The 142,764-nt window shown below is 46.2% G+C and overlaps 2 protein-coding genes across 5 annotated transcripts; one reads left to right on the top strand and one right to left on the bottom strand.

Annotated features, from left to right (window-relative positions):
• Positions 1 to 32,974: 32,974 nt before the first annotated feature.
• On the bottom strand, positions 32,975 to 91,113 carry TTLL6 (tubulin tyrosine ligase like 6). Of its 4 annotated transcripts, none has more exons than XM_054546344.2 (18): positions 90,919 to 91,113; positions 80,627 to 80,747; positions 79,255 to 79,473; positions 78,381 to 78,419; positions 76,075 to 76,193; positions 75,805 to 75,935; positions 74,146 to 74,302; positions 71,611 to 71,754; positions 70,608 to 70,693; positions 65,921 to 66,146; positions 64,465 to 64,640; positions 62,344 to 62,532; positions 60,707 to 60,878; positions 59,463 to 59,741; positions 43,248 to 43,617; positions 42,481 to 42,778; positions 41,300 to 41,458; positions 32,975 to 33,641 (listed from the first exon to the last, which is right to left on the bottom strand). In XM_054546344.2, the coding sequence occupies exons 2-16, from the start codon at positions 80,745 to 80,747 to the stop codon at positions 42,513 to 42,515; spliced, it is 2,694 nt and encodes an 897-aa protein (XP_054402319.2). In that variant the 5' UTR covers positions 90,919 to 91,113; the 3' UTR covers positions 32,975 to 33,641; positions 41,300 to 41,458; positions 42,481 to 42,512. The 4 variants fall into 4 exon arrangements, with proteins under 4 accessions (XP_054402319.2, XP_054402320.2, XP_054402321.1 ...); XM_054546345.2 differs by having other exon boundaries at positions 75,805 to 75,932; XM_054546346.2 differs by lacking the exons at positions 41,300 to 41,458; positions 42,481 to 42,778; positions 43,248 to 43,617; ... (1 more) ...; positions 80,627 to 80,747; positions 90,919 to 91,113 and having other exon boundaries at positions 32,975 to 33,691; positions 78,381 to 78,421.
• Positions 91,114 to 104,409: 13,296 nt separating this feature from the next.
• Positions 104,410 to 138,467, top strand: CALCOCO2 (calcium binding and coiled-coil domain 2). The gene is given in 13 exon segments (NM_001132866.1): positions 104,410 to 104,453; positions 115,399 to 115,588; positions 121,747 to 121,849; positions 122,005 to 122,138; positions 122,937 to 123,062; positions 124,786 to 124,874; positions 125,257 to 125,326; positions 126,202 to 126,324; positions 126,622 to 126,708; positions 129,809 to 129,904; positions 133,916 to 134,051; positions 135,878 to 135,906; positions 136,440 to 138,467. Coding segments are annotated over 12 exon segments (1,341 nt in total). The 5' UTR covers positions 104,410 to 104,453; positions 115,399 to 115,408; the 3' UTR covers positions 136,608 to 138,467.
• The last annotated feature ends 4,297 nt before the right edge of the window (positions 138,468 to 142,764 follow it).

Here is a 142,764-nt window from a genome sequence, read left to right as displayed (position 1 = left end):
CTAGCACCCCGGTTCATTCCCGGTACCCTTCCTGTCCCAGATGTCCTGGAATGAGCTGCTCCAGGCCCCAGGGAGGTGCCCTGGACGCCCCTTGCCCAGGGACTCGCTACTGCCCAGAATGCTCTGGAGGCCCTGATTCGGGTGAGGCTGAGGGAAGAGGCGGAAGACACGAATGTAGACATAGAAGACATGCTATCTGGATGGAACCCAGGACACTCCACGTCCGGACCTGAAGGGGAAATGGAGCCTCTAGAGTGGCCTGTGGAAGGGTCTGGATTTCCCTTTAAGTAAAGACTTACGGAGGGACGGAGACCCACAGGACTTGAGGGAGGGGCTGGGAGAGGGAGAGATGAGACCCAGGGACAGCAACACAAAGAGGGAAAGAGAGAAGTTGACAGAGCGGATGGGACAAAATCTTGTAAAATCCTGAAGTGTCAGTCAGAAAAGAGAAAGAAGAGAGTCACTTTACCCCTTTTTGGGGATCTAAGGAAGTCCGAGGAAGCCAAGCCTGGCTGACTGCCAGAAACCAGCTGTGGGAGTTCTGGACCCCAAGAATACAGACGCCTGTGTGGAGATGCCAGTCTCCCTGCCCTGCAGTCCTCTCCCTATGGTCTGCAAGGGGCCCAGGAAACTGTCCCTGATACTGGCACACTCCCACCCAAGCTGAGTGCCCAGAAAGCCCAAGACCCCTATCTGCCTCCTCCAAGCTTTAAACTTCCTTACAAGGAAAAGGGAATGGAAGGAGAAACCCCAACCACTGGCAGAATTGCTTGAGGCCCGTCTGTTGGGGCCTAATGTGCAGTGCAATTCAGAAGAATCAAACGGTTTGTTTCACAAATCTGTCTTTAGAGGTTTTCCGCTTCCTTTACTACCCCTCCCAAATCAAATCCTCTGTCTGCTTTTTCTAGAACTCCCAGTTTTTCTGGAGAAGACAGGAATGTTTCCATTCTACACGAGGGTCTTGACAATTATATGGAATGGCTTACCCTAAACTCTGGGCAGACTCAATCATAGCCTCTCACCAACCTGACCCTGAACTTCAGCCACTTTGTGGGAAAGGGCCCCCAGGCTGTAGTGTACATCACTCCTAGTGAGCATTGCTATAATTGAAGACACCAAGCACGAAATCTTCACTAGATCGCATTTGAAAACAATATGGAAGAAAAGGGAGGAGATGTCTCTTCAATGCTTTCCAGTTTCTCACCAGAGTTTCTTGCTTGTCTAATTATGAACTGCAGAAATATCCAGATGTTTACCTAAAGACTAAGAATTTTTCACCAATTTTTACTTGGTAGATGATAGATATGTAGGGCATGTCCACAGTTTTAGCTTCCACTAGGCAAACACCCACACATGCACATTTATTCATCCTTGTACAGTGGAGGCATTAATAGATCCCTAAATTTAAAAAATAATAAGAGTCATAGTCATGCCCTATGACCCAGCAATTCCATTCCTGGGCATAAACCCAACAGAAATGAACCTTTATATCCATCAAAAGGCATGTACTAGTAGGTCCACAGCAGCTTTATCTGTAGTTGCTCAAAGCCACCCACGGCAGCGCACGCCTGTAATCCTAGCTACTAATCCTAGCGGAGGTGGGAAGATCGCTTGAGCCCTGGTGTTCAAGACTAGCCTGGGGCCAGGCACGGTGGCTCAGGTCTGTAATCCCAGCACTTTGGGAGGCCAAGGCAGGTGGATTACTTGAGGTCAGGAGTTCGAGACCAGCCTGGCTAACATGGTGAAACTCTGTCTCTACTAAAACTACAAAAAAAAAAAAAAAAAGCCAAGTGTGGTGGTGGGCACCTATAATCCCAGCTACTTAGGAGGCTGAGGCAGGAGAATTGCTTGAATTTGGAAGGCAGAGTTTGCAGTGAGCCAAGATCGTGCCACTGCACTCCAGCCTGGGTGACAGAGCAAGACTCCATCTCAAAAAAAAAAAAAAAAAAAAAAAAAAAAAACAACAGCCTGGCCAACAGGGGTAATAGGGATAATAGGGATACCCCATCTCAAAATGAAACCAAAATATAGTAGCTCAAAACTAGAAACAACCCAAATGTCTATCAGCAGTAGCATGAGTAAAGAAAGCACAGTATAATTATACAATGAAGTACTACACAGCCATTTGAAAAAGAATAAACCACTACTACACACGACATTGATGAATCACAGATATGTGGATGAAAGAAGCCAGACACAAAAGAGTAGCTTTTGTATGATTCAGTTTCTACATTTCTATGCAGTTCAATGACAAGCAAAATTGTGGTATAGTGATAGAGGTCAGAATAGAGATTGCCATGGGGAGAGGTCTCCTGACTGGAAAAGGACATAAAGAAGCCTTCTGGGGTGCTGGAAATACTCTCTATCTCAATCTGTATGCTAGTTACAAGACTTTGTTCACTATGAAAATTCATCAAGCTATACACTTGGGATTTCTGCACTTTACTGCATATCAGCTATATCTCAAGTGTTAAGGAAAATAATTAAAAACAAAAATTTTTTAATTCATTGCAACACTTCCTGAAACTGTGCTTTTGGATATATAGCATTCTTATCCATGTTCATTGAAATAAGTAGCTAAGTGCATGTAACTGCAGTGTTGTGGAATGCAGAGATGGTTAACTTAAACTTGGGGGGAGTGGAGAGAAGGTCACCAGCTGTGCTGGAGACCTTCCTGTAAACGGATACATTTCAATACAAATAAATTCTATAGTGCTTGTTTTATTTGCTTTACAATTTATTTAGCATCTGCTAGATCCCAGGGAACAATTCTGGATCTCATTTTTCTTTCATTACATTTCATTTCATTTATTTTGAGACAGAGTCTCACTCTGTCACCCAGGCTGGAGTGCAATTGCACAATCTCAGCTCACTGCAACCTCCACCTCCCAGGTTCAAGTGATTCTCATGCCTCAGCCTCCTGAGTAGCTGGGATTACAGGTGTGTGCCACTATGGCCCAGCTAATTTTCTATATTTTTAGTACAGACAGGGTTTTGCTGTGTTGGTCAGACTGGTTTCGAACTCCTGGCCTCAAGTGATCCCCCTGCCTTGGCCTCCCAATGCGCTGGGATTACAGGCATGAGCCACCACACTCAGCCTTGGATCTCATATTTATTAACACTTGGGTATGTGCCCCTATTTCCTGTACATAGGTATGTGTGTGCGTCTGCCCATGACCTATCATAGACCTCAACCGGCATTAGGTAAAGTAAGATTAAGTCTCCTTATCTTTAAAATATGGATAATAATTCTTTCCTCACATACTGTGATGATATAATGAGATTTTGCACATAAAAGCATTTCACAATCTGAACAAATATTATCTCTATTTGTATTCCTCCATGTGTTTCCGTTTCTAATAAATTACAAGCAAACTGCTTTTACTTGAAAAGGACAGTTGCCCTAAAGAGTGCCAGTCACTTCTCACTTGCCCCCTCAGCCCTGCGTAAGCTACATAGTTCTCGCATCGGGAAACTGAGGCTCAGAGCCTCCAAGTCCTCCCTGGGGCTCTACATGGGTTCAGCAGGGAAGTCCCTGCACAACCAGGCGTCCTGATCTTCCAGACTGACTGGGCTGAGCCTGCCCTTCCCCAAACCCCACAGATGCCTTTGTGTCCTGCTGGGAGTCTCCTGGCAGACCCTCCGGGAGCCCGGAACCTCCCCCAGCTTTCTTTACTGACCCAGCCAAAAGCGCTGAAAGCCTCAGCGTGCTCCTTTACATACCCGCCAGACACCTCCAGGAAGGTAAAGGCCAAGTTGAAAGTTAAGAGTCTGTTTACCTCCAGGAGCCCATTCAGCTCGGCCCCACAGACAGCCTGTGACCTTTACAGCCCGGCCTTTGAGCGCGGCCGCCGCGCCCCCGGGGGTTCCGGCAACCGGGACTTGGCACCTCGGTGTCAGCTCCCGCCCCCGCCCAGGCTAGGGACCCGCCAACGAGGAGTGGGTGCGGGAGGCCCCCACCCGCCGCACTAGTGAGCATTTGCTAAACTACGTTTTATTTTTTTGTAAAGTAAGCGCCCGCTGCCTTCGTTCTCCCAACTGGAGCAACCTCTGTGGCGGCGACGATGGCGGCCGTCAGGCCGGTGGTGATGAATAGAGAGGATTTCTCTGCAGCGCGAAGCTCCCCTCTCCCGAAAGGTTGGCTCCACGGTCCCGCCGGCCGCGCGGGTCTGGCTGAACTGCGTGGCGTCGCCCGGCTCCTCTCGATTTTATGAAAATGGCCTAATTGAGGTGTGCTCTTTTCTTTCTTTCCTCTTTTCATCTTTTCCTTCCGTCTGCATTTTCTCTCCTCTGTCTTAGGCTTGATATCTTCTTTTCTTTTTATATTTGTGTTTTTCTCACCGCCTTTGCTTCCTTCCATTTCAGTTATCTTGCTTTTTGTGTGCTCTTTCTTGATTTCTTTCTTTCCTCTTCTCGTTATTGCTCACTCTCTGTTTCCGCCACCCACCCGTTGCTCTGTCTTCATTTTCCCTTTAGTACTTTTCTCCCTATCTTTCAGCTCACTTACACTATTTTTCTCTTTGTTTGCTTTTTCTTCCTCATGTTTCCTTCTTCTCTTTTCTCATTTTTCCTTCCTCCTTCCTTGTTTTTCTCTCTCCTCCCTATTTCTTTTTTCTTTCTCTCATCTCCGTTTTACTTCACTTCCTCTCCCCGCCACACACATTTTTCCTTTGCAGCGCTCTCGCCCAGTTTTTCCATTGTTCTTCTCTGAAGTCTGGAAAGGGCCTACAGGGCTATAGCCCTCAGCGGCCAGAGCCTGCGCTTGGCAGGGGACGGCCTGGAGGACGGCCTAGTGTGGCCGGTGGGTTCGCGGAGCCCTGCCCTGGAGCTCTGCCTGAGGCTAGAACAGCACCGGTTGGAGATGAAGGGTGACTCGGGCCTTTCTCCCTGAAATGAAGTCAAGCGGGGCCTCTCCTGGCCTTAGAGGAAAATCTTTTGGACAACTTGACAGCGGGATCCCAGAGCTAAGAGCTCAGAGGATGGAGGCATGGCTGGTCAGGATAAGGCCCCTGTCACCTCCTTCCTTCCCCAACCCAGTCAGCCCTGCGACATCCTCAGGAATTAGAACCCTCTCAGGACAAGCCTAAGTGCCTCTGAGGCCAGGGCTGAGGGAGCCAGCTATCAAAATCATGGGACAAATGGATCTGAGGAGGAATCAAAGGATGGACAGCTGAAGGGAGAGGGTTGCTCCAACCGCAGGGCGGCCACGGCAGCTGCTGCGCGCCCTGACGCCGCCTAGAAACCGGAGGAGGGCCTAGCCAAGCCCAGAGAACTGTGAGTGGGGTCCAAAGAGGAGGGAGGGAGGAGAGAGGGAGGAAGGGGGTCAAATATGAGGGTCACTGAACAGAGACCAAGAGTCTCCCTTCCTCTGGTCTGGCAGCTCTAGGGGAACAAGCCAGCTGTTGTTGCCTATCACGCGTCACACGTGCTGAGTAGGGAGACTGGCTGGCCCCAGAGTCCCCAGACTCCCCAGCCCCCTTCTCCAAACCTGGGCTTTAATGGAGAGTTACCCAATTCGGAGAAACAGCCCAGATCAGACCCCAACCATTAGGAAGTCTGGTCATAGGTGGCCGCACTGCAGAGCAATGCAGAGTCTCATATAAGGTTCTGTTCTAGCTCAGTGTGCTGGACCAAGTCAGTCGCCCTCTCTGTGCCTCAGTTTTCCTATCTGCACTGTGTAAGGAGGGAAGGACTGGACCAGCGGACCTTTGAATCCCTGCCAGGGTTCACCTTGCACAGAAGAGTGACGACGTGCAGCAGGAGGGAAGGGAGCTTTACCGGAAGGAGAGGGAAGAAAACTGTAGGAACAAGAAAGAGTCCAGGAAGCTGCCACGGATTTTTCATGCGTGTCTAGTGCAGGCACAGTTATTAGTGCTTTGAGGGAGCCCAGCCTCTGTGGAGGCAACTGTCACATTCTGACTCAGTTGGGGCCGCCAGCCCCACAGTGTAAATTCTGCAGTGGCTCATTAAAGGGGACCAAATTGCATGGGAGATCACCTCCTCCCTACTTTCCCTATAAATCCCTCCAGCCACCCAGCACAGAGACATTTGGAAGTAAAGGAATAGGATTGGGATCCTCAAATGGGGACCCACAATTAGTGTCTTTAGGGGTTTCAGCGACTTCCAGGGTCATGGGAGACTGGGCTTTCTTTGTTCCAACCCCTGGGATACTGGATAGGACTCAGGAATTAGGAATGTATCAAAAAACCTATCTGCAAATTGAAGAAAGCAATTTGAGTCACTTCAAGCTCTCCCACCATCTCCACTTTGTTTTTCCTTTCAGGGAATGTGGGTGTTGATGATATAACTATTAGGAAAATGCTGTCTACTCTCAGGACTGCTAGTGTAGACCCTGCCACAGATAAAGATTGAGTCTTCATTTCTTAAATCAAGAGGAATGTCAGCACCAGGGCCCTGGCCCCTCAAGTCCTAAACCCACCTATTTGGCCTGAAGTGGAGCTGTAGAGTTAATGCCTAGGGGAAAGTACAGTTTGCAAGATTTGATTTCTTACTTTGATTCCCCCATTTACCTTAATGAAAGTCCTGGGATCCTTCCAAAAACCCAGAACGTGACCATCTTGTGGCCTACCTCCCTCCTTACTGTCCCCCCAACTCCAATCCCTGCAGCAAAAGCCTTTCACCTCTCTTCCCACTAAGATCTCCATTCCAAGAGACACAGCTGAGAGAGGAAGAAGGCAGGCATTTCGCACACACACAGACACAGAAGGTGGAGGAAAAAAATGGTCCGTAATTCATCCCTACCAAGTCCTATCCAATTCATGGTGTTCATGGGTTCCTGCTCTTGAGTGCCACAAAAGACTACCCTCTTGGGACTCAATGAAGGCTTGAAAATAACACTGCTCCAAGAGTATCTGCCTTTCTGAATCTCAGCCCCAGCTTGAGATGAGCATTGGGCAGTTCCTAGTTACTTCCCTGAGGACTCTAACTTGGGGAAAGTCCAGTCCATGTTAGCCAGGCCCTCAAGGTTCTGGGCCAGCCATTTACCCCAAATCCTGACACCTTCTGAGACTGGAGAAGTCTGGCTGATTGTCTGCAGCCTGTCTGCATTGACCCTACTAGTCCAGAGGTGATATCGGGCCATACACATAGGACTCCTCATCAAAGTGGGATTTGGGATTGGAACAGAGCTCTGGGCTTTTAATCGCCTTGGCTCTGAATCACTTGAGCTTAAACTGATCATTCTTCCCGTCTACTCCTTCAGAGGTTTTCTAAGAGTTCTGAGAGGGAAAGTAAAATGCTCTTCACTTTAAATTGTAAAATCATGCACTTAGGAAGGCCGAGGTGGGAGGATCACTTGAACTCAGGATTTCGAGACCAGCCTGGGCAACGTGGCGAAACCCCATGTCTACAAAAAACAGCCCAGTGTGGTGGTACACGCCTATAGTCCCAGCTACTTGGGAGGCTGAGGTGAGAGGATCACTTGAACCTGGGAGGTTGAAGCTACAGTGAGCTGAGACTGTGCCACTGCTCTCCAGCCTTGGTGACAGAGTGAGACACTGTCTGAAAAAAAAAAAAAAGAAAAAGAAAAAAGAAAAAGAAAAAGAACAAAAAAGAGAAAGGAAAATTACTCGCAGGTTTTTTTTTTCTATTTGGTCTCTGTAACATCTATAGTTTTGTTCATAATTGGAAGGGACTCTAGCCACCGCTGAAGAGACAATGAAGATCTTTGCTCTCCCTTCATGTTGCTCATAGGTAGGGCTTGGATTTGAGAGGAGATTCCAATTTTGGAGGCTACTGTGTTGAAACTGACACCAGGGGAAGCTTAGGAGATTAGAAAACTTCCTCCTGGCCAGGCGCAGTGGCTCAAGCGTGTAATCCCAGCACTTTGGGAGGCCGAGGCGGGTGGATCACCTGAGGTGAGGAGTTCAAGACCAGCCTGGCCAACTTGGTGAAACTCCATCTCTACTAAAAAATACAAAGAATTAGCTGGGCGTGGTGGTGGGTGCCTGTAATCTCAGCAACTTGGGAGGCTGAGGCACAAGAATCGCTTGAACCCAGGAGGTGGAGGTTGCAGTCGTCCGAGGTGTTGCCACTACACTCCAGCCTGGGCAACTGAGAGGGACTCCTTTGAAAGAGAGAAAGAGAGAAAGAAAGAAAGAAAGAAGAACGAAAGAAAGAGAGAAAGGAAAGAAGAAAGAAAGGGAAAGAAAGAGAGAGAGAAAGAGAGAAAGAAAGAAAAAGAAGGAAAGAGAAAGAAAGAAAGAAAGAAAGAAAGAAAAAGAAAGAAAGAAAGAAAGAAAGAAATGAAAGACAAAGAGAAAGAAAGGAAGGAAGGAAGGAGCTTCCTCCTATGAAATCCTTAATTAGGGCTCTCTGCTTAGGGGATATGTAGAGCTCCCCACCTTTCCCTTCTCTTAAAGAGCAGAGAGCTCCAAATTCCCTGGCTCCCCAAACTAGTCAGTTGGTGTTTGGGGTTAGGAGAATCCTTGGAGATCATGCAGTGCTAGCAAGCTTTGTGCTTGGGTAGCTGGGTGGCAGATGCCTTGGCAAGGTTGCTGTCTTGCCCAATTCAGAGAGAACTGACCTCAGGCAACCCATGGCCAGTTCTGTGGTACCAGGCAGCTCTGAGCTACTGAAGTGGGAGCAGGAGAAGAAATAAAGAATACGAAAGGCAGACAGCTATGGCAGCTGGATGCAGTTTTAGAGTTTCTGGTGATGCCCTGACTTCTCCATGCCTGCCCCAGGGGAGTCCAAAAAGGCAGGCTGGGACTTGTGTATGTGGAAGCTCACACATTCAGGATGATGTTCTGGTTCCAGCTCAATGTCCACCAAGTCCTAAGGACTCAAAGCTTGGTCACAAGGGTAGCCCCTCCCAGGTTGAAAAACTGCTCGTCTAGCTCTATGAGGCAAGGCCAGGGCTTCCAGTTTCTTAATTTCGAGATGAACCTGGAAACTTTCCCTAGAAATGGTGCTCATCCCTAGAGACAGGTGGGGGAGCTGGGGAAGAACCATGGGAAGCAAACCCTGGTCTCTCCATCCCCTCCACCCTCTCAATAACCTGTCTGGCCCAGACCCAGCCCAGATCTCCAGCTGCCTTGGGTGGGGGATGCAGATAGGGATTGTGGGGGCAGGGGTGCTCTCTGCCCTTGAATTGGAATCCCCCACACCAGTCTACCGTTAGATTCTGCTTCCTTTGCCCCTTTATCTTCCACCCCCATCTGCGTGGTTTTTCTAGCCTCGGGAATCACCTGCCCTGGGAGTGCAGGCCAAGCTTTGGACGAGGGAAAGCACAGACTGAGGCCGACCAGCCCATCCTCCCCGGCCTTGCATGGCCCGAGATCCGTGCAGGTCAAGCGGGCAAGGTGGATCGCTCTCAGGTGGGAGAGTTCATAGGAATTAAGGGGAACCCGCCAACTCTTCATCAAGACTAGGGGCCAGCCTAAAGAATTTTTCCCCTTCTTGTCCCAGAGACATTCTTTCCTTCCTTCTGCGTGTGTAAACACACCTGGTCAGGCAGATTTTTCAGTAATGGGACTGAGTCACCTCACCGGCCAGGGTTTACTCCCCAGCTCCTGGATGGTAAAGCGCCCTGCGGCCCGCGAGTGAGGTCTTTAACCGTCCAGCCAGCGCAGCCAGAGAGCTGGGGAGTCATCTTGCAGTCCCTTCCTCCTACTCACGCAAAGATCTCCTCTATGCTGGTAGGTGCACCTGCACTCCACTGATCCTCACCCTGAGCGCAGGTCGTACCTCAAGGCGAAAACCCGCTTAGTGCGTAGGCGGGTGGAGAGCTGCCGCCTTCTTGATCCGGGACTGAGAAGCTGCACTCCCTGACGCCACTGTGGCCAGCACCTCGGGCTGCTCAGACCCCTGCATCTCTAATCCCATAGCCCTCTAGGGCTCCTTGGGGCAGTCCCTTTGGAAAGTCTTCGAAGTGCCGGGTACTTTAAGTACCCTGTAGATGCCTTTTATTTAATCCGCACAACAAAATAGCGGGGCAGGAGTGGGGGAAAATTGTTACTTCCGTTTTGTAGATAAGAGAACTGAGCCGGGCGCGGTGGCTCACGCCTGCAGTCCCAGCACTTTGGGAGGCCAAGGCCGGCGGATCGCTTGAGCCCAGGAGTTCCAGATCAGCCTGGCTTGAACCCTGAAGTTCTGGCTTGAATCCGAAGTTGGAGGGTGCAGTGAGCCGTGATTGCGCTGCTGCACTCCAGCCAGGGAGACAGAGGGAGAACCAGTCTCAAAAAAGAAAAAGAAAACAAGAAAGCTGAGGTTTAGGAGATTAATTTGTCCAACTTCTAGAGGCAAATCGAGGCTTTATGGCATCAAATCCTAATTCTGATATTTTCACTTCTCTTCCCTCTCCAAACACAAATCGTTGACACATTTTATTTTACTTTATTTTATTTTATTTTATTTTATTTTGACACAGGGTCTCATTCCCTCACCTAGCCTGGAGTGCATTGGCGCGATCACGACTCACTGCAGCCTCGACCTCCCACTTCAGTCCCCTGAGTAGCTGGGACCACAGGCACTTACCACCACGCCCAGCTAATTTTAAAATTTTTTATAGAGAAGAGGTCTCGTCATGTTGCCCAGGCTGGTCTCAAACTGCTGAGCTCAAGCGACCCTTCCACCTCAGCCTCCCGAAGTGCTGGGATGACAGGCATGAGCCACTGCACCCGGCCATGACAAATTTTAAAATGGAAATAAATTTCATTATATCTCATTAATATCTCAAACTAATGCTAAAAATAAACTTATGTTATTTGGGAAATTATTAAAGGGAAAAGGGAAAAATTAAGGGATTTGGAAAAATCAAAACACGAACTCTAAAATAAAGAAACCCAGCCGGGAGTGGTAGCTCAAGCCTATAATCTCAGCATTTTGGGAGGCCAAGGCGGGTGGATCACTTGAGGTCAGGAGTTCAAGTCCAGCCTGGCCAACATGGTGAAACCCCATCTCTACTAAAACAAACAAACAAACAAACAAACAAAAAACCAAAAATTAGCCGGGCGTGGTGGCATATGCCTGTAGTCCCAGCCACTCGGGAGGCTAAGGCAGGAGAATTGTTTGAACTCGGGTGGCAGAGGTTGCAGTGAGCCAAGATCGTGCCACTGCACTCCAGCTTGGGTGACAGAGTGAGATTCCGTCTCAAAAAATAAAATAAAATGAAGAAAACCCTTTAATACACTGTCATCTTTTTTATCAGTGCCCACTATGACTTCTAAAACTACAAAAATGGGAACCAATTTCTGTCCTCTTCCTCCCACCCCATTCCTGCCACCCTGTTTTACTTTGGAGGCTGAGTCCACATGAGTAACAAAGGAGCTATACCTGGCAAATGTTCACCTAGAGTTGAATTGCGGGAGGCTCAAACTCCTCTAATGGCTCTGTTACCCACATTGACAGCAGAAAACTGTCATGTTTGGGTCAACAAGCATGGTTGGGTCAACCTGGTGCCAAAACACCTTCCAAGCCTGTCCCTTCCATGGGGAAAAAAATGGGTATTTGGTGGGCACTGAGGATTCTGAATTTGATTTTATGGGTGGCTCTCAAAGTCTCATCCTTTAAAATTGAGGGTGAACATAGGTGTACATGTGTGGTTTTTTAGGACATGAGCCCACTGCTTTATTGTTTTCTTTTCTTTTCTTTTCTTTTCTTTTTCTTGAGACGGAGTCTCGCTCTGTTGCCCAGGCTGGAGTGTGGTGGTACGATCTCGGACCACTGCAACCTTCACCTCCCAGGTTCAAGCGATTCTCCTGCCTCAGCCTCCTGAGTAGTTGGGACTATAGGCACACGTCACCATGCCTTACTAATTTTTGTATTTTCAGTAGAGACGGGGTTTCACCATGTTGGTCAGGCTGGTCTCGAACCCCTGACCTCTTGATCCACCCGCCACAGCCTCCCAAAGTGCTGGGATTACAGGTGTGAGCCACCGCACCCAGCCTATTGATTTGTTTTCTAATGGTGAATTTTACAGATACAGAAAAGTAAACAAAAAAGTGTAATTCAACCCCTCATACCTATCACTCAGCTTCAACAATAATCAACTCACAGCCCATCTTATTGCATTTCTTTCTGGAGATTTTTTTGTTTTGTTTTATTTTGTTTTGTTGTTGTTGTTTTTTTTTTGAGACAGAGTCTCACTTTGCCTCCCAAGTAGCTGGGACTACAGGCGCCCACCACCACGCCTGGCTAATTTTTTGTATTTTTAGTAGAGATGGGGTTTCACCGTGTTAGCCAGGATGGTCTCCATCTCCTGACCTTGTGATCCGCCCACCTCGGCCTCCCAAAGTTATGAGCACCTGGCTCAGCCTTCTTTCTGGAGTATTTTAAAGCAAATCCCAGACTTTTTTTGTTTTGTTTTGTTTTGTTTTTGCTCCAAAATACTTCAGTTTGAATCTTTAACAGATTAAAAAAAATTTTTTTTTTGTTTTTAGAGATGGATCTTGCTCTGTCACCCAGGCGGGAGTGCAGTGTCACTGAAGCCTTGAACTCCTGGGCTCAAGGGATCCCATGCCTAGGACTACAGGACTACAGGCATGTGCTACCATGCCTGGGTACGTTTTTTTTGTTTGTTTTGTTGTTGTTGTTGTTGTCGTTGTTTGGTAGAGACGGGGGTTCCCAGGTTGGTCTCAAACTCCTTTGTTCAAGCTACCTGCCTCTTTGGCTTCCCAAAGTGGTGGGATTATAGGCATGAGCCACTGTGCCCAGACTATTTTTATTTTATTTTTTGTAGAGACAAGGTCTCGCTTGTTGCCCAGGCTGGTCTCTAAACTCCTGACCTCAAGGGATCCTCCGACCTTGGCCTCTTGAAGTGTTGGGATTATGGGCATAAGCCACTGTTCTTTTGCTTTTTTTATATATAACTCTTATGTGATTATCACACAGGACAAAATTAAGAATAATTCCTTAATACTATCCATGTTTGAATTTCCTCAGTTGTCTCAAAAATGTCTTTTTACAGTTAGTTTAAGTCAGGATCTAAACAAAGTTCATACATTACATTTGCTTGATGTCTCTTAACTGTCTTATAACCTATAACAATTGCTCCCAATCCCTGTTTTTCATGCCATTACTTTATTTAAAAACCTGGGCCAACCCAATTCTCAAAAGGTATTGGACATCCTCAAAAAAGATGACTGCTCTACGTTGAACCAAACAACTAGTTCTTACAGGTTTCTTCCTCATTTGTCCTCTGGCTGTGGCAGCCAGGTATGGACAGGAGAGCTGCATCCTTTCCTCCACTCCCTGCCAAAGAAAGGAGAGCTGGGATAGGCAGTGCCCTCCCCTGCCCACCCACTATGTCACTTTCTGACTCCCTTTGGTCCCCTCATTGCTCTTGGAGTGAGAGACCTCATTCCTTCTCTCACTGGAGGTAGCCAAGAATGGGATCCTCTGGTGGGTCTTTGGATTATGTAAGTTTCAAACCCTGGATACACAGCTCCAGATCTAAAGGCAAGATTGCTGCTGTAGAGGCAGGACTGTTCATTTCCTGCCTTGGGGATTCAGGCCCAGAGGCCTGAATGCTTCCCAAGGAAACCAAAGAAAGAACATGGTCTGTTTCAGAGATGGAGTGGCCAGTCTAGTTCTGCCATCTCTCACTCCTTCCTGCCTTCAGGGTACCACTGAGGTGGAAAGCCTGAACTGCTGTCTCTGCTCTGGCTTGTGCTCAAGCTGTGTGTCCTTGGACTGGCCATCTCCTCTCTGCAGCCCTCTGTCTTCTCATTTGTAAAATGGAAGTGATCCTCTCTGTCCATCCTTCCTTACAGGGCTGCTTGGAGACAATCAATCAAGATGAGGGAAATTGAGATTCTACAAAGAGTGTGATGCCTATATAACAAAGTACTGTTTTTCTCATAGTTGGTGGTATTTGAGGAGAAGGTGAAGATTTTGGTTGGAAGAGGGACCAGCAGACAAACTTGTTCTCTTGTGTATAAAAAGAAGCCATAACACGCCCCACATCCCTCAAGCTAGGAAGAAACCTGGGCTGGATGGTGACCCACTGGAGAAGCTGTGACATCCTAGATGGGGAAGAGTACCAGGATGCCCACTCCTCTTCCCCAGGAACCACCAAGGAGCCTGGAGCCTGGCTTTATCTCAGCCCTGAGTCCCCCTCTCCCAGTGTGCACACCCCTAACTTTTTTTTTTTTTAGATAGAATCTTGCTCTGTCGCCCAGGCTGGAGTGCAATGGCAGCTCACTATAACCTCCGCCTCCCAGGTTCAAGCAATTTTCCTGCCTCAGCCTCCCGAGTAGCTGGGATTACAGGCGTGTGCTACCATGCCTGGTTAATTTTTGTATTTTTAGTAGAGATAGGGTTTCACCATGTTGACCAGGGTGGTCTGGAACTCCTGATCTCAGGTGATCTGCCTGCCTCCACCTCCCAAAGTGCTGGGATTACAGGTGTGAGCTACCACGCTCGGCCAATCTGGGGCTCCTAGCTTTGGTGCACCAACTACTCAAAGCCCCAACTTCCCTCCAAGAGGAATTTCAAGAAACACTGACCAATCTGGTTACAGAAGCTGAAGAGGCCCCAACCAGGCTGCAATAAACCTGCTTTACCCTTCTAAGCTGAAGTCTCTCTTGCTCAAAACTTTGTTCTCTGGGGCCTGGTGGGAGGGTGACTCCGTGCGTGCAGAATGCAGTGCAGACATTATTGAAGAGGCCTCACATTTTTCATTTCCAAACTACACCTAGCTCATAAAAAGCCAGGGAGTGTAATAAATTCTCCCCTGTGGGACATGGTTTTAATTAATTATTGGGTTATTCAAGGTGACTCATGTGTGAAACGCAACGTGCACTTGTAAACTGAATCTCACATAATCCATTCTAAGTAACTGGCTGCGAGCTATCCTCTCCAGAGACTTACACAAAACTTATATTTATCCTTTGAGGGTCTTGGGGCAAAATGTAAGGGTGACTTCAGTTTAAAGAGAGCTCACTTGGCTGGCTAGGGGTACTAAGAAACTGGGGCTTGTTTTCTCAACTGTTGATTTGATGAAGTTTATTTATTAGAACATCTGATGTCTTTATATGTATAGTATACATATAAGATATATGTATATGTGTATACACACATATACATTTATATGTTTTAGTCATTTGTTTTGCAGTATCTGCAAAGGATATGTGAAGCCATCTCATTGCAGAATAGAAATTGATGCTGAGTTTTTCTACAGCTAACCTGGCAGCTGAAGCTCCTCCTACTGCCAGGATCTCTGAAATTTGGTCTTTATCACCCATGATCCATGTTCATCTCACATCTCAAGGTCTCTCCTGTACAGCGTGGAATTGCTCTTGTCTTGGATTTATACCCTTTTCTGTGTAACTTTAAAAACTCCAGGTCCCACATCTACAAAACAGGCTTCTGTTCAGAATGGGTGTGAGTCTCCTCCATAGAGCCGTTAACACTGCAGAGCCTCTTGGTCTACAGCATCAGGGAGTCTACATTTTTGAAACCATTTTGGGATGGTAGGGTTGGGGGGCTGAGTCTGCTCATGTAAACAGAATCTGGAAATGGTGAGGGAGTGCATCTGGCTACTCTACGTAACTCCACCTGTTTGCCAGGTGCCTTCTCCAGACCCAGGCAATGCAGAGGAGGGGGTTGGGTGGGGGAGGGGAAGGGATCCAAGGGAGACTGTGAACCCCCTGCCCAGAGTTCAGCCAGAGAAGGAAAGGGAGACTCTGGCATTGCACCTGGGTTCCTGCCCCAGAAAAGAGGGTAAGATCTGATTTTTTTCGGGGAAGGAAGGAAGGAGAAACTGAAGGAAGAACAGGATGGCTTATTTTCTCTCAGTTTTTGTCTGACACCTGAGTTGGAAGTGGAAGGCTTTGCTAGGGGCCCTGCACTAAGCCAGTTTTGAGCGGAGGAAGCCTCCAGCTTTTTTTCTTCCTGGTTTTCTTTTCCCTTTTGCCTCCTTTAATTCCCTTTCTTGACCTGGGAGCCAGACTTTTTTTTTTTTTTTTTCCTAGATAAAAGAGAGGCTAGATTCCAAATACCCCCTCCGCTCCCTGCAGACCCTAGAACTCTGTCCTCACTGGTCCCTGAAGCTCCTCTGGGCCTTCCAAACAGTGGATAAAGTCTGTGTCTCAGATAGAGTCTCAGCCTGGAATTTCTTTTTCATGCATGGGCAGGCCTAGGGACTCTAAACTTTTGAAAAAAAATAAAATTTTGTTCCTTTCTCTGACCTACTTGAACTTTCAGTTCCAGGAGGAAGGAAATAAATGTGATGTAGTTTCAAAGTATGTGGGAATTTAATAAATGCAGGCCATGGAGGGTCACTTTCCCCATGAAGACAAGTTTATCTGCCCCACAAGGCATCTGAAACAGTGCCATGCTAAACAGTGCCCACAAGCACCCACCTGCAAAAAGACACAGTGATGGAGCAAGAGCAGCTGCGTCCTTACACGCAGATGAGCTGATCCAGCCTTTGAAGGAGCCAGTTAACCAGAGATGGGTTAATTCCTTCACCAGACCCGAGGTATTGAATCCAGAGAACCCCCACTCCAGAGAAATGGAAGAAGTCTGTGACAGACAGGCAAAGGGACAGAGGGACAGATGGGAGCTCACATAGGGAAAAGAAAAGGGATGAAAATTGGAGTTAAGGAAATCAGGGACTTTCAGGGCACGCAGAGCAGAGCTGATGGGAAGTCCTAGAGAGCTGGATAGGAGGGTAGTGGAGGCTGGGATTATCCGGAACTTGTTTTGACACAGGTAGACCTGGCTCAGCTCAGCACCCGCTAGGTTGGCTTTCCGGGATGACAAAATAACCAGCCAGCCCTGCCAATTCTGGGAGAAATCAGCCAGAGCCATTGTTTGGCTTGTCTTCGACCAAACAATAGTTGATTGGCTGGAATTTTCACTTTCCCTGAGTTGTTAGCTCCTGTGAGGAGTTGGTCAAGGCCCCTTGCCCTTAGCTAAGCGTAGACCCCAGCCCCTTCTCTCCCGGCCAAGAGCTGATCGACCTGTCAGTGCAGGAAAATCTCTCAATTACTCACCTCTACTGATTGAATATTGAGAGGGAAATGTTTTGGCTTGTTGCTTGTAAACAAAACAATCTAGAGTGATCCAGAAGTTTTATCAGCTCTAATCTCATCTCTTTCATCAAGTTATAGGCCCAGAAACAGGACTAGAGACACACCCACATTTTTAAAGCCCCAGAAAGCCTACACGTTTGTGTGTTTGTGTGTGTGTGTGTGTGTGTGTGGTGTGTGCATGTGTGTTTGGTAGCCTGTATAGGGAAGTTTTTATTTTTATTTTCATTTTCATCATTTGTCCTATTCTTGGTTATCTCTACTTGTTTGATGTGACAGAGCCACAGCTATATTCACAACAAAGAAGGCTGAAGCATTTGGGCAAATACTCAGATTCTAATCTCCGCCCCAACCCCCCCCACCCCTCCATTTAGCCACATCAGTCAGAGGCCCCCCGCCCCCCTCCCCACCCCCCACCGCCAGGGGAATGAGAGTGGAATGGGGGATTGAGAAACAAGATTCCAAGGGTCGTGCTTGGCTGACAGTGGTCTTTCCTTCTTTTAGTAGTTTCTTTGGAGGGACTGATGAGGGACAGCAGAATCCCCAGGAAGGGAGTGGAGGAGGTGGAATGCCGCCATCAGTGAAATGGAGAAAGAAGGAAAGCGCGGCGGGGCGGGGGGGTTGCTGGTTGTGGGGAGTAAATCAGTCGCTTTATAATTCCACGATGTTTGCATCATTTTGGCTTCTGAGAGGCTGCGTTTTGAGGAGACAGCAGAAGCCTGGGAAATTCGCTTACTGGTTCTCAAGTCAGAGTCCCCCTTCCCGGGGCTCCTTCTGGGGACTCCGGGGGAGAGGGATCTTTCTGTCCATCCTGCGACTCCTCTCCTGGCATAGATGCCCCGCAACCCCACCTTGGGCCATCCTTATCTGCCTGTTCCCCATCACGATTGATCCTCCAGGGTCGCCAAGGCTCCTGCTGACTACAAAAGCATGCCCAAGATTCCCTTCTTGACCCGGTTCAGGCATATCTCTTTATATCTCCATGTCTCAGTTTCTCTATATTTTTACTGCGGAGGACTCAGAAGACAGCTGAGGCTATTGTCCGGGGAGGAAAGGAGAGAATTCGGGCAAATTTGTGGGTAGGGGCCCAGACCCAAAACCCGTGTTTCTCCTGCGTGGGTTGGAGTCTGTCTCAGGTCGCTCCAAGGACATCAAGAGCCCGCGCCGCCGAGAGCCCGCGCCGCCGTCCAGCGGGAAGCAGCGGACCCACAGGGGCCTCCAGCCGCCTCCCCGCTCCCGCCCCATGTTTCTTCTGGGCCTCCAGCTCCGTGGAGAGAGCTGAGAGTTCTCGGCCCGCGGGCTTCCTCACCAAATCCCCAAGAACAGACTCAGGCACAGAGGGTTGGCTGTGTTTTGAGTAATGCACGCGAGGCAGTCCAATCCGGCGAGATGGCCCGAAGCGGGGCCCAGCGGTCGGGGTGTGGGTCTGGAGAGAGAGGGTCTCCCCATTTCCTTCCTCCGGCTGCTCGGTCAGCCATCGCCTACCCGGGCGGAAGCGGGGCGCAGAGGGGCGCAGAGGGAGGCATTGCCCTCCGGGAGTATCTATTCCCATCAGGGGTATGGTGAATGCCATCTAGGCCCGTGCTCCACTCCCAGGGCCCCCTCGGTTCCTCCAAAGGCGTCCACCCAGAAGCAGCCCCAGTGTCGCGCATTGACTCCCGCCGGCCAAGTCGCCGCCGAAACAGGATCTCCTAAAGCGGATTCCACCGGGTCCCAGGGCGAAAAGGTCCGAAGATCTACGCTGCCGGAAAGACCTGGAGAACTCGGGAAGCCCAGCAACAACAAACAGGTTTCAACTTGGAAACAAACCATTAAAGTTTGGCTTAGTTTTTGGTGTGAATGGTGCAAATAATTTCTCCTCTTCACTCGTCAGTCGATCTCAGCTGTATAGAGCCGCTCTGCGAGCTAAAAAGAAATTAGTATCTATTCCACCCCCCAGTAATTTTTTTTTAACTCGGGCTACCAGCTTAAGCAACTGCTTAGGTATCATTCTTATTGAATTAAGCTCTGAAAGCTCGCCTCAGAAAAAAAGTTTTTATTTTAAAAAACGAATTATTAAGTCAGCAGTCTGATTTTTATTGGTTTTAATTATCTGAGAAAACTCTGCCTTTTAGTTGTGATAAAGAGTATGTAGACCAGACCTTAATAAGCAGAAATGTAATTAATTTAAAATCCATAGTAGTTTTATTACCTACATATTTAAAAACAAACACGACTAAAATAATTTCCCAATTTTAATCTATCTTTAAAAAATAGGGGCCGGTGTAGTGGCTCACACCTGTAATCCCAGCACTTTGGGAGGCTGAGACGGGAGCATCTCTTGAGCCCAGGAGTTAGAGACCTGCCTGGGCATTAGAGTGAGAACCCCAGTTTCTATTTTTTTAATAAAATAAAGAAAAAGAAAAAATAGGCAATGTATGCTAAAGGAAACAGTCAAAAGTTACATTGGGGACATATATTAAAAAGTAAAATAGGTCTTCCTCTCACCTTTTATCCCAGCTTCCCTTCCAAGAAGCAACTACTATTCCCATAGTATCCTTAGAGAAATGTATATAAATAAAAATTTTTAACACAAATGACAACATTCCACATACCGAGCTTTATATTTTGCCTTTTATTTTAAAAACTTAGTGCATCTTAATGATGATTTTATATCTTTACTGCTGTCTCTTCCTTTGTAATGGTTCCGTTTTGTTTTCTGAATATATCTTAATTTATGTAATTAGATGACAATTGAGAAATATTTAGATTGTTTCCAATTTTATTTTCTTCTTTTTTCTGGTGGTGCACACAATATACACTATTCTGGTGGTGCACACAATATACACATATACTTGTATATGCAAGTATATCTGTATGATATGTTCTTAGAAACGGATGATCTCAAACGACCTGTGCATTTTAAAATTTTGAAGTGGTTGAACATATTTTCAGAATTACAAGCAATTTGTATGTTCTTTTCCAGAAAACTTTGTTCATGTTTTCCCATTTTCTGTTGTTTTTCATTGTTCTCGTTATTTGTTTTTATCGTATTTTGTGTTTTGTTGTTCTCATAATTTGTTTTCATGGTATTTTGCTAAAATGTAAGATTGTGTTTCGGTTTGGTTTTGTCAATAAAAGTTATGCTCGTGACTAATGTAAAGTCTCTCCGTCTATACTTATTGGAATTTTCCCGACAATTTTTCCTGGAGATGGAGGACAAAATGGAGGGGATGCCGAATGTCGGACTATTGTCAGCTTAGATTTTTTTTCTCTTATGGAATTCCGACCCTATTGAAACAAATGAGGAGAGGTTTGTTTTGTTTCTTCATCATTTCTTCGCCATCTCTGACTCTCTTTAAGGTTAGAAGACACGGAAAAGTTCCACGTTGGACCGGGATGGAAAAGGCTGGATCACTGCAGAACAAAGACCTCAGTCCTCGCATCCCCACCCCAACCCTGGCAGCCTCTTTCGCTCTAAGCCTCAGCCTAGGGCAAACTCCCCTCCGCAGGTCATCAGCCTCCCATGCCTGAGCCTCACGGAAAACCACTAGAAGGAAAGTAGGCTAGGGTCTAAGCTGTAGCCCCTCCAGGCACCTGGCTTGTTGACATTACCCCTTCCTCCCAGGCAGAGGGGTGTCGGTCAGGCAGAGGGGTGTCGATCGCCTTGGCCTCCAGTTCCCAATGAACTAAGAGAAAGCAGCCTGTCCCCATTCCCAGCTCCTGGGACTTAGTGATCGCCACGAGCTTATGTATGTTCCTTGCAGGACAGGCGGCTGCTTAGGAGTGGGACAGTAAGGACTAGGCTGGATCTGGAGGGCTGGCGGGGCAGGAGTTGGGGGCCAGGTAGGAAAGCCAGGGTCGAAGGGATCGATCCTAGGCGCCGCAGAGGCCACTCTTGCGCTCTCGAGAAGCACCGCATCTTTCTCCGGACCCCCGCGCTCAGTCAATCGCCCCGAAGTCTCCAGGTGGGGGCTCCGCATTCCCAGTCTTGGTCGCAAAAGCAGCCCTTTCAACCGCACCGAATTTCCCCTGGTGTGAAAAGGCGCCAACGCCAGCATTTTGCTGGGGTTTATGCCTCAATCCCGCATTCCAGCCACTTCCACGAATTACTTGGAAGACAGAATGGTTTGTGCCCATTTATCCTACCTGGAGCACAGACAAGAAACGGCCAAAAAATGAAGGCAGATTTTTAGAGGAAAGGCAAAGAGAGAAGTCGGCCTTACAGAGTTCCATGGCTCCGAGCCTGGTCTACCTAATGCAGAAGAGGAAATCACTCACATTTCCTGAGCATGCTCTGTGTGCTAGGAACTTGCCAGCAGCTTCCAAGGTGGAAGGGACTTCAGTCAGCCTCAAATGCCTCACCATAGCATTTAAAGTTTGAAATAGAGATAGACTTTCCCCCAAGGTTTTGTTATTAAGTTTTACCCCCTCAGAATTATTGGACGTGGGGTACAGTATTTGGTAAGTTGAATTTTTAAGTTTTTATTTAAAAATCATTTATGGCCCAGTGCAGTGGCTCATGCCTGTAATCCTAGCACTTTGGGAGGCTGAGGCTGAAGGATCACTTGAAGCCAGGAGTTAGAGACCAGCCTGGCCAACAAAACAAAAAATGTTAGCTGGGGTGATGGCACATGCATGTAGTCCCAGCCACTTGGGAGGCTGAGGTGGGAGGATTGCTTAAACCCAGGAGGTGGAGGCTGCAGAGCTATGATCACATCTGTGAATAGCCACTGCACTCCAGCCTGGATGACACAGTGAGTCTGTCTCAAAAACAAAAAAATTATTCAGATAATGATTTATTATTATTATTTTGCCAAAAGACTTCTGCCAGCTATGGCCTGAGGGGCTTTACCTTATTTCTGACCGAACAACATTTAACTTTTTGGTCCCATTATCAGGTTATTTCAGGTGAGAAAATGATTTGTCCAAACAATTGCCTGAGTTAGTGTAAACTGAACACTTGTGCTTAAGATGCCTGCTCCTGTCTAGAAAGGGAGGTGGTCCTTCCAGGAAGGAAAAGCTCCCGTCCCCACAGACATTTCCACCCTCCCCTGCAGGTACCAGTGCCCTCGGGTGTGCATGGATGCCATTCCCCATGCTTCCACTCTGCTTCTCTGTCTGCAGCTTGTCTTCCAGAGTGTGGGGAAAGAGCTGGGGAAGAATCTAAGGGTGGAGCTAGTGTTGCACGGTGGTGGCAGTGGGGGTGCCCGAAGCAAGCAGCTGCAGCAAGACAGACCGGATTTCTAATGGCAGCTCCCTCCACCCTGGACAGATGGGCGGCAAACCTGGGGCCTTAACTCACACAGGCTTTGTCCACACTCCATGATAACAGGGGGAAGCCAAAATCATCCTGATGCTTCCCATCAACTGGTTGTTTCAGTGTAGATGCTGTCTCCTATCAGTCTGATCCCATTTGTGGGCAAGATCTTTAAAAGCAAAGGGAAATAAGAAGCTGAGAATATGTTTTAATATTAACAGTCTGAGTGGACAACTCAATTCTTCCCTCTTCCCCTCATATTCAGGGTAGAGCGGGGAAGGATTTTAAGCTTCAATTTCTGAAATCATGTTGACCTTCTGCCCGCCCTGGTGGGTGCCACTGCACCTGACATCAATGTCCCCTTTCTTTCTCTTTAGTTTTACTGTTTCCTGGAGCTCTTTTGAGGCAGTCAGTGTCCAGGCAGGCAAGTGAGTTGTGGTGGGGTAGAGGGTGAGAGGACACCGTTAGACCACCTGAGTGTCACAGAAAGTTTGCTGCAGTTGAGAAGCCTGAAAGAAGGGTGGGGGCTGGGGTGGAGGAGTGTATGGCGAAAGGCAACGGTGGTGTGGTGGAGTCTACTGCCTAGGAAAGCACAGACGCACCTCCAGGCGACCCTGCAGCCTGGGGTCGGGAAAAGGACAGACTAAGAAGTCTAGAAAGGTAAAGAAGTTAACGATGTTTGGTCGTCTGAGGTCTTATCAGTGCGTCGGGGTCAGGTGGGGGCCCAGGCAACAAGCTCAGGCAGACGCCAGCCGGGGCTGGGACGGTGCAGGTGAGGAGGGGCTGCCTGGGGGACAGCCCGCCTCACTGACCCAACCTGGGACAAGGTAGTGGCTGGGTTAGGGGCTGGGGTGTGTCTTCGAGCCCCCAGGTGAGAGGGAAGGGAGGAAGGGAGTGACTGGTGAAACATTAACCCCCTCAGGGTTCCGAAGGGAAGGGGAACATCCTTAGAGGACACAGGGAGAAGACAAACGTCCCTTCATCCTGAGATTCACCCTGAACTCCCAACTCCTGGCTGATGAAACGGAGCAAGTTGTCTCTGCCTCATGGCCTCCATCACCAAGCCTGAAGGAGAGTCTCTCAGCCCGGTTTGGGAGTAAACCGGAAACAGTTCATTCGTCAGGGAATGCCCCAGGTTGGTTTTAAAATGAATCGGAGGTGAAATGGAGCGCATTACCCTCTCTTCAGCCCCGACCCTCAATCTCTGGCAGCGATGGGCAGTGATGGGACCGGGGGGAAGAGCGCCCAGGGCCTCCCACGGTTTCGCGCATCTGGGCCTGGCCAGCGCCTTTGGGAGGAAGGGCCTAGGCGCAGTAGGGATGCCTGGGAGGCTAGGGAGTGGCGGGGGTGTTTCTTGGCCCTGCAGGGTGGGGTTTCCAAGAGTGATCTCCACGCCCTGGCAGAGCCGGGGTGCCGGGTGGGGGCAGGCTCGGGGCCCTCCCTGCGGTGAATCAGGCTTGTGACCTCAGGCCGTCCGGGTAAACATCCTCTGCGCTTTGGAAACTGTTGGGACTACAAAGGAGGGGGCGGCAGGGAGAGGGAAGGGGGAAGGGGGGATTCTGAGTGGAGGAGACCTCTGAAATCCTCTCTCCTGCCAGGAAACCAGAGCGGCCTTCCAAGCGGGCAGCCACGCTGCCTACTTGAGGCCAAGGCAGGAGCATCAATCACATGGGGCGTAGTTTCTGTCTGGCTAAAGAACGGCTCACGCGGACCTCGGGAATGCGACTGTGGAAACGACGGGGAAGCTGGAAGGGCTAGGGCGGGGGAAGCTGGAGGGCACAGCTTCCAGATTCCAGTTTGTTAAGAATCACCTGAAGGACGTTTCTCTGAAGGGAAAGTGGGCATCTGTGAAGGGTTAGAGGCACATCAACTTTCCCTAGCACAAGAGTGGAAATCCATACGCCTTGGGGAGGGACTTTGTCACTGAACCTTAAGAAAATAGTTACTGGACTGAGTTTGGTTACTTATGCCTGTAATCCTGACGTTTTGGTAGATGGAAGTGGGAGCATCGATTGAGGCCAGAAGTTCTAGCCTAGGCAATATAGTGAGACTCTCATCGAAAAGAAAAGAAAAAAAAGAAGAAAGAATCTCGTGGCTGTCATTTTTAATGTTGCTGGTGTGGAGGGAGGCTGTTTTGACTCCTATTTTCATTCTTGGGCCACCGGCAGAGCAGAGCAGGGCAAAGCTATGAGGTTACATAGACCCGGCTTAGACCCCCAGTCCCATTCCCCAGCAGCTTCAGGCCCGGGCAACGGTCTCCATCTCCCTGAACACAGTCTCCTTATAGGTAAAATAACTGCAGAGTTGATGCTGGAATTAAATCAATGCAGTGGTGAGCCCAGCGCTGCAGAGCCCCGTGCTTAGTGACCAAAATAATGTCCCTCCTGCCTCATCTTCCTCTAGGATTTTTGCCAAGGCCAAACTCCGCGTGTCCCAGAAAAAAACCCTCGGACACTTGGCCTCTGCCACGTCTCAGCCGAGTGACTAAGATGACTGGGAAGTGAATCAAAGGAAAATCATCCAAGCCCACTCTTCTCCACAGCCGGTGAGCAGAAGGAAGGAAGAAAAGAAGGAAGGGAGGAAGGGAAGGGAGAGCTCAGTTCCCTTTCGTCGTTCACGCAGTGGTCCTCCACACCAGGAGATCTAAGGGCTCTGTGGAGGGCCAGGTGCCGTGGCAGCAACACTCCTCAGGGCCTGTTTCAGCACCCCATTTACGTGGCACATGAAAAATTCAGGATGAAAGCCCTGGCTGAAAGCTCTTCCTGGGTTTGGGACATCGGAAGACCTTCCCGGGATGGGCTCTTGTCTCTGCAGTAGCTATGACCTGCACATAAACCTGTTTCCCTACACTGTAAAATTGGCGTAACCACCATTCCCTCCCAGTCTTCCTCTGGAGTCCTAATGGGAGTGACGGAATGAAAGTGACCACGCTGGAACCCGAAGCGCTGTTCCCCTCCGTGGCTTCACACTGATCTCCACACTAGAATTCCGTGTCTGCAGTTCAAATTCAAACTACTGTGGTCGGGGAAGGGCTACAGAGGTCTCGCGTGGCCGTGGAGTCACCGGCCCCGTCCAGTCTTGCTTGGGACACATACTGGTTTACACTCTCTCGGGTTCAGTTTCCTCATCTGTAAATGGGGCTCGTATCCCCCTCATAAAGTGGTTTTGGGGATAATAAAGCTTGTAAAAGCGCTTTGCCCCAGTGGTTGGCACATAATACGCGCTACACAACAATGTCGCGTACACGCAGGAACCGGAGGAACCCCATTCCACCCTCCTTCTGGAACCGAATTCACCTCTGAGGCTTTGGGGCTTCAGAGCCGGAGCCGCTTGGGCGAAACCAGCAGAACAGCGACAGAGAACGGGCTGGTGTGGCCCTGCCCTGAGCATTTCTACTGAGACCCCGGGTCCTGCTTCTTCCAGCCTCTGGTGGATTTCTCTCCGACCCCGCTGGAGCGAAGGCCCTTTGGCCCTGCGTTGCATGCGGCCGCGGTGCAGGTTCGGGCTCTGCGCTGGAGCAGGGATGCCCTCCGGCGAGGGCGCGCGTAGGCGGCGCCTGTGCGTGGGCCCCGCCTGCGAGGCTCAGCGTCGGGGAAGCACTTTTCTCGTCGACCCGGGATCTTTTTCCGCCAAGGAGCGCGGGGCTCAAGGACTCGGGCCTGGGCTGTGAGGGGGGCATGGTTTTCCTCTCTGGGCGTCCTAATCTCCAATTCCAGGCAAATTCGCTAGGAAGAACCTTCCCGAGCGCGCCTTCTCCAGCAGGACCTCCAAGCCAGCCTCACGCACGCAGGCCTGGCTCTCTCCTGCGGAATCCCCACCTGCCCTATAACTACCCACTTCAGATATGGCGGAATGGAGGAGATATTCCAATCATACCATCTGCCTACAGTTTCCACGGCCCCTTCTGTTGAATGGTATTTTCCTTTAGAGTCCCTAGAAGCAGAGCAAATGAAAAGGCCAGGGGGGAAAAAAAAAAAAGAAAGAACCGGTGAATTGGCTCTGAGTCCAATAAACGATTCCTCTTTCCTTCTCCGGTCCTTTCCCTTCCAACAGAGCGACTGAGAAATCATTTCAATAATCAGCAAATCTGCTGGGAAATGGAGAACCAGAAGGGAATGTCCTATCCAACAGCTGCTTTTTCTTCTCTCAATAGAAGCCCAGTCTTTCATTTAGATATGAATATAGCTACTGTGCATTTCTCCATTAATAAATATAAATTTCCCAACTAGGTGGTGAAAGATATGAATTTTCCTAGGTACATTGGGCCCTAGAGACACCAAGAAGCTTCAGGTCATAAGGGGGTCTATTCAGGCTATGTCCAAGCACAACTAAATTATGGCATTAAAAACAAGAGTTCTTGTTTCAGATCTTTCACGTTTTAATAACAGAGGGGGATGCTGCTGATATAGCAAAATGATTGAAAATATTTGTAAACATATACTTCTCACTGGACCTCCATTCATGTTGGTGGGTGTGGTAGACAGAATCAAGTACATCAACTAGCTGTTTCCTGGTTTAGAAACAAAAAATACCCCCAGCCCCACCCCCGCTCTGGAGTCTTTGCTTCTCAACTACGAAATGGAAAAAAAGAACTCAAGTCCCATTTAGACTGTGGGAGCTCAGCCCATCCATGAAGGGACTGTGGGAATTGACATGGAGAGTTTGGGGTGGAGGGGTGGAAGGGTGGAGGAAATGAGATCGGCAGCAGACACTGAGTCAGAGGCCTGAGACTAAGGCCTGGCTCTGTGTCCTTGATATCCCCAAGCTTCAGTGTTCACATCTATAAGATGAAGATAATATTGATCTCACAGAACTGCTGTGAAGAATCAACCACATAATATATGTCACGATGCTTTTTCATTATCAGCCTTTCCTTGGCCTGGACCAAATTGAAAGGAGACCATGGGCCAGGCGAGGTGGCTTGGATCACGCCTGTAATCCTAGTGCTTTAGGAAGCTGAGGCAGGAAGATCCCTTGAGACCAGGAGTTTGCGACCAGCCTCAGCAACATAGTGAGACTCTATATCTTAAAAAAAAAAAATTACAAAATAAAATTAGCCAGACATGGTGGTGCATGCCTGTAGTCCCAGCTCCTCAGTGGGGAGTGTTGGGAGGATCACTGAGCCCAAGAGGTCATGCTGCAGTGAGCCATGATCTAGACACTGCACTCCAGGCTGGGTGACAAAGCAAGACCCTGTAAAAAAAAAAAAAGAGAGAGAGAGAGAGAAAGAGAATGAGGAAGAAAGGAAGAAAGGAAAAGAGAAAAAAAGAAAAGAGACCATGGCAAAGAAGGCAAGGGTCCAGCTTGGGCCCCAGCCCAGGGATAGGTATGAGCATCCCCATGGCTACTTGATGCCCTGTCACGTGGGCTCAGCTGGCTCAGTCTCACCCTCTGCCAGATCCAGGCGGAAGTGAGAATCCATTACAGTGGGCCTGTCTCAGCTCCTGTTTGCTTTGGCTGCAGTGTGATGGTGTCTTGCTGGCTTCGCCAACAGGATTTAGGTGTTTGCTCTCCCACCTGGCATGGCTGCTGAGGCAGCTGGTATTCTGCTCCTGCTTATCATGCTGGCTGAGACTTCCTGCTGCTGCTGCTTCCCCTTTCTCAGATGGATGGGGTCCTATTTTATTATCATTGTCACAAGACTCCTATGCTTGAGAAAGCAGGGTGGTGAAAAGAGGCCACAGACTTTCCCTTTCAAATGGCTCCCCAAGAAGTACATACTCAAGGACTAAGATGAATCAGGAAGTACGCCAGGAAAAGAAATGAGACAGAGAGCCAGAAAAAACAGGCACCAACCCTAGATCTTTAAAGGACTTGCTTTGCTTTCCACACTTCTTTCCTCATACTTTCTGAGGACAGTAGTAGATAGCGGGGAGTAAAGGGGAAGGGAGCCCCTTGCTGAAGGTCACCCCACACCAGCCAGAGCCCACAGTTGGAGAGTCTTGGAGAAAGCATGATTATCAGGTGCCTGATGGGAAGAACATGTGCTCAGAATAATCACATCCCCTCCCATAGCCAAGGCAACTCCCAGAGCCTCGGCAACTCCCAGAGCCTCCAGCCACCTCCCCAGCACACAGTGTGCATTCAGGAGACATGAAATCCCCTCCACATGACACACTACCTGCTTGGCTTTCCAGGCTGCTGGTGAATAACTTACAGTCATGGCTGGAGAATGCAAAATAATTGAAAGCAATGCTTAGTAAATTGCAGTTTCAAGGTCTTCATTGCCTTCCTAACAATTTGCAAAACTCATTTTATTGCTTTTTTAGATTCCTCGAGTTGAAATACCACTGTGTGCTGTAATTAAGCTAAGTGACATGCCAGCTGTAAAGGCAAGGGTTGTGAATGATTACATTCAGTTCATGTAATCATACAGGATGAGTGTGGGGAGGGAGCCTACAACAGCTGCCGGTCTGCTTTGCTTACACTCTCTGCCAGGGTGGAAGGAAAGCTGGAATCTAAAATCACTTTTTTTTAAAACAGGGTCTCCCTCTGTCACCCAGGCTGGAGTGCAGTGGCACGATCATAGCTCACTGTAGCCTCAACCTCCTGAGCTCAAGCAATCCTCCCACCTCAGTCTCCCGAGTAGCTGGGACTATAGGTGTGCACCACCATGCCTGGCAAATTTTGTTGCTGTTGTTGTTTGGTAGAGACGGAGTCTCTATGTTGCCTAAGCTAGTCTCAAACTCCTAGGCTCAAGTGATCCTCCCACCTCAGCCTCCCAAAGTGCTGGAATTACAGGTGTGACCCACACACCCGGCCTGCAGTCACCCTTTTAAGGCTATTAAGAGTTACCCATGCTGTCTGAGGCGGCCTAATCCAGTGTGGGGTAAGCCAGGCAAGTGGTTCCCAAACCTGGCTAAGCATCAGAACTCCCTGGCAGAGCTTTTTATTTTTATTTTATTTAAGTAATTTATGTATTTATTTATGTATTTATTTATTTATTTTGAGATGGAGTTTCACTCTTGTTGCCCAGGCTGAAGTGCAATGGCGCGATCTTGGCTCACCGCAACCTCTGCCTCAAGCGATTCTCCTGCCTCAGCCTCCCGAGTAGCTGGGATTACAGGTGCCTGCCACCACGCCCGGCTAATTTTGTATTTTTAGTAGAGACGGGGTTTCTCCATATTGGTCAGGCTGGTCTCGAACTCCCGACCTCAGGTGATCCGCCCGCCTCAACTTCCCAAAGTGCTGGGATTACAGGTGTGAGCCACCGCGCTCGGCCAGGCAGAGCTTTTTAAATCCAAGTTGACCTCCCCCTTGCTCCAAAGTGACTAATAAAGTCTGGGGAGAACCACAGGTCTTTACAATTGCTCAGATATCTCTGAGCCTGGAGATGAGAGAACCTGCCCCATCCAAGATGGCTATTTTTAACAACTTGGTCTTCAGGAACGTCACTTTTGCACTTGGAAACTTTTCCTTCAGTGTTGCTTTCATAAATCTGTCTGGGGACAGGAGTTCATCCAATTGCTTTATGAACAGACACCTTGATCTCTAGCCTCCCAAAGCTCCTTCTCCTAATGTTCCCAATTTCTTTCAGCGGACTCAGTTCCTTTGAAACCTTCTTTATTGTTCCTTTATCCTCTGCCACACAGTCAGCTGCTAAGTCCCAGCTCTATGATATTTTTCTCACTTGCCTCTTTTTTTTCCTTCCAGCTTATTGAGGTATATCTGCCTCCTTTTCTCTCCCCCAGCCAGCCATCCTGATACAGGCTGCAAGGGCTTGAATCCTGGACCACTGTATGAGACTCCCAAGCCCTCTCCCACCTTTGGGTCCCTCCCCTTGCCAAGCCATTCTATCATCTACTACTAGATTCATCTTCCTAACACTAAATAAAATCTCCCACTCAAAAACCTTCAGCAGTTTCCCACTGCCTGCTGATTTAGGTAAACACTACCCAGGATAACAGTTTAGATCCTCTGCAATATTTATTCATTCAGCAAATATTTACTGAATTCCTATTATGTCCTAGGTACTAAACTAAAAGCAGAGAATATAAAGATGTAGAGACATGGTACATTCCAGTGGACAGACAGCTGCACAAATTCATTATCATGAGGAGTGCAATAATGGCAATATAAACAAAGGGTCACTGGGTTTCCAATATGGTCTCTTAATCTATCTTTCCATCTTTGTCTCCCAATTTCCTTTCTGATCCAGCCAAACTGGACTAGACCTTACTTTTTTGTTTTTGTTTTTGTTTTTGTTTTGAGATGGAGTTTCACTCTTGTTGCCCTGGCTGGAGTGCAGCAGCATGATCTTGGATCACTGCCACCTCTGTCTCCTGGATTCAAGCAATTCTCCTGCCTAAGCCTCCCGAGTAGCTGGGATTACAGGCGCGTGCCACCACACTTGGCTAATTTTTGTATTTTTAGTAGAGACGGGGTTTTGCCATGTTGGCCAAGCTGGTCTCGAACTCCTGACCTCCGGTGATTCACCCACCTCGGCCTCCCAAAGTACTGGAATTACAAGCATGAGCCACCACGCCCAGCCTAGACCTTACCTCTTGATCATGTTCAGGGTTCTTAGTTTCTTCCAGGCCTCTATACCTCAGTCCATATCTTATATCCACCTTTTAAAATCCTATTTATCAGCCGGGCGCGGTGGCTCATGCCTGTAATCCCAGCACTTTGGGAGGCTGAGGCGGGAGGATCACAAAGTCAAGAAATTGAGGCCATCCTGGCCAACATGGTGAAACCTGTCTCTACTAAAAATACAAAAATTAGCTGGGCGTGGTGGCGGGCGCCTGTAATCCCAGCTACTCAGGAGGCTGAGGCAGGAGAATAGCTTGAACCCAGGAGGTGGAGGTTGCAGTGAGCTGAGATCATGCCACTGCACTCCACCCTGGTGACAGAACGACACTCCATCTTAAAAAATAAAAATAATAAAATCCTATTTATCTTTTTCTGCCACCTCAAATATCACCTCCTCCAATGAAGTGGACTTGGTCCTCCCATCTAGGTGTGAGGGTGTTTCCTTCTCGTCTACTGACACTCTTTTTTAGTGGTGCTTAACTCAGGCTAGTTATCTGTGGACCCGCCTTCCTCCACTGCGCACTCTTTGGGAGCAGGGACTGCCACAGCATTTTTCTGTCTCACAGAAGCACTGTGCTCTGCAGAGCCCTATGAGTGAACAGGCAGGAGGTGGGTGGGGCTGGGAAGGCAGCCTGACATTGTGCCTTCTTGTTGGATAACCTTGAGCTGTTAAAGCCTCTAGACAGGATGTGCTACAAAATTTGGCAGGTCCACTAAAAAATGAAAACGCAGAGTTCCTTGTTCAAAAATGATTCAGAATTTCAATATGGTGGCAACAGGGCATTAAGCCAAACACAGGGCTCTTCTAAGTGCAGGACCCTGTGCGACTGCACAGATTGCTTGTCCTGTCTCTAGGAGAAAAGGTGCTGGCACCACAGTGTCCCACAGAAAGCCAAATAATTCTGGCATCGTCTATTAAGATACTTCCTTTTTATCAGCTCAGGAACCTCGACTGGCTGGAACTCGTGACCAGGAAGAAAAGGGGAGAGATGTAGAGATTCCAGGAAGCCCCTTTTCAGCAAGTCTTACATCTTTTGCTTGGGCCAGGCTGTGATCTCTGACAACCTGATGAGAACAATGGGAAAAGTGGCCTCACATCAGTTTGTTTTGAGCCTTCTGAATGGCGTCAGGAATGGGCTTGTGGAGGTTGAGATGGCAATTAAGCTTTTACTTGTCTGCTGGGATAACCAGGCCTTGGCTTCTTTTGCCATCCAGGTGGGCCTTGACTATTTACTAAAAAGAAAAGAACGCTATCCCAGGATCCTTGAAAACCAGGCCAACATGGGGATGATGTGTACATATGTGTGTTTCAGAGCTGGACACAAATGATTTGAGTCTAACGTCTCCATTCAATATCTTGGATAATTAAGGTCTTTTGCCTGAAGGGTACTGTGGGCTTCAAGCATCCCAGGTTCCCCTGACATTCTTGAGGCCAGAAATTCGTTCTATTGGAAATCCATAAGGCACAGCCAGGTCAACACTGTGAAGCCAGCACTTGTCTTCAGAACTTACTTCTTCCACCTCTGCCTCATATTCCCCAAATGTCTCACCAGGGATCAGACTCAGGAAGAGTGAGTGAAGCAAAAATGGATTACATTCCTGGAAAGGGCAGAGAGTGAGCTGGCAGATAAGGAAAGATGTTATGCCTGCGGTCTAGCCAGGCCCTGTGCTAGGCAGAGTTGGTGGAGTCAGAGTGCCCCAGAGAGGGCAACGTCCACATCAGGCTCTGGGCTCCTAGCAAGGAGGGCAGGGCTTACTGTAGACCATTTGTCCCAAGAAAGTCTTCAAAGATTCCTGACATATTTTCAATGTATTTGGAGCTTTTTTTTTAAGACGGAGTCTCACTCTGTTGCCCAGGCTGGAGTACAGTGGCGCGATCTCGGCTCACTGCAACCTCTGCCTCCCGGGTTCAAGCGATTCTCTTGCCTCAGCTTCCTGAGTAGCTAGGACTACAGGTGCCCGCCACCATGCCTGGCTAATTTTTGTATTTTTAGTAGAGACGGGGTTTCGCCATGTTTGCTAAGCTGGTCTTGAACTCCTGACCTTGGGTGATCTGCCTGCCTCAACCTCCCAAAGTGCTGGGATTACAGGCATGAGCCACCCCACCCAGCCTGGAGCTTTCTTAGTGAGGGGTACTCAGGATAACTGTCTCCCCACAACCCTCCTTTCCCATTCTCCCTCCAAATCAGGCTCCTCCTCCTGGCAGTAAGCATGGCAATTTCTTTTATTAATGGATGCCTGAAGGGAAAGTGTAACATTTCTGCAGGTTGATAGAAGAAGCATCTTCAGGCTGGGTACTCTCACCTCACCTCTGTTTTCACTGGTGAGATTAAGTTGGGCTGGTGAGGGAGGTCGCCAGAAGATGCTCGGGCACTGAGGTGGCAAGTCTTTGGGCTAGTGGGAATGGGCGGAGGTCGGGCCTTGACCTTGTGAAGTTGCAGCTGCCTCAGTTCTCTCACTCAGAGCTCAGAGTTATGCACCATGCCCATCCCTGACCTCATCTTTTATTTTGGAGATGAAGACCAACTGGCATAGTTCTGTTGGTGGACTGAGGGCTTTTGACTCCTGGAAATCATGAGTCCTTCTCTGAAACACTACTCCCCAAGTTGCTTTATCTGGGGGAGTATTCTCGATGATGGTGCCATGTGAGGAACCCAGAGAAGTGCCACTGGTAGGGCAACTGGGGTGTGTCCAACCCCAGAAATCATGGTCCTGTAGCACTGTAAGCTAACTGGGAGGGCACAGAGGCAGGGCTGTTGGCCCCAGTGCTGCTACTAGGAGCTAATGGAAGACCAGGATATCTAGATGAGCAAACAAAACTTCAGTTGATTCTGTGAACACTGGAGACACTGTCGGAAGAGACAAACTGTTTCCTGCAAGTTAAGAGGTAAGAAGGGAAAAGTGGCAGAGATCCAGTCTGATTCTGGAAAAAAAAAAATTTTTTTTTTTAGATTTTCCTCTAAAATGGCCTCCAGAATATTAAAGTCAATTAACTCACCATCACCATTCCTATCTAGTGGATCAAGAGATGCTTAGGTGACTTATATCTGTAGTCACCAGAAACTCATTCTACCTACACAATATTCATCTTCCTGCAGCCTTCTTGCCTGAAACATTGGATATGGATCATTTAAGAGCAGCCAAGATGGCTGGCTGGAGAGACTGTTATAGTGGTTAAGAAGCTGTATGCCCTTGGACAAGTTACTTAGCCTCTCTCAGCCTTGGTTTCCCCATTTGGAAAAAGACAACAACAATGCCTTGAGGACTGAGACAATATATGCAAAGCTTTTAGTACACCAATGGGAAGTGGGTCGTGGGCCAGTTCATGCTGGGCTCATCACCATCAGCACAACATCATCCTCATCAGCAACAGCATCAGCATCATTGCAGGTCCCATTGATTCAGTAAGATGCCAGGCATCCCACTTTACCAAGCCATGAGTCATCCTTAAAATCCTACAGAATGAGGCCAGGCACAGTGGCTCATGCCTGTAATCCCAGCTCTTTGGGAGGCTGAGGCAGGTGGATCACTTGAGGTCAAGAATTTGAGACCAGCCTGGCCAACATGGAGAAACCCCATCTACTAAAGCTACATCCAAAAATTAGCCAGGAATGGTGGCACACCTGCAGTCTCAGCTACTCAGGAGGCTGAGGCAGGAGAATCAGCTGAACCTGGGAGGTGAAAGTAGCAGTAAGCCAAGATCACACCACTGCATTCCAGCCTGAGCGGCAGAGCAAGACTCTGTCTCAAAAAACAAAGCAAAACAAACAAACAAAAAACAGGAAGAAAAAGTTAGCTAGCGGGAGGCTGAGGCAGGAGAATAGCTTGAACCTGGGAAGCAGAGGTTGCAGTGAGCTGAGATCGCACCACTGCACTCCAGCCTGGGCAAAGAGGGAGACTCCAAAAAGAAAAAAGAAAAGAAAAGAAAAGTTAGCCAGGCGTGGTGACAAGCACCTGTCGCCTCAGCTACTCAGGAGGCAGAAGTGGGAGAATCTCCTGAGCCTGAAAAGTCGAGGCTGCAGTGAGCCATGATAGTGCCACTGCACTCCAGCCTAGATGACACAGTGAGACCCTGTCTCAAAAAAAAAGGAAGATCCTACAAAATAGGTTGTTTATCCCCTAGAATTCAACTCTTTTTTTTTTACATATATACTAATTCTTTATTTATTTTTATTTTATTTTTATTATTATTATTATTATTATACTTTAGGTTTTATGGTACATGTGCGCAATGTGCAGGTAAGTTACATATGTATACATGTGCCATGCTGGTGCGCTGCACCCACTAACTCGTCATCTAGCATTAGGTATATCTCCCAGTGCTATCCCTCCCCCCTCCCCCCACCCCACAACAGTCCCCGAAGTGTGATGTTCCCCTTCCTGTGTCCATGTGTTCTCATTGTTCAATTCCCACCTATGAGTGAGAATATGCGGTGTTTGGTTTTTTGTTCTTGCGATAGTTTACTGAGAATGATGATTTCCAATTTCATCCATGTCCCTACAAAGGACATGAACTCATCATTTTTTATGGCTGCATAGTATTCCATGGTGTATATGTGCCACATTTTCTTAATCCAGTCTATCATTGTTGGACATTTGGGTTGGTTCCAAGTCTTTGCTATTGTGAATAATGCCGCAATAAACATACGTGTGCATGTGTCTTTATAGCAGCATGATTTATAGTCCTTTGGGTATATACCCAGTAATGGGATGGCTGGGTCGAATGGAATTTCTAGTTCTAGATCCCTGAGGAATCGCCACACTGACTTCCACAAGGGTTGAACTAGTTTACAGTCCTACCAACAGTGTAAAAGTGTTCCTATTTCTCCACATCCTCTCCAGCACCTGTTGTTTCCTGACTTTTTAATGATCGCCATTCTAACTGGTGTGAGATGGTATCTCATTGTGGTTTTGATTTGCGTTTCTCCGATGGCCAGTGATGGTGAGCATTTTTTCATGTGTTTTTTGGCTGCATAAATGTCTTCTTTTGAGAAGTGTCTGTTCATGTCCTTCGCCCACTTTTTGATGGGGTTGTTTGTTTTTTTCTTGTAAATTTGTTGGAGTTCATTGTAGATTCTGGATATTTGCCCTTTGTCAGATGAGTAGGTTGCGAAAATTTTCTCCCATTTTGTAGGTTGCCTGTTCACTCTGATGGTAGTTTCCTTTGCTGTGCAGAAGCTCTTTAGTTTAATTAGATCCCATTTGTCAATTTTGGCTTTTGTTGCCATTGCTTTTGGTGTTTTAGACATGAAGTCCTTGCCCATGCCTATGTCCTGAATGGTAATGCCCAGGTTTTCTTCTAGGGTTTTTATGGTTTTAGGTCTAACATTTAAGTCTTTAATCCATCTTGAATTGATTTTTGTATAAGGTGTAAGGAAGGGATCCAGTTTCAGCTTTCTACATATGGCTAGCCAGTTTTCCCAGCACCATTTATTAAATAGGGAATCCTTTCCCCATTTCTTGTTTTTCTCAGGTTTGTCAAAGATCAGATAGTTGTAGATATGTGGCATTATTTCTGATGGCTCTGTTCTGTTCCATTGATCTATGTCTCTGTTTTGGTACCAGTACCATGCTGTTTTGGTTACTGTAGCCTTGTAGTATAGTTTGAAGTCAGGTAGTGTGATGCCTCCAGCTTTGTTCTTTTGGCTTAGGATTGACTTGGCGATGCGGGCTCTTTTTTGGTTCCATATGAACTTTAAAGTAGTTTTTCCCAATTCTGTGAAGAAAGTCGTTGGTAGCTTGATGGGGATGGCATTGAATCTGTAAATTACCTTGGGAAGGATGGCCATTTTCACGATATTGATTCTTCCTACCCATGAGCATGGAATGTTCTTCCATTTGTTTGTATCCTCTTTTATTTCCTTGAGCAGTGGTTTGTAGTTCTCCTTGAAGAGGTCCTTCACATCCCTTGTAAGTTGGATTCCTAGGTATTTTATTCTCTTTGAAGCAATTGTGAATGGGAGTTCACTCATGATTTGGATCTCTGTTTGTCTGTTATTGATGTATAAGAATGCTTGTGATTTTTGTACATTGATTTTGTATCCTGAGACTTTGCTGAAGTTGCTTATCAGCTTAAGGAGATTTTGGGCTGAGACAATGGGGTTTTCTAGATATACAATCATGTCATCTGCAAACAGGGACAATTTGACTTTGTCTTTTCCTAATTGAATACCCTTGATTTCCTTCTCCTGCCTAATTGCCCTGGCCAGAACTTCCAACACTATGTTGAATAGGAGTGGTGAGAGAGGGCATCCCTGTCTTGTGCCAGTTTTCAAAGGGAATGCTTCCAGTTTTTGCCCATTCAGTATGATATTGGCTGTGGGTTTGTCATAGATAGCTCTTATTATTTTGAGATACGTCCCATCAATACCTAATTTATTGAGAGTTTTTAGCATGAAGCGTTGTTGAATCTTGTCAAAGGCCTTTTCTGCATCTATTGAGATAATCATGTGGTTTTTGTCTTTGGTTCTGTTTATATGTTGGATTACATTTATTGATTTGCATATATTGAACCAGCCTTGCATCCCAGGGATGAAGCCCACTTGATCATGGTGGATAAGCTTTTTGATGTGCTACTGGATTCTGTTTGCCAGTATTTTATTGAGGATTTTTGCATCAATGTTCATCAAGGATATTGGTCTAAAATTCTCTTTTTTTGTTGTGTCTCTGCCAGGCTTTGGTATCAGGATGATGCCGGCCTCATAAAATGAGTTAGGGAGGATTCCCTCTTTTTCTATTGATTGGAATAGTTTCAGAAGGAACGGTGCCAGCTCCTCCTTGTACCTCTGGTAGAATTCGGCTGTGAACCCATCTGGTCCTGGACTTTTTTTGGTTGGTAAGCTATTGATTATTGCCACAATTTCAGCTCCTGTTATTGGTCTATTCAGAGATTCAACTTCTTCCTGGTTTAGTCTTGGGAGGGTGTATGTGTTGAAGAATTCAACTCTTATACAGATCTGCACCATGGACTCAGTGACCAACCCGCTGTGAAAGTGGGTCCAGAGGAAGAAGAATGATATTCTAGCCACTAAAGCAGAAAAATGGAGGAATGTGTCAGGGCTCCATTCCTCACATGGGTCAGAATGGGTGCCAAGTTCATGGCCAGGTGGTAGAGGAAGAAACATAGAGCTGTTTGTCCAGTCCATCACTTGTGTGAGGTTGGGCAAGTCATTTAACATCTTCAACCTTGAGTTTCTTCACTTGCAAACTGGGCATAAGGTAATAACATCTGCCTTGCCAACCTCACATTGTCAATGTGAGGATTCCATGAGATATGGTCTGTAAACCTGATGTGTGGAAGGTGTTATTACTCTTATGCTTTCCAAAGAAACCCCTGATCCTCCATTGAGGCCTCTGCTTGCTCTTCCTTCTTTCCTTCAACCATTATTTATTGTGCAGAAGCCCTCTTTTCACACCACATTCTGCTCCGTCTGCAAATCAATGCATTAATATCATGCATTCCAATGGACATGCTGCTGTATATAGTCTTTTGGGAGTTTGCTTTTTTATGTGTAAGTCCTTTATGGTCCGATTAGTTTGGAGAGAACTTTTAGAAGCCATTATTTGGCCTAAAAGCAGGGGGCCAGCTCTGAGATCTGTTGACCCCATACGGTATTCTAGGAGGCTCTGCTTGGTCTTCGTCATATCTGCTACCTGCAGAAATGCCTCCACTGAAGAGCCACTTATTGTCACCTCAGCTCTAACTAAAGACTAATATGAAAAGTATCATTTAACAGGCAGACAGTAAGGCTTCAAGAGCTTGGGGCTTGAGAATCAGAAGCATCTGACTCAAATCCTTGCTGTGCCAATTAAAAACTGGGGGACCTGCTGAATGTTAAGCCTTATGCTCTTTGAGTATCAGTTTTTTTTTTTCTTTTCTAAAGTTCAAGGCCAAGTGCAATGGCTCACGCCTGTAATCCCAGAGCCTTGGGAAGCCGAAGCAAGAGGATTGTTTGAGGCCAGGAGTTCAAGACCAGCCTGGGCAACATGGGAGACCCTGTGCTACAAAAATAATTTTTAAATTAGCTGGACGTCATGATGTGCACCTGTAGTCCTAGCTACATGAGAGGCTGAGGCAAGAGGATTGTTTGAGCCCTGGAGTTTGAGATTATGGTGAGCCATGATCCCACCACTGCACTCCAGCCTGGACAACAGAACAAGACTGTCTCCAAAGAAAATAAAAATAAAGTGTACAATTGTGATTGAAATTCAATTAGATAAAATCTTTTTCTAGAAGAGTGCTGGCGCCTTTATAGTCGGCTAGCAAAAAAGGGTAACTATCACCAACTATCACCCTGATTTTTTCTTTTTTTAGAGATGGGGTCTTGCTATGTTGCCTAGGCTGGATTGCAGTGGATATTCACCAGCGTGATCCCACTACTGATGAGCATGGGAGTTTTGACCTGCTCCATTTCTGTCTTGGTTTACCCCTCCTTAGTCAACCTGGTGGTCCCCAGCTCCTGGGAGGCCACCATACTGATGCCAAACTTAGTGCGGATACCTGATCAGGATAGCGCATTACAGCCCGGAACTCCTGGACTCAAGCAATCCTTCTGCCTCAGCCTCCCGAGTAGCTGGGACCACAGGCACTCACCACCACACCCAGCACCATGACTAATACTAACACATGGCAGTGCCCTCAGCCATTGTTTATTATGGCAGTAAAGATCTGTGCGACTCCACATGACAAACTGCTCTTTCAGGGAAAGAAGTCTTCCCTAAAGAACTACTAAACTTATTTTTACTCATCTAGGAGAAAATATTGAAACCATCTCTGCCTACAAAATACCAGAGCTTCTTGGGGAATCTGAGCCCACGTTGCTAAAAAGTGACATGAAGAATCAGCATCTGATGTCAGAGGTATTCACCAAGGTTCAACTGATGGGGAAGCTCTCCCTGTTTCCCAGCTCACTACAGCTCCAAGCAGGTGAGGGCCAGTGTACACAGGGATGTACCCGGAGCTTGGGGGTGAGGGGAGAAACCAACAGAACCAGTCCCAATCTTTGAGGAGCCCCCAATCTTGAGGGGGAGGAATAAAGTTCCTGTCCTCAGGGAGACCCCAATCTGATGGCAGAGACATAGTCCATGCCACTAGGAACTGTCTAATATGATTGGACAGACAAAAAGGACCAAAATAGGATGTTGTGTCTGGCCTTTTCTGCTAAGAGGTTCAGAGCCAAATTCAATGGTCAATGCAGGAAGCACTTTATCACACCCTCTTTTTATAACGATCTCTTCCCTTTCTTTGTGTGGCTTCTGATCATTATTATTTCATTTAACAGTCCTATTGAATACAAGTTTTCATGGTAATGTGATACATCATCCTTTTTTAAATAGTAGAAACAGGCTGGGTGCGGTGGCTCATATCTGTAATCCTAGCACTTTGGGAGGCCGAGGTGGGTGAATTGCTTGAGGCCAGGAGTTCGAGAAAAACCTGTCCAACATGGCAAAACCCCATATCTACTAGAAATACAAAAATTGGCTGGGCATGGAGGCACATGCCTGTAGCCCCAGCTACTCAAGAGGCTGAGGCACAAGAATTGAAGATAGTGATAGTGGGTTGGAGCTCCTTAAGGATCAGAGAGTTTTGCTCCAATAACAGGCCCACAGGTCACGGCTGGCTGTAACAGGCTCCTCTGCCCAGGCCTGGGTCTACATGTAAGACAAGTACTTATTACCCATATGTTTTTATTGTTGTTGTTGTTTTGTTTTGTTTTTTCGAGATGGAGTCTTGCTCTGTCTCCCAGGCTGGAGCGCAGTGGCGCGATCTCGGCTCACCACAACTGTAGCTGGGACTACAGGCACATGCCATCATGCCGGGCTCCTTTTTGTATGTTTAGTAGAGATGGGGTTTCACCATATTGGCTAGGCTGGTCTCAAGCTCCTGACCAAGTGATCTGCCCACCTCGGCCTCCCAAAGTGCTGGGATTACAGGCATAAGCCACCGTGCCCAACCTATTACCCATGTTTAAAAGACTTGTTCAAAAGACAAATTCCCAGGGCCCCTTCCCAGCCCTCTTATGCCAGAATTCCCAGGGGGTTTGGCCTGAGAAACTACAGGCTTAAACAAGGGCCCTCATATGATTCCTATCATCAGGGAAATGGGGAAACATCAGGCCCAGCTCTTCTCTGAGCATGGTGAGACGACTATCAGAATCAACTAGAGGAGCTTCATAAAATGCAGATTCCTGAGCTCTCCACCCAGGACCCACTGAATCAGAATTTCTGGGATAAGGCCCTGGAATATGCATTTTTACAGGAACCCAAGGTGATCTCTATGGGCTGGATGTTTCCTTGCAGGCCCTCCTGCAGTGTGAGCTACTGGTCACAAGGGGCCAGGTCAGAGTATCTGCTCACAGTAAGCTTTGGGTGGCAGGGTGGAGGGAGAGGATTCAAATCTCTAGCCTGCTTCTTTAGACAGTCAAGCAGCACAGATCCCTTAATTCCACAGCTCTACGTTGTAGAGTTCTCCTAAGTTTTTACATATGACCTTCCCTCAGAAGCACTGAAGTTCAGACGGTGGGCGTCTTACCATCTCCTGGGGCCTTTTGCACGGTGGAACCGAAGCTTCTCAAAGGCCTTTGGTTCCACATCTCAGTCTCTGCTGTCCTGTTGCTCTGTCCCCTCAGCACACTCCACTACAGGGCCAGCCTTTGGGGCAAGTGATCTAGGCGTAGACCAGGCGGCATAGCTTGAAGGGTGTGAAAATCAACCCATTATGGTTGACATGGTTCTACTTCTGGGATCTCCATATATGACTATCTCAATTTTAGCCATAAGTGGAAGACAAGGCAAAGTGCCTAGTGGGGGCAGATCAGTTCTATCAGAAATATATTAATACATAGCAAGGGGGTCACTTTTTTTTTGGAGACAGAGTGTTGCTCTGTCACCCAGGCTGGAGTGCCGTGGTGCAATCCCGACTCACTGCAACCTTCAGCTCTGGGCTCAATCAATCCTCCTACCTTGGCCTCCCAAGTAGCTAGGACCACAGGCATGCTCCACCACACCCAGCTAATTTTTAAATTATTATTATTATTATTATTTTGAGACGGAGTCTCACTCTGTCACCTAGGATGGAGTGCAGTGGCGCAATCTCAGCTCACTGAAACCTCTCCCTCCCAGGTTCAAGCAATTCTCCTGCCTCAGCCTCCCGAGTGGCTGGGACCACAGGCGCATCCCACCATGCCCAGCTAATTTTTTGTATTTTTAGTAGAGACGGGGTTCCACTGTGTTAGCCAGAATGGTCTCGATTTCCTGACCTTGTGATCCGCCTACCTTGGCCTCCTAAAGTGCTGGGATTACAGGCATGAGTCACTGCACCCGGCCTAATTTTTAAATTGTTTGTAGAGACAGGGTCTTGCTATGTTGCCCAGGCTAGTCTTGAACCCCTTGCATCAAGTAATCTTCTCGCCTCAGCCTCTCAAGTAGCTGGGACCACAGGCATGTGCCACCACACCCAGCTAATTTTAAAATTTTTTGTAGAGATGGGGTCTCCCTTATGTTGCCCAGGCTGGTCTCAAACTCCTGGGCTCAAGGGATCCTCCTGCCTTGGCCTCCCAAAGTGCTGGGATTATAGGCATGAGCCACTGCACCCAGCCAGGGTCACATTTTTACTAAGTCTTCATTGTCTACTTACCTGTATGTCTTTATCAATCCATCCATCCTCCTACCTACCCAACATTCCAGAAAAACACAGAGCACCTGCCAACGCACCAAATTCATTAAGAGTATATGTGTGGGCCTGCCTAGCTCCTCTCACATCCTTTTTGGCCAGAGATCAGGCAATGGCTGTATGCTTCTTGATCCTGCATACACGGATCCCTCATAGCACTTGTGTGGCTTCTACAAGGCCTTGGATCCAGTCGGGCTGGAGTGGCAATCACCAGGAGGTCCCTCAGAGTAACATTATAGCTCTGAGGACTCTGCAAGAGGAGGGAGGACACATCCAGCTGCCTCTTCTCGCCAGAGCTGTCACTGCGGGAGTGGCACTCCCCAGGCAGGGAGGGGTTTTCTGGAAAGGCAAAGTCAGAAGCATCAGCGATTTGTGCTGCTGGATTCAGCACAAATTCCTGGTGAAGACCACCTCCCAGTAGGGTCCCATGGTCTATAACTGGCTGAAGCTCTTTGAGCCAGAATCAGCCATTGCTCCTTTTCTCCAAATAGTTTTTCTTCCCCATTTTTTCATACTTAACATCAGTAACTGGTGCAGCCTCAGCTGAATGAGCCTCATGTGAATGAGAACAAGGAAATGGTGAAGAAGGGACTTGGACAGCAATCTGTCTTTATCTTTTTTGTCTTCCCAATCAGACTAGAGACTTCCTAATGGTATGGACTGTGTCTCCACCATCAGACTGGGGTTTCCCCGAAGACGGGGCTGTCCCCCCTCCAAAGACTGGGAGCTCCCCAAAGATTAGGACTGGTTCTATCGGTCCCTCTCCCCTTTAAGCTCCTGGCACATCCCTGTACACACTGGCACTCACGTGACAGGTTATTCATCCCCAGCTTGGGGTTGTAGTGAGCTGGGAAGAAGGAGAGCTTCCCACTCAGTTGAAGCTTGGTGAGTAGCTCGGATATCAAATGTGGCTTGTTCATGTCACTCTTTAGCAAAGTCCAGTTTGTGTTCGGACTCCCCCAGAAGCTCTTGGATTTTGTGGGCAGAAAAGGTTTCACCATTTTCTTCTGGGTTAAGTGTGGAGGGGTCTGCTGCTTCTTGCATTTAAAGGATACCACCCTGTCCGTCTCTGGGCCACTGTACTCAGAGCTGGCGGTCACAGCCAGGATTGGCGGAGACTTTGGGGAGATTGAGAGTTGGGTGGTAGATTCTGGGGTGGTTTCTACGGAGGTTAAGTGCTGGAAGAAAAGACAGTTCAAAATGAGACTGTGGAAAGCAAAGGGTTCCTTCCTATGCTATTTTTTTTTTTTTTTTTGAGACAAGGTCTTGCTATGCTGCCCAGGCTGGTCTCGAATTGGGCTCAAGTGATGCTCCTGCCTCAGCCTCCTGAGTAGCTGGGACTACATGTGAGTGCCACCATGCCCAGCTCCCATGCTATTCTTGATTAAAATAAACAGATTAAGAGCTGGTTCATTAGCAGCAAGAAAGATTAGGTTAGAATAGTTTCTTCACCATGAATTGGTTAAACAGTAGGGCAGAAGACAGTAGAATACAGCCTCCTCTAAAAGTCTCTAAACATGAGACAGATTATAAACAATAAAGATTGGCAATAAGAACAATAGGTATTATTATTGTTATTGTTATTATTATTATTATTATTATTATTATTTGAGACAGGGTCTCACCCTGTCACCCTGACTGGAGCGCAGTGGTGCAATCTTGGCTCACTGTAACCTCCACCTCCTGGGCTCAAGCAATCCTCCCACCTCAGTCTCCCAAGTAGCTGGGACCACAGGCATGCGCCACCACATCCGACTTTTGTATTTTTTGTAGAGATGGGGTTTTGCCATGTTGCCCAGGCTGGTCTCAAACTCCTGGGTTCAAGTGATCGGCCCACCTCAGCCTCCCAAAGTGCTGGGATTACAGGCATGAGCCTGTAATCTCCTGCCTCCTGGAGGCGGGAGAATCACTTGAACTTGGGAGGCAGAGGTTGCAGTGAGCTGAGATCACACCATTGTCCTCCAGCCTGGGTGACAAGAGTGAAACTCTGTCTCAAAAACAAACAAACAAACAAAAACAACCAAACAAACAAACAAAAAAAACTAGTCTTGGGGAAAAAAAGAAACTGCACTTTATGAGATCTGCAGCTTTGCAGCTTTTTGTCCAAGGACACCCACAATCCACATGGTGTGGGCAGCAGAAGCCACAGACTTACTGGCTAGAGGTAAAGTTTGAGGCAATCAGAGAAGCCAGAGAAACAGAGTGTAAATTGTGAAAGTGTGAAATCCTTTCATGTGCAGTTTAGCGTGACTGATAAACTACACATGCTGGGGGGTGTGGAATGAGGAGGAAAGGATCTCAGGCGACCCAATAAAAAATAGCACTGCAGGCTGAAATAACTAATAAGATTTCGATTGCTGCTGACCACAGTAGATTTAGAATGTGAAGTTAATGGATTGCTCAAATAAAAATCACTCTTTAGGTTGGGCAAAGTGGTTCATGCCTGTAATCCCAATTATTTGGGAGGCAGAGGTGGAAGGATCACTTTAGGCCAGGAGTTTGAGACCAGCCTGAGCAACACAGCAAGATCCTCATCTCTAAAATAATTGTTTAAAAATTAGCCAAGCATGTAGTCCTAGCTACTCAGGAGGCTGAGGCAAGAGGATCACTTGAGCCTGAGAGCTTGAGGTTATAAGTGAGCTATGATCACACCACTTCACTCCAGCTTGGGCGACAGAGCAAGACCCTGACTAAAATATATATATATATAAATATATATTATATATATACACACACATTAGTGTATATATATATACATTTATTTATTTATCACTCTTTAGAAGAACAAACAGAATCCAGAGACTCTACAGTGAATCACTGCATCATGCATAATTCATGATGTCCAGCATCCAAACTTAAAACCACTAGATATGGCCAGGTGCGGTGGCTCACACCTGTAATCCCAGAACTTTGGGAGGACAAGGCAGGAGGATCACTTGAGATCAGGTGTTTGAGACCAGCCTAGCCCACATGGCAAAACCCCATCTCTACTAAAAATACAAAAATTAGCCGGGCATGGTGACAGGCACCTGCAATTCCACCTATTCGGGAGGCTGAGGCAGAAGAATCACTTGAACTCGGGTGGCAGAGGTTGCAGTGAGCTGAGATTGCGCCACCGCGCTCCAGAAGCCTGGGTAACAAAGCGAGATTCTATCTCAAAACAAAACAAAACAAAACAAAAAAGCCCACTAGATATGCAAAAAAAGAAAAGAAAAGAAAGAAACCAGAAAAACATAATCCACACTCAAGAGAAAAAAGTAGTCAATACTCTAAGACCAACTGGCCGCAGTGGCTCACACCTATAATCCCAGCACTTTGGGAAGCCAAGGAAGCCAAGCAATCGCTTGAAGCCAGGAGTTCCAGACCAGCCTGGGCAACATAGCAAGACCATATTGCTTAAAAAATTAAAATAATAAATAAATAAAAATAAGGAAATAAAATACTATGAGATGACCCAAATGTTGGCTCATTAGCAGACAAGAACTTTAGCAGGCATTATAAATATGGCCAAAGAATTAAAAGAATATGGCTGGGTATGGTGGCTCACGCCTGTAATCCCAGCACTTTGGGAGGCCGAGGTGGGCGGATCACGAGGTCAAGAGATCGAGACCATCTTGGCCAACATGGTGAAACCCCGTCTCTACTAAAAATACAAAAAATTAGCTGGGTGTGGTGGCACGCGCCTGTAGTCCCAGCTACTCGGGAGGCTGAGGCAGGAGAATCACTTGAACCTGGGAGGCAGAGGTTGCAGTGAACCAAGATTGTACCACTGCACTCCAGCCTGGCGACAGAGTGAGACTCCGTCTCAAAAAAAAAAAAAAAAAATTAAAAGAATGTATGCATACAAAATTCAAAAGTTGGGAATCTAAGCAGAAAAACACAAACTATAAAAAAGAACACTAGCTTGGGCAATATGTACAAAAACTACAAAGATTAGCCAAGCATGGTAGCATGCACCTGTGTCCCACCTATTTGGGAAGCAGAAGCCAGAGGATTGCTTGAGCCCAGAAGGTTGAGGCTGCAGTAAGCTGTAATTGTGCCACTGCACTCCAGCCTGGGTATAGAGTGAGACCCTGTCTCAAAAAAATAAATAAAAAGAACTGAGTAGTATTTCTATTGGGCTTAAAGGTATAATAATTGAAATAAAAAATTCACTGAATGGGCTTAAAGGTATAATAATTGAAATAAAAAATTCACTGAATGGGCTTAATGGCAGACAAAACAGTCAGCGAGTTTGACTATAGAGCAATAGAAATTATTCAATCTGAAAACAAAGGAGAAACAAGATTAAAGAAAAGTAAGTAGAACCTAAGAAGTCTGTGAGACAATATTCTGTGACAACATACACGTTGTTGAAGGGTCCAGAAGAGAAGAGAAACAAAATAAGGCAGCAAAAGATTTTGAATAATGGCAATAAATTTCTCAAATTTGGTGAAAGCCATCAACTTATAAAAACAAGATCAAGAACCCTAAGTAAGATAAATACAAATAAAACCATACTCTGGTTTCTCTTTAGATGGTATAAATCTTCCACCTTTTACAAATAAAACCACACCCAGACACATTACAGGCTCATGCCTATAATCCCAGCACTTTGACAAGCTAAGGCAGGTGGATCACTTGAGGTCAGGAGTTTGAGACCAGCCCGGCCAACATGGTAAAACCCAGACTCTAATAAAAATACAAAAATTAGCTGGGCGTGGTGGTGCATGCCTGTATCCCAGCTACTCAGGAAGCTGAGGTGGGAGGATTGCTTGAGCCCAGGAAGATTGAGGTTGCAGTGAGCCGTGATTGTGTCATTACACTTCAGCCTGGGCAACGGAGTGAGAGCCTGTCTAAAAATAAAAATAAATAAATGATTATATTAGGAAAAAAGTCTTACTCAATAGTCTAAGCTTTCTCCTTAAAAAACTAGAAAAGTGGCCGGGTGGGGTGGCTCACGCCTGCAATCCCATCACTTTGGGAGGCCGAAGTGGGTGGATCACCTGGGGTCGGGAGTTCAAGACCAGCCTGACCAACATGGAGAAACCCCATCTCTACTAAAAATACAAAATTAACTGGGCGTGGTGGTGCATGCCTGTAATCCCAACTACTCGGGAGGCTGAGGCAGGAGAATCGCTTGAACCTGGGAAGTGGAGGTTGCAGTGAGACGAGATCGTGCCATTGCACTCCAGCCTGGACAACAAGAGCAAAACTCCGTCTCAAAAAAAAAAAAAAACTAGAAAAGTAAAATAAATCCAAAGCACGCAGAAGGAAAGTATTAATAAATAGCAGAAATCAATAAAATCAAAAATAGAAAAATAGACAAAACTCAATGAAACCAAAATCCAGGGTTTTTTTTGGTTTTTATTTTTATTTTTTGAGATGGAGTCTTGCTCTGTCGCCCAGGGTGGAGTGCAGTGGCTGGGACTACAGGCGCACACTGCCACGCCCAGCTAATTTTTTGTATTTTAGTAGAGACGGGGTTTCACCGTGTTGCCCAGGCTGTTCTCGAACTCCTGAACTCAGGCAATCCGCCCGCCTCGGCCTCCCAAAGTGCTAGGATTACAGGCGTGAGCCACTACGCTCGGTCCAAAATCCAGTTTTTTTTTTAAAGGTCAATAAAATTGATAACTCCAGCAACATTTATGAAGTAAAAAAGAGAGAAAGAATAAGAAAATTACTAATATCAGGAATGAAAAAGAGGTTATCACTAGACTCTACAGACATTAAAATGAAAATAGGGACTACTATAAATAACTCTTCATGTATAAAGCCACCTTAGATGAAATGAACCAATACCTCAAAAACCACAAACTGCCGAAATTCATTCAAAATAAAATAAGTGATTTGGATAGTCTTATATCTACTTTTTTTTTAAATTGAATTTTTAGTTTAAAATACTCTAAAAAAGAAATATCCAGGCTCAGATAGTTTCTCTGGAGAATTCTATCCAAATACTTAGATAAGAAATAATGACGAATCACCAGGCACCATGGCTCATGCCTGTAACCCAGCACTTTGGAAGGCTGAGGAGGATGGATCACTTGAGGTCAGGAGTTCGAGACCAGCCTGGCCAACATGGTGAAACCCCATCTCTCCTAAAAATACAAAAATTAGCTGGGCATAGTGGCAGGTACCTGTAAATCCCAGCAACTCAGGAGGCTGGGGCAGGAGAATTAATTGAACCCGGAAGACTGAGCAAAGATCGTGCCACTGCACACTAGCCTGGGTGACAGAGTGAGACTCCATCTTAAAAAAAAAAAAAAAGAAAGAACAACAAATCTATATAATCTCTTGCAGAAAACAAAAGAGAAAGGAATAATTCCTACTTCCCAACTCACTTTATGGGGCCAGAATTACACTGATATCAAAGATAGGCAAAGAAAATAGAAGAAAAAAAACACTATAGACCAGTATCTTTTATGAACTTAGACATAAAATTTCCCAACAAAAATTTTAGCAAATTAAATTTAGCAATGTATTAAAAAATATACGATGACCAAGTGAGGTTTATCCTGGGAATGCAAGGTAGGTTCAATATTGAAAAATCAATCAGTGTAACCCACCATATTAGCAGTCTAAAGAAAGAAATCCATATGATTATATCACTTGATGCCAAAAAAGCACTTGACAAGGTTCAACATCCATCTATTATGATTATTATTATTATTATTATTATTATTATTATTATTATTATTTGAGACAGAGTTTTGCTCTTATTGCCCAGGCTGGAGTGCAATGGTGCTATCTTGGCTCACCACAATCCCTGCCTCCCGGGTTCAAGCAATTCTTCTGACCCACCCTCCTGAGTAGCTGAGATTACAGGCATGCACCACCACATCCGGTTAATTTTGTATTTTTAGTAGAGACGGGATTTCTCCATGTTGGTCAGGCTAGTCTCGACCTCCCAGCCTCAGGTGATCTGCCCACCTTGGCCTCCCAACGTGCTGGGATTACAGGCGTGAGCCACCGCACCTAGTCTCATCCATCCATTATTTTAAAAAACTCTCAGCAAACTAGGAATAGAAGTGACCTTTTTCAATCTGATAAAGGGCATCTACAAACACCTGACAGCTAACATCATACTTAATAGTAAAAGATTGAATGTTTCCCTGCTAAAATTGGAAACAAGACAAAGATGTTTGCTGTCTCCACCCCTATTCAACATTGTACGAGAAGTCCTAGCCAGTGCAATAAAGCAAGAAAAATAAAGACACTAATGATTGGAAAGAAATAAAACTGTCTTTATTTGAAAATGACATATAATGAAAATCCTAAAGAATCAACAAAAAAACTTACTAGAATTCATAAGAAATTTAAGTCTAGGCTGGGCGCGGTGGCTCATGCCTGTAATCCCAGCACTTTGAGAGGCCGAGGCGGGCGGATCACAAGGTCAGGAGATCAAGGCCATCCTGGCCAACATGGTAAAACCCTGTCTCTACTAAAATACAAAAAAAAATTAGCCAGGTGTGTGCCTGTAGTCCCAGCTACTCAGGAGGCTGAGGCAGGGGAATCACTTGAACCTGGGAGGCGGAGGTTGCAGTGAGCCAAGATCGTGCCACTGCACTCCAGCCTGGTGACAGAGCGAGACTCTGTCTCAAAAAAAAGAAATTTAAGTCTCAAAATTCAAGATAGTATACATCAATCATTATTTCTATATGCTAACAACAACTGGAAATTAAAATTTAAAGAAATAATTCAATTTACAATATTGTCAAAAAACAAATACTTAGGAATAAATTTAACAAAAGATGTGCAAAATGTCTACATTGAAAACTATAAAACTTTGTTGAGGAAATTAGAGAATATCTAAATAAAATGGAAAGATAAATAATGTTGGAAGATTGGAAGATTCACTATTTTGTTTTATTTTGATTTCTTGTTGCATAATACCAAAGATTCACTATTGTTAAAGACATTGTTTCTCCTCAAAATTTTCTGCAGATTCAGCACAATGCCAATCAGAATCCCAGCTTGTTTTTTTGCAAAAATTGATGAATTTATTCTAAAATTTAAGTGGAAATGCAAAGGACCTAGAAGACCCAAAACAGTCTTGAAAAAGAACAGCAAAAGTGGAGGACTTATATTATCTAATTCCAAGATTTTCTATATAGGTTCAGTAATCAAGACAATGTGGTATTGGCATAAGGATAGACATACACACACACACACACACACACACACCCCTAAAAAATCAAAGGAACAGAATAGAGTACAAAAATAGATCTACATTTACATGGTCAATCACTTTTCAGCCAAGTTACCAAAGCAATTCAATGATAAAGGAAAGTCTTTACAATAAATAGTTTTGGAACAACTGAACATATATATGGGAAAAACAAACCTTGGATCTTGTCATCTAACATACTTAAAAATTAATTTGATGTGGATTATGAACCTGAAACACAAAGCCAAAGTTATAAAACTTCTAGAAAAAACATACGAGTGGCCGGGCGCAGTGGTTCAGGCCTGTAATCCCAGCACTTTGGGAGGCCGAGGCAGGAGGATCACCTGAGGTCAGGAGTTTGAGACCAGCCTGACCAATATGGTGAAACCTCGTCTCTACTAAAAATGCAAAAATTAAGCTGGGCGCAGTGGCTCATGCCTGTAATCCCAGCACTTTGGGAGGCCGAGGCAGGTGGATCGCCTGAGGTCAGGAGTTCGAGACCAGCCTGGCCAACCTGGTGAAACCCTGTCTCTACTAAAAATACAAAAATTAGCTGGGCATGGTGGCAGGAGCCTGTAATCCCAGCTACTCAGGAGGCTGAGGCAAGAGAATCACTTGAACCTGGGAGGTGGAGGTTGCAATGAGCTGAGGTCGCGCCATTGCACTCAAGCCTGGGCGACAGAGTGAGACTCTGTCTCAAAAAACAAAAAATACAAAAATTAGCCGGGCATGGTGGTGGGCGCCTGTAGTCCCAGCTACTCAGGAGGCTGAGACAGGAGAATTGCTTGAACCTGGACGGCGGAGGTTGCAGTAAGCTGAGACTGTGCTACCACACTCCAGCCTGGGAACAGAGTGAGACTCCGTCTCAAAAAAGAAAAAACATAGGAGAATATATTTGTGACCTGAGGTACATGAAAATCTCTTAGATAGGATATAGAAAGCAACAGCCATGCTGGGCGCGTGGTGGCTCACGCCTATAATCCCAACACTTTGTGAGGCCCAGGCAGGCAGGTCACTTGAGGTCAGGGGTTCAAGACCAGCCTGACCAACATGACGAAACCCCGTCTCTACTAAAAATACAAAAATTAGCCGGGTGTGGTGGTGTGTACCTGTAGTCCCAGCTACTTGGGAGGCTGAGGCAGGAAAATCACTTGAACCCGAGACGCAGAGGTTGCAGTGAGCCAAGATCATGCCACTGCGCTCCAGCCTGGGCTACAGAGGGAGACTCCGTCTCAAAAAAGGAAAAGAAAAAAAAAAAGACAAGAAAGAAATAAAGAAAGAGAGAGGGAGGGAGGGAGGAAGGAAGGAAGAGCTATACAAGAAAAATTGATAAACTTTATCAAAATTAAAATTTTTTATTAATCAAAAAACACTATTAGGAAAAAAACAGGTAAATTTCCAGAATATATAAATTAAGTAATTCCCACAATGGAATAGTCAAAAGACAATCCTACCCAAAAAGGAGGCCAGGCATAGTGGCTCATGCCTGTGATCCCAGCACATTGGGAGGCTGAGGTGGGAGGATTGCTTGAGCCCAGGAGTTTGAAACCAGCCTGGGCAACAAAGCAAGACTCAGTCTCTTAAAAAAAAAAAATTGCCAGACACAGTGGCTCAAACCTGTAATCCTAGCACTTTGGGAGGCTGAGGCGGGCTGATCACAAGGTCAGGAGCTCGAGACCAGCCCGATCAACATAGTGAAACCCTGTCTCTACTAAAAATACAAAAATTAGCTGGGTGTGGTGGTGCTCATCTGTAATCCTGGCTACTCAGGAGGCTGAGGCAGGAGAATCGCTTGAACCCGGAAGGTAGAAGTTGCAGTGAGCTGAGACCACACCACTGCACTCCAGCCTGGGTAACAGAGTGAGACTCCATCTCATAAAAAAAAAGATTAGCCAGGAACAGTGGTGAGGGCCTGTAGTCTCAGCTACTCAGGAGGCTGAGGTGAAAGGGAGGATCCCTTGAGCTCAGGAATTTGAGGTTGCAGTGAGCTATGATGCTGCCACTGCATTCCAACCTGGGTGACAGAGTAAGGCTCTGTCTCAGAGGGGGGAAAAAAGGGAGGGGATAAAAACTTGAACATATTTGACAAAGAAAGATAAATAACCAGTAAACATCAGGGAAATACAAAGTAAACTACAATGAGATATCAAAATATAGCCATTAGAGTGGTTCAAATTTAAAAGACACGGAGGCTGAGGCATGAGAATTGCTTGAACCCGGGAGGCTGAGGTTGCAGTGAGCCAAGACTGTGCCACTGCACTCTAGCTTGGGCAACAGAGCAAGACTCTGTCTCAAAAAAAAAAAAAAAAAAAGACAGATAACGCCAAAATGTTGACAAAGATATGGAGCTATGGAGCAACTGAAACTCTCATAAATTGCTGGTTAAAATGTACAATAATACAGTCACTTTGAATAAAGACTTTGGAGTTTCTTACAAAGTTACATATAGATTTACCTTTTGATCCAGTGATCCTTCTCCTAGGTAGTTACACAAGGAAATGAAAACATTTGTCCACAAAATGATGTGTACAAAAATGTTCACAGGAGCTTTAATGACTATAAAATAAACAACCAAACAAACAAAAAACTGGGAACAACCCAAAAGTCTATCAATAGGTGAATGGATAAACAAACTGTAGTATATCTGTACAGTGAAATACAACTCAGCAAACTACTGATTAGCCCAAAAACATGGATTTATCTCAGAGATATCGTACTGAGCCAAAGAAGCCAGACACAAAAGAATACAGACTATATTATTCCATTTATGTAAGATTCTAGAACAGGCAAAACTAAGGTGAAAAAGTCAAAGAAGTCAGAGTCAGGGTAGCAGATGCCTTTAGGAGGGATGAGGGGAGGGAGATTGCCTGGGAAGAAACAGGAGGAAACTTTCTGGAGATATCAAAATGTTCATATCATGATATATCATGATAGCATGTAGGTTATAGGGTATATTTATTTGCCAAAATTGTACAGTTAAGATTTGAGTAAATTTAATCCTAGGGAAAAAATAGGGCTCAGAAAAAAAAAAAAGAGGACATAGAATGAGATATATAATCAAATCATATTTAAATACATTTTGTTTATTTATTTTGAGATGGAGTTTTGCTTTCGTCACCCAGGCTGGAGTGCAATGGCGCAATCTCGGCTCACTGCAACCTCCGCCTCCCGGGTCCAAGCAATTCTCCTGCCTCAGCGAACTCTTTTTTTTTTTTTTTTTTTTTTTTCTTTTTCTTTTATTATTATTATTATTATTATTATTATACTTCAGGTTTTATGGTACATGTGCGCAATGTGCAGGTAAGTTACATATGTATACATGTGCCATGCTGGTGCGCTGCACCCACCAACTCATCATCTAGCATTAGGTATATCTCCCAATGCTATCCCTCCCCCCTCCCCCCACCCCACAACAGTCCCCAGAGTGTGATGTTCCCCTTCCTGTGTCCATGTGTTCTCATTGTTCAATTCCCACCTATGAGTGAGAATATGCGGTGTTTGGTTTTTTGTTCTTGCGATAGTTTACTGAGAATGATGATTTCCAATTTCATCCATGTCCCTACAAAGGACGTGAACTCATCATTTTTTATGGCTGCATAGTATTCCATGGTGTATATGTGCCACATTTTCTTAATCCAGTCTATCATTGTTGGACATTTGGGTTGGTTCCAAGTCTTTGCTATTGTGAATAATGCTGCAATAAACATACGTGTACATGTGTCTTTATAGCAGCATGATTTATAGTCCTTTGGGTATATACCCAGTAATGGGATGGCTGGGTCGAATGGAATTTCTAGTTCTAGATCCCTGAGGCATCGCCACACTGACTTCCACAAGGGTTGAACTAGTTTACAGTCCCACCAACAGTGTAAAAGTGTTCCTATTTCTCCACATCCTCTCCAGCACCTGTTGTTTCCTGACTTTTTAATGATTGCCATTCTAACTGGTGTGAGATGGTATCTCATTGTGGTTTTGATTTGCATTTCTCTGATGGCCAGTGATGGTGAGCATTTTTTCATGTGTTTTTTGGCTGCATAAATGTCTTCTTTTGAGAAGTGTCTGTTCATGTCCTTCGCCCACTTTTTGATGGGGTTGTTTGTTTTTTTCTTGTAAATTTGTTGGAGTTCATTGTAGATTCTGGATATTAGCCCTTTGTCAGATGAGTAGGTTGCGAAAATTTTCTCCCATTTTGTAGGTTGCCTGTTCACTCTGGTGGTAGTTTCTTTTGCTGTGCAGAAGCTCTTGACCTCAAATGATCTGCCCACCTCAGCCTCTCAAAATGCTGGCATTACAGATGTGAGCCACTGCGCCCAGACTCTATTTTTAAAAATCCATTCTTTAAATGGGAAAACTGAGGTTTAGGGAATTTAAAGTGGCTAAAAGGAAGTTCTATATCTATTAAAAGGAGACTCCAGGATCCAATCGAAGGCAGCCAGATCCCCAAAGCATAATCTCTATTTTAAATTGTGGTTAAAATAAATAAATAAATAACATAAAATCTACCAGCTTAGTCATTTTAAAGTGTTCTATATGTAGTAGTGTTAACTATATGCACATTTGTTGTGCAAGAGATCTCTAGAACTTTTGCACCTTGTGAAATTTAACTTCTATATTTATTAAACCATTCCCCCTTCTCTCCCTCCGCCCAGTCCCTGGCAACCATGATTCCACTTTCTAAGAGTGGCTACTCTAGATACTTCACAGAAGTGGAATCATAACAGTATTTATCTTTTTGTGACCAGCTTCTTTGACTTAGCATAAACATTCTCAAGGTTAAGTCCTATTGTAGCATTTGACAGGATTACTCTCTTTTTTAAGGCTGAATAATATTTCATTATATGTATATACCACATTTTCTTTATTCATTTATCTGTGGTTGACAGACATTTAGGTTGCTTCTACCTCTTGGTTATTATGAAAAATGCTGCAATGAACATGGGTGTGCAAATATCTTTTTGAGATCCTGTTTTCAATTATTTTGGGTATATACCCAGGAGTGGGATGGTTAGATTACAGGGTAATTCTATTTTTAATTTTTTTTTTTTTTAGACAAGAGTCTAACTCTGTTGCCCAGGCTGGAGTGCAGTGGTGCGATCTTGGCTCACTGTAAACCCTCCTCCTGGGTTCCAGCAATTCTCCTGCCTCAGCCTCCCGAGGAGCAGGCATTGTATGTGTGTGCCACCATGCCTGGCTAATTTTTGTATTTTTAGTAGAGATGGGGTTTCATGATGTTGGCCAGGCTGGTCTTGAACTCCTGGCCTTAAGTGATCCGCCTGCCTCAGCCTCCCAAAGTGCTGGGATTATAATGAGCCACCACACCTGGCCCTATTTTTAATTTTTTGAGGAAGCTCCACACTGTTTCCTTAGAGGCTGCAGCATTTTACATTCCCATCAACAGTGCAGAAAGATTCCAATATCTCCACATCCTCACCAAGGCTTATTTTCTGTTTTTCATTTTTTTAAAGTAATGACCATCCTAACAGCTATGAGGTGATATTTCATGGTTTTGATGTGCATTTCCCTGATGACTAGTGATGTTGAGCATCTTTTCATGCTATTGGCCATTTGTTTATCTTCTTTAGAAAAATGTTTGTTCAAGTCCTTTGTCTATTTTTAAATTGTACTTTTGTTGCTGTTGAGATGTAGGAATTCTTCATATATGCTGGATATTAAACCTGCTATGGTGTGAATGCTGATGTCCCCCCAAAATTCATGTTGAAGTCCTAACCCCCAAGGTGATGGCAGTAAGAGGTGGGGCCTTTGGGAGATGACTAGGTGATAAGGGCAGAACCCTCATGAATGGAATCAGTACCCTTATAAAAGAAGCCTCAGAGAGTTAGTTAGCTCCTTCCACCATGTGAGGACACAGCAAGAAGCTGCCATCTATGAGGAACAGGCCCTCACCAGACATCAAACTTGCCAGCACCTTGGTCTTGGACTTCCCAGCCTCCAGAACTGTAAGAAATAAATTTCTGTTGTTTATAAATTACCCAATCTAAGGCATTTGGTTATAGCAGCCTGAACAGACTAAGGCAAATCCCTTATCAAACACATGGTTTGTAAATATATATACTTTTTCTTTTTCTTTTTCCTTTCTTTTCTTTTTTTTTTTTTTTTTTGAGACAGAGTCTTGCTCTATTGCCCAGGCTGTGGGGCAGTGGCACGATCTCAGCTCACTGCAACCTCTGCCTCCCAGGTTCAAGCGATTCTCCTGCCTCAGCCCCCTGAGTAGCTGGGATTACAAGCGCGCACCACCACGCCTGGGTAGGTTTTGTATTTTTAGTAGAAACAGGGTTTCACCATGTTGGCCAGGCTGGTCTTGAACTCCTGACCTCAGGTGATCCTTCCGCCTTGGCCTCCCAAACTGCTGGGGTTACAAGCATGAGCCACTGCACCCTGCACTGGTTTGCAAATATTTTCTCCCATTGCCCAAGTTGCCTTTTCACTCTGTTGGTTGTTGCCTTTACTGTGCAAAAGCTTTCAGTTTGACATGGTCTCATTTGTCTATTTTTGCTTCTGTTCACTGTGCTTTTGGTGGCATATGCCCAAGAAATTATGAAGCTGCAAAACATACTCTCTTAAAGGTGCTTTTCAAACCACGGGTTGTACACCTATGAAATCATGAATTAATCTGGTAGGTTGTAACTGGTACTTCTTTTTTCTTTTTTCTTTTTCTTTTTTTTTTTTTGAGACAGAGTCTCGCTCTGTCACCCAAGCTGGAGTGCAATGGCACGATCTTGGCTCGTTGCAACCTCTGCCTCCCAGGTTCAAGTGATTCTTCCACCTCAGCCTCCCAAGTAGACAGGATTGCAGGCACCCACCATCATGCCCAGCTAATTTTTTGTATTTTTGTAGAGACAGGGTTTCATCATGTTGCCGAGGCTGGTCTTGAACTCCTGACCTCAGGTGATCCACGCACCTCGGCCTCCTAAAGGGCTGGGATTACAGGCGTGAGCCACTGCACCCAGCCTTAACTGGTACTTTTTCAAAGAATAGAACAGACAGAATAGCACAGGATAGAAAATGTTAATTAAGGTATCATATGTAGTATGCCTAAGCACTGTTTTAGAAACTTTTTTCCAGGTGTGTGTGTGGGAGCGGGGGCGGGGGTGATGGATTGTGAAATAAAGTGGATTTCTTACTGTGGGCTATGGTTAAAAATTTTGAAAAACATTGCCCTACTCTCTACTGCACTTAGTCCAAATGAAGGCCCAACAATGCTGAAGATTTTCCAGTAATTACAGTAGGGTCAGCCCTTGGTGGGCTTCAGTGGGAGGAACATAAAGAGATCTGTGCTAGGGCAGTTAGTACCACGTTCATGTGGCAACTTCGCTTCTGCAAAATAGAAAGTCAACTGTCACCTTAAGTGAATATTTTTTATTTAAAATTTTTTTTTTTTTTTTTTTTGAGATAGAGTCTCTGTTGCCCAGACTGGAGTGCAGTGGCATGATCTGGGCTCACTGCAACCTCCACCTACCGGGTTCAAGCAATTCTCTTGTCTTAGCCTCCCAAGTAGCTGAAATTACAGGTGCACCACCACGCCTGGCTAATTTTTGTATTTTAGTAGAGATGGGGTTTCACCATGTTGGCCAAGCTGGTCTCAAACTCCTGACCTCCAGTGATCCACCTGCTTCGGCCTCCCAAAGTGCTGAGATAACAGGCATAAGCCACTGCGCTCAGCTTTTATTTGAATTTTATTGGTGCTATTTGTTTTGGTTTGGTTCTATGGTTGCCTAAGTGCTCCAAGTATAAAGATTTTATATCTGCTTTTATGCTTGTATATATTTATAAAAATAATTTAAGTCTACAATGGAGGTCTGAGAGAGTTTTCTTTCCTTCAAAACAAGGTGTCCATATATCAACAGAGTTTGAGAAATACTGTTTAGGCTGTGCTGAGTTCAAAGGTGTACTACCAAAATTCACGTCTAGTTGGACAGAACCTCTCAGAATGTGACCTTATTTGGAGAGAGGATCTTTGCAGGTATGATTAGTCAAATTAAGATGAGATCACACTGGATTAGGGTAGGCCCTAAATCCGATGACTGGTGTCCTTATAAGAAGGCCATGTAGATACACAGGGGAAGGCCAGGCGTGGTGGCTCATGTCTGTAATCCCAACACTTTGGGAGGCTTGAGCTCATGAGTTCAAGACCAGCCTGGGCAACATGGTGAAACCTTCTCGACAAAAAATACAAAAATTAGCCGGGGGTCGTGGTGTGTGCCTGTAGTCCCAGCTACTTGGGAGGCTGAGGTGGGAGGATGGCTTGAGCATGGGAGGCAGAGGTTGCAGTGAGCAGAGATTGCACCACTGCACCCCAGCCTAGGTAACAGAGCCAGACCTTGTCTCAAAAAAAAAAAAAAAAAAAAAAAAGATACACAGAGGAGAAGCACAGAGAAGAAAGCCACATGACACCAGAGGCAGAGATTGGAGTCATGCTGCTACAAACCAAGGACTGCCAAGCATTCAGCAGCCACCAGACAGAATCCAGCAAGAAGGAAGGAAAGATCCTCCTTCTAGAGCCCTGAGATGGAGCATGGTCCTGCCAACACCTTGGTTTCAGACTTCCAGCCTCAAGAACTGTGAGAGAATAAACGGTGTTGCCTCCACCAAGTTGGAGGCAATTTGCCACAGCAGCTCTAGGAACCACTCCAGGGAATAACCTGCCTCCCAAGAGCGGACGCACAAGAGCGTCTTCCTAAATGCCGGTCCTCCCAGCAGCTATGCCATTCCACAGCGTGGGCTTCTCAAGGGGAGACACCGAGGCCCAAGGAGGCTCAGTGGCTTACTCAAAGGGTCACAGCAAGTTGGGGGTTGAGAAAGGACCAGCAAGCAAGACTCCTACCACTCCCTCCCAGAGCTCGGCCCACTACTTACCACAGTGCCAGTGAATACGTTCACTGCAGAGGCAGACCTGGCCTCCTTGATGCTGAAGTTGGGTTTACTGGGCTCCAACTTGGAGCTGCTGAGATTGATATTCCTCAGGTCGGGTACAGAACTGAAGGGCCTCGCAGACGTCAGCTTGGGGAAAATAGGGCCGGCCTCCTTCGTGGAGGCCTCCTGGTTGAGGCTGCTGTCTGTTTCATTTTTCCTTTCATCTCTGACACTCAAGAGCAAGTCAGGTGTGTAGGACACTAATGTCAATGGCTGGATGTACTGAGGGAGGAAGAAACCACAACACACAGCCATGGGAACCCAGCTCTATCCACTTCCAGATTCATCTGCACCCAGGGGTAGGTGCAAAGGAGATGAGGAGAAGGAAAGCAGTCGATAGTAAAGTCTCTCTAATGTGGGGCTCTCAACCTGGAATTCTGGGACCCTTAGATGGCTCATGGATAGCTCACAGGGTCTCTGAGCCACTTGAAATTGCAATTTAAAAACTGTACATTGTGTACTTTCTGGCAAGAGATTCCATAGCTTTTATCAGATTCTTAAAGGGTCTGTGACCCTAATAAAGTTAAATAATACGAAACAAAAATCCCTGCTCTAATCCAGGTGAGCCTTTGAGACAAAGGAGATGGACTGAAAATTCAGCTGAATCTTCCCACTGAGCTGGAAGAGAGTGCTAAGCAGAGGAGGCGTAGACAGACCACAGGCCAACTGGATGGCTGACCCACAGCCAGGACTGGTCCATGCTTTGCACAGAGGAGGAGAGACCCAGCCAAGACCGACATCCCATGTAATGTTCTGAGAGTCCTGCTCCCAGAAGCTCTTCCCAGTGGCCTGCTCTCTCCACTGTGCCCTGGCCTGCTAGAGGGGAGCATTCCAACCCAAGCTGCAGTTGAGGACCAGGAGTACATGCACTCCTGAAGCCTGCTCCCTAAATAAGGTTCATGCTCAGCCTCCCAGCATGGCCTGGCTGATCTTACTCCTACTGGAGTAGGCAAGCAGGACAGACCGGTGAGAGTCCTCTGCTGCCTGGATGGAGGGATCCTCTAAAAGATGCCGGCTCCTGTGTGCCTTCAGGGCTCCCCGCACTGCCCCGTCGTTGCCCAGCCCTCTGCACAGCCTTTCGGTGTGTCTGGGCTCTGAGCAGTGATCTCCTCAGCACCCCCCGCCACGGATCAGGCCCAGGTGGGGAAGGGTGTTGGCTACGTGTGTTTCCCCCGATCCGGGTTTACCTGTTTGGAGGCTTGGGTGGCGGCCTTGTCTTTCTGCTGTTGTTTCTGTTGCCAGCCCCTCATGCCCTTCTTCCTCACTTGCTTGCCTGCCGATTCCCCCCACATCTCTACCTTCTTCTTCATTTGGAAGGGCTTTTTCTCCCGTTTTAGTCTCAGCTCCTGGATCAGTTGCCTGCCCATGAAGAACAAGTGAACATCATGGGGCTAGAGATGCGCTGCACAGGCAGGCATTCTCCTTGAGGGATGGACATGACTGGGTGAAAAGGTAGCAAGTTCCACATTCCCTCCTCCAACATATCCAGTCTGCACAAGTGATTGAAGGTCAAGGAGCAGGGTGTGGAGGAAAGCATCATTCTGCCAACCATACCATCCCCCATGTGGGAACAGCATCCAAGGAGAGATGTGCAATAAGGGGGCTCTTCCCTAGTCCATCACACCCCTATCTGTTCCCCACTTCTCAGCAGGCCAGTTCCCATCCATGGCAGGTGCTGGGGAGAGGCTAAAGCCAGAGGCCTCATATTGGGCCATTTCATGTGCTGGGCCTCTCTAGCCAATGGATGCTGAGAGTGGACAAAAGGTAACATAATATAGCAGAAATAACTCAGTCTCATGAGTCAGGACACAGGGGATTTCTGGTCCCTCTTCTGTCATTTTTTTTTTTTTTTTTTTTTTTTTGAGACAGAGTCTCGCTCTGTCCCCCAGGCTGGAATGCAGTGGTGCAATCTCAGCTCACTGCAACCTCTGCCCCTCCAGGTTTAAGCAATTCTCTGCCTCAGCCTCCGGAGTAGCTGGGATTACAGGAGCGTGCCACCACTCTCGGCAAATTTTTTGTATTTTTAGTAGAGACGGGGTTTCACCATCTTGGCCAGGCTGGTCTTGAACTCCTGACCTCGTGATCCACCTGCCTCGGCCTCCCATAGTGTTGGGATTACAGATGTGAGCCACCGCACCCAGCCTGTCATCATCTTTATATGTGATCCCTCCTCTGCTCTGCCTTCTCTTTCCATAAAATGAGCTGGTAGGAGAGGACTGGACTCAGTGGATGAGTCCCTCCAGCTCCTGGAGTTTACGCCTGTGTGAATCCATGAGGCAGCTTTGAGGGGGTGGCTATCCTCAGGAGTGAGTTTCTAGAAAGAGCTACTTCTCTCCACTTCACATAGGGAATCTTCCAATTCCTTATCCTTGTGAGACCAGGGCAGATGTTCATCTGGCAACTTTCTTTTTTTGCTTTTCTTTGAGACAAGGTCTGACACTGACACCCAGGCTGGAGTGCAGAGGTGCAATCACAGCTCACAGCAGCCTCCACCCCCGGGCTCAGGTGATTCTCCTACCTCAGCCTCCTGAGTAGCTGGGAGTATAAGCACATGCAACCATGCCCAGCTAATTTTCCTTTTTGTTGTTTTGTAGAGATGGGGTTTCGCCATGTTGCCCAGGCTGCTCTTGAACTCCTGGGCTCATGCCATCCGCCTGCCTTGGCCTCCTAAAGTGCTAGGACTACAGGCGTGAGCCACGGCAGCTGGCTGCTCTGGCAACTTTCATGGTTGGGGACTCTCCCTGCCACTCCAAGCCAGTCAGCCAATAGATCACACACAATCCCCAGAACCCCCCCACCGACCTCATCCCGGATGCTTTCCTACCGGGCATACTCCTCCCGAGCCCTGGAAGCAACAGTATTCTGGAAGAGGGAGTTGTTGTCCTGGAAAAACTTCTCATACTTCTCCGAATTCAGACTGGGATAAATCAGTCGGAACCCTCCACAGTTTTCCTTCTCATACGTTTCAGTTTTCTTTGACTGCACAGCCCGGAAACCCTTGGCTTCCTCAGTCCTGTTGGGAAGCAGAACATGGGGCTGCTGTCAAGTTTTCTTGGGACAAAGCCTGGAAGGGACATGTCCAAGCTGGAGGTCGTCTAGGGCCAGATGGAGGCCTTGCACATAATGGCGGTCATTCAGGATTTGCTAAATAAATGCATGACTGTTTCCCTGAAAGGAGATTCTAGCCCTCTTGGGACAGCCAACGTCATAATGCACTAAGGGCTGGTTAGCACAGTCTTTCTAACAACTCACCAAATTCTGTCCTGTTTCAAGTAAAACCCATTTTCTACTCAGCTTAGCTCTGACTAGGCAGACTGTTGCCACCTTCCCATTCACAGCCCTGATTACCCTTTTCTAGAGAATGGCAGCTTGCACTTTTGCCGAATTTGAGGGCTTCCTGGATGACCTTGATGACCGTTTATGAGCTGCAATGATCTCATTCTTCCTCACAGCCCCCTGGGGGAGGTGGGGGTCAGATAGGGAGAAATGATAAGCCCCCTTTTATAGCAGGGAAACCCAAAGCCACAGAAATATCCAGGGCCAAATAATGAGGAGACTGATTCAGAGAAGGCCCTTAACCTGACAGCTGCTCCTCAACAGAACACTGCCTCCTTCTTGAGGAGTTTAGAGATGGCAGGGCATGGCAGAAGGCATCCTGGAATCCCAGGCAGCAGACCCACTGGGCTCTGGGTCCAGAGCTGTCATTTACCAGCAGGGTGACCTTGTACAAGTCAGTTCCCTTTCTGGAGTCTTGATTTCCTTAGCTTTCAGAACAAGGCCACACAGCACTCCACCCTACCTACCTGCCCACTTCTTACAGGGAAGACAGTGCAAGTGGCTGAGAAACACTGTGCCATCCAAACATAAATGCTATTTATGGCATCAGTTCCAGAAACTCAACCCCAAAGGATTAGACTGGCTCTGCCCATGAGGAGTGCAGGGGGCTGTAGTGGGGTCTGAAAAGCAACAAAGGATCCCCTTGACTAGGCTCAGAGTCTCCTGACACTAGAATCACTCTTCAGAATGGAAGCTCCAGTTACAAGGCAAGTGCTGCCCAACAGGAAGCAGGAGACGTTAGCTCCTGACAACATGGGAACATGGAGAAGGACAGACACATCTTTCTTTATAGTAAAAAAAAAAAAAAAAGGAATGGTCTTGTTTTTATATTGGTAATTCCTAAAGCTTCACATAATATTAATTAATTTCTATCCATTATATATAGCTATATATCTGTAACTTAATCTCCTATTTCTAGGAACAAAGGAATATTCAGAGTAAAACTATTCAAACTGCTACATTCTGCCAATATAAACTCATTTTCCAAATGGGATTATCATTTGTTAAAATGACCCCCTCCAACTCCAGGCAAGATTGTAACAGCCTTCAATATATATTACAGTGCCAGGCACTATGCTAAGCCTTTATATGCATTATCTCATTTAATTCGCCCAACAACCTTATGTATCATAGCTCCATTTCATAGAAAGATCACTGAGGCTCAGAGAAGTGACAGAAAGGCCACATAACTAGTAGGCTGTCGAGTCATAATTTGGAGGAAGACAGACCATTCTTTTATTTATTTATTTTGAGATGGAATCTCGCTCTGTCGCCCAGGCTGAAGTGCAATGGTGTGATCTCGGTTCACTGCAACCTCCGTCTCCCAAGTTCAAGCAATTCTCCTGCCTCAGTCTCCTGAGTAGCTGGGATTATAGGCATGCGCCACCATACCCGGCTAATTTTTTTGTATTTTTAGTAGAGACGGGGTTTCACCATGTTGGCCAGGCTGGTCTCGAACTCCTGACCTCAGGTGATCTGCCTACCTCAGCCTCCCAAAGTGCTGGGATTACAGGTGTGAGCCACTGCACCCGGCCCAGGACAGACTATTCTTATTGGGAGCAGGGGAGTCAGAGAGAGAGCCCCACAAGGCTGGGGATTGCGAATGTACCTCATCTCCCGAGAACAACACTGCTGCAGGAACTGCCCCCGTTGTCTCTCCTCCTCCAAGACTTTCTTCTTGTCACAACTTTCCAGGTTGATCAGGACTAAGGTGTCATACAGCAGACCATCTTTCACCTCTTTATCCAACCGAGAGTCGGTGGAGAAGCTTGGAGAGTGGTTGACCTGTGAGGGCAAGATTGGCAGCTGGTAACAAAGCCGTCCAGAGTGAAAGCAGAGAGTGAGGCCAAGATGCCACCTCCAGGGCGCTACCAAAGCCCACCTCAGGGCCCTCACTACCAAGATGAAAGGGAGGGGAGAGAGCATCTGGACTGGAGCCACAGTGAAAAAAGGAGGAAGCAGAACTCCCTCTAGTTAAACCAGCTTTTATCTCAGGCCTTTCTTCTTTGGGAGCATCAGGGTTACCCTCTCTTTGGTGTGTGTGTTCCACTCCATCTGGGGTGTATGTGTTCTCTCATGTGCACTGGGCATCCAGAGAGCAGGATGGAAGGCTACTGCCCGAAGGGACAGGCTTGGACATAGGAGGTAGAGAGGAGTGGCATTCAGGAGCCTGGCCAGGGTGGAGGGGAGACACGTGGGAGGAGAGAGAGGACTCATTCCTGCCCACTGAAAAGTCTGTATTGTTTGGAGGCACCATGTGACATTTGCAGATTTCTAGAAGTTTTTGAAGGGCTTGGTCCTGATGGCTCATTCTGCTCTTTGGATAAGGGCTGCAAACAGGCACATCCCTCTTCCCACCACACCTAGAAACAAGGGCTGGGAATGGAAGAAGGGCAAAGCTGCAGGAATCTGACCTGTAATCTCGGGTTCTCCACCCCAAAGTCTGACCTGTGTCACTGCACCTGGCACTAGCACCCTTTGCTCCCTGAAGGGCCACATGAGAGGGCTCCTGGGGACAATTCTATCAGGAAGAGAGGCAGTCACCAGGAAAGCTTCTCCTCCTCCTCACACTGCCCCATGGGTCCGGGGGAGGCAGGAAACTCACTACATGGCCCCCCATCCATTTCAGTGGCAGCAGGCCCCAGGTCGCTCTCCGCTGGTGTGTGTGAACTGAGTAATTCAGGCCCCTAAGAGTGGGGCACCGCCGCTCCTGTCTGATACTGAACGTTGCCAACCCAGCTTTGACGAAGAACGTCCCTTTCTGGGAGACATTTCTGTTACAAAAGGTCGAGCTGTCTTTAGAATCACTCTGTGCCTAACTAAGATCAGCACTTCCTTGTCTAAGAGGACCTCAAGAAGGCAAAGGAATTCTCTAATTCCCAGCTGTCTACCCCCCTCTGGTGGCCACTTCTCAGCTAAGAGAGAAGCCTCAGGCAGCAGGCACCATGGGAGGAAGTGGCCTGGGAAGTTGAAACAATTTAGGTGAGCCGGGAGGGGGAAGTCCTTGAAGCGGGCTGGTCCCAATAACAGGAGTTCGTTTTCGCCCCTCGCCCAAACTTCCCTACCTCCAGCAGCCAGGGTTTGAGTTTGCGGTCCAGCAAAATGTCAAAGCCCAGGATCTCAAAGCAGGCGCTGTTGAGTGTGTGGTTGGGGAAGCAGGTGTGGTAGTTATGCCTGATGATGGGGTGGGCCGAGATGAGGGTCTTGATGATGACGTCCTCAATATCCCTCCATATCTGCTCCACGTTGTAGCTGTGGTCCTCCATGTATGCATTGAAGGTAGAGAGCTTCCTGGAAGGGAACCACAGGCCAGGAGGCAGTGTAGCTGGCCTCTGGTCACCCGAGGCCATGGCATGCTGGAAACCAGAAACTCCTGGCGGAGACAAGGCTCCAGATCCAGCGGGGATGAACGCCCAGGAGCCAGGGTGACACCTGGGCTGTGTCGGTGCCAGATGAGGTCCCAGGAATCCCAGGACCACACCCTCCAAGTCTCCAGAGCCCTGGGGTGGGTGCAGATGCAGTCACATAGGACATGGTCGGGACACTTTCACTTTCACTGTGACCCAGAAAACATCTATCAGCAGGGGAAGGCATGAGTCAAGAAAACCCCCTGACACCATGGTTTTACTTTGGCAGCAAGGATTCCTCAGCCTTTGGTGTTTATTAGAAGCATGTGGGCAGCCTTTTAAGAATGCTGATGCCTGGGTCCCACCTCAGCCATCTGAGGGGATTCTGGGGACACTAATGACACAGAAGACTTGTTTTAGGGCTGCCCACAAGGAAAAGGCACCCCAGGGCATGTCCACAGATAAGGTTACCAACTGTGCCAGGCAAACTGGACTGTCCCAGTTTTAGAACTGCAAGTCCTGAATTCCAGGAAACCCCTCAGTCATGGGCAAACAGAGAGGGCTGGTCACCTGATCATAGATGAACTCAGAGATGTCTACTTCATGTGGAACAGTTCATGAGGAAATACCTGAGTGGGTGCTCAGCCAGCTCTGAGCTGGGCATTACAGAGAGAGGACGGATGTCACAAATCCAAGAGGCAGTGGTGGGGACAGACATTTGCCACCTCACATGCACACACATGTGCACAGAGAGCCAATGTAGAAGTGGCAGTGTGGAAGGAGGAGGTGCAGGAGAGTGAACAGCAGAAAGAATGAAAAAGACAAGAGACACAGCTCATCCAGGTAGTTTCAAAAGCTCACTAGACCCCAGCCCAGGTGGCCAAGAAGGAGGACGCAGGGTCAGCCAGACAATGAGCATTTGATAAGGGCCTTTGGTGCATGCAAAGCCTCATGCAAGGAAGGGACACTAGAAACTGTCACCTCTGTCATGGGAAGCCTCAGGACCATTCAGGGAGTCAACACACATGTGAAACAACCAAGGATGCATCTATATAAAGACAGATAAGCAAAGGCTACTCAATATAGAGGCCACCTCCTCCACCTGCCATTGTCAGAAAACAGTGTTGCACATAAATGGATTTTCCAGATTGTTTTAAGCCAATTTTTTTCAAGTGGAAAAAATGTATTTAATTTGCCTAATTGGGAAATAAATTTTCCTGAAATAGATTATACACTTCCCCGACAACATATAACATAACATTTTCTTGATGACTCAGGGCTCATCACAATGAATATACTTTACTGTGTAATTTCATAATGCCCAGTGGTGAGTCAATTCAATTTAATACCAGCCATGTGCTGAGCACACTGAAAGATGAAGATGGCTTGGTGTCTGCCCCAGAATCCTGCCAGGTGTTTTCAGGTTTCCTGTCTTCTCCTTCACTGTGACCGCAGCACTACTCCTGACTTTGTGCCCCAGTGGGGTATTGACAGGGATGGCAGTTGACCTCAAATGCCAATTTTGGGACAGATTAGACAGTCAGTATGAGAAGAAGATAGTCTCAAAAGATGGAGAGGAGGAAGAGGAAAGGAGAAACAAGATGGGAGGGAGAGGAGGAAAGATGAACTCTGCCCAGCACCATGGGAAGAACCCCAAAGGCCAGGGCACCATTGTAACCCTCAAGGAGCAAAGTACAACTAGGGACAAAAGACAAATGTGCACTGGGCAAAGAACAGTTACGGGAAATGGCTGATGTTGACTGTGAGGGTTGTAAAAATACAAAAAATTAGCCAAGCATGGTGGTGGGTGCCTGTAATCCCAGCTACTTGGGAGGCTGAGGCAAGAGAATTGCTTGAATCCGGGAGTCGAAGGTTTTGCAGTGAGCCGGGATCACACCATTGCACTCCAGTCTGGGTGACAAGAGCAAGACTCCGTCTCAAGAAAAAAAAAAAAAAAAGGCAGTGCCCTGCCCATGAAGTGGATGGCACGGGCAGCATGGCTTAGTGGGTAAGGGCACCAACTCGGGGGTCAGGAAGTCCTGGTTTCAATCCCAGCTTCCTAGCTGTGCGACCCAGGTAAGTTACTTAACTTTTTCACACCTCAGTTTTCTAATATGCAGAATAAGGATGATAATAATGCCGACTTCATAGTGCTGTTGTGAGGAGGATTAAGTGGTTTCAAGTATGTAAATTATCACTAGGAAAAGAAATGTCCAAGCTCTCCACCCCTGGAGATGAGAAGGTAGAGATGGGGAAGTTGGGCAGGGAGACCAATTTGGAGTGCTGGGGTGGAGGCAAGGAGAGGGAACACACCCATTCTGGGAAATGCTGAGTTGAAGACGTCCAGGTGGAACTGAGGAGAGATGGACCTGGAGCCCAAGGGAGACAGGCTGAGCCCAGCAAGGGCAGGCAGAGGCCACAGGGGCAGACGGCTGCTCCAGGAGAGAGTGGATGGAGAAGCACAGTGGGGTGAGAGGGAGATGAACAGAGGAAGAGGACGAGGGAAATGGAAGAGGCAGTACAACACTTGAAGCCTTTGCAACCTCACCTTAGTTCTGCTACCCTGAGACACCCCTCCATCACAGCCGAGGGCCCAGAGCCTGCTGTTGGGGTGCCAATTCTCACTGGAGGAGGAAAATGAGAAATTTTCCATTCTGTGCCCTTAGACTAAGGAAAAATGACAGTAACCACGCGCTGTCCATGTTGCCATCACAAGTCATTTGAACCTCACAGACACCCTGTGAGGTGGCAGGGCAGGGCAGGGAGTCTCATCATGTTCATCCTCCAGACCAAGAAGTGCAGGCTCAGAGAGATGAAGTAACTTGTCCAAGCTTAGTTGGCAAGTGTCGGAGCCGGGACTACAAGCTAGACCTCCTAGAGTGCCAAAGCTCAGAACGCAGCAATGCAAGAGGCCCAGCTGGTGCCCACAGCCCAGGTGGGGAGGAGAGGAGGAAGTGGCAGAGCTTCAGGCAGCACAGGTGGCCGACATCTTCTGGAAAAGGGGGAGACTGCCTCCCACCAGCCTTCCACATCCCCTTTAAGCAGCCTTAACTTAGTGATTTTCCATGTGCTTTTTGGAATGCTGCTACTGAGGGGGTCATGAACTGTCACATGCCTCTCTGATGGTCTGAAGCCAAACTGATTGCCTGTTCAGCGGTCCTTTGAAGCCTGGTGCAGTAGAGAGAGAATGAGCTCTGGGGTCTAACAGACCTCGCTTCTCCACCCAGTCTAGCAGTCACAGCTGTGGGACATGGGGCAACTCATGCAACGTCTGAGACTCAGTTTCCTCATCTGTAAGATGGAGATGGCACTTAACTCATAGTTCTCCACCTACAGAGGACAGATAGTAATGCCTTTGCCATAGTGTTGCTGTGAAAAATTCAACAATAGGCCGGGAGCGGCCTATTCAACAATACGCCTGTAATCCCAGCACTCTGGGAGGCCGAGGCGGGCAGATCACGAGGTCAAGAGATCAAGACCATCCTGGCCAACATGCTGAAACCCCGTCTCTACTAAAAATACAAAACTTAGCTGGGTGTGGTGCACATGCCTATAGTCTCAGCTACTTGGGAGGCTGAGGCAGGAGAATCGCTTGAACCCGGGAGGTGGAGGTTGCAGTGAGCCAAGATCACACCACTGCACTCCAGCCTGGCGACAGAGCGAGACTCCGTCTCAAAAAAAAAAAAAAAATGAAAAGAAAAGAAAAATTCAGCAATAAAAAATGCACAGAAAGCACCAAGCACAGACCCCAACACACATGAAGCCTCAGAAATACTTGCTCCTTTTCCCTTTCCCCCTTCACCCGGTCAAGTTCACATTCTTCAGTCCCTCGTTTTCTTAAAACTCAAATGAGACCCGATAGACAATAACAGAATGGAAAAGCCTCTTGTGAAGATACTCTCATGAACTGCTCTCAATTTCCCCCCTTCTGAGGAATCTTCAAGCCAGCTAGCCACATGTCAGGGCACTGTGACACATCATTTGAGAATCTCTAATGGAGCAACGTCCAGGGGAACACGGGCCAAGCAATGACTGCCTGGCAAGTCCTTCTCACAAGGCAGACTAGCGATCAATAAATATCTGTTGATTTGGAAATATCAGAAGGGCCAACTGTAATAAGGGTATGTTTTGGTGTGTGTATATATTCTGCTGGGGAAACAGCTCATGTTTATCTCTCTCCTCCCAGCCTCCCAGGGTTTACGACGGGGCCTTCTTTTAATGATTAACAGCCAAGAGGGCAGAGACGAAGGAATTTGTTCTGGGTTGCGAGGCAAAGAAGTACATTCTCAGACCATGTGACCCAAGATGGAAACACTGATGGGGACTGACAGGGTTTGGGTAGAATCCCAGAAAGCAGTTCTGAGGTTGGTAGGGAAAGGAAAGAAAAATGAAGCCTCTTCCTTACCTCTTACTGCCAGAATGAGCGTCTCGACTGAAATTTGAACTGTGCTTATTAATGGAATAATTAGTCAGGTGCATGCAGATATCATCCTGGGGAAAGAGACACACATCTGTGGGGTCAGCTCGGAACGGCAGGCCCCCTGCTTCCTCTCTGTGCCCTCCCATGGCCCCTGGGGCTTGAAGGGATGGAAAGAAAGGGAAGTTTTAGGGCTTATTTAGTGTGGTAAAATACAGGAAGTAAGAAGGGGTGTCCTGCAGCCTCGAGCCTAAGAAACTCCAATTCTGCCGGGCGCGGTGGCTCATGCCTGTAATCCCAGCACTTTGGGAGGCCGAGGCAGGAAGATCACGAGGTCAGGAGTTCAAGACCAGCCTGACCAACATGGTGAAACCCCATCTCTACTAAAAATACAAAAATTAGCTGGAGATGGTGCACACCTGTAATACCAGCTACTTAGGAGGCTGAGGCAAGAGACTCGCTTGAACCCAGGAGGCAGAGGTTGCAGTGAGCCGAGATCATGCCACTGCACTCCAGCCTAGGTGACAGAGCAAGACTCCATCTCAAAAAAAAAAAAAAAAAAGAAACTCCAGTTCTTTCTGAGATTGGGTGGTGCCCAGCCTGAGAAAAACTTCAGGAGTCCTGGGGGGTCCAGGAAAGGCAGGGATGGCAGGGTTGCTCGTCCATGGCCTTTTCTCCTTGATTACCCCTGAACTGTGGTTCTGGCTTTGGAGTCAGGCAGACCTGGCCACAAGCCCCAGACTCACCTCTTTCTAGCTGTGTGACCTTGGACAAGTCCCTTATGCTCTGGGTTTTAATCTCGTCATCTGTAAAATGGGGATAATAATCCCTCTCTCTGAGGGATCCTGGCAGCGCTAAATGAAACCTGGCACATAGCAAGTGCTCAACAAATGACACTCACAATGTCTTGAGAATGTGGATTTAACTAGGATTTTTTTTTTTTTAATCACGCTATGGGGGTAGGGTGAGGTAGTGTGTCTCCTTAGCTCACCAGGTTGTCTGTGCAAGGGCGGGAGTAAGAGGTCGTTGCAAAGCGGGCCAGTCCTTCATTGTACACAAAAATTCTGAGAGGGTCACAGGATGTCACCAGTACATAAATCCGTAGGTCAAACTTAAACCCATCAATGATAAAGGGCTGGAAGGAGAGAACAGAAGTCAGACATGCATTAGAGGAGACATTTACACTTGAAAATCACTAGCTCCCGCCTTGTTTCCATGGAGTTGGCTCCAACATTGCCTAGTGTCGTGGAGGGCAGGCTTGTCCAGGGTCAGAGAGAGGAACAAGGAGACTTGGGCTCTGTGTTCCAACATGTGACCCTGTAGAGGTCACTAAACCACACTGTGCCTTGGTTTCCTGATCTGTCAAGTGACACAAGTAACCACCTCTAAGAGGCACCTTGGCAACTAAACAAAGTAACATTAAAAAGTCCTCTGAGGCCAGGCGTGGTGGCTCATGCCTGTAACCCTAGCACTTTGGGAGTCTGAGGAGGATGGATGATCTGAGGTCAGGAGTTCAAGACCAGCCTGGCCAACATGGCAAAACCCCATCTGTACTAAAAATACAAAAATTCGCCAGGTGTGGTGGTGGGCACCTGTAATCCCAGCTACTCAGGAGGCTGAGGCAGGAGAATCGCTTGAACCCCAGGGGGCAGAAATTGCAGCGAGCCAAGATCACGCCACTTCACTCCAGCCTGGGCAAAAGAGCAAAACTCCATCTCAAAAAAAAAAAAAAAAAAAAAAGAAAGTCCTCTGATGGGCCAGGTGCAGTGGTTTATGTCTATAATCCCAACACTTTGGGAAGCCGAAGAGGGAGGATTGCTTGACCTCAGGAGTTCAAGACCAGCCTGGGCAATAAAGTGAGACCTTTTCTCTACTAAAATTCAAAAAAAAATTAGCCAAGTGTGGTGGTGCATGCCTGTAGTCTTAGCTACTCAGAAGGCTGAGGTGGAAGGATTGCTCGAGCCTAGGAGGTCGAGGCTACAGTGAACCCTGATCACACCACTGCACTCCAGCCTGGGTGACAGAGTGAGACCCTGTCTCAAAAAATAAATAAATAAAAATTCTTTGATAGGCCAGGTGCAGTGGCTCACACTGGGAATCCCAGTACTTTGTGAGGCCGAGGAAGGAGGATCTGTTGAGCCTAGGGGTTTAAGACCAGCCTCAGCAACATAGAGACTCTATCTCTACAAAGAATTTTTTTTTTAATAAAAAATTAGTCTGGGCACAGGGGTTCACACTTGTAATATCAGCACTTTTGGAGGCCAAGTCAGGCAGATCACTTGAGGTCAGGAGTTTGAGGCCAGCTTGGTTAACATGGTGAAACCCCATCTCTACTAAAAATACAAAAATTAGCCGGGTGTGCTGGTGGGTGCCTGTAATCCTAGCTACTTGGGAGGGTAAGGCAGGAGAATCACTTGAATCTGAGAGGCAGAGACTGCAGTGAGCCGAGATTGCACCACTGCACTCCAGCCTGAGCAACAGAGTGAGGCTCCGTCTCAAAAAAATAACAATTACAAATTAGCCAGATGTGGTGGCATGTGCCTGTAATCCTAACTCTACTGGGGAGGCTGAGGTGGGAGGATTGCATGAACTCACGAGTTTGAGGTTGCAATGAGCTATGATTGTGCCACTGCACTCCAGCCAGAGTTACAGAGCAAGACCCTATCTCTAAAGAAACAAAAATAAAGTATTTTGATGAGTGGACATATTGTCACCATTCAGGACTATATATTGTTGCAGTTCTTTTTTTTTTTTTTTTTTTGAGACGGGGTCTCCAGGGTCTCACCCTGTTGCCCAGGCTGGAATGCAGTGGCACAATCTTGGCTCATTGCAACCTCCACTTCCCGGGCTCAAGCGATTCTCCAGCCTCAGCCTCTAGAGTAGCCGGGACTACAGGCATGTGCCACCACACCTGGCTAATTTTTGTAGAGAAAGAGTTTCGTCATGTTTCCCAGGCTGGTCTGAAACTCCTGAGCTCAAAGCAATCCACCCGCCTTTGCTTCCCAAAATGCTGGGATTACAGGTGTGAGCCACTTTGCCCAGCCAATGCATAGTTGCAGTTCTACAAGAGTTCCCCCTGCAATGTTGTCTCCTGGCCATTTCTTCCCAGAGAGATCAGTGTGTCCCCCTCTGTCCACACTCCTAGAGGTCTCCCTCCCCACTGTGGGCTGTGACCTATGACCTCCAGTCAAAGAGAAAAGCTGATTGCTCTCCAGCATCATGCCCCTTTCCCACATGAGGGCTTCCCCAAACCAAAGGTGCTCTCCTAGCCCTAATGTGTTAGAGGAAAAGGGCCAGCCTGGTAGGGCCAGACCAACTGACAAGGGTAAAAGGATAACAGACACTCTGGCCCGGGCACGTGTCAGCACCCCGGTCAGAACATTTGGTCTGACAAAGTGCAAGGCAGAAGCCAGGTCAGCTCCACCTCCACCTTCACCCTGCATCCCCTCATTTCACATTCTGTCCAGTGGAGCTAAAGCCCGCGGTTGCTGTGGGTGATAAATAAATAATCACAATGAGGAAGTACCTTTGAAATATAGAGCTGACAGATCATATCCTCCCCTGGTTTGATTTCTTTCACTGTCCGGGTGATGAATATACCTTTCCCTTGGCAGCCCGAATCCGGCTTACAAATGTATGTCTTATTTTTTCTTGACCTGCTGTAGGTCTGCAAATCTCCCCAGCTACCAGAGCAGGGAGGGAACAAGATACATCTTTAGCTGGGGAGCAATGAAAAGGAAGCCTAGCCCTTTATGAAGAAAAGAAAGAAAAGCTATCTAATGTGACAAAGCCCTGGCACTGACAGATGCCCAGCGGTCCAGCAATGGGAGAGATTAGAGCACACGCAGCGGGGAGTGTGGGCTTCAGAGGGAATTCAGGCCTGGGTTGAAGCCCAAGCAACACCACTTACCAGTGGTGCAACCCTTTGCAAGGACTTGACCTCTCTAAACCTCAACTTCATCATTTATACGGTGAGGATAATAACAACACCCATCTCCTGTGGTGCTTAGTTGCATGACATAAGGCAGGCACAGTGCTGCATGTCCCACCAAGGTGACCATGCACAGGTAGTTTGGTTTTCTGGGTCTGCAGGTAGGAGCTTTGGAGTTCTGAACCTGGCTCAAGCCCTGACAAGTGATGTGACTTTGGATCCATCCGTCTCTTACCCCGTGCTGGGCTTCAGTGTTTCATCTGTGACACCTCCATTTCAGCCAGAGTATGGGAGAGCAAATCATATATTTGAACATATTTTAAAGAAAGTATATTCAGAAGAAAGAAAGAAACTAAATTAATGGATTCGGTCTCTCAGTCTCACTATACTTCTGTGTTTTAACTCAAAGGAACCTTGTAACCATTGGAAAAGTCACTTAACTGCAATGTTCCTCAGTAACCATGAAATCTGGAGCTCCTGTTGACCTGATGGCAAATACATTTCCTTCTAATTTGCTGCTAAGCCCTGAAACTTGTTCCAGACAAGCCAAGGGAAGTCTGAGAACCCTGGAGCTCTTGGTTTTGGAAAGCACTGGGTGGAGAGCGGAGGGTAGAATTCCTCTGATACCCTTGCCATGTGAGTATAATCTGATAGTGACAGTGTTCTACCCCCTGCCCTGTCTCAGCCACCAGACTGCACCCTAGGTCATGTATGTCATCTCACATTTCTCCTGTTCCTCGGTGGTGTGGTCCAGAGCACTTTACATACCAGGAACGGATGTCGTTTTGAAATGGATATAAAGAGAGCAGAGAAGGGGAAGTGCTGACTGCTATCCATAGCATTGCATGGGACAGAGGTCAGGCACAGGCATCCCTCCCTGCTCCTAACCGGGGTGCTAACCACTAGCACACTCTCTCCAGAGGTGCTCATGGTCCTTAAAGATTCAGAAACTGCACAGTTACCTGGTTGGAATTAGTTCAAAATCAACAGCTTTCACGGTCAGAACAAACTCTCACCCCAACTGCAGGTACAGGCTCCAGGGCACCCAGCCCCTAAATGTCATCTAATTTTACAGGCAGAGCCTTGTGTTTTCTCAACCTTGGACACACCCTTTATCCCTTCTCTTCCTGAACAGTAGCCAGCGAGATGGGAGATCATATGGGCAGGGAAAGTGGCAACCAGGGAATCAGGGGCAAGAGGAAATGTAAATGGGGAGGGGAGTGGAGAAGGAAGCACAGGGCAGGGGGCACTCACTCAGCAGGAAGACACCAGGTCCTAGGGAAAAAGTGGAAATCTTTAGGGAACATCTTTAACATGCGGCTCATATTCCTGGCCAGCAAGTCCTTCCGGCAGATTTCACTCATCCCGGGGAAGTGATTGATCTTCTGGAAAGGAAGCCGGAATTCATGAGCAATCGAGGGACATGGGAGTACTACAAGATCTCCTCGGGAGACAGGTGTAAAAATGGGGCCCCGCCGGGTAAGATGGCACACTTAAACCAAGGACCATCACTAGCCCAAATACCTGGTAACTTTTCATTTCCATCACCCGCTCCAGTGACACCGAGTAATCTGTCCAATAGAGAGTCCAGTCATCGTTTTCCCCTCCCTCTCTAAGGCCGTACTGTTGGGCAGCCCTGCGCACTATTGAAGAAAGAAAGGCCTATTAGCCCAGGAAGTGGGGGAGGAGTATGGGGTGGTGAGATTCCATTACTAGGTGCTCCCAGACCAAGTACTGAAGCGAAAGAACTCGGCTCCTTGAGACTGGAAGCCATCTTGCCCTCTCTGGATGCAAGAACGGAGAGTCAAACACTATCACTGCATCACTTGAGCCCAGGAGTTCAAGACCAGCCTGGTCAACATGGCAAAACCCCATCTCTACTAAAAATACAAAAAATTAGCTGGGTGTGGTGGGGTGCACCTGTAATCCCAGCTACTCAGGAGGCTGAGGGGGAGAATAACCTGAGCCCTGGAAGTCGAGGCCGCAGTGAGCCGTGATCATGCCACTGCACTTGAGCCTGGGCAACAGGAGACCCTGTCAAAAAAAAAAGAAAGAAAGAAAAGAAAAGAAAAGAAAGAAAGAAAAGAAAAGAAAAGAAAGAAAATAAAGGAACATGGAGAGTTGAAAACTACTGAAGAGTCCAGCCGGTGCTCAATGATCCCCATAGAAAGTTATCTGGGGTGAATGATTTCCCTGTTCTGGCTTCCCTTTGCCAGAAAGCAAGCTTCTGGCTTTCTTCCAAACACCAAGCTCTGAATGTTCAAGGAATATAAACTAATCCTTAACATTAGCCAGAGCCAAGCTTAATTAGTATATGGCATATTAAGCATGCATTTTTTTAAAGTATACACTGGATTTTAAAACCACATTTGTGATGTAATATCCTTCTTTCTGTCCCTGTTAGGATTAATATGTAGGAGCTGACACCAGCACAAACTCAAATGCCTTCAAGGGCCTAGAATGGGAGAAGTGCCTGCAGTAACTGGGACAGTACAAGATTACCCTAAAGCATTCAAATTCGAATTTAAAATACAGCAACAGGCTGGGCACAGTGACTCACGCCTGTAATCCCAGCACTTTGGGATACCAAGGCGGGCGGATCACCTGAGGTCAGGAGTTCAAGACCAGCCTGGCCAACATGGCAAAACTTTGTCTCTAATAAAAATACAAAAATTATCTGGGCATGGTGGCGTGCACCTGTACTCCCAGCTACTCAGGAGGCTGAGGCAGGAGAATCACTTGAACCCGGGAAGCGAAGGTTGCAGTGAGCCAAGATCATGCCACTGCACTCCAGCCTGGACGACAGAGCAAGACTCCATCTCAAAAAAAATAAATAAATGGCCAGGCGCAGTGGCTCACACCTGTAATCCCAGCACTCTGGGACGCCGAGGTGGGCAAATCACCTGAGGTCGGGAGTTCGAGACCGGCCTGACCAACATGGAGAAACCACCATCTCTACTAAAACTACAAAATTAGCCAGGCGAGGTGGTGCATGCCTGTAATTCCAGCTACTCAGGGGGCTGAGGCAAGAGAATCGCTTGAGCCCAGGAGGCAGAGGTTGCGGTGAGCCAAGATTGTGCCATTGCACTCCAGCCTGGGCAACAAGAGTGAAACTCAGTCTCAAAAAAATAAATAAATACAATACAATACAATACAGCTGAGCCAGGCACAGTGGCTCACACCTATAATCCCAGCACTTTGGGAGGCCGAGGCGGGTGGATCACTTGAGGTCAGGAGTTTGAGACCAGCATGGCCAACACTGCGAAACCCCATCTCTACTAGAAATACAAAAAATTATCTCGGTATGGTGGCACTTGCCTGTAATCCCAGCTACTAGGGAGGCTGAGGCAGGAGAATCACTTGAACCTAGGAGGTGGAGTTTGCAGTGAGCTGAGATCACACCACTGCACTCCAGAGCAAGACTCCATGTCAAAAAAAAAAAAAAAAAAGCAACAGCAACACTGTGTTCTAAAGTACAAAATAGGTCTGTAGATCAGACTCAGTTCACGAACTGCAAGTTTGTAACTTGTACTGTAAAACAGAGCCACTGGCTGCAGCAACAGCTGTCTCTTCTACAAGTAGATCCCCAAATCACTATATATAAGAATTACAGATAGTTGAAGTACACACCATTGTGGTGAAAACCCATGACTCTTGGAATAGGATTCCCAACCTCTTTAATTAAGTAGATCATTGAGCCAGGAGAACTGAAGGACAGGATTTGAAGATATGCCCTTTCATCCTCACAAATATACAAGAGTGACTCTTCCCAACCCTTTGGGAGAATCCAGTGGGTCCCCATTATAGATCTCCTGAATGTAGATGCTCACCACTCTCATACCGGCAGCTGGATAGATTGATCACCAATCATCTGGAAAAGAGAAAAAGGAAAGCAGCAAGACAGAGACACACTTGCCGGAACAAGTGACTGTACCCAGAAACATCCTGTCCCAGGTGGAGCTGTCTGAAATCTAGCCTGCCATGCTAAGCCTGGTTTGACCATCCCTGTTGCTGAGGACACGAGTCTAAAGGGGTACAGCATGGTGGAAAACATGGCATCAGGGTACTACACAGAAGGTAGAAATTCTGTATTGCAATTACAGCTGATCTTGCTTGCAGCTTCTCACTAACATCATTGCCTCAAGCCTTTTACTCCACTGGCTCATCAGGGACAGGAATTGAAAATATTTTTGGCCAAAATACTTGTCTCCTTCCTCTTCCCCCCATTAAGGGAAGCTATGAATAAGAAAGTGGACAAGCTTTCCTTCATCAATCAGTCTGAATGGAGCAAGGCAAGGTGAAATATTAAACAAGAACCGGAATGCACAAGCTGCAGTTGGATCCTGATAAGTCAGTATGGTGCTATCATATTGAAGGTGTACTAAATTTCCAGGACAAATAAGCGCCTTCTTAAAACAAGGAAATCTTCTCTTCCTGCTATTTTTTAAAGGCATCCTAAACACAAATAGAATGAAAATTAGGACAAGGCGTGGTTTTTTAGATTACACACACTATCATTTGATTCTATAAAACAGATCATCGAAAGTAGATTCTTTTTATATGAACCAAAAGTGGTGAGATGTTGACAGTCTCAGCACACAGTTTCTCCTTTACTCTCTCATCATCAGCCAAGACCCCCTTCCCTCCAGGTCCTTCCTGTTCTTACCAACATGGATCCCTATTCCCCAGCTTTCAATCCTAACCTCTTTTTCTTCCTCTTCTTCTTGCCTTGCTGCTGGGCATTCTGAAGTCCGTTTTGTGCCCCTGGGTTCTCTCTCACAAAAGCCAGCGCGACGGTTTCTTTTGGATCTTCTTTGGAACTGTCCCCCTTCTCTTCTGAGTTTGCCCCTTCCTGGCTTTCCAAAGTCGGGCACTGTGGCATCTCCCTGGCCTGGGAGGAGGCTCTGGGGAAATAACAGGCCCCTAGAGAGAGGGCAGAGGGAGCCGCAGTTACAGGGATCCACCTGCAGGGGGACCCCCTCCCTCGCTCATGTGGGTGGAGACCCAGGGTTCTAATTCAAGGCAACACGTTGCAGTTTATAAAATGCCACCCGGCCTCCGCGATTTGATGCAAGCTCAGGGAGGGAGTTGATTCCACCTTTTGCCATTGGCTGTGACCTTGGAGACTCACTCAGCCAACCCTAGCCTTGGTTTCTCCCTCCTGGGATTTTCAGGAGAAGCCTGAGATGCTGTGCATGGCACCACCTGGTAAACAATCTTATTAAAATGAGTGAGTGTCTGGAGACAGCGAAGCCCCAAGCCTTCCTAGCTGAGAGAGTTAGTCCCAGAGGGTACAGGTGGAGGTGCTTTGAGGAGGTCTGTTAACTGTTTCAGCACTGCACTGAACCTCCACACAGCAATATGTTGGCCTGAAAATGAATGCAACTGCCACTCGTGGAGTACAAGACTAATGTGTATCTGATCGAACAATAAGATTCAAGCCCAGGGCCAGATGCAGACCTTCAGAGACACCAGCCACAGAGAAAGCTATGTCTCCCCCACCATCCATTCCAAAATAAAAACAAGATCAAATTATAAAATACATATAAGGAAGTCCAGTAAAGATCTCATCCTCCCTGGCCCCATGAGATTTCTTTCATGTTTGCTCAAAATGTCAAATATTGCCGGGCGCAGTGGCTCACGCCTATAATACCAACACTCTGGGAGGCCGAGGCAGGCAGATCATTGGAGGTCGGGAGTTTGAGACCAGCCTGGCCAACATGGTGAAACCCTGTCTCTATTTAAAATACAAAAAAAAAGGCTGGGCGCAGTGGCTTACACCTGTAATCCCAACACTTTGGAAGGCCAAGGCAGGCAGATCACCTGAGGTCGGGAGATCGAGACCAGCCCCACTCACATAGAGAAACCCCGTCTCTACTAAAAATACAAAATGAGCCGGGCATTGCATGCCTGTAATCCCAGCTACTCAGGAGGCTGAGGCAGGAGAATCGCTCGAACCCGGGAGGCGGAGGTTGTGGTGAGCCAAGATCGTGCCATTGCACTCTAGCCTGGGCAACGAGAGAGAAACTGCATCTCAAAAAAAAAAAAAAAGTTAGCCATATATGGTGGCGGGTACCTGTAATCCCAGTTACTAGGAAGACTGAGGCAGGAGAATCGCTTGAACCGGAAGGCAGAGGTTGCGGTGAGCCGAGATCACGCCACTGCACTCCAGCCTGGGCCATAGAGCGAGACTCCATCTCAGAAAAAAAAGAAATGTCAAATATCAACTATTTTTAATGGATTTGAATGCCCCTGCTTCACTCCTCCTTAAGAACATGCTTAGTTTGCCTTTGGGTAACCCAGAACTGCCAGGCCCAATTAACGGATTCATATTCCCTCACATCCAAGGCACCTATGACCACAGAGCCAATTTTCTGGTGCTTTCCCTTCCTCTCCTCACCTCTGAAAATCCTGCAAACCTCCTCACATTTCAACCCCTCTCCTCCGATGTCCACAGTCCCCTTGCTACATACTACCTGTTCCTCCCTCACAAATTCTTTGGATTTAAAAAAAGATAATAATATATTACAATGTATTATCATTGAAATAATATAACATTAAAGGAGGCTTAGAAAATGAGGTAGGATGAGAAATCACCTGTAGCTTTCCTACTCTATTATAGCCACTTTAAACTGTCTGTGAATTCACTTTTATTCTTAATTTCTAAGCATAAGGCCAGGCACGCTGGTTCACGTCTGTAATCCAAGCACTTTGGGAGGCCGAGGCAGGCAGATCACTTGAGGTCAGGAGTTCGAGACCAGCCTGACCAACATGGCAAAACCCCATCTCTACTAAAAATACAAAATTAGCCAGGCATGGTGGTGCACACCCATAATCCCAGCTACTCAGCAGGCTGAGGCAGGAGAACCGCTTGAATCCGGAAGGCAGAGGTTGTAGTGAGCCAAGATCGCACCGTTGCACTGCAGCCTGGGCAACAATAGCGAGACTCCGTCTCAAAAAAAAAAACTTAATTAATTAATTTAAAAATAAAAATAATTTCTTTTTTTTGTTGTTTTTTGTTTTTCAAGAGGGAGTTTCACTCTTGTTGTCCAGGCTGGAGTGCAATGGTGCGATCTCGGCTCACTACAACCTCCACCTCCCGGGTTCAAGTGATTCTCCTGCCTCAGCCTCTCGAGTAGCTGGGATTACAGACATACGCCACCATGCCCGGCTAGTTTTATATTTTTAGTAGAGATGGGGGTTTCTCCGTGTTGATCAGGCTGGTCTCAAACTCCCAACCTCAGGTGATCCGCCTGCCTCGGCCTCCCAAAGTGCTGGGATTACAAGTGTGAGCCACCGTGCCCTGCCAAAATAATAATTTCTAAGCATAATTATTCTAATATAATTGTAATCAATTTTGTATTTGCTTTTTGTCCACTTAGTAGATTATAAACAGCCTTTTCATTGTGGCAAAGTTTACATGTTTCTGGGTTTTTTGGTTTGTTTGTCTGTTTTGAGACAGAGTCTTGCTTTGTTGCCCAGGCTGAAGTGTAGTGGTGCAATCTCGGCTCACTGCAACCTCTGCCTCCTGGGTTCAAGCAATTCTTGTACTTTGGTCTCCCAAGAAGCTGGGATTACAGGCATGCACCACCACATCTGGCTAACTTTTATATTTTTAGTAGAGACAGGATTGCGCCATGTTGGCCAAGCTGGTCTTGAACTCCTGACCTCAAGCAATCTGCCCGCCTCTGCCTCTCAAAGTGTTGAGATTACAAGCATGAGGCAAAGTGCATGGCCATTTCTAGTTTTTGTTTGTTTTTGTTTTTGTTTTTGTTTTGAGACGGAGTCTCACTCAGTCGCCCAGGCTGGAGTGCAGTGGTGCGATCTCGGCTCACTGCAAGCTCTGCCTCCTGGGTTCATGCCATTCTCCATGTTGTTTCCCAGAGGGATTGCAATAATTTGGAATACTACCAGCAATATGCAACAAGAACAGGCTCACCAGCGCCCCACAATCTCTTGGGAATCATCTCCCCTCTCTACACAAATTTGCTATTTGTTTTGTTTTGTTTTGTTTTGTTTTTTGAGATGGTATCTCATTCTTTCACCCAGGCTGGAGTGCAGTGGTGCAATCTCGGCTCACTGCAACCTCCATCTCCTGGGTTCAAGCGATTCTCCTGCCTCAGCCTCCTGAGTAGCTGGGATTACAGATACCCGCCACCACATCAGGCTAATTTTTTTGTATTTTTAGTAGAGACAGGGTTTCACCATGTTGGCCAGCCTGGTCTCAAACTCCTGACCTCAAATGATCCGCCCACCTCGGCCTCCCAAAGTGCCGGGATTATAGGCATGAGCCACCACACCCGGCCCAAACTTGCTAATTCTAGACAACTTTTATACCCTATGGCCAATGTCTTTGATACGACTGCACCCTTCCACCTCTCTCTATTCCTTTCTAAAACCAAATTTGGTGGTGGGGAGCCCTTTAACTATGGAAGCTACCTATAAATAATATAATTATAAGCTTTTATGTGGGGATAGTTCTCTGGGCTTTTCAAAGAATTTCATATACATGCTCCCATTGAATGCTTACAATGAGAGGGAGGGCAGAATTGTTAAGTCAGCCAAGGATTGCCACTTGTTTCTTTCTCTTTCTGAAGAGGGCTGCCACTTATAGGCAAGACCCTTTATGGTGACACCAGAGCAGGGGGAGGAAGAGATGTGCTCAGGACAGATAAAACCTGGGTCTTGTGAGTCAATTGTTCCCAGTGAACAGGCACATTCTTGGCAAAGTTCAGGGGAACTAAGGTACTTGAAATCTTGACCTTGGACTGCTTCCTTCCTTGAAGGTAAACGGCTAGCTCCACTCCCCTAGCCCTCCGCAACGGCTCCTATGTACCAAGCCCTCAAGAAGGAGTGGCTCTGTTTACCTAAAGGTTAATGTTAACTTGGGGAGAGAAAACTGACCCTGAATTTGACCTCTGGAAGTGCGGGTTCTCTTTGCCCATTTTTGAGTCCTTGCCTGAGTGGTAAGAACAAGTCATGGCTCCTTCTATGTGTCTGCCTCAAAGAGTAGGCCAGGTGCAGTGGCTCATGCCTGTAATCCCAACATTTTGGGAGGCCAAGGTGAGAGGATTGCTTGAGTCCAGGAGTTCAAAACCAGCCTGGGCAAGAAAGTGAGACCCCATCTCTATTAAAAAAAATTAGCTGAGTGTAGTGCTGCATGCCTGTAGTCCCAGCTACTCAGGAGGCTGAGGTAGGAGGATTGCTTGAGCCTAAGAGTTTGAGGCAGCAGTGAGCCACGGCTGCACCACTGCACTCCAGCCTGGATGACAGAGACCCTGTCTCAAAAAAAGAAAAGAAAGGCCGGGCACAGTGGCTCACGCCTGTAATCCCAGCACTTTGGGAGGCCAAGGTGGGTGGATCAACTGAGGTCGGGAGTTCAAGACCAGCCTGACCAACATGGAGAAACCCCATCTCTACTAAAAATACAGAAAATTAGCCAGGCATGGTGGCGCATGCCTGTAATCCCACCTCCTCAGGAGGCTGAGGCAGGAGAATTGCTTGAACCTGGGAGGCAGAGGTTGCGGTGAGCCGAGATCGTGCCATTGTACTCCAGCCTGGACGACAAGAGCGAAACTCTGTCTCAAAAAAAAAAAAAAGGAAAAGAAAAGAAAAAAAAGGTCAAATTATGTTTGCTCTTGCATGAGAGGGCCTCAAGCATATAGAGTAAAAAATTGAGCCCATGCACTTTTAGATGAACTGTTTCACCATGGAATTATTGCCTGCATTTCCTCGTATTCTAGGCTGCCTATGACATAAGAGCCATCTTGGATGGTACCCGAGACAGGTGCAAGATGGCAAACAGTACTTGCAATGTGACTACTTTTGCTTTGTCTTTGGCCTCCTTGCTTTCATTTCCCCCAAGCTTCTCTCCCTGTTTAATCTCCAAGGCTGAATCCTGTCTCTCCAAAGATCCTGAAAGAGAGTATCTCCTTCAAAGTTTGCCTACTGGGGACATGCATGCTGAATCTAGCTTGCAGAAATGTCTACTTCTGGGGCACAGTAGCTCATGCCTATAATCCTAACACTTCGGGAGGCCAAGGTAAGGGAATCACCTGGGCCCAGGAGATTGAGGCTGCAGTGAGCTGTGATCATGCCACTGCACTCCAGCTGGGCAACAGTGAGACCCTGTCTCAAAAAACAATCAAACAAACAAAAAAACCTATGTGTATATATAGTATGTGTATATATATAGTACATATATATGCATATATAGTATGTGTATATATATATATATATATATATATATATATATAGTATGTGTGTGTATATATATATAGTTGCCAACAACTAGAAAATGCAGATTTCCGTTTCTTTTGGAGAGGTCTCTATTCCTTCATGCCAGCAATCAACCAGAGCTCAGTAATGCCTCCTGTAGACATTTTCCAGTCTGCCCCAATGCCCAACACTCCTTTTTTTCTCCCTGACACAGGAGCCAAGTGACAGTTATCCTTATGCTATTATTTTTCTTTTTTTTTTTTTTTTTTTGAGATAGAGTCTGACTCGTCACACAGGCTGGACTGCAGTGGCATGATCTCGGCTCACTGCAACCTCTGCTTCCTGGGTTCAAGCGATTCTGTTGCCTCAGCCTCCCGAGTAGCTGGGATTACAGGTGCCTGTCACCATGCCTGGCTAAGTTTTGTATTTTCAGTAGAGAACAGAGTTTTATCATATTGGTCAGGCTGGTCTCGAACTCCTGACCTCAGGTGATCCACCCACCTTGGCCACTCAAAGTGCTGGGATTACCAAAGCACGTGAGCCATCACGCCCAGCCTATTTTTCTTATAGTAGCACTGAGACATCTCTTTTTTAGAGACATGGTCTTGCTATGTTGCCCAGGCTGGTCTCAAATGCCTGGCCTCAAGAGATCCTCCTGCCTCAACCTTGGAAGTAGCTGGGATTACAACCATGAGCCACTGTGCCCAGCTCAAGAGAGGTGACATTTTCTTAAAAGCAGCCCACTTCTTTCATTTAAGCTATATGCCTGACCCTATAGACATCTGAATTTATACCAGTTCTGCTCTAGTATCTCTGGCCTCCAAGCAGTTTCAAGTGAAAACAAAAGCTACTTCCACCAGGGCTGAGCAGAAAGCTTTTTTTTTTTTTTTTTTTTTTTGAGACAGAGTCTTGCTCTGTCACCCAAGCTGGAGTGCAGTGGCACGATCCCGGCTCACTGCAACCTCCACCTCCCGGGTTCCAGCTATCCTCCTGCCTCAGCCTCCCAAATAGCTGGGATTATAGGCACCTGTCACCATGCCGGCCTAATTATTTTTGCATTTTTAGTAGAGACGGGGTTTTGCCATGTTGTCCAGGCTGGTCTCAAATTCCTGAACTCAGGTGATCCGCCCACCTCGGCCTCCCAAAGTGTTGGGATTACAGGCGTGAGCCACCATGCCCAGCCAGAAAGCATTTTAATTCCCTGGTTTTCAGAATAAGAATTAAATTTGACCCAGGTGAAGCTGGGACCCCTGCCCCCACTCAGACTTTTCAGATGTGGACTTCATTTGGTTCTACAAGACTTCTCTTACCAGTCTTAGCAACCACTCCCTGCTCACCTGGTAGTTCCCACCTACTGTCCTGCTTAAGAATGTTGTTGGTGCCAACACCAAAAGCAGTCTTGTAGCCTTGAGGAATAAAAGGAGGAAAGGCAAAAGACATGGCCTAAGGAGAATACGAAAGAGTGAGGGGAGCTGCTGGTGGCATCCTGAAATATACATACATCATGGTGTAAGGGCCTCTGCCGTCAGCTATAGGTGACTAAGCCACTTATTAAGAGGCAGCTGCAGTGTAGTAGCTAAGAACTCAGATTTGGAAGTCTGTCTGTCTGGATTTAAATCCCAGTTCTGCCACTTCCTCGTTGTCTGAACTCAGGCAGTTTATTTAACCTCCTGCCTTAGTTTCCTCATCTGTAAAGTGGCTTCTCCCAGTTATGGAGATGAAATGAGTTTACTCATTTGACTTCATGCAACACAAAGTTCTCAGAACAGTGCCTGGCACATAGTAGGTACCCACAAAGTGCTCTCTACCATTACCAGCTGTGTAACCCTGGACTGTGAACTTCCTGATGGAAGAGGCTGTGTCTCTGCATTCTCAGCTCCTAGCAGTGTCTAGAAGAGATACTAAAAATGAGATGTTCATATGCTCCTTGAATTAATGGGCTGGAAGAATGAATAAATGCATGAACTAATTAAGCTTCTCCAAGGTTCATTTTCCTTAGCTATATAATAGAAGTGTTGTTGTGAGCACTAGGTAAGTAACATTTGTTATTTACGTTGTTAAATCGTCAACCTCAGGTCCTTCTCATATAGCTGGCACTTAAAATGCTTGTTTCATTCACTTACAATAACTCACTTACCAAGTAGCAGCCATTACACTAAAGCATTTATAAACATAATGTCTCATCCTCATAATAACCTATCATAGATACTCTTTCCTCTATTACAGATGAGAAGACTGAGACAGACAGACTAAGGTAAGAGGCACAGCTGGGGTTGGAAGACATGTCCATCTGACCCCACAGCCTGTCTCTCATGCTCCCCTCACTGCCTTTTCCTCTCTGTTGGCCATCCATAAATAGTGTGACCATAAAGTAAAGTAACTGATCTCCTAACTCCCAAAAGCAATCTTAGTGACTTTAGTTCCTTAAGAATCAGTTGGGGACAGGCACGATGGCTTATGCCTGTAATCTCAGCACTTTGAGAGGCCAAGATGGGCAGAGTACTTGAGCCCAGGGGTTTGACACCAGCCTGGACAACACGATGAAACCCCATGTCTACCAATAAATAAATAAATAAATAAGCCAGGTGTGGTGGCGTGTGCCTGCAGTCCCAGCTACTCAGGAGGCTGAGGTGGGAGGATCACTTCAGCCCGGGAGGCTGAGGTTGCAGCGAGTAGAGATCACATGACTGCACTCCAGCCTGGGAGACAGAACTAGACCTTGTCTCAAAAAGAAAAAGAAAAAGGAAAAAAAATCAGCTGGTCCCACATCATTTTCCTTAAAGTCAACTGCTTCTAAATTCCCATCTCCAACAGGGGCTTGGATCTCTCCAGATTTGCCATAACCTGGTAACAGCTGTATTGTTTCTACTTGTATTTATTTTCACTCTCTTTCCCTTCTTTTCTCCAATGTCCACATTGTACGAGGGCTCCTATTAAGGGTGTAATTGGAATATTTTCTAAGCTTCTATGGAATTCCTGAATGTTAGAACTGGGAGGAATCTTTTTAAAGGAGGTTTTGAACTCCCTGCCCTCCACCAGTCTGTGCTACGTGAGGGGACTTGTACCTAGCCAGAGAGCAAGAAATCAGAAGCACCACCAAAACCCCAGCTTCCTGGTCCCCAACTTATCTTCCCATTATGCTGGGTTAGTGGACAGGCAAAGTGGACTAAGTGCTTTAGAGAGTTTTAAAAAGACTAAGGCCGGGTGCGGTGGCTCACGCCTGTAATTCCAGCACTTTAGGAGGCTGAGGCAGGCGGGTCACTTGAGGTCAGGAGTTGGAGACCAAGTTGGCAAACATGGTGAAACCCCGTCTCTACTAAAAATACAAAAATTAGCTGGGCATGGTGGCAGGTGCCTGTAATCCCAGCTACTTGGTAGGCTGGGGCAGGAGAATCGCTTGAACCTGGGAGGTGGATGTTGCAGTGAGCCGAGATCGCACCACTGCACTCCAGCCTGGGTGACAGAGGGAGACACTGTCTCAAAAAAAAAAAAAAAAAGACTAAGCTGTACTACCAATGTAACAAACAGAGTAAATAGCAAAATAGCATCTTCGATTTTTCTTAATGACACAAGAAAGAGCATTGTGTCATTAAGGGAGGGTATTAGTTCACCTTTCCAAGTAGGATAGTTAAGACACTGAAAAAATTCTCATGTTTCCTTCCATTTTAGTATAGGGTTTGATCTTGAGATCTTCCAAGCCAGAGGCTGTCAACAAGATCCTGGTTAGACAGCATGAAAATGTCCTACATTGGCCACCAGGGGGAGGGAATGAGCACTGGGACGGGTCCACTGGGACGGGTCCATTGCTGGTTATTTGGAAAAAACTCAGAGGAGGGTCCCTGTCTCATTTCCACTTCTGAAGGACTATACCTGTTGACTACTCTCCTCTCCCCTGGAGGTGTTGCAGAGGGTGGAAAATGTTTAGTGCTTTCTTTTATCTTTCTTTCTTTCCTTTTTTTTTTTTTTTTTTTTAGACGGAGTTTCAAAAAAACTCCAGCCTGTTGCCCAGGCTGGAGTGCAATGGCACGATCTCAGCTCACCGCAACCTCTGCCTCCTGGATTCAAGTGATTCTCCCGCCTCAGCTTCCCAAGTAGCTGGGACTACAGGCATGCACCACCACGCCTGGCTAATTTTGTATTTTTAGTAGACACGGGGTTTCTCCATGTTGGTCAGGCTGGTCTCAAACTCCCAAGCTCAGGTGATCAGCCCACCTCAGCCTCCCAAAGTGCTGGGATTACAAGCATGAGCCACCGCGCCTGGCGGTTCAGTGATTTCTTTTGCAAAACTGAATGAACACGGGCATCCTATAAATGATAGAAAACAGTAATTTGGTGCTTGACTAAGAGAACCATGGGAGAACATATTCAAGTTGTAGCCAAGTTTTTTCATCTCTGACCTTTACCACCTGGACTTTTTTTCTAGTCTATAGGAATATATAGAGCACTGAAAGTTTCGCCTATTGTGTCTGTCTGTGAAGTCCCTCTCTTTCACCAGATAATAGGTTTTCCTTCACGTACCTCCTTTTCATCTTTTGGTTCTCATTTCCCTACTGGAAGCATCCCTCTGAAGGCCTCCAGTGGCTAGTTCTTGGAAAATGTCAAATTGGATGGGGGAAGAAAAGATGTAGAGGTAAGACCTCTGAATCTTGCTTTCAGCTTTGCCCCTCCAACTCAGTATGTCATAAAAATCCAAGCAATTATTTCCTCTCCCACTCCCTATCTTCTCTATAATTACAGGACCACTAGGAGGATAAAAGCTTCACATCTAGGAAAGTGCTTTGAGCTTTGATTCAGACAGGATAAAATAAGATTTTTTTGTGGTCTTTTGACTTTTCGTTTTAGTCACCCTTTGAATTTCAGCCCGGGGCCTGAAAGGGTCCTAAGCAAAATATAGACTAACAAGGGAGGGATGGGGCACCCAATTGCTCAAGGGCTTTGCCAGTAAGAAGTGTTGAGAATGACAAGTCACATGTAGTGGGAACAATAAGAATCTTGCTTAGATACCATCTTTTATTCTGCTAGAAACTGAGAAATTCTGCAAGATTGGAAGATGCAATATTCAGATCAGGCTCACACCTAGTCATTTTCTCCACAATATTCAGGGCATTGCTAACAAAGACAGATGGATCTGGATCCAAATCCCAGCTCTACTAGTTTCTAGAATGTGTGACCATGGGTGAATAACTTAGCCTCTCTGTACCTCAGCTTCTGTATAAGTAAAATGGGGATAATAATATTCATTTTATGGAGTTGTTTTAAAGATTAAATGAGTTAATATTTCTAATACCCTTAAAGCAGTGCTTGGTTCAAAATAAAGGCTATATTGTAAAATGAAAATATAAGCCAGGCGTGGTGACTCATGCCTGTAATTCCAGCACTTTGGGAAGCCAAAGTGGGAGGATCACTTGAGCTCAGGAGTTCGAGACCAGCCTGGGCAATAAAGTGAGACCCCCCCCCCCACCTCCATCTCTTAAAACAAACAAAAAAGAAAATATAATAATAAGATTGGCATAAATATTAAATTATTTTTGGAGTGCCTCGCACATACTGGTGCTTTAAAAACGTTAGCTCCCTTCCCACTTCATCCCCCAATGTGATATTTTTCCTAGAGTTCAAATCCCAAAGGAGAAGTTTCTGCAAAGCCAAAAGAGTATTCTTTCAGGAGGGGTGAGAAATAACAACTGGAAATGAAAGAACACCAGGCTGGAAGGCGGTAGGGGCATCAGCAGAGGACTATGCCGGCCATGAAAAATGGGAAGTGTCTTGCTGGAAGGTTTCTCCAGACAAAGGAAGAACAGTGATGAAGAAAATGACCCAATGATGGGGATGAAGAGGATGAAGAGAGTTGTGTCAGTCCCAGGGATCACTGGTGTCTAAGGGACAGCTCCTTGGTGGACTGTGGTTTAGGAAATCGGGGGAGGGCGGGAAATGAACGTTAATAAGAGGGACTGAGAAGGGGGGAGCCCCGGAGCCGAGGGACCGTGAGGGTGAGTGCCTGGCGCCGTGGAATGCCACCAGGGAGGGCAGCGGGGTACCCTGGGGACCTGGGTCCCGTGTGGGTTTAAGGAGACGTGTCTAGCCAGGTTTTCAGGGGACAGGCACCAGGAGGCTGCGGTCTGGAGCCAGCACCGGGCTTTGGGGCGCTCTTACCCGCGATTCCTACTCCCCCGTCTCGCCCCGCTGGGCTGCTAGTCCAGCTTGCAACCACACCTGCCGGCCCCCTCCTCGAAGGATGAAGGAGTAACGCTCCCATTGGCTGCCCGACAGCCCCAACCCCAACCCGCGCTCGCCCTAACTTTGGGTCCGCCTGGCCCTCATATTTGCATACGGGGCCTTCTAAGCCTTCGATTGGCCCCTGCAGTAGCTGCCATTCCCCCTCCCTCCCGAATCCAATTAACCGCCCTGGCGCTAGGGGAGGGGCGCGCCCACAGTTGTGCCGGGAGACGCGGAGGACGCGCGCACCGCGCACCCGGGCGCCAGGGGCTGGACCTCCGCTCGCTCCCGCAGCCCTACCCGTGCCCAGCGACTCGAGCCGCAGCCCCAGCCCACCCGCGCCGGTGCCGTCGGGCGCCGTGCGCGGGCGCTGCCGGAACGTCTGGCTCCAGAGGTCCAGCTGCGTGGGGCTGCGGTGAGGGAGGGGGGCACCTTGAATTTAGGCCTTCGGGAGAGGGCAAACCTGAAGCAGGAGGCACTGTGGGAAAACATTTGTTGGAGACTTAAATCAGCATCTCAGGCATATTAGTGCCTGTGTCACCTTGGGCAGGCCACGTTATCTCTGTGAGGCTTAGCTTCTTCAACAGGAAAATGGGCGTTGCAAACCTGTAATGACCGCTCAGGCGTATTGAATCCTGACCTCACCTCCAGAGTGTGGGGTGTCATGGCCTCCAGTGAACTGATCAGTAAGAGAGGGCCGCCTAGACCGACTGAAGAGTCAGTGAGACTTAAGGGGTTAGGGGTCTGGGCTTCTCTGAGCAACCATTTGGTCTCAGGTGGAGAATCTGTAGTAGTGACTGGATTCAAATCATTGTACACGGCCGGGCGCGGTGGCTCACGCCTGTAATCCCAGCATTTTGGGAGGCCTAGGTGGGTGGATCGCTTGAGCTCAGGAGTTCAAGACCAGCTGGACAACATGGCGAAACCCCCTCTCTACTAAAAATACAAAAATTAACCGAGCGCGGTGCGCATGCCTGTGGTCCCAGCTATCGGGAGGCTGAGGCGGGAGGATCGCTTGAACACAGGAGGCAGAGGTTGCATTAAGCTGAGATCGCGCCACTGCACTCCAGCCTGGGCAACAGAGGGGAACTCTGTCTCAAATAAATAAATAAACATTGTTCATTTGGGCCTGAGTTGGTAACCTAGGTTCCTCCCAACACAGATCCCCTTCACCTGCTGACGTGCACAGGCAGAACACCAGAGGCAAGGGTGTAGCTTAGCCTCAAGCCGACCCTGGAAGCCTACTACGTGGTGCTTACAGTCACCCCGAAGTGAACAGAAGGCCCAAGGTGGAACCAGTGGCCCATCTGCTGCTCTTCCAGAAACCTCTCTGCCATCCAGTCAGCCCTCTTCCCTTTTCCCCCCGCAGGTGGCCCCGTGCTGTGGTGCCCCTCCCCCACAGGCCCTAAGGGGCCAAGTGACCATTATTAACTGGTCACCCAGCAGATGCTTCCCTAAGACCAACTGTCCCAGCTGTTCCCCTCCCCCATCCCACTGTTTTCTTTCTCCAGCGTCCTACCAATCTGCTCTGCCCAGCTCCTGTTTGGTCTCCAGTCCCTCAGGAGTGATATTGTGATGGAAATGAGGGAGAGGATACAGGAGAGAGCAGCAAAGATTTACGGCTTTCAGAGAGTTTCCATTAAAATCCCTGACAACTGGTTATTTATGAGAGGTTGCAATGGGAGCTTATAGGCCAGAGCCTGGCACTACTGTCCTTTCAGGGCTGATGTCAGGAGCAAACACAGGGTGAACACGGTGAACAGTGGAGCTGCCCTCACTGTAGAGCAAAGCAAGCTTCAACCCAAGTGACAGCCAAGAAAGCAGAGAATATCAGTGATTTGTGTCTGGCAAACCCTAAACAGACAAATCCACACGGTAAACACTGAGGGACTTACTGGGCCTGGGCATGAAAAACTGAAGCAGAATGATGGAGGGTCCTAATTGTCAAAAAATTTGGACCATGTCCTAGGAGCTCTCAGAGGCAAGAGTATGTGGAAAAATCCAGGTCCAACCCTGTTGTTTTCACTGTTGTTTTGTTCCTAAGGCACCCACCTGACTAAATAGATAAATAGTAAAACAACAGTAAAACCCCCATAAGGTTGTTTGCTCTGCACTTCACACAGCCTTTTCTCAGTTTGGGGTTCTTCCTTTGAGTAGTTAATGAAACAAAGAAAGATCCTGCTTCTGCTCCCTGAACCAAGGTCCCTCCTAGAAGCCCATTCTTCCCGTGCCAGTCAAAATATTTTTTTTTTTTTTTTTTTTGAGACGGAGTCTTGCTCTGTCACCCAGGCTGGAGTGCAGTGGCACGATCTCGGCTCACTGCAACCTCTGCCTCCTGGGTTCAAGCAATTCTCCCGCCTCAGCCTCCTGAGTAGCTGGAATTACAGACGCCCGCCACTATGCCCGGCTAATTTTTGTATTTTTAGTAGAGACGGGGTTTCGCCATGTTGGCCAGGCTGGTCTCAAACTCCTGACTTCATGATCCGCCCACCTCGGCATCCCAAAGTGGTGGGATTACAGGCATGAGCCACTGCATCCGGCCAAAATAATTTTATTTTGTTTTTTTTGAGATGGAGTCTTGCTCTGTCGCCCAGGCTGGAGTACAGTGGCACGGTCATAACTCACTGAAGCCTCAAACTCCTGGGCTCAAGCAGTCCTCCTGAGTAGCTAGGATTACAGGCTCCTACCACCATGCCTGGCTAATTAAAAAAAAAAAAAATTTTGTAGAGACGGGATCTTGTTTTGTTGCATCTCAAAATGTTGGGATCACAGGTATGAGCCACCGTGCCCAGCCAAAATAAAGTCTTGATATGTGTACCAGGAATGAGGTAAGGAGTGGGAATGAGGCAAGGATGCTTAGGTAAAATTTTGCATACCCCAGATTTTTTTTGCGTTAAGTCTGCAATGCATGAGAGAATGTTGTAGAAGTGTGTATAATCACAGAATTGGGCTTCTATTAAATCAGAAGCGTTCTTAGAGACCTCCATGGCATTTGTCCTGTTTTCAGATGAGGAAACTGAGGCCCAGAAAAGTGAGATGGCTTTGCTCAAGGCTTGCAGTGGGGTCATAGAGTCCATTACCCCTTCCTCCACACACTCTGCTAGTAGTGAAATAGAAATAGCAATAGAAACTGCTGCCAAGCAACTCTTCTGAATCCTCTCCATTTTGATGTGTAACTGTATCTGATGGGGCTGAAAGAGCCCCTGGACAAGGGACTGCCCACCCATAAGCAGTAGAGCTCCCAGGTTTCTGGGGTTTTTTGTTTTTGTTTCTGTTTTTTCAAGGTGGAGTCTCGCCCTGTCACCCAGGCTGGAGTGCAGTGGCACAATCTCGGCTCACTGCAACCTCTGCCTCCCAGGTTCAAACGATTCTCCTGCCTCAGCCTCCTCAGCCTCCTGAGTAGCTGGGACTACAGGCACCCGCCATCACGCCTGGCTAATTTTTGTGTTTTTAGTAGAGACGGGGTTTCGCCATGTTGGCCAGGCTGATTTTGAACTCTTGACCTCAGGTGATCCACCCGCCTCAACCTCCCAAAGTGCTAGAATTATAGGCGTGAGCCACTGCACCCAGATAATTTTTTTGTATTTTTAGTAGAGATGGGGGTTTTGCCACGTAGGCCAGGCTGGTCTCTTACTCCTGAGTTCAGGTGATCTGCCCGCCTCAGCCTGCCAAAGTGCTGGGATTACAGGCAGGTTTTTGTTTTTATTTTGCCTTTCTTCTTCATCCTCCTCTACCTTCTGGGAAAACAAACTTCCCTGTTCATAGATGTTGTTTTTTTTTTTTTTTCTTTTTGCCCTGTAAGGAAACAACATGGCTGTTTTTAAAGCATCCTTGTCTTGGTGTAGATGGCCCTCAGACAAGTTCCACAGAAAGTGCCCTGATTAGCTGGGCGCAGTGGTTCATGCCTGTAATCCCAGCACTTTGGGAGGCTGAGGGGGGCGGATTACTTGAGGGTCAGGAGTTTGAGACCAGCTTGGCCAACATGGTGAAACCTCATCTCTACTAAAAAAACAAAAATTAGCCTGGCATGGTGGCAGGCGCCTGTTAATCCCAGGTACTCAGGGGGCTGAGGCAGGAGAATCACCTGAACCCGGGAGGCAGAGGTTGGCAGTGAGCCAAGATCTTGCCACTGCACTCCAGGCTGGATGACAGAGCGAGACTCCGTCTCAAAAAAAAAAAATTATTTGGGCACTGTGGCTCATGTCTGTAATCCCAGCACTTTGGGAGGTCAAGGAGAGCAGATTGCTTGAGTCCAGGAGTTCAAGACCAGCCTGGGCAATATGGAGAAACCCCGTCTCTACTAAAAATACAAAACTCAGCTGGGTGTGGTGGTGCACACCTGGAGCCCCAGCTATTTGGAGGCTAATGGAGGAGGATTGCTTGAGTCTGGGATTGCTTGAGTCTTGGCTGCAGTGAGCCAAGATCATGCCACTGCACTCCAGCCTGGGCGACAGAATGAGACCATGGATCAAAAAAATAAAATTGGGCCCGGTGCAGTGGCTCACACCTATAAGCGCAGCACTTTGGGAAGCCAAGGCAGGCGGATCACTTGAGGTCGGGAGTTCAAGACCAGCCTGGCCAACATGGTGAAACTCATCTCTACTAAATATACCAAAATTAGCCAGGTGTGATGGCGGGCACCTGTAATCCCAGCTACTTGGGAGGCTGAGGCAAGACAATCACCTGAATCCAAGAGGCAGAGGTTGCAGTGAGCCAAGATGGTGCCATTGCACTCCAGCCTGGGCAACAAGAACGAAACTCCGTCTCAAAAAAAAAAAAATTTTTTTTAAATAAACAGCTTAAATATTCAATTGTTAGAAAATGGTGAAGTAAAGTATGGTATAATCAATTATATTATAGCAAAAAAGAAACTAACATATATGAAGTTTCATTGCACCGAGGAAGTTTTTTACTTAATAAAAGTAGTAAGTGAAAAAAAATATAAAGGCTATGACTATGTCAAACATGTATTACATGTTAAAAAAAACTGGAAAAAAAAGAGAATTTTCTTAATAAAGATAAAACCAAGACTCTCATATAGATATAAAAACGAACACATGTTAAGGATTTTACAGTTGACCCTTGAACCATGCAGGGGTTAGGAGCATCAACCCCCTAGGCAGTTGAAAATCGGCAGATAACTTTTTTCCTTTTTTGGCAGACCTGGTGAACCAGAAGTTTTGGGTTGTTTTTTGGTTTGTTTGTTTTGTTTTGTTTTTGTTTTTGTTTTTGTTTTTGTTTTTGAGATGAAGTCTTACTATGATGCCCAGGGTAGTCTCTAACTCGTGGGTTTAAGTGATCCTCCCACCTCAGCCTCCCAAGTAGCTAGGATTAAAAGTGCGCACCACAGTACCCAGCTCTCCCAGTACTACTTTTGTTTGTTTTGGTTTTTTTGGGGTTTTTTTTTTTTTTTTTTTTTTGAGATGGAGCCTCACTCTGTCGCCCAGGTTGGAGTGCAGTGGCGTCATCTCAGCTCACTGCAAACTTCGCTCCCCAGCTTCAAACCATTTTCCTGCCTCAGCCTCCAGAGTAGCTGGGATTACAGGCATGCACCACCTTGCCCAGCGAATTTTGAATTTTTAGTAGAGACGGTGTTTCTCCATGTTGGTCAGGCTGGTCTTGAACTCCCGACCTCAGGTGATCCACCCACCTTGGCCTCCCAAAGTGCTGGGATTACAGGCGTGAGCCACTGCGCCCAGCCTCCTCCACTCTTGATATGTGATCAATCTCTAGCCTGCCTTTGGCAAGAATCCTGTTAAGTTGGTTTAGCAAGAATCCCCCCCCAACTCTTGATGTCTCCTCTTAATAATTTTCCATCCATGGATTTTCCTCACTCTGCTCCTTGACTATAAATCCCATTTGTCCTTATTGTATTTGGAGTTGAGCACACTCTCTTTTGCCTGTTGTAATGTCCCTAATGCAACAGTCCTGAATGAAGTCCTCCTTACTATTTCAACAGGCTTCAGAATGATTTTTTCTTTAACATCTTTCCTATGAAGCCTTCCTTCTTGACCCTAGGAAAAATTGATTCTGTGCTGTCTTAGCACTGTGTAATAATTCCTTTTCTAAAGCCAATATCTTGGCCGGGTGCAGTGGCTCACGCCTGTAATCCCAGCATCTTGGGAGGCTGAGGCAGGCAGACTACCTGAGGCCAGGAGTTCGAGACCCACCTAGCTAACATGGCGAAACCCCATCTCTACTAAAAAATATAAAAATTAGCTGGACATGATGATGTGCGCCTGTAATCCCCGCTACTCAGGAGGCTGAGGCAGGGAGAATTGCTTGAACCCGGGAGGTAGAGGTTGCAGTGAGTAAGCTGAGATCACACCACTGGACTCCAGCCTGGGCAACAGAGTGAGACTACATCTCAAAAAAATAAATAAATAAAACCAATATCTTGTATTATAGTCATTTATGTTTGTCTTCCCTTATAGCTTGCTGAGTTCTTCATTAAAAACATAATGAGGATAGTGGTTAAGAATGGGGCCAGGCGAGGTGGCTCACACCTGTATCCTAGCACTTTGGGAGGCCGAAGCAGAAGGATCACCTGAGGCCAGGAGTTCGAGACCCACCTGGCCAACATAATATGAGACCCCATCTCTAGAAAAAATAAAAAATTAGCCAGCTACGCCGGGTGCAGTGGCTCACGCCTGTAATCCCAGCACTTTGGGAGGCTGAGGTGGGCGGATCACGAGGTCAGGAGTTCGAGACCAGCCTGACCAACATGGTGAAACCCCGTCTCTACTAAAAATACAAAAATTATCTGGGCCTGGTGGTGTGCACCTGTAATCCCAGCTACTCGGGAGGCCGAGACAGGTTAATTGCTTGAACCTGGGAGGCGGAGGTTGCAGGAGCCGAGATCACACCATTGCACTCCAGCCTGGGCAACAGAATAAGACTCTGTCTCAAAAAAAAAAAAATTAGCCCATTACAATGGTGCGTGCCTATAGTCCCAGCTACTCAGGAGGCTGAGGTAGGAGCATTGCCTGGGCCCCAGAAGTTGAGGCTGTAGTGAGCGGTGATCATGACACTGAACTCCAGCCTGGTGACAGAGTGAAATCCTGTTGTTACTGGAAAGGAGTCCTGATCCAGACCCCAATGGAGGGTTCTTAGATCTCCAGCAAGAAAGAATTCAAGGTGAATCCATAGAGTGAGAGCAAGTTTATAAGGGAAGTAAAGGAATAAAAGAATGGCTACTCCATAGGCAGAGCAGCCTGGTGGGCTGCTGGTTGGGTATTTTTATGGTTATTTCTTTCTTTCTTTTTTTTTTTTTTGAGATGGCATTTCACTCTTTTGCCCAGGCTGGAGTGCAGTGGCACAATCTTGGCTCACCGCAACCTCCACCGCCCCCCACCCACCCAGTTCAAGTGATTCTCCTGCCTCAGCCTCTCAGGTAGCTGGGATTACAGGCACCGCCACCATGCCCGGATAATTTTTGTATTTTTAGTGGAGACAGGGTTTCACCATGTTGGCCAGGCTGGTCTCAAACTCCTGACCTCAGGTGATCCACCCGTCACAGCCTCCCAAAGTGCTGGGATTACAGGTGTGAGTCACTGAGCCCAGCCTCTTTTTTTTTTTTTTTTTTTTTTTCGAGATGGATTCTCGCTCTGTCGCCCAGGCTAGAGTGCAGTGGCGTGATCTCGGCTCACTGCAACCTCCGCCTCCTGGGTTGAAGCGATTCTGGTGCCTCAGCCTCCTGAGTAACTGGGACTTCAGGCACGTGCCACCACATCCAGCTAATTTTTTGTGTTTTTAGTAGAGACAGCGTTTCACCGTGTTAGCCAGGATGGTCTCGATCTCCTGACCTTGTGATCCTCCCACCTTGGCCTCCAAAAGTGCTGGGATAACAGGCGTAAGCCACTACGGCCAGCCAGTTATTTCTTGATCAAATAAACTAAACAAGCGGTGGATAATTCATGAGTTATGCTAAACAAGGGGTGGATAATTCATGAGTTTTCTAGGAAAGGGTGGGAAATTCCTGGAACTGAGAGTTCTTCCCCTTTATAGACCACATAGGGTAACATCCTGACATTGCTATGGCATTTGTAAACTGTCATAGCGCTGGTAGGAGTGTCTTTTAGCCTGCTAATGAATTAAATTAGAGTATAATGAGCAGTGAGGACGACCTTTCATCGCCATCTTGGTTTTGGTGGGTTTTGGCTGGATTCTTTACTGCAACCTGTTTTATCAGCAAGGTCTTTATGACCTGTATCTTGTTCCAACCTCCTGTCTCATCCTGTGACTAAGAAAGCCTAACCTCCTGGGAATGCAGTCCAGTAGGTCTCAGCTTTATTTTAGCTGACCCCTATTCAAGATGGAGTCACTCTGTTTCAAACACCTCTGACGCTGTCTCTTTAAAAAAAAAAAAAAAGTGAAGAGTACAGTACTGGAGTCAGAATGCTTTGCTCAAATTCTTCTGATGGCACTTATTAGCTATGTGAGTGTGGGAAAATAATTTTATGTCTCTAAGCCTTGCTTTTCTCATCTATAAAATGCGAATAATAAAAATACTTCCCTTAGAAGAATGAAATGAGAGATAATCTACTGTGTCATGCACAGAGTAACCACATACCCCCTCAATCTTTTTTTTCTTTTTTTTTTTTTGCCCTGAGACTTAGCAGTTGAAGATAGAGGTGAAAGATTTTCTCTGTAGGTCTGAATATAAATTCCTATTCCTTCAATATCCAGTTATAAAGAGTTGCAGCTGCAGCCCTCCCTTGACATTTCTATTAGAAATAAATCAGATTAAGACCTGGCTCAGTGGCTCATGCCTGTAATCCCAGCACTTTGGGAGGCCAAGATGTGCAGATTGGTTTTTTGTTTGTTTGTTTTAATTTTGAGACGGAGTCTCTCTCCATCACCCAGGCTGGAGTGCAGTGGCGCGATCTCAGCTCACTGCAAGCTCCGCCTCCCGGGTTCACGCCATTCTCCTGCCTCAGCCTCCTGAGCAGTTAGGACTACAGGCGCCCACCACTGTGCCTGGCTAATTTTTTGTATTTTTAGTACAGACGGGGTTTCACCGTGTTAGCCAGGATGGTCTCAATCTCCTGACCTCGTGATCCGCCCGCCTCGGCCTCCCAAAGTGCTGGGATTACAGGCATGAGCCACCGCACCTGGCCCGAGATGGGCAGATTACTTAAGGTCAGGAGTTTGAGACCAGCCTGGCCAACATGGTGAAACCCCGTCTCTACTAAAAATACAAAAATTATCTGGGCATGGTGGCACACACCTGTAATCCCAGCTACTTGGGAGGCTGAGGCAGGAGAATCACTTGAGCCCAGGAGGTGGAGGTTGCAGTGAGCTGAGATCACACCACTGCACTCCAGCCTGGGTGACAGAGTAAGACTCCATCTCAATAAGTAAATAAATAACTACATAAATACATAAATCAGACTAGCCTGGGCATGGTGGTTTATGCCTATAATCCCAGCACTTTGAGAGGCTGAGGCAGGAGGATCACTTGAGCCCAAGAGTTCGAGACCAGCCTGGGCAACACAGTGAGACCCCATCTCTACATAAAAAAAAACAGGTGCAGTGGCTCATACCTGTAATACCAGCACTTTGGGATGCCAAGGTGGGCGGATCACCTGAGATCAGGAGTTCAAGACCAGCCTGGCCAACATGGTGAAACCCCCTCTCTACTAAAAATACAAAAATTGGCCTGGCGTGGTGGTGGGCACCTGTAATCCCAGCTACTTGGGAGGCTGAGGCAGGAGAATTGCTTGAACCCAGGAGGCAGAGGTTGCAGTGAGCTGAGATCATGCCACTGCACTCCAGCCTGGGCAACAGAGGGAGACTCCGTGAAAGAAAAGGAGAGAGACAGAGAGAGACAGGGGGAGAGAGGGAGAGAGAGAGAGAGAGAGGGAAATCAGACTAATTGTTTTATTTTGTGCTATTGAATTTAGGTGCTGAAAATATCAACAAAATAACCTGTTGATAAAACAAAGTCTAGTTTATCCTTACTGCAGTGAGAAGAGCACTACTTTGACAGAGTTGTGGAGGCTCAAAGAGTTGTGGAGGCACATAGTGGTATATACTGAGTCTTTGAAATTTGGTTTAAGTGTAGGCTCTTTCAGTGCAGGTTGGGAGTTGATTAGAATGGGGTAAGGATCATGATACAATCATTTAGGATTGGTAGACACAACAAAGAGAGTATTTTGAGGCCAGCAGTTGTATAAACACCCAACGAGTTCTTGTCCACTGCTCAGAGACAGCCAATTTATCAAGACAGGGGAATTGTAATAGGGAAAGAGTTTAATACCCATAGAGCCAGCTAAATGAGAGAGTGGAATTTTATTATTATTCAAATCAGTCTCTGAAAATTTGGAGGCTGGATTTTTTAAAGATAGTTTGGCAGGCGGGGGCTAGGGAATGGATGCTGCTAATTGGTTGGAGATGCAATCACAGGGGTATGGAAAATATTTCTTGTGTGCTAAGTCTGTTTCTGGGTGGGGGGGTCACAGGACCAGTTAAGAGTCCTGGGTTCTGGTGGAGCCATCTGATTGTCAGAAATGCCAAAGTCTGAAAGGATCTATCAAGAGGCCAATCTTAGGTTTTACAATAGTGATGTTATTTATGGGAGTAATTGGGAAAGTTGTAAATCTTGTGACCTCCAGAATAATGGCTGGTAATCATTTAACTATGCCAACATTTTAGCAGAATTCAGGCCCCTCTCATAATTCTAAATATGTGGGCTTTTATTAGTTTTATAAAGGCAAGTTTAGTTGTTTTTTTTTTTTTTCTTTCTGAGACAAGGTCTCGCTCTGTTGCCCAGGCTCGAGTGCAGTGGTACAATCACTGCTCATTGCAACCTCAAACTCCTGGGCTCAAGTGATCCTCCTGCCTCATCCTCCCGAGTGGATGGGACTACAGGCTGGAGTGCAAAGGCACAATCTCGGTTCACGGCAACCTCTGCAATCTTGGTTCACTGCAACCTCTGCCTCCTAGGTTCAAGCGATTCTCTTGCCTCACCCTCCCGAGTAGCTGGGACTATAGGCGCCTGCCACCATGCCCAGCTAACTTTTGTACTTTTAGTAAAGATTGGGTTTCACCATGTTGGCCAGGCTGGTCTCAAACTCCTGACGTCATGATCCGCCCGCCTCGGCCTCCCAAAGTGCTGGGATTACAGGCGTGAGCCACCATGTCCGGCCAGCCTTCATTTTTAATTTACTGAAATAGTTATCATGTTAATGTAGACAATAAGCTGTGTGGGTACAGATGGTTTTCATTCTCAGTGCTTTTAGAAAATCTAATAAGTAAAATTAAGGGAAATGTATCCAAGATACTGAGGGCACTTGTCCCTGCAGACCGAGTTTAAAATGGAAGATATTATTTTGGTAACTCAGAAGATGATTTGAACTTTAGACGGATGACCCACTTCCTGGCTTACTCATCATTTCCCACCATCCATTCATCTCAGTTGAATGCCACCAGTCTTGTGAGGAAGCAGATTAGGAATGCTCATTGCCGCCAGGTGTGGTGGCTCATGCCTGTAATCCCAGCACTTTGGGAGGCTGAGGCAGGTGGATCACAAGGTCAGGAATTCAAGACCAGCCTAGCCAATATGGTGAAACCCCGTCTCTACTAAAAATACAAAAATTAGCCGGGCGTGGTGGCGGGCACCTGTAGTCCCAACTACTCAGGAGGCTGAGGCAGAAGAATCGTTTGAACCCGGGAGGTGGAGGTTGCAGTGAGCCCAGATCATGCCACTGCACTCCAGCCTAGGCGACAGGGCAAGACTCTGTCTCGAAAAAAAAAAAAGGGGGAATGCTCATTCCCCTGCCTGAAATCTAAAGCTGCTTCAGAGGCATAAATTTTCTGGTCAGATGGCACAGAAAAATTTCTTTCCACATTTAAACAGTGGAAGAAGGGGCACTTTCGAATTTAATCTTTCATAGACAGCATATACAGCATTTAACATCTTCTGGATGTTAAAGAAAAAAATATTCTGACACTTGTTAAAATGGTAAGGAAGAATTTATTCAGGACCAAAGGGGAGATTATGCTGCAGTCTGAATACAATAACGACAAGTGGGATTTATAGCCAACAAGAAGAGTGAGGGGTCACTGCATGGAAAATTACTAAAAGGAGATTCTTGTTAAACCAACTTAACAGGACTCTTGTTGAAGGCAGGCCAGGGTGATTAGATATTAAGGATGGGGGATTTTCTTTAAATTGACTTAGCAGAATTCTTTTCTTACTGAGTTTCTTCTTCTTTTTTTTTTTTTTTGAGACAGGGTCTCGCTCTGTCTCCCAGACTGGAGTGCAGTGGTGTGATCATGGCTTACAGCAGCCTCCACCTCCCAGGCTCAAGTAATCCTACCACCTCAGCCTCCTGAGTAGCTGGGACTACAGGGGCCCACCGCCATGCCCGGCTAATTTTTTTTATTTTTTGTGGAGACAGGGTCTCCCTATCTTGTCCAGGATGATCTGAAACTTCTGGGCTCAAGAGATCTCCCACCTCAGCCACCCAACATGTTGGGATTACAGGTGTGAGCTACTGTGCCTGGCCATGAGTTTATTTTCTTTTTTCTTTTTGAGACGGAGTTCAAGGCCAGCCTGGCCAACATGGTGAAACCCCGCCTCTACTAAAAATACAAAAAAATGAGCCAGGCATGGTGGTGGGCGCCTGTAATCCCAGCTACTGGGGAGGCTGAGGCACGAGAATAGCTTGAACTCAGGAGGCAGAGGTTGCACTGAGCCGAGATCGCCCCGCTGCACACCAGCCTGGGCAACAGAGTGAGACCCTGTCTCAAAAAAAATAAAGACTCTTCGTGAAGTAGTGTTAAGTGGACCCAGGAGAAAAATAAAGATGACCTCTTAATGGCCCTTCAAATGTATAAAGCTTTCTCGTTCAGGGAAGAAAGACATAAAGGTGTAGCCCGGGCGCGATGACTCAGGTCTGTAATCCCAACACTTTGGGAGGCGGAGGCAGTCGGACCTCTTGAGCCCAGGAGTTCAAGACCAGCCTAGGCAACATGTCAAAACCCCATCTCTACTAAAAATACAAAAATTAGCCTGGCGTGGTGGCGGGCGCCGTATGGGCACCATGGTTGTCCCAGCTACTCAGGAGGCTGAAGTGGGAGGATCACCTGAGCCCGGGAGGTCGGGGCTACAGTGAGCCGTGTTCGCACCACTGCACTCTAGCCTGGACGACAGAAAAAGAAAAAAGAAATAAAAGTATAAAAGAAAAAAAAGAAAAGTAAACAGCTTCTTCCAGGGGATGAAGTAGGTTTCTTTCGGTGAGATCGCTGCTCAGGACTTAGGAGAGCCATCAAGGGCAGAGGACCACTCCTGGGGCCCCGTCACCTGGCACTACAAGTCCCAGCAAGCGCCGCGCGGGGGTGGGGCTTGCTGACCGTTGTAACGTGTGGGCGGGGCCAGGTGGGACGGGCTCTCCCTTGGGTGCTTAGCCCCGCCCCCGCCCCACTCTGCCCTGTTGCTGTCGCGCCGCTGCTGGTTGCTGTCCCTGGTGAGTGCCTCAAGTGGAAAGGGGCAGTTAGGCCTTCGGGATGCCCACATTCAGACTTGCAGTCCTGAGAAGGGGCCACGGGGGTAGAGGTGTGGCAGGTTTCGGTTCTCACCGTAGTTCACCCTCTGAGGTGATAATGGGAGTGGTGTTCTGAAGGCCCTGGAGCCCCTCCCGCGGCCCGGGAGGGTTGCGGGGCAGTTTTGTCCTGCGGAGGGCAGCGCTGCAGTGCTGTGTGGCAGGGTGGGAGGCTCCTTGGGCAGAAGTGACACCCCTGGCGGCGGCGAGGGTCTTGAGGCAGCGGCTGCCGCCCCACGGGTCGTGGCGTCCCTTTCCCTCCCGCGGGCCCAGGCTGTGGTGGTTCCGTAATCCCTCGCCTGGATGTCATCGCCGTTGGCTTCGAGGCGGAGGTGGAGCCTTGCTGCGTCACCCTGAGCAAGTTACTTTCTCTTTGGGCCTCAGTGGCCCTCTTTACGAGTAGGTTTGATCCCTGAAGCGCCTTGCCTTTTGCATGCTGCAGCTGTCGGAGAAGACGTTCTAGGCAGGAGGAGAGGTGTCGTGACCTGCCTCTTTACAGTTAATCCATTGCCCCTCCACCACTGACCCAGCTTAGTTTGGGAGCTAATGTTCCCACTCGTGTATTATTTCAACCCCACTGGACGTGTTAGCTCTTTTCTATCACTTGGATTCTTGCTTCACATGGAAGCCAACAAGTGGCCATGGTTGGAGCTGAGTAAAATATGGATAATATAACTTATTCTATTATTGGAAACACCATTGCAAGTAAAGGATTTTATGTGGTAGGTCTTTGTAGCTTGTGGAGAATACATGATTAAGGAATATCCAGATGGCTCAGTTTCCCAGGTATTTTCAAGGGACCTGGAAACTCTATCCTTTGGCAGACATGACAGCTGTGGAATGGAAAGGGCCTTGAAAAAGGTAGTCAATAATCCTGAGTTACCTGGCACTAACAGGTCATATTGTCTTTCGAGTCAGATAGTACATCTGTGGCTCTTTAAAAATTTAATTTGGCTGACTAGGCGCGGTGGCTCACGCCTGTAATCTCAGCACTTTGGGAGGCCCAGGCGGGCGGATCACCTGAAGTCAGGAGTTCAAGACCAGCTTGGCAAATATAGCAAAACCCTGTCTTTATTAAAAATACAAAAATTAGTGGGGCGTGGTGGTGGACGCCTGTAATCCCAGCTACTTGGGAGGCTGAGGCAGGAGAATCGCTTGGACCCGGACGGCAGAGGGTGCGGTGAGCCGAGATGGCCACTGCACTCCAGCCTGGGCAACAGAGTGAGACTCCGTCTCAAAAAACAAAAAACAAACAAACAAAAATTTAATTTGGCAGTATGTATTGATAGAATGTCATGTATCCTTAATTTTTTTTAGATGAAAAGAGAGTTAAATGAACTCTTTCACTTCTTTTTTCCTTCACTTAGGATCATCATTATATCAGGCAAGGTCCTTGAAGATTTTCTAGCCTTAGCCATGCATTTTACTGATGAGGAAACAGGCCAGAAAAGGGTAGTGTGACGTGGCCAAGCTCTCAGAGTGGCAGAACTAAGATAAGAATCCAGCTCCCTTGGCTGTTAGCCTAGTCCCCTTTCTACCACACTTCAAAGACTGTCACTGCCCATGTCACAGGGACATGGCATGTTAGAATCACCCCTGTCAAGGGAAAAGTGGATGGTCTCAGTAAAATGGAGATTAGTACACAGCTTTGAGCCTTTCAGAGTTTCCAGTTGCCTGAACCTGATGTCCCAGAACTATTTTTTCCATCTTCCCCTAGAACTGGTGCCGGCACTGTGGTGGTGTGGATGTGAGATGAGGGCCTGTTTAGAACAAGCTGAACAGCAAATTCAAACAATTGTTAATGAGTAGTAATAAAGGCCTCCTGGGGTGTAAAATTTTTGTAAGACACTCTGAAACATTTTCATGTTTTAGGTAAGGGTCTAGAATTAACTTGGAAATTTTGGGCTAGAGCAAATGGCTCAATAATTTGAAGACCAGTGATTGTGTCTTTGCTTTTGCTACCTGTTTCAGGGCCATCTACACACACCCATAGTATCCACTGCCAGTATTCTTTAAGGCTGGTTATGTGTAAGCATTTCTGCCATGGCCAGGGAGAAATAGGATTCAAGTCAATTCATCCATTTTTGCTAATTGCTAATCATTTAGAAAGAAAAGTAAGCAGAAGGCCGGGCACAGTGGCTCACGCCTGTAATCCCAGTACTTTGGGAGGCTGAGGTGGGTGCATCACGAGGTCAGGAGTTAGAGACCAACCTGGCCAACATAGTGAAACCCCGTCTCTACTAAAAATACAAAAATTAACCGGACATGGTGGTGGCACGTGCATTTAGTCCCAGGAGGCTGAGGCAGGAAATCACTTGAACCCAGGAGGCAGAGGTTGTGGTGAGCCGAAATCACACCACTGCACTGCAGCCTGGGCAACAGAGAGAGAGTCTGTGTCAAAAAAAAAAAAAAAAGTAAGCAGAAAGATAAAAGAATCCAATTAAATTGGGTTTGACTCTTATCTTTGTTTTTACTGTTCTCAAATGAAGAATTGATTTGCATGTCTTTCTTGCCTGTAGAAGCATTTGATTTCCTTCTGTGAACTAATCTGTAGTCTTCATTTCTCTTGAAATATATGCCCACTGGTATAAAAGGCTAATGTAAACATGTTGGCCATTTAAAAAATTTTCTGCTAAAAAGCCTATCAGTGTAGTTTGCAGATGCGGTTAGAAAGAGCAGAAGTAGGCTGGGCACGGTGGCTCATGCATGTAATCCCAGCACTTTGGGAGGCCGAGGCAGATGGATCGCCTGAGTCCAGGAGTTCAAGACCAGCCTGGGCAACATGGCGAAACCCTGTCTCTACAAAAATACAAAAATTAGCCAGGCATGTGCCTAGGGTCCCAGCTATTCCAACTGAGGTGAGAGGATCGCTTGAGCCAGGGATGTCAAGGCTGCAGTGAGCCGCATTCATGCCATTGCACTCCAGCCTGGATGACAAAGCAAGACCCTGTGTCAAAAAAAAAAAAAAAAAAAAAAAAAAAGCAAGAGCAGAAGTAGAACAGGCTGCTGTTCCTTTTCTTCAGGAAGACATAAGAGGATCTATGTATCTATGTCCTCATGGAACAGCCCTGGGAGTAGTATATTAGGCTTGAAAAGCTCATTAGATGAAAATGTGTCAGGTTTTCTTGGAAGCTAGGAGACAGTTCAGGGGACTTATTTAAAAATACTTTCCCATTATTGCCTGCTCCTCTGAGGGCCCTAATCCTTTTGGAAATTGAGCTGAAAAAAGGTAACAACTATGTCAGAGGCCAAATAAAGTTGCCTCTGACAGTTTGTGGAATTTGTGCATTATTTTACCCATGCTTGATAGTTTTGTTTTTGAAAATCCCTATTTGTTTTCTCTGTTCACTCCTTATGTGGCCAATCTTTGATTTGAGGGTTGGAATAAGGAATTAGGTAGAATACCACTTTATAATTTCTAGGGGACCTAGCTCATCCCACTAATTTTTCATAACTCAGTAGTTCTCTGAACTTCTAAATTTAACTTTTGCTCTTCTTATATTTCTTCTCTTTTCTTTACCTCTATGAATTGCTGCCAGATTAGAAATGGATGGTAGACAGGTTCTATAGTGGGAAAGGTGGTTAAAGGAGGGAAAGTTGATGCTTAAGTCATTTTAATTTTCATGGGCCAGGTGTAGTGACTCACCCCTGTAATCCCAGCACTTTGGGAGGCCAATGCGGGAGGATTGCTTGATTCCAGGAATTCAAGACCAGCCTGGGCAACATAGGGAGACCCCATCTCTACAAAAATACAAAAATTAGCTGGGTATGGTGGCGCATACCTATAGTTCCAGCTACTTGGGAGGTTGAGGTGGAGGATCACTTGAGCCTGGGAGGTTGAGGCTGCAGTGAGCCATGGCTGTGCCACTGTACTCCAGCCTGGGTAACAGAGTGAGACCCTGGCCCCCCTCCAAAAAAAAAAAATTCTCTTTACATATCTTCCCTCCTCTGTCCACAGATACTCATTTCTAGACTACTTTGTCAGAAAGGTAATTTCCCAAGCCATTGTTGGAGCCCATTTCTCCCAGGAATTTTATCACTGGGAGGAAGGGAAGACTAAAGATTACTGACCTTAAAACTCAGTAGATCCCCTCCCTTCAGGAAAAGCTGGAATACTTCCTCACTGACCAAGTTCGGGTTGGCATGGTTATGTTCTAGTTTACTCATGGCCCTTTGTGTCCACAGCTTGGTAAAAAGGAGAGAAGAGAAGCCACTGCTGTTCTCATCTACTTGCCTCCTCTAACCTTTCCCCAGCCTTGGCAGAGGAGAATTTTAACCTTATTTCAAGAATGACTGAGTTCTCAATACCCCACGTGCCATTGGATGCCCTCTGAGTCCCTTCTGGGAAGGTGATGAGATTTCTGAAGTGGGAAACTCCATGGGGTCATTTGCATTTTTTGTAAGCAAGGAACCAAAGCTGTTCACTTTTCCAGACAGATTATTAGGTTTTCAGGTGAATGAAAAGAGCTAGAATTTCCTCTGACTGTACACTCAAGCCTCAGAACATGAGCTCTTTCGTGTTGTCTATATATGTGCTGTCCTTTCTTAAGCGTTCTGCTTATGAACTAACTTAGATTGGTTGTTTTTCTTTTCTTTTTTTTTTTGAGACAGAGTTTTTTGCTCTTGTTGCCCAGGCTGGAGTGCAATGGCGTAATCTCGGCTCCCTGCAACCTCAACCTCCGCCTCCTGGGTTCAAGTGATTCTCTTGCCTCAGCCTCCTGAGTAGCTTGGATTACAGGCGCCCACCACCACGCCCGGCTAATTTTTTGTATTTTTAGTAGAGACGGGGTTTCACCATGTTGGCCAGGCTGGCCTCAAACTCCTTACCTCAAGTGATCCACCCACCTCGGCCTCCCAAAGTCCTGGGATTACAGGTGTGAGCCACGGTGCACGGCCAGATTGGTTGTTTTTCTAGTAATGAGAGAGAAACTATACCAAGCTACCCCATGCCCTAAGCTGGTCTTGCCTTTCAGAGTAGCATCCATTTTCACAACAGCTTGCCGGAGTTTGAGTATGTGTAAGGTAGGTAATGGAGTGTGAATTTGGTGGGTTCTTAAGGAAATCAAATCTGTTCCTTTTGGTTTTTTGGCACCATGCCACTTGAACCAGCCATGCCAGCTGAACCAGCCATACCAAGAAGTAACTTAGCACTTGGAGATTATCATCTCCCCACCCTGTTTTAGAAAAGAGAAAGCTGAGAAACAGCAGTTTCTCCAAGGGTAACCAACAAATTAAGAGGGCTTAAAAAAATAAAACATGCACACTCTTAGCCCCAGAGTCACCCTTACCATTGTTTACCTACAAAGCCCCTTCCTTTTTTACATTTTGATGAATAATGTGCATATCTTGTTAGTTCATTTATCCAACAAATACTTAATCAGTGATTACTACACCTTAGGCATTGTGTTATGTATACAATGGTGATAGTGTTGTGAAGGAAAAGAAATGGGAGTAAGGTACTTGGTACCTGTGTACAATGAGGGTTTCTCTTGGATGCTATGGGACAGTGGGCAGGGAGGTTTCTCAGCTTGCAGACCTTTTATTTCCAAGTGGTCTACCGTCATATGGAGGCCAGCATATGAAGGGCAGTCCCTGAAGTCACTCTTTTTTTTTTTTTTTTTTTGGAGATAGAGTTTTGCTCTTGTTGCCGAAGCTGGAGTGCAATGGTGCAATCTCGGCTCACTGCAACCTCTGCCTCCCAGGTTCAAGCTATTCTGCCTCAGCCTTCCGAGTAGCTGGGATTACAGATGCGTGCCACCATGCCCAGCTGATTTTTTGTATTTTTAGTAGAAATGGGGTTTCACTGTGTTAGCCAGCCTGGTCTTGAACTCCTGACCTCAGGTGACCTGCCGCTTTGGCCTCCCAGTGCTGGGATTACAGGCATGAGCTACCATGCTCAGCACTCAGAAGAACACTCTTATCTGAGTGTTCTTCATGATCCGCAAAGGACAAGTTAAGTAATTTTACATGCACAGATGAATTGGTGCGCCAGGCTTAGGACAGAAGGGATATGTTGGCCTCCATATGACGGTAGACCACTTGGAAATAAAGGGTCTGCAAGCTGAGAAACCTCCCTGCCCACTCTCTCATAGCATCCAAGAGAAACCCTCATTGTACACAGGTAACAGTTTATTGTAGGGAAAAATCTTGACCTAGATTGGAACGTGAACTCTCCCCCACCTTTGAAAAACTCTTTTGAGCCGGGCGTGGTGGCTCACGCCTGTAATCCCAGCACTTTGGGAGGCTGAGGTGGGTGGATCACCTGAGGTCAGGAGTTCAAGACCAGCCTGGCCAACATGGTGAAACCCAAAAAATTAGCTGGGCATGGTGGCGTGCACCTGTAGTCCCAGCTACTCAGGAGGCTGAAGCAGGAGAATCGCTTGAACCCCAGAGGCGGAGGTTGCAGTGAGCTGAGATACCGCCACTGCACTCCAGCCTGGGGAACAGAGCGAAACTCTGTCTAAAAAAAAAAATAGAAAGAAAAACTTTCGAGGTTTGAGGTTGAGGATGTGGCTAAACTGTGTCACAAACCAGAAAGTCAATACATTTTTTAGTTCCTTAACTCAATTTCAAGAATAGACAGTTTAGTGCTCCAAAGTCCCGTTGCCTTCTTTATGAAAAAACTGACTTCTGGGGAGTTGGAAGAGCAGGCCTGGTTGCTTAGACTTCAAAGTAAAACCACTAAATAGATAGGATGGGGCTAGAAGAAGTATTATGGTTGTTTGGGGGGGGTCTTGTTTTTTGGTTATTGTACTTATTTATTTTTAAAAATTATATGTGTGCCAGCCGGGCACAGTGGCTCACATTGTAGCAGGACAAGCCACAGACAAAACTCCTCAGACACTGAGTTAACGAAGGAAGGGGTTTATTCGGCTGGGGGCATCGGCAAGACTCCTGTCTCAAGAGCCGAGCTCCCTGAGTGAGCAATTCCTGTCCCTTTTAAGGGCTCACAATTCTAAGGGGGTGCGCATGAGAGGGTCGTGATCAATTGAGCAAGCAGGGGGTACATGACTGGGGGCTGCATGCACCGGTAATTAGAACAAAACAGGATAGGGATTTTCACAGTGCTTTTCTATACAATGTCTGTAATCTATAGATAACGTAACCGATTAGGTCAGGGGTCGATCTTTAACTACCAGGCCCAGGGTGTGGTGCCGGGCTGTCTGCTTGTGGATTTCATTTCTGCCTTTTAGTTTTTACTTTTTTTTTCTTTGGAGACAGAAATTGGGCATAAGACAATATGAGGGGTGGTCTCCTCCCTTAACATCTGTAATCCCAGCACTTTGGGAGGCCGAGGTGGGCTCATCACGAGGTTAGGAGATTGAGACCATCCTGTCTAACACGGTGAAACCCTGGGTTCTCCTAAAAATTCAAAAAACTGGCCGGGCATCGTGGCAGGCGCCTGTAGTCCCAGCTACTCGGGAGGCTGAGGCAGGAGAATGGCGTGAACCTGGGAGGCAGAGGTTGCAGTGAGCCGAGATCGCGCCACTGCACTCCAGCCTGGGGGACAGAGCGAGATTCCGTCTTAAAAAAAAAAAAAAAAAAAAAAAAAATTTTACATGTGTGCCTGTACACAATCTTCCAGCATATACCAATAGCTGAATTTGTAAGATGTTATATAGTATATGCATGTGTATAGCTCTTTCTTCATCTTCTGTGTACAACTGAAATATTTTTTTCATGTCCTAGTCAAACCCTAAATTGAGAATTATGGACTCACTAAATGTTAGACCAGCTAGTCATTTAGAAAACAGTGCATGTGATTTGTTTAAGGGGCAGGAAGTATTAGGTGTCAACAATTAAAAACACTTTGTTTCTTTTTTTTTTTTGAGACGGAGTCTCACTCTGTGGCCCAGGCTGGAGTGCAGTGGTGCAATCTGGCAATCTTGGCTCACTGCAAGCTCGGCCTCCCGGGTTCCTGCTATTCTCCTGCCTCAGCCTCCTGAGTAGCTGGGACTACAGGCACCCGCCACCATGCCTGGCTAATTTTTTGTGTTTTTAGTAGAGATGGGGTTTCACCATGTTAGCCAGGATGGTCTCGATCTCCTGACCTCATGATCCACCCGCCTCTGCCTCCCAAAGTGCTGGGATTACAGGCATGAGCCACCGTGCCCGGCCCACTTTGTTTCTTTTATGACTCTTTTTGCCTCCAAAATGGTTTCTCTTTTTTTTTTTTTTTTTTTTTTTTGACAGTCTTGCTCTGTCCCCCAGGCTTGAGTGCAGTGGCATGATCTTAGCTCACTGCAACCTCGGCCTTCTGGGTTCAAGTGATTCTCCTGCCTCAGCCTCCCGAGTAGCTGGAATTACAGGCGCCTGCCATCACGCCTGGGTAATTTTCATATTTTTAGTAGAGACAGGGTTTCACCATGTTGGCCAGACTGGTCTTGAACTCCTGACCTCAGGTGATCCACCCACCTCAGCCTCCCAAAGTGCTGGGATTACAGGCGTGAGCCACCGCGCTCGGCCCACTTTGTTTCTTTTATGTACTCTTTTTGCCTCCAAAATGGTTTCTCTTTTTTTTTTTTTTTTTTGACAGAGTCTCGCTCTGTCCCCCAGGCTGGAGTGCAGTGGCATGATCTTGGCTCACTGAAACCTCGGCCTCCTGGGTTCAAGCGATTCTCCTGCCTCAGCCTCCCGAGTAGCTGGGATTACACGCGCCTGCCATCACGCCTGGGTAATTTTCGTATTTTTAGTAGAGACAGGGTTTCACCATGTTGGCCAGATTGGTCTCGAACTCCTGACCTCAGGTGATCCACCCACCTCAGCCTCCCAAAGTGTTGGGATTACAGGCGTCAGCCACTGTGCCCGGCCTTTTTTCTTTGCTTTGCTTTGCTTTTTTTTTTTTTTTTTTTAGACGGAGTTTCACTCTTCTTGCCCAGGCTGGAGTACAGTGGCACGATCTTGGCTCACTGAAATTCTCTGCTCCCAGGTTCAAGCAATTCTCCTGCCTCAGCCTCCCAAGTAGCTGGGATTGCAGGCATGTGCCACCACGCCCAGCTAATTTTGTATTTTTAGTAGAGACGGGGTTTCTCTGTCTTGGTCAAGCTGGTCTCGAACTACTGACCTCAGGTGATCCACCTGCCTCGGCCTCCCAAAGTGCTGGGATTACAGGTGTGAGCCACCACGCCTGGCTTTTTTTGTTTGTTTGTTTTAATAGAGACAGTCTCACTATATTGCCCAAGCTGGACTTGAGCTCCTGGGCTCAGGCAATCCTCTCACCTCAGCCTCCTGAACAGCTAGGACTACAGGCATGCACCACCCTAGTTTCCTGTTTCATTGTTGTTGTTGTCATTGTTATTGTTTTGAGGCAGGGTCTTGCTCTGTTGCCCAGGCTGGAGTGCAGTGGCACAATCTTGGCTTGCTGCAGCCTAGACCTCCCAGGCAAAAGCAATCCTCCCATCTCAGCCTCCCGAGTAGCTGGGACTACAGGTGAGCACCACCACGCCCAGCTAATTTTTGTAGTTTTTTGTAGAGATGGGGTTTTGCCATGTTGCCCAGGTTGGTCATGAACTGCTGGACTCAAAAGATCCACCTGCCTCTGCCTCCCAAAGTGCTGGGATTACAGGTGTGAGCCACTGCACCCAGCCACAACTTTCCTATTCTTGATCACATTTTATCTGTACTATAACCTAGAAAGGTGAAACACAGGGTATTATCCCCATTTATAGCTAGGGATCCAAACTTGTTTGCTGTCTACCAAATGTGGGTTGCATTTTTCTGTTTCTTTGTTGTTACTCATGCTGTTTCCTTCACCTAGAATGCCCTCACTCAAAAACTCACTTGTCAAAATCCTAATCCTCTTTGAGGGCTAATCTAAGATTCTTCTCATTCCTTGAAGTTTTCTTTATTTTCCTAACCAGTTGCATCTCTCCCTCTTTTGAACCCCAGAGCATTTTGCACTTCTTATTCGATTCATTTGGCAGTCATTTGTATACTCCTCTATCCTCTCTATTGGATTGGGACCCCTTTTAAGGTTGTACCAGGAAAAAAAACCCCACAACTACAACAGTAATAACTATATAACTAACTATAACTAACGTCTCTTAAACCCTTTATGCAGACTCTGTGCTAAGTACTTTGTCATTCAACATGCATCAACTTTGTGTGAAGTGCCTACAATGGCAGACACTGATTTAAGGGCTGGACATCTTACATTATTTCACTTATGCCTCACAAAAAAACTAAATGGGGTAGATATTATTTTTAGCCCCAATTTACAGATAAGGAAACAGGCACGGAGCCCAGCAGATTAAATAAATTTCCCAATGCCACAAATTTAATAGGTGGTGAAGCTGGAATTTGAACGCCACCATTCTAATTTAGAACCCATGCTTGTCACTACTGCATGTCAAATAATTTTCTCTCATTCCTTTCTTCTCATTCCCATCCCCAGGTCCTAGCAGAGTATCTTATACATGGAAGGTCCTGATAATTATAGGATAAATGGGATTGAATATAGAAGATGAAATCCAGAGAGATGGACTTTCCTAAAGTCACAGGGCTTGTTGGGATGAAAAATCTAGAATTTAACAGTTCCCAGCTCAGGCTATTTTATCTAGGCTGCCTTGCTTATTTAAGTCATTTAGAGAAAGGGGAACTAAAGTAGCTATAAGCCTCTGTTCATGTGAGGGTTGTGGTGCCTGTGGTGAAGAAGTTAAAGATATTGTCAGAAAATTCTCGTAGCATAGGAAGTTGTGACTGAGATGGCTCAAAGTGAAACAGAAAGCAAGTTGTGTAATCTCAGTATTTGTCAGGATTTTGCTTTTCCTGACTTGCTTTGCACAGAATGTTCCCTGGATGAAAGCCCAGAAATCGCCAACATTTCAGACAATGCTTTCTGAGCCTTACTCTGTTCCACATTTCATAACAGGACCCCTACCATGGAAGAGACCATCGAAGATCCCCCCACATCAGCTGTCTTGCTGGATCACTGTCATTTCTCTCAGGTCATCTTTAGCAGTGTGGAGAAGTTCTACATCCCTGGAGGGGACGTCACATGTCATTATACCTTCACCCAGCATTTCATCCCTCGTCGAAAGGATTGGATTGGCATCTTTAGAGTAAGTGGTTAATTCAGTACCAAGTGATCAGGAACTACAGGTGATTCTTAGTTACCTAACTGTGTGACTCTCTGTGTATTATAAGCATTTTGTATAATATTTGTTGGCAATTTTTAAATTCTAGCCAAGCTCCACAGCACTTCTCTCTTCACACACTAATGTGTGCTGTGGGACTCAAATATTCATTTCAGTGTCAAGCTAAAATAAGATGGCAAATCATATAATCCTCAAATTTTGTTATGCTTTCTTTTTGTTTTTGTTTTTTTCTTTTCTTTTTTTTTTTTTTTGAAATAGAGTCTTGCTGTGTCATCTAGGCTGGAGTGCAATGGCACGATTCGGCTCACTGCAACCTCCACCTCCCGGGTTCAAGCAGTTCTCCTGCCTCAGCATCCCAAGTAGCTGAGATTACAGGCACCTGCCACCACATCCAGCTAATTTTTGTATTTTTAGTAGAGACGGGGTTTCACCATGTTGGCCAGGCTGGTCTCAAACTCCTGATCTCAGGTGATCTGCCTGCCTCAGCCTCCCAAAGTGCTGGGATTACAGGCATGACCCACCACGCCTGTCCTTATTATGCTGTCAAAGACCAAATATAAATGCTTGCTTGTTGTTGTTGAGATAGGGTCTTGCTCTGTCTCTCAGAGTGGAATGTAGTTCACTGCAGCCTCAACCTCCTCCCAGGCTCAGTGATCCTCCCACCTCAGCCTTTTCAGTAGCTGGGACTACAGGTGTGCAGAACAATGCCTAACAATGCCTAACTGATTTCTTTCTTTTTTTTTTTTTTCTTTGAGATGGAGTCTCATTGCCCAGGCTGAAATACAGTGGTGCAATCTCGGCTCACTGCAACCCGCACCTCCCGGGTTCAAGTGATTCTCCTGCCTCAGCCTCCAGAGTAGCTGGGATTATAGGCGAATGCCACCACACACTGCTAATTTTTGTATTTTTAGAAGAAAACAGGTTTCACCATGTTGGTCAGGCTGGTCTTGAATTCCTGACCTTGTGATCTGCCCGCCTCAGCCTCCCAAATTAAATGCTTTTTACATGATCCTATTTTGAAATATTTATGTATGACTTGACTGAGATGGTTGACCTCATATGTCATTTCTGAGACTAAACATTATTTCCTTACTTGGTATGATGTTTAGTTTGTTTTGATACAAATGCCTCAAATCTGGAAAGGATATTGAGGATATTGACATCCTGTATCCAAAAAGTTTATTCCTGAATAAGTGCATCTGACTACTTTATAACGATTTCCAAGGACTGAAAGTTTATGAGCTCTCTTAGTGACCTCTTCCAGTGTCTAATCACCCCGTCAGTTCACAGAATGGTATTTTTAAATTTTAATTAGCTTACTCTCTGTGTCCCCTTTGCCCTCCCATCCGTGTCTTTCTCTCTCATACATCTCACATACACCATAATGACAAATCTTCCTATTTCCAGAGACAAGAAATAAAGGTCAAATTTAATTAATTTACACTGCCAACTCCCAACGTCAGTGACCTTTGGTTTGACACCTCAGTATGTCATGTGCCTATTTGCCAGTGCTGTTCATCCTGAAATCAGACACCATTCTCAACTGCACTGTGAAGGAGCTGTTGCTTATTTATATCCTTCATTGAATTCCTTTTCCATAATTGTTTGGAACATCAAGCTTATTGATGAGCAACGGAAGCTGGAGGTGACAAGACTGGTGTTTGGAGATAGGGATAGTGGCCAACCAGCAGGACACTGGCAAGTGTCATGACAGCTGTTGAGACTGCAAGGTATCGAATCATCAGACTAAAAGGTGTGCCAACCCACCAGTGTTTTCTGTCTTAGAAAGAAGATGGTAGTTGTTTTTCTTCCTCATATGTAGCAAAGCATATAGGTCACATTGCCTGGTAAGAGTTTTCTGCAATAGAGCTGTAGCTTCACTGTCTAGTACAGCTGCTACTAGCCACATGTGGGTGTTAAGCACTTGAAATGTGGTTAGTGTGACTAAGTAACTGGATTTAATTTAATTTAATTTATTTATTTATTTAGAGACAGAGTTTCATTCTGTTGCCCAGGCAACAGAATGGCGCAATCTCGGCTCACCGCAACCTCCGCCTCCCAGGTTCAAGCAATTCTCCTGCCTCAGCCTCCCGAGTAGCTGGGATTACAGGCATGTGCCACCACGCCTGGCTAATTTTGTATTTTTAGTAGAGACAGGGTTTCTCCATGTTGGTCAGGCTGGTCTCGAACTCCCAACCGCAGGTAATCCGCCTGCCTCGGCCTCCCAAAGTGCTGGGATTACAGGTGTGAGCCACTGTGCCCGGCCTGAGTAACTGGATTTTAAATTTTACTTAATGTTCATTAAAGTTTAAATAGCTTCATGTGGCTAGTGGCTATCATTGGTTAATGCAGGTACAGATCATGAAAAAGAGAATGATTCAAAAATTACTTACCAGACTTTAAAATGTAGTTTATAACATCTTTTTTTTCTTTCTTTTTGGAACATCGTTATATTTCTATTTTGCTTAGACTGGTTGTATTCCCCCAAGCGCTCAGCAACCACCAGTAAAGACTTCACCATATATCATATGAAAATCTTGGGCTTTTTTTTTTTTTTTAAGATGGAGTTTTGCTCTTGTCACCCAGGCTGGAGTGCAATGACACGATCTTGGCTCACTGCAACCTCTGCCTCCCTGGTTCAAGCGATTCTCCTGCCTAAGCCTCCCAGGTAGCTGAGATTACAGGCACCCCGCCTCCCCGGTTCAAGCGATTTCCTGTCTCAGCCTCCCGAGTAGCTGGGATTACAGGGACCCACCACCATGCCCAGCTAATTTTTGTATTTTTAGTAGAGACAGGGTTTCATCACGTTGGCCAGGCTGGTCTGGAACTTCTGACCTCAGGTGATCCACCCACCTCAGCCTCCCAAAGTGCTGGGATTACAGGCGTGAGCTACCACGCCCAGCCAGTCTGGGGCTTTTTAAAAACAAGTGTTTAAAAATATTTTGTCCAGGTGCGGTGGCTCACGCCTGTAATCCCAGGAGGGAGGCCAAGGCAGACGGATCACTTGAGGTCAGGAGTTCAAGACCAGCCTGGCCAACATGGTGAAATCCCATCTCTACTAAAAATACAAAAATCAGCCAGGCGTGGTGGCACCCACCTGTAGTCCCAGCTACTCAGGAGGCTGAGGCAGGAGAATTGCTTGAACCCAAGAGGCAGAGGTTGCAGTGAGCCAAGATTGTGCCACTGCACTCCAGCCTGGGCAACAGAGCGAGACTCCATCTCAAAAAAAAATTTTTTTTTAAGATATATCTATATTTGGAATGCTTCATACATTTCAGAGGTATTACCATAGCCCAATAAAGAAATAATCGTTAATCTGAAGAAGGGCTTCTAATGTCCCTTGTCCATAAAGCTATTGACTTCAATACCTACCCTGAGGACACACTATGCTAGGCCTATGTTGAGGGTGGGTGTGTGTGTGTGTGTGTGTGTGTGTCTATTGCCTAATTAAATCTTCACTGTGTGTGTGTGTGTGTGTGTGTGTGTGTATTGCCTAATTAAATCCTCACAGTGGGCCAGGTGCTGTGGCTCATGCCTGTAATCCCAGCACTTAGGAGGTCAAGGCGGGTAGATCACCTGAGCTAGGGAGTTCAAGACCAGCCAGACCAACATGGAGAAACCCTGTCTCTACTAAAAATACAAAATTAGCCAGGCATGGTGGCACATGCCTGTAATCCCAGCTATTTGGGAGGCTGAGGCAGGAGAATCGCTTGAACCCAGGAGGCGGAGGTTGCAGTGAGCCAAGATCATGCCATTGCACTCCAGCCTGGGCAACAGAGCAAGACTCCATCTCAAAAAAAAAAAAAGAAAAGAAAAGAAAGAAAAATTCTCACAGTGCAGTAGCCCCCTGAGGTGGGTAGTAGTATCTCTTGGGCATAAGTAAGTAACATGAATATCCCTGAGAGATGGTGACTTTCCCAAGGCCTCACAGTGAATAAGCCGTGAAGCAGGTTTAGCTCCCAAACCTCTGGTTTTTCTCCTCTACTCTGCTGAATTCCTTTGAGCAACAGATAGTAAATTAGAGAATGAAGAGTTGACTGTAAAGTTTCGTCCTTCGCGGCTCACCTCAAACGCTCTCCCCAGTGTTCTTTCAGTGTAGTCTTAATCAGACTATTCAACTCCTCATCACCCCAGACACTGGTAGTATCTGGCACCAGGTAGGTACTCAGTAAATCTTTTTATTTTTTATTTATTTTTTAAAATTTATTTTATTTTGAGACAGAGTCTTGCTCTGTCACCCAGGCTGGAGTGCAGAGGTGCAATCTGGGCTCACTGCAACCTCTGCCTCCTGGGTTCCAGTGATTCTCGCGCCTCAGCCACTGAGTAACTGGGATTACAGGCATGCACCACTGTGACCAGTCAGTAAATATTTTTAATACATACAAATATGTTACATCTTCTCTATAGTGAAAGCCACCACCAATGATGGAGCCTAAAGCAGGAAGCAGTCTGCTTTCCTTCCCTCAGTGTATAATCCTGTGCTTCATACTCTCCTTGACTTGGGCATTTAAATGTTTCCAAGACAAACTGGAACAAGGACTACTCAAATGGAGGAGCCAAGGACAGAAATTGCAGGTGGCTAGAAGTTGTTCCCCTGTTCCAAGGCAGCAATAATTCTTAGGCCTTCCCAATGATATTTTGGTCACAGTGCATTAAGAAACTCCAGGATGTGAATGAGGACTCCATAAAATTCCTGCTTCCTGTACCACCGTAGGCTGCAGTGGCTCTGAGATGCTTACAGCAATGGGGTGTGTATTAATGAGACTCTAAAACATGCCCTAGGATGTTCTGATGAGTTTTTGGTATAGCCTTTTCAACCCTGCTTTGATTCCTTAATATATAAAAATGGGATTTATTTTTAGTTCTCTTCTTACTGAGCTCAGACAGGGTCAAAATATGGCAATAAATGTAATTTTGCTTCTCATTTGCTGAGTGTTGTCCCCTTGAAGACACAATAGCTTCCTTTCTATTCTCTGGTGTGCTTTTATTTTCTAGATAAGATTTGAGCAATCTTTTACCCCCTTCACATTTGTGAGAATATTTTCCACTTAGCCAGCTTTCTGCTCTGAGGCGTGTTTTGCGGCATCCTATGTCTTATGATTTATTGTATTCAATACCTAGAAGAGGCCTTTACGACTACCAGATTGTTGTTAATATCTTTATTACCAAAAAGCCATCATTAAGCATGCATGAAGGAAAATATATAGACCTGGAATCTCTTATCTGGTGCCTCATATTCTAAGAACCCTGTTCTCCCTCTGCCCCCAACACAGACATTATAAAAAAGAATGGAGTTTTTGTTTTAATGCAGTAGTATATCCAGGTTGGTATATGACAAGGCTTAATTGGACACAATAGAGGACACACCAATAGAGAGGGCAGGTCAGAAGTGATTTCTGATTTAGAAGTCCAAAGAACGCCATTGTAAGAAGATCAGGGTTCATATTCCCAGAACTTTCCCCTTAAATCAGTCTCAGCTCTATCTCTGACTTGTAGATAGGATTTTTGGAGCTTTTTTCCTGGGTGGTGAGGAGCTAGTTTTCAAATGCTTCTAAGACTTGTATTTTGAGCTGTGTATGTGCACCCCAATTTTTGGTTGTGTCAGACATTTTCCCATATGTATTTGTCATAAGTGAAAAATAAAATAAAAAATTAAAAAAGATTTGAGCCCTGACGTGAGAATCTTGTCATAATGAACTCATTCTATTATATTTTCTTTTTTCTTTTTTTGGAGACGGAGTCTCACTCTGTCACCTAGGCTGGAGTGCAGTGGTACAATCTCAGCTCACTGCAACCTCCGCCTCCTGGGTTCAAGCAATTCTCCTGCCTCAACCTCCTAAGTAGCTGGGATTACAGGCGCACACCACCATGCCCAGCTTATTTTTTGTATTTTAGTGGACACGGGGTTTCACCATGTTGCCCAGGCTGGTCTCAAACTACTGAGCTCAGGCAATCCACCCGCCTTGGTCTCCCAAAGTGCTAGGATTACAGGCATGAGCTACCGCACCCGGCCTATATTTTCAATATATACAAATAAAAAGTGATTTTAAGAAGATGTAGCCCAACTAGGATTTTCCCCAGGCCCCTTTCAGGTACTAAATAAGAACTTCTTGTCATTGCAGGTGGGGTGGAAGACAACCCGTGAGTATTACACCTTCATGTGGGTTACTTTGCCCATTGACCTAAACAACAAATCAGCTAAACAGCAGGAAGTCCAGTTCAAAGGTGAGAAAAATACTGGATCAAAGGTGTTGAAGACAGTAGCCAAGACTAATTAATTCCCTTCAGCTTGAGCTTTCTGGGGCAGATAAAAAGACTTCCAGAATTTTACTTTTCTGAATAGATCTTATTTTGGATTAAAAATTATGTTGTGTTTTCAGCTTACTACCTGCCCAAGGATGATGAGTATTACCAGTTCTGCTATGTGGATCAGGATGGTGTGGTCCGGGGAGCAAGTATTCCCTTCCAATTCCGTCCAGAAAATGAGGAAGACATCCTGGTTGTTACTACTCAGGTTTGTAAAACTTCTCACCTCAATCCCTTGCTGTCATTACGAGTAGCAATATAGGATAGGATGGAATTTGAGTTAATAAGGCTTTATTGAATATCTAATGGATATCATTGGAAAAAATGTATATAGTACTCACATGGACTCACTCAGGAATGACTCAGGAATGTTAACAAGAATCATAACAATAAATGATTTCTTCTTTTCTAAAACTTCTTCAACTCAGCTGGCATTCAGTTATTCTTTTAACTTTTCCAATTGCTTAATTTTTGTCATCTACACATCTTATCACCATGGTAAATGTAAAAGCTCCTTTGAGGAGAGAAGCACCAAATATTCTTATCTCTTTCAGTTTTGGCCTACAGCCTGTCTGTCATACATGAGTATTAGATTCATTTTCTTACTTCATCATTTAACAGGACACCTACTCTTCATCCAGCACTATGGTAGGCACTGGGAACACAACGAAGAATCAGTTAAAACACTGTCCTTGGCCTCAAGGAGCTAAGTCCATTGGGAGAGACAAACAATACTAAGCGTCTACAAGAAAAAGCTACATTCTTGTATCATTGTTCCTTTTAACTTTTAATGGCTTTAATTTTTGTTTGCCTTTCTTGGTATTGCTGCAATTATAAAGACATACCTCTATTATACCCTTACCTAGGTATTAAGGAGCAGCCCCCATTTGGGATACATAGATGTCAGTGCAGTGAATGGGAATCAGCCAGTCCCTCACCATCCTAACCTATGGGAATTTTCTGCTAGAGGGACTTGGAATATAGTTTATGGAATGTTCTTTTGTAGGGAGAGGTGGAAGAGATTGAGCAGCACAACAAGGAGCTTTGCAAAGAAAACCAGGAGCTGAAGGACAACTGTGTCAGCCTCCAGAAGCAGAACTCAGACATGCAGGCCGAGCTCCAAAAGAAGCAGGTATGGCTGCTGGTTATAGGTGACCTTGGAACATGGAGATCAGAACTGGATGGTGCCACTTATCCAGCACCATATTCTGTTTTGCCTGTGATCTCACCTTCTTATACCAGTATCTTTGAACAGGCATTAGTTTTGTTTGTTTGTTTGAAATGGAGTCTCACTGTGTCACCCAGGCTGGAGTGCAAGGGTGTGATCCTGGCTCACTGCAACCCCCACCTCCCAGGTTCAAGCGATTCTCCTGCCTCAGCCTCCCGAGTAGCTGGGATTACAGGTGATCACCACCACACCCAGGCAATTTTTATATTTTTTAGAGACAGGGTTTTACCATGTTGGCCGGGCTGGTCTCACACTCCTGGCCTCAGGTGATCCACTCACCTGAGCCTCCCAAAGTGCTGAGATTATAGGCATGAGCCACCGTCCCTGGCTGAATATCTCCTTTTAATTGTTGATATGTTGAAATGATATTTTAGGTACATTCGGTTAAATATACAATCATTTAGCCAGGCACGGTGGCTCACACCTGTAATACCAGCACTTTGGGAGGCCAAGGTGGGTGGATCACCTGAGGTCAGGAGTTCGAGACCAGCCTGGCCAATATGACAAAACCCCGTCTCTACTAAAAATACAAAAATTAGCCAGGAGACCGGTCGTGGTGGCTCATGTCTGTAATCCCAGCACTTTGGGAGGCCGAGGCAGGTGGATCACAAGGTCAGGAGTTTGAGACCAGCCTGGCCAAGACGGTGAAACCCCGTCTCTACTAAAAATACAAAAATTAGCCAAGCATGGTGGTAGGCGTCTGTAATCCAAGCTACTCAGGAGGCTGAGGCAGGAGAATTGCTTGAACCTGGGAGGCAGAGGTTGCAGTGAGCCAAGATCACACCCCTGCACTCTAGCCTGGGCGACAGAGCAAGACTCTGTCTCAAAAAAAAATAGCCAGGCATGGTGGCATGCGCCTGTAATCCCGGCTACTCAGGAGGCTGAGGCAAGATAATTGCTTGAACCCGGGAGGCAGAGATTGCAGTGAGCCAAGATCACACCACTGCACTCTAGCCTGAGCAACAGAGCAAGACTTTATCTCAAAAAAAAAATTTAAAAATATATATATATGTATACACAAATACACTATTATTAAAATTAATCTGTTTCTTTTTACCTTTTTAAAAATGTGCCTACTAAGATTTTAAAATTATATGTAGCTCTCACTTATTGAACAGCGCTGTTCGAGGAAAAGGGCAGTTCTGTCTATTTTGTCCACTGTTGTGTCTGCAATGCAAGAACAGTGTCTAGTGTGGAATAGGCTCTGAGTAAATATTTGTTTAATGAACAAATTATAAGCTCCAGTGGAATGAGAAATTAAGGTGATGCATTTTTAATATAAAAAGAGCATTTTGTGACCAGGCGCGGTGGCTCATGCCTGTAATCCCAGCACTTTGGGAGGCTGAGGCAGGACAATCGCATGAACCCGGGCAACAGAGGTTGCAGTGAGCCAAGACTGCACCACTGCACCAGCCTGGGCAATAGAGTGAGACGCTGTCTTTAAAAAAAAAAAAAAAAAAAAAAAAAAAAAAGAACATTTTCCTTTTATGTGAGTATTTCATTTACTGCTGTGTCGTGCTATGCCTGACATATAGTAAGTGCTCAATAAATATTTGTTGCCTGCCTAAGATACTCATTCAAAAGTCATAGAAATAGTCTGTCCATTTGATGGTGTTTCAATCTATAGGAGGAGCTAGAAACTCTACAGAGCATCAATAAGAAGTTGGAACTGAAAGTGAAAGAACAGAAGGACTATTGGGAGACAGAGCTGCTTCAGTGAGTGTGTCCCATAATTCTGGGAGGGGAAGAGCTGCTGTACCATCAGTACCCTTAAGTATAGTCAGATTAGATTTCTGAAATTTGTGAGAAAACAGTGTTATGACGTTGATAGGTGTGATTCTCCACCCTTTGAATCATGAATTAGAAAATTGGTATCAGAATAGTCAGGAAAAATGATCTGATTTCAAATATTAACTTTAGGGATTGAATACTTGCAGTTTTTTGGAGTCAGGAAGCCAAAACAGAACTGCAATGGAGACTAGTAGATTTTTAAATAACTCTGCAGGCTTAGGGCCAAGCCAGCCTTAAATCACTTAAGGCCAGGGGTAGCTGACCTGGAATCAGTGAATTTTTCACATAGTTATCTCCACCTCTACAGACTGAAAGAACAAAACCAGAAGATGTCCTCAGAAAATGAGAAGATGGGAATCAGAGTGGATCAGCTTCAGGTAGGTAATGCCATACATTTGTCAAAGGATATTTTCTTAGCCTTACCACTGCTCCAATTTGGTGGCCTAGAAGGATGTATTTCATTGCAGTGAGTGCCTAATGGCATACTTTTCAAAGTATCACACTAAAGTTTCAGGTTATGTATTTTCCATTCTTGGACCAGGTAAGCCTCCACCCTACCCATGCCCCTGCTTTGAAAAAAAAAAAAAAATCATGATTCACAGCCGGGCGCAGTGGCTCATGTCTGTAATCCCAGCACTTTGGGAAGCCAAGGCAAGTGGATCACCTGAGGTCAGGAGTTCAAGATCAGCCTGGCCAATATGGCAAAACCCCATCTCTACTAAAAATACAAAAATTAGCTGGGCGTGCTAATTTACAGGCGCACGTGTAATCCCAGCTACTCGGGAGGCTGAGGCAGAAGAATCACTTGAGCCCCGGAGGCAAAGGTTGCAGTGAGTAGAGATTGCACCACTGCACTCCAGCCTGGGTGACAGAGCAAGACTCTGTCTCAAGAAAAAAAAAAAAATCATGATTCACAAGGAACTTAGTGATTTGTTCATGTATTACTAAGGTAGTTTACCATGAGCTCTTAATATAGATGACAATCATCTATATCAATAATCAAACTTTAATCTTTTCAAGCAAAATCGTACTCAGAAGTCTGGAATATAGAGCAGATAGCAGAACTGCTCTCATTTTTAGGAAGCTATGCCTTAAAGAGGTGCTTTAAAGAGTGGTTTGTCTAATTTTACTCAGTTGGCAGTTGGGAGTTGCTAGGGAAACACATCTCTTTGTTATTGTACATTAAAAAGCATTGTTCCTGTTTTGTTTTCCTTCTTTTATATCTTGGTTATGTTCACTATTTTTGTTTTAGGCCCAGCTGTCAACTCAAGAGAAAGAAATGGAGAAGCTTGTTCAGGGAGATCAAGATAAGACAGAGCAGTTAGAGCAACTGAAAAAGGAAAATGACCACCTCTTTCTCAGTTTAACTGAACAGGTAGAGTCATGAGAGAAAACAACACTTTTAGGCATTTGCAAGAAAATATACATTGTTCTTTGTATAAAGAACATTTTAATGTTCTTTAATATACCTGGATGTCACTGGCTTTAGGAAAGGGCTCAGAGGAAACTATCTGAAATGAGATAGCTCATGGCTTTCTTCAGAAACTGACAAGAGAAGACTTGCCTCTCCCTATGCATCCTGCTTGCTCATTAGCTTAGCAGGCCCTTCCATGGTGTGTGTGTGCATGTGTGTGTTTTCCCAGCAATGGTACTGAAATCTCTTTTTGTGCAGAGGAAGGACCAGAAGAAGCTCGAGCAGACAGTGGAGCAAATGAAGCAGAATGAAACTACTGCAATGAAGAAACAACAGGAATTAATGGCATGTCTGTCCTTGGTTGGTTATGTGGGAGGGAGCCTATGGGGATATAGAAGAAAAGGATATGGGCCTATTTTCCGGTTGATGGACAGGATAAATAAGAGAGTGTTCACCTCTAGGTGTTTTGCTTTCTAGCCAAAAGGACAGAGAATCTGCCATTTACAAAATGTTTAGAAGTGGGCATTTCTAATATGTGATAAGTGATAAAGGAATATTGCAAGTTAAACTTCATGACAAGATGTAGTTAACTAGATCCTTGGACTAGGGCTCACACAGAATAACCCCTACCCTCTTCTTACAGAGTTACAATGGGGGCAGACGAATGGTTATAAAGGGCTCTACGACAGGAAAAATACCACCCAAAGCAAATCTTGTTATAATTAATATATTAGCAATTATCATCATTATCAATTATGTAGGAATGAAAGCCTAATTGACTAATAATTTCCTGTAATATATTGTTGAAAAAGAGTCCCCATGGTGTTGACAGGTGCCTGGAAGCCCCATTTACTTAGTTGATCCAAGGACATGAGAAATCCTGATGTCCGAGGGATATCCAGTCATTGGGATTGTAATTCACATCATATGTGCATCATCCAGTCAACCATTGAGTACCTAATGTATCTAAGATACTGTATGCTTTAGCATGATATAGGAAAGAGTAGAACAAAGTTTGCAAATCAGCAGATCATAGGTCAAGGTCAGACCACAGAAATGTTTTAGAAAGTAGTTACCAACATTTAAAAATAGGAATATTTCCCATAAAAATTTGTATTTCCAACTTCCTTTGGGAAATGAAAAGACCTAGCAACACTGAGCCCACATTCCTGTGCAGCAGCAATAGCTAGAGCTGAGTAGCTGCTGTCCCTGTAGATTTTCCATCTGGCTGCAGTCTGCACTGTTTTATTGCATTCAATTCCTTCATTTGATTACATTTCTTGCCTGCTCTCTATAGGCACATTCCAGTTTGTGACCTCTGATGTAGCAAATAAATTACTGTTTAAAATAATCTATAGTCCCGGCTGGGTGCGGTGGCTCACGCCTGTAATCTCAGCACTTTGGGAGGCCGAGGCAGGTGGATCACCTGAGGTCAGGAGTTCGAGACCAGCCTGACCAAAATGGCGAAACCCCGTCTCTACGAAAAATACAAAAATTAGCCAGGCATGGTGGTGGGCGCCTGTAATCCCAACTACTCAGGAGGCTGAGGCAGGAGACTCGCTTGAACCTGGGAGGCAGATGTTGCAGTGAGCTGAGATCGCGCCATTGCACTCCAGCTGGGGCGACAGAGCGAGACTCCGTCTCAAAAAAAAAAAAAAAAAAGGTTTGAAACTCTTTGTGATAGGTATGGATTTCCTTGGTTTTCTTTTATATACGTGTGTGTGTGTGTGTGTGTGTGTGTGTGTGTGTGTGTGTATTTTTTTTTTTTTTTTTTTTTTGAAACAGTCTTGCTCTGTCACCCAGCTTGGAGTGCACTGACCTGATCTCAGCTCACTGTAACCTCCACCTCCCGGGTTCAAGCTATTCTCCTGCCTCAGCCTCCTGAGTAGCTGGGATTACAGGCGCCTGCCACGATGCCCGGCTAATTTTTGTATTTTTAGTAGAGACGGGGTTTTGCCATGTTGGCTAGGCTGGTCTCGAACTCCTGACCTCTGGTGATCCACCCACCTCGGCCTCCCAAAGTGCTGGGATTACAGGTGTGAGCCACTGTACCCGGCCAATTTTCTTAGTTTTCATGGAATATTTTTCAAGACCTAGAGGCTCCCCACCTGGTTGATAGCAATCCTAATTCCTCATACATCCTAAAAGGCCACTAAATATGAGGACTGTGTATCTTATGCTTCAGGAGCCTAGGAACAAGAGAGCAGCACTAACTGTGGAGGAGCAGTTAGCACAAGAGGTGGAACGCCTTAAGGCAAAGGTAGAGGCCAGGAAAGCCTATTTCTTAGAGAAGTACAAAGAGTGTCAACGACTTCACAAACAGATCAGCCAACTCAGGGCGGCTGCACTGGTAGGTGACAGAGATAAGGGGGTGCAGGAAAGCAAGAGGTGCAAAGATTAGTGGTTCTTAGACCAAGTCCAGAAGATGGTACACCCTTGTTAAGGTGAGAAAGTTATCTTTCCACTAAAAAGAGGGATGTAGTGTATGGCCAGAAACTAGCATGCAGGTCCCTGGAAATACTGGCCCCAACTTAGCCACAGGTCTCAGGGAAGGTTTTTGTAACTATCAAGCAGGTTTCTGTGCAGACTCAGAGAGCCCTTTCTTATTTCTGCCTTTTGAGGAAGTGAAGCAGGACTAGAAGAGCCAGCAGGAGCCAATGGGGATGGGAAGCAAGGAGCCTGCAGTCAGCACTGTCACTGGGTAGCCCCCTCTTGCATTACTACCTCAGGGTCGGCTAGACACACACAGCAGTTTGGGCACCAGCATTCAAATAAAAAATCTTGGATGAAAAACCGCAACTAGTAGGCTTAGCTTAAGTGTGTTTGTGAGGTATGCACATGTGTATGTATGCAGGTAGAAGATGGGAAGCTCTGAAGCATGAAACCAGTTAGGTCAACCCATCACACTGGGATGCTTATGACCCCAGTCTGAGCTCCTTGTATCCTTGGACAACTGCCTTCCTGTGTTGCTTCTTCCTTCATGTAACTTGAGCCCAGATGCCTATCCTCACACTGTAGGAAGGAATCATACCAACCCAAACCTAAGTGCTTCAGGCTTCACTGAGTGAGATGTTTATTCAAAACAAAGGTTATTGTTTTCATGGTTGGGTGGGATTCAACAAGATTTCATTTATCCCTAATTCTGATAAGTCAGTCTTGAGATTTTCCCCAAGGTGCTTTTTCCCTCCTTGGTCACTTATACCCTCAGCTAAACCAAAAAAAAAAAAAACAAAAAACTGGCATCTTGATGCCAGCTCAGGCCTTCAGGTGTTTTTTTAAGTCACTTTAATTTAGCACCCTGCCCACAGTACCATTTCTTCCTCCCAGTTGCGTTCTCCTCCATCTCAGTCTCCCTGCTTTGCAGTGCCAGATTCTCTACAATTTCCCACCTTGTACCCAGACTGCAATATGTGATCCTAATCCTAATTTTTTTTATTGTTGACAGGATGAAAACTTTGATCTGTCAAAAAGACTGAGTGAGAATAAAATTATATGTAATGCTCTGCAGAGAGAGAAAGAGAGATTGGAAGGAGAAAATGATGTAAGTGTGTGAAAGAGGGTAGAAAACCCCAAGGTTTTAAGGGGAAGGAGCAGGGCGGCCCAGAGATGTAGTGATAAAAATAAAAAGTTAAGGGCCCTTTCTGGGACAGTGGGTGAAACAGTTGTTCCTAAACAAAGAGTAAATTTAATCTAATTTCCTAATCTACCACAAAACCCTGTCTTTATTCTACAACTGAAATTTGTTTGGCATGGCAGTAGTAACCTTGAAAGAAGCCACACTGTTGAAGACCTAACTTATTTTTGCTTTTAACTTCACAGCTAATATGTGTTGCCTTGGGGGATAGGGGAATAACGTCCTACATAACTTTATGCTAGCGGGGAACTCCTTTTCTACAGCACAACTTTTTCCTTTTTCTCTGCTGCCAAACCAGGAGCAGAAGTGGTGGTCTGTACCAGTGCTGGACCCATGGTAGGCCCCTAATAAATGCTGTGCATTCATTCATTCATTCATTCATTCATTGGTTCATTCATTCATCCAACCAACATTTATTATTGATTGACTGAAGATGGTATGGCAGAAAATAAAGTGGTTGTACTTGAAGTCAAGGTCATTCTCATGTTCTTTCTTTTCTTTTTTTTTTTTTCTTTTTTTTTGTTGTTGTTTTTGAGACAAGGTCTCAATCTGTCACCCAGGCTTGGAGTGCAGTGGCACAAGCTTGGCTCACTGCAGCCTTGATCTCCTGGGCTCAAGTGATCGTCCTGCCACAGCCTCCCAAGTAACTGGGACTATAGGCATATGCCACCATGCCCAGCTGATTTTTTTTTAATTTTTAGTAGAGACAAGGTCTTGCTATGTTGCCCAAGCTGGTCTCAAACTCCTGGGCTCAAGCAGTCCTCCTGCCTTGGCCTCCCAAAGTGCTGGGATTACAGACATGACCCACCACGCCCGGCCCATTCTCATGTTCTTGCTCAGCATCAAAGAATAGGTGTCTATGCATTCTGGCTGCTACTCCTGTATCTATACTTCCATCAGTTCTTCATCTTTACCCTTTTTTTTTTTTTTTGAGATGGAGTTTCACTCTTCTTGCCTAGGCTAGAGTGCGATGGCATGATCTCAGCTCACCACAACCTCCACCTTCCGGGTTCAAGCGATTCTCCTGCCTCAGCCTCCTGAGTAGCTGGGATTACAGGCAAGTGCCACCACGCCTGGCTAGTTTTGTATTTTTAGTAGAGACGGGGTTTCTCCATGTTGGTCAGGCTGGTCTCGAACTCCTGACCTGAGGTGATCCACCCGCCTTGGCCTCCCAAAGTGCTGGGATTACAGGTATGAGCCACTGCACCCAGCCTTTTTTTTTTTTTTTTTGAGACGGAGTCTCACTCTGTTGCCTAGCCTGGAATGCAGTGGCATGATCGTGACTCACTACAACCTCCGCCTCCTGCCTGATCTTTACCCTCTATAATCCTTCTGGCCTATGCCTCCTAGTGATCATTTTTACTATTTTTTTCTTTTTAAAATTGCAGTTAAAACACATAAAATTTGGCCGGGCGCGGTGGCTCACGCCTGTAATCCCAGCACTTTGGGAGGCCGAGGCAGGCGGATCACGAGGTTAGGAGATCGAGACCATCCTGGCTAACATGGTGAATCCCCGTCTCTACTAAAAATACAAAAAAAAAAATTAGCGGGCTTGGTGGCAGGCGCCTGTAGTCCCAGCTACTCGGGAGGCTGAGGCAGGAAAACGGCATGAACCCAGGAGGTGGAGCTTGCAGTGAGCTGAGATCGTACCACTGCACTCCAGCCTGGGCAACACAGCAAGACTCCGTCTCAAAAAAATAAAATAAAATAAAATTTACCATCTTAATAATGTAAAGTTCAGTAAAGTGCATCACAGTGCTATGCAACAGATCTCCAGAACTTTTCCATCTTGCAACATTGAAACTTCATACCTACTAAAACATTAATTCTCCCTCAGTTTCTACTTTTGATTATATCATTTATGCCAATGTGTTTCATAATTGCAGAAGGCTTTTTGGGTTCTCTTTCTAGTCTTGTTATTCCCGTTCTCTCTTTTTTGTTTTGTTTTGTTTTTGTTTTGTTTGTTTTTTAGAGTCTTGCTCTGTCATCCAGGCTGGAGTGCAGTGGCACCATCTTGGCTCACTGCAACCTCCACCTCCCAGATTCAAGCGATTCTTGTGCTTCAGCCTCCCGAGTAGCTAGGATTGCAGGTGGGCACCACCACACCCAGCTAATTTTTGTGTTTTTAGTAGAGAGGGGGTTTCACCACGTTGCCCAGGCTGGTCTTGAACTCCTGGGCTCAAGCGATTCGCCTGCTTCAGCCTCCCAAAGTGATGGGATTACAGGCATAAGCCACTGTGTCCGGCCTATTCCCATTCTCTTAATTTATACCTTGAGTTTGAAATCCCTGTTTTCCTGGGTTAGTTTGATTGTGGGGGGGCAGGTGCACACACAGTTTGCAAAACAAAGGGAAAGATTTGGTATTTGGAAGCTTTGTTAAGAACTGTAGGCTGGGCGCAGTGGCTCATGCCTGTAATCCCAGCACTTTGGGAGGCCGAGGCGGGTGGATCATGAGGTCAGGAGTTCAAGACCAGCCTGGTGAAACCTCCTCTCTACTAAAAATACAAAAAGTAGCCAGGTGTGGTGGTGCACGCCTGTAATTCCAGCTACTCAGGAGGCTGAGGCAGGAGAATCGCTTGAACCCAGGAAGTGGAAGGTTTCAGTGAGCTGAGATTGCACCACTGCACTCCAGCCTGGGCGACAGAGCAAGACTCTGTCTCAAAAAAAAAAAAAAAAAGAACTGTAGTAAAGCCCTCTTAAGATGATAAGGGAAATTTGCTTATTTTCTTTTTCCTAAGAACTTGAAATGCTGCCTGTGCCACTTTTAGTAATTTTTTTCTCTTTTTCATTACTTCCCTCCCACCCTGCCTTCTTACTCATTCTCTGTGTTGATATATCCATTTGAATGGGATAAGACATGAAGAAGGAAAAATTATTTTAGGTGAATATTTGCATTGTGTAAGAAATTATTCTAGGAAAGAAATTGAAAAATATTCTGCTCTCAATAATATACAACACTGGGAGGCCAAGGCAGGAAGGTCACTTGAAGCCAGGAGTTTGAAACCAGCCTGGGCAACAAAGCAAGAGCCTATCATTTCTACAGAAAATTTAAAAATCAGCCAGGCATGGTGTCGTGTGCCTATAGTCTCAGCTACTAAGGAGGCTGAGGTGGGAGGGTTGCTTGAGCCCATGAGTTCAAGGCTGCAGTAAGCTATGATCTCACCCTACACTCCAGCCTGGGTGACCGAGCAAGACCCTGTCTCTAAAAAAAACAAATTTAACAACAATAATAATAATATACAATAGTTTCAACATTAATATATCTATCAGAATAGTTGCAGCGTTAATATAGCTCCTGCCACTTTCATATATCGACACATTTGTTCCTCCCTTTAGTTGGCATGTATTTAGAGATTTAAAATTCTTTTTTGTATTAATATAAACAAAATATAGTAAATATATTTAAATTCAGGTATAGACTGGGCACAGTGGCTCACACCTGTAATCTTGACACTTTGGGAGGCCAAGGCGGGCGGATCACTTGAGGTCAGGAGTTCGAGACCAGCCCGGCCAACATGGTGAAACCCGTCTCTACTAAAAATACAGAAATTAGCTAGGCGTGGTGGTGGGTGCCTGTAATCCCAGCTACTTGGGAGGCTGAGGCACAAGAATCACTTGAACCTGGGAGACGGAGGTTGCAGTGAGCCGAGATGGTGCCGCTGCCCTCTGGCCTGAGTGACAGAGCAAGACTCTGACTCAAAATAAATAAATAAATAAATTCAGGTATAAAGAACTTAGATCTTTGGAATATTGAAACTGCTGCCTTCTCTTCTGAAGAATTATGGATTATCGATTATTGAGTTTCTCCAGTGCCACATTGCTAATTGAGAACCACCTGGGAGGGGCATCTCCTAGCCAGTTCCTGGTGGCCATTCTTGGTATTGTCTTTCAACATGTCTATAAATCCTCTATCCTTAGCTTTTGAAGAGGGAGAACAGCAGATTGCTCAGTTACATGGGTCTGGATTTTAATTCTTTGCCATATCAAGTACCTACTTCAGATGAAGGAGGCGCAGGACAAAATCCAGGACTTGTCTATGGAAACCCATATTCTGGTAAGACAACTTTCCCATTCCAACTGGAAGTACCCTGCCTGCATCCCTTTCCCCTACTAAATTTTTGTTTCTGAGGTGCTAATTAAGACCAGTCTCATTGTTAAGACTTGCTGGGCAGAAGCTGAGGACCCAGTAGAAAGATTGCCAGGCGAGAAGTGTTAATTGAGAAATAAATCTGAATCCAGAAGACACAAATCAGATCATTCGCCTAGAGGCAGCAAACACAAATTGAGTCCCATGGCTATATTCCAAATGTGTAAATCAGAGAAATGTCTTTATGTAGAAGATATACGCATACAAAGCTGAGGAAGCTAATTAAAGTTTTGAAATGGTAGCAAGAGAGGCAAGTTATGCCGCCCAGGAACTAGCGGTTACAGCAGCCACCCTGATGCCACCAAGGACGACAGAAACGTGCTCCACAGAGACTCCTCGATGGTAGGACAGGAAATGGGGGTGAAAAGGACTTGGGGTAACATGTCCTTGCCAAACAGGGAGCTTTTCTCATTTGTCTCCAAAAACAATATGAGATCTCATTTACTTTTTGGGACAGTTTAAAGCAGCAGTATTATCTTTAGAGTTACAACCAGATGTTTATAACAGGTAACAAGTTTATTTTTTTCTTTAAAATAAGTGCTGTAATCCCAGCACTATGGTAGGCCGAGGTGGGCAGATCACCTGAGGTCAGGAGTTCGAGACAAGCATGGCTAACGTGGTGAAACCCCGTCTCTACTAAAAATACAAAAATTAGCTGGGCATAGTAGTGGACTTGGCTCACTGCAACCTCCGCCTCCTGGGTTCAACCGATCCTCTCACCTCAGTGCAACCTCCGCCTCCCGGGCTCAACCGGTCCTCTCACCTCAGCCTACCAAGTAGCAGAGACTAAGGCGCCAGCCACCACACCCAGTTAATTTTTGTATTTTATGTACACATGGGGTTTTGCCATGTTGCCTAGGCCGGTTTCGAACTCCTGAGCTTAAGCAGTCCACCCACCTCGGCCTCCCAAAATGCTGCAATATGTGAGCCATCGTACCTGACTGTGGATACAGTCTTAAAATCTATTCTCAGATAGTCGTTAAATTGTTAATATTTTTATTAAAATCTCATTTTCCCTACTCTGAAAATAGCTTTGTTGTTTTTTCTGACTGTATAACATATATATATGTTATACAGTCTATATATATTATACAGTCTATATATATGTTATACAGTATATATATATATATATATAAAGCCTGTGTGTGTGTGTGTGTGTGTGTGTGAAATGAAAATACAATTTTCATTTGTAATTTTATTTGAAATAATGAAAATACAATTTCAGGCTGGGTGTCGTGGCTCACTCCTGTAATGCCAGCACTTTGGGAGGCCGAGGCAGGCGGATCACTTGAGGTCAGGAGTTTGAGACCAGCCTGGCCAACATGGAGAAACCCTGTCTCTACTAAAACTACCAAAAATTAGCCAGGCATGGTGGTAGGCACCTGTAATCCCAGCTACTCAGGAGGCTGAGACAGGAGAATTGCTTGAACCCAGGAGACAGAGGCTGCAGTGAGCCGAGATCACACTAGTGCACTCCAGCCTAGGCGACAGAGTGAGACTCTGTCTCAAAAAAAAAAAAAAAAAAGATTTCATTATTTATGTTTTCTTTTCACCTTATCATTGACCTAGATCCCCTCTATCAGAAGGAATGGTATACATATGAGAGAGAAAGAATCAGAGGCAGTGAGGAGAAAGGGAACAATGAAAGTTACAGGAAATATCTGCCAGAACGCAGTTGGAGAAGCTAGGGATGGTATTTTCTCATTGAATGAGATCTTTTTTATTCTTTTCAGGTATCCAAGAAAGTTCTTCCCCCAGCCCGGTAAGTATTTGATTCATGAGAATATTCCCACAAAGCACTTGAAAATTTCCCTTCCCGCTCCAGTTCATAGGAGAACCATAGGGAGACAGGTTCATTTTGATAACTCCAGAAGTCAGCTGGATCAGTTTGTTTTGGGCCCAAGGCTGAGCCAGCCTGTTGTGGAAGGGAGACGAAAGCACAGTTCATCCATCAGCATTTTACTTAGGATCTATACCTTTGAGTTGTTTGGTAGCATAAGTAGGGAGGAGATCTGAACCAGGCAGCTAGCCAAACAAGTTCTGTCCAGTGCCCCTTCAAGGCTAGAAGCTATGTTGGCTATTTCAGCAATATTAGGCCCTTTCAATTCTGGGGTTAGACGAAGCCTGGTAAGCATCTCCAAATGTGCATTCTCTTCATTCATTCACTATTTCTTGAGTGCCTAACCATGTGCCAGTCATTATGCTAGGCACCGAGGATACAGTGGAAGACAGGATGGCCACATCTGTGCCACATATAGCTTACATTTGTACTGACCTCTTTGCTTTTCCTCCCAGCTCTCCATCAAGAAATGCCCTATCTGCAAAGCAGATGATATTTGTGATCACATCTTGGAGCAACAGCAGATGCAGCCCCTTTGTTTGAATTGTCCAATTTGTGACAAGATCTTCCCAGCTACAGAGAAGCAGATCTTTGAAGACCACGTGTTCTGCCACTCTCTATGAGTGTCCCAACCTCTTGGATGTATACAGAGATTTTATAGAATAGAACCTATAGCTTCTACCATGAGTTATATGAGTCAAGATCCTGCCTAACCTGAAATTATTAGGGATTTACTCAGACCTGCTGCCACTAACAGTGGAGTTATGTCACTGATCTGAAGGTCACTGTTAAGGGCTTCTGCTGCCATCCTTGTGGGTTGCTACCTTTAAGTCACATAGCTCTAGCTGTATCATCCTCTCACCTGTCATTCTTCCGAGGGTCTCAGTACAAGGGCCCTGGGATGGAGCCAACCTGGGTATTCACAACAGGCCTGACTTGATACTAAGTGATTAGTTTTCCAAGTTGTCCCACTGCCATTCAAAGTCAGCCCTTGAGTGTATTTGTTCTCAGTCCTAACCCTGGGGCCAGAGATTGGTCCGAGGTTGAGAATTCCTTCCCCCTCATCCTCGGTGTTGCTTTCTCCAAATGATTGCTTTAGACTAGCCAAAAATGCCGTGGCAAAGAGCTCAGAAATCCAATTTGGATACCAAAGGTTTCTCATGTTAATTTCTCAGCCCCCAAAGAAGCATCTTACTCCTGAACCTTAGACAGGAAGTATTGTTTCAGTCACAGAAAGCTTTTCTGGGTACCTCTGGTTAGCACTTTCTACTCTCTGATATTTCCTATGTACATAGCTTTTATTGTTGTAAATCCTTTCTTAATGGTTAAATAGGGATTGTTAGCAACTATGGATTTGCAGTTTTCTGAGTAGGTGAGTTTTGAATATGGATAAATCAGAATAATGAGACAACTTGTTAATCTCTTTAATACTAAAAATAAATTACTCTTCTATTTCAGGGACTTAGGTAATTTAAAATAAACCTTCAATTTATGGTCTTCTATTTTGAAGCTCATGGGAAAATTGTGATCAAAAGGACTATGGGAAGGGCAGACCCCACCAATGATTTCTCTTCACCTGTCTTAAGTATTAAACAAAAAAGAGTGTCCTGGTAGTTATCCTGAGGTGGGGAAGGAGGTGATGAAACATTAGTTTGTGAAATCCGAGGCCCTGGCCTTTTTTTTTTTTTTTTTTTTTTTTGAAACAGAGTCTCGCTCTGTCACCCAGGCTGGTGTGCAGTGGCACAGTTTGGCTCACTACAGCCTCCGCCTCCCAGGTTCAAGCGATTCTCATGCCTTAGCCTCCCAAGTAGCTGGGATTACAGGTGTGTGCCACGATGCCCAGCTAATTTTTGTATTTTTAGTAGAGACAGGGTTTCACTATGTTGGCCAGGCTGGTCTCGAACTCCTGGCCTCACGTGATCCGTCCACTTCAGCCCTCCAAAGTGCTGGGATTACAAGCGTGAGCCGCTGTACCCGGCCCGAGGCCCTGACTTCTTGCTGTAACTTTCAATGCATTTTTTTAAAAGGAGCAGTGTGGATTTTGGCACCCTTTGTGAACTAAGTTCAATGCCCTCTATCCAAATTTGCCTAATTGAACTATAAGAAAGTAATAATTCCATTTTCTCTCCTCTCAGGGACTGAACAAATGGAAATAACTCCCAGGCAGTATCAGCTGGTCACTACAGAGACTTCTACAAAAACTTTTGAATGATGTGAAACACGATGTCATGAATAAGGGTTGAGCCAACTATAGCTCTGCATTCCTACTGGACTTTCCCTAATGTGGTTGGGAGTTATGCCCTAGACTAACTGTATTGTCCTAGTCACAGCTCCTTGCTTTGATTTCATCCTTGATAAAATGAAGATGAAACTTACACTACTTCTCCAAGCCTTTTGCTGCCTTAAGAATAAGACCTGAGATTAACACTAACCCTAGAATAGAAATGTAATAGGGAGATGGTAATAAAGGAGTTTTTCTGGCACATACCCTCCCTACAGAATTTCTGTTGCTCCCCAGATAGTTCCAGTGAAGAATTGCAGTTTCATTTATTTTGTACTAGTCAGCTCTTAATTAAGCACATGAATGGAGAGGAACAGTGGTGCACATAATCCAAATCAGTGAATACCATTTTCTGGTGAATTACCCACCCCTTTGCCCCTGCTACCCCGAGGGTTACCATGATTGTCAACAGCAGCAGGAGCCCTTCCACAGGGCTTGGTAAAAAAAAACAGTAGAGGTGTTAATGACCCTTTTTGCTGGGTGTAAAACAAAGCATCTTTAACCACTGTTCATTATCCCCAGCTGCTCTTACCAAGGCTTTGAAGGGGGAAATTATGCTCCAGGCAGCCACTAGTAGTAAACAATAATTCTTTTTTTTTGAGACAGAGTTTCACTCTGTCACCCAGGCTAGTGCAGTAGGCGCTCACTGCAAGCTCCGCCTCCTGGGTTCACACCATTCTCCTGCCTCAGCCTCCCGAGTAGCTGGGACTACAGGCGCCCACCACCGCTCCCGGCTAATTTTTTGTATTTTTAGTAGAGACGGGGTTTCACCGTGTTAGTCAGGATGGTCTCAATCTCCTGACCTCGTGATCCACCCGCCTCGGCCTCCCAAAGTGCTGGGATTACAGGCTTGAGCCACTGCACCCAGCCAACAATAGTTCTCATATAACCCACTGCCCACCCTGGCCTTCCTCCATCCCCCTTGCACCCACACGTTATATAGCTGTAAAATACCTGCAAAAAATAGGAAGTTATGGGAGCAAATAGTATATATTTGAGTTGAATTTTTGAATCTTTGTACTTGTTATGGCAACAGGTTTTCCTTCCTAATTTCTTTTCTCTTGGTCTAATATTAAAAATGTTTTTGCATTACCTTAGCATGCTTACTGGATGGGCAGTGAAGGGAGAAGAAAGTCACCCTGGCATATGTGAGTGTGAAAGAAAGCTAACTTAAAAAAAGGCCGGGCATGGTGGCTCACGCCTGTAATCCCCGTACTTTGTGAGGCCGAGGCGGGTGGATCACGAGGTCAGGAGTTCAAGACCAGCCTGGCCAACATGGTGAAACCCCATCTCTACTAAAAATACAAAAAATTAGCCAGGTGTGGCGGCAAGCACCTGTAATCCCAGCTACTCGGGAGGCTGAGGCAGAGAATTGCTTGAACCCGGGAGGCGGAGGTCGCAGTGAGCTAAGATCGCACCACTACACTCCAACCTGAGCAACAAAGCGAGACTCTGTCTCAAAAAAAAAAAAAAAAAAAAAAAAGGAGAGTTGGCAAGATATTTGGTAAACCTAGGCCTTAACACCTATAGCTTCAGCTCTTTTCCCTGGTCTTCCTAAAAATTGGGATGAAATGTGACTGCCTTGATGTTCAAATATCATTCTCCTGTGATTTGATTTTCTACGGTGGCAGTGGCTTACACCGAGGTAAGCATACTCTAACCTGGTCTCCTAGGAACAAATGTGGATGAAATGTGGATGCAGTCCATTACCTGGGAAAAAAGCAAAATGGACTCTACATAGAGACGAGATCCAAAGAGATATTCATCTGATTGCCCTGAGTTAACCAACAATAGGCCATAAGCTCAGTGAAGTTACACTGGCCCCAGTACTTTCTTTAGCTGCTCTCATATAAATATTAAAAAGTCTTAGTTGGGCGCGTTGCTCACGCCTGTAATCCCAGCACTTTGGGAGGCCGAGGTGGGTGGATCACGAGGTCAGGAGATCGAGACCATCCTGGCTAACATGGTGAAACCCCATCTCTACTAAAAATGCAAAAAATTAGCAGGGCTTGGTGGCAGGCACCTGTAGTCCCAGCTACTCGGGAGGCTGAGGCAGGAGAATGGCGTGAACCCGGGAGGCGGAGCTTGCAGTGAGCCAAGATCACACCACTGCACTCCAGCCTGGGAGACAGAGTGAGACTCTGTCTCCAAAAAAAAAAAAAAAAAAAAAAAAAAGTCTTGGCCGAGTGCAGTGGCTCATGCCCGTAATCCCAGCACTTTGGGAGGCTGAGGCAGGTGTATCACGAGATCAGGAGTTCGAGACCAGCCTGGCCAACGTGGTGAAACCCCATCTCTACTAAAAATTCAAAAACTAGCCGGGCATGGTGGTGGGCTCCTGTAATCCCATCTGCTCGGGAGGCTGAGACAGGAGAATCGCTTGAACCCAGGAGGTGGAGGTTACAGTGAGCGGAGATCGCACCACTGCACTCCAGCATGGGTGACAGAGCAAGACTCCATCTCAAAAAAAAAAAAAAAGTTTTTAGGGCCAGGCATGGTGGCTCACATCTGTAATCCCACCACTTTAGGAGGCTGAGGTGGGCAGATCACCTGAGGTCAGGAGTTCAAGACCAGCCTGGCCAACATGTTGAAACCCCATCTCTACTAAAAATATGAAAAATTAGCCAGGAGTGGTGGCTCATGCCTGTAATCCCAACTCTTTGGGAGGCCGAGGCGGGTGGATCATAAGTTCAGGAGTTTAAGTCCAGCCTGGCCAATATGGTGAAATCCTGTCTCTACTAAAAAAAAAAAATACAAAAAGTAGCCAGGCGTGGTGGTGGGTGCCTGTAGTCTGGGCTACTCAGGAGGCTGAGGCAGGAGGATCACTTGAACCCAGGAGGCAGAGTTTGCAGTGAGCCAAGATCATGCCACTGCAATCCAGCCTGGGCGACAGAGCAAGACTGTCTCAAAAAAAAAACAAACACACACACACACAAAATTAGCTGGGTGTGGTGGGGCATGCTTGTAATCCCAGGTACTTGGGAGGCTGAGGTTGAGGGTGCAGTGAGCTGAGATCGCGTCACAGTACTCCAGTCTGGATGATAAAGTGAGACTCCATCTCAAAAAAAAAAAAAAGTCTTTAGGCCAGTGTAATGGCTCACACCTATAATACCCCATGCTGGTATTGTTTGAGGCCAGGAGTTGGAGACCAGCCGGTCAACATAGCAAGACCTCGTCTCTCCAAAATAAATAAATAAATAAATAAGCTAGGTGTGGTGGCATGCACCTGTAGCCTCAGCTACAGGGGAGGCTGAGGCAAGAGATCCCTTGAGCCCAGGAGGTTGAGGCTGCAGTGAGCCATGATTGCACCATTGCACTCCAGCTTGGGCCACAGAGTTGAGACCCTATCTCTAAAAAAAAATTAAAGTAATAAAATATCATTACATTCTTGTACCGATTTATAGTTTAGAATGTATTTCACATATTCCCTGTGTGCCTCTCATAATCCTCCAAGACAAGGCAGCTATTAACTCATTTTTATGGATGAATAAGCTGAAACATGCAGAAATAACTTGCTAAAGGTGGAAACAACCCAAATGTCTATCAGCTGATGAATGGATAAATAAAATATGGTGTATCCATACAATGGGATATTATTTGTCAATAAACAGGAAGTAGTCATGTATGTTGCAATATGGATGAGCCTTGAAATTATGCCAGGTGAAAAAAGCCAGTCACAAAAGACCACATTATTGTATGATTCCATTTATTTGAAATGTCCAGAATAGGCAAATTTGTAGTAACAAAATAGATTGGTTTCCTAGGGCTGGGGGTTGGGGGGAAATGGAGAGTGACTGCCAATAGGTATGGAGTTTCTTTTGGGAGGATAAAGAAAATGTTCTAAACTTCATTGTGGAGATGGTTACACGACCAAATATACTAAAAACCATCAAGTTACATACTGTTTTTTTTGAAACAAAGTCTCACTCTGTTACCCAGACTAGAGCGCTGTGGTGTGATCTGGGCTCACTGCAACCTCCACCTCCCGGGTTCAAGTGATTCTTCTGCCTCAGCCTCCCGAGTAGCTGGGATTATAGGCGTGTGCCACCACAACCAGCTAGTTTTTGTATTATAGTAGAGATGGGTTTCACCATGTTGGCCAGGCTGGTCTCAAACTCCTGACATAGAGTGATCCCCCCTGCCTCAGCCTCCCAAAGTGCTGGGATTACAGTCCTGAGCCACCACACCCGGCTGAGTTATATACTTTAAGTGGATGCATCTTATGCATTGTGAATTGGATCTCAAATTATCATTTGAGACATGAAGGATGTCTCAAATACAAACACAGCAAGTTAAACACTGTTGAACTTGGATAGATTACGCTAATATCAGTACAATCACTGCCACAACTATGCTGTGTTCTCCCCCTATCTTGGACTCGAGGCAGCAGCTTCAGTGCAATAGAATCAAGATTAATAGGGTCAAGGGAATTAGTGATAGCCCACCATTTGACCAACAGCATTAGTGGTCTCTGTTTGGTAATATCTATTCTGTGGAGATGG

This window comes from Pongo abelii, chromosome 19 (assembly GCF_028885655.2).
Source record: "Pongo abelii isolate AG06213 chromosome 19, NHGRI_mPonAbe1-v2.0_pri, whole genome shotgun sequence".
In the NCBI taxonomy this organism is placed as follows: Eukaryota; Metazoa; Chordata; class Mammalia; order Primates; family Hominidae; genus Pongo; species Pongo abelii.
The sequence above is the reverse complement of the archived record's forward strand: the minus strand, read 5'-3'. Positions and strand labels throughout refer to the sequence as shown.

What these genes read in the sequence shown, in the direction of transcription:
- TTLL6 (XM_054546344.2), bottom strand. Translation starts at nt 80,747, where the DNA reads ATGGAGTCTCGCTCTATGGCCCAGGCTGGAGTGCAGTGGCGTGATCTC. An exon ending in GCCCTTGCACAGACAACCTG is followed by an intron (nt 70,694 to 71,610) that starts GTGAGCTAAGGA and finishes CTCTTTCCCCAG; the next exon opens with GATGATATCTGCATGCACCT. An exon ending in CCACCCAAGCCTCCAAACAG is followed by an intron (nt 59,742 to 60,706) that starts GTAAACCCGGAT and finishes TTCCTCCCTCAG; the next exon opens with TACATCCAGCCATTGACATT.